Here is a 141602-nt window from a genome sequence, read left to right as displayed (position 1 = left end):
GTCCCCCCCCATCTATATAAATATATATACTGTATATATATTTTTTAAACACCAGCTCCCCGTTGTCTTAACTCTTATAGACCCTTCATTAACCATGCGCATTGTTCCAATGGAGTAAGAAAGGTCAATGTACAAAATGTATCAATACCTGATTGACATTAATGAATCATCATAGGAAAAGGAAAGTGTCATCTGTTGTACAACTCTCACTTTGTACAATTATTCTGTTACATTTTTAAGATCCATTTATGAATTACCAGTTCAGTCATCAGTTATAAGCATTAGCTAAGGTGGCAGTGAATTTCTTGCTTGTGTCAAACTGTTTTTTTTTCTTTTTGCCATCCCAAATTAAATTTTACTTTATTTCTCTTTGTTTGATGTTAAGAAAAAAAAAAAAAGTCCACTGCCTTAACAGACAATGCAGAATGCCATAGACAGGCTAGCATAATTAGAATCATTGTCACAGTAATTACAAACTTGTCAGCAACTTGGATTTGAACACAAGCCATAACAACACATGCATTAAAATTAATAACTTTATGCTATATAGTCCTCTTCATGAAATCCATGGGCACTTAACATAAAGACAGTTCCAACAAGTAGATAACAAAGACAGAATACAAGCATACTTGTGCATCCTGTGTGCAAAACGACTATTGCAGTTTAGTTGGGGTCTTTGTTTTTTGTTAATTCTATGTACTGAATGTCCAACTGTATCAAAGTCAAGCACACCATATATCTTCATTGTATATTTTTTATAAAGTACAATAGAGTAGAGTGCTATCTATTTTTCTCCACCAAACCAATATAAAATTGTTTTTGTGGCACTGGAAAAGAGTAATGGAATTTCATCCGTTTCAATGGGGTATGAAGATCTTAGAAAGGACTGAAAAAACTGAACGGGTACCATAAGTCAAGACAGTGTACGTGACTTCTGTTCCCATGTGTCACTCTCAGGTAACCTCGTGGGCCTTACTCCGCCTCTATATGGGATTTGGCGGGCACCTCAGGTAAGGCTGTCTGCAGCTTCAAGTAAATGGCACTAGTCACCAAGAGAAAGGCAAGGGAGAGAGCTGATATCTTGGCCCATCCTGAGACCAAACTCGATAGCGCATGACGCGGGCAAAGAGTAATACACCCCAACCCTTGGGGCACGTTATCAGAAGCTATGTGTAACACTGCAGCTCTGCTTACCTTTTGATTCTGACATGATGTTGCTTCAGCCGTCGTGTCAAAGTTTCTTTCTGGAACCTGGCCCTGCCTAGGTGTTCAAATCTTAGGAGAAACATGTGTGGGGGGTTATTATGTTTGTTAGACATTTCATGCTACATTAACCTTACCGGTCCTAGAATGCAACACCAGCACACACAGGGCAGCAATAAATTGAGAAAAAGGAACCCACTTAATGCTTTTGGAAGTGAATGATAGTCCACAAGCTCCAAAAACAGACATGAGATGTCACACAAATATGAAGATGGTTCAATGACCTCTCAGAGAGGAAATTCTTTCTTTCTCTGTCTCTGACCCCCCCCCCCCTTTTTTTTTTTGGCTGGTGCTCTGTGCTTCAAGAGGTGTGCCTTCACATTTATCAGCTTGTTATCGACAGTGCAAGGCCAGGGACGGGAGCGCCGAGAGCGGAACCAGCATCGTCTCTGACTGCCGTCATCACGGGACTATTACTGTTGTTGAGACGCTTGTTGCTGTGCTCGTTCTCCAAATCCTCGCCCGGCTGATCATCCCCTCCATCCTGTGATTCTCCATTTCAAATCAAGGCAGATGGTCACCCCACTGAGCCTGGGTCCTGTTCAACCACAAAGTGTAAATGTGTAAAGTCCCATTGGATCATTTCCACCGTGAATTGGCGCAATTAAAAAAAATGGACTTGACTTGCTTTTAAGTGAATTTTTTTGCAGTAAAGGTTTAGTTCAGGTGTTTAAAGACTGGATGTCAGGAAAAGACGCCAAGAAGCCATCATTATCACCTTTCCTCGTGGCTTCTCGTGTTATCTTTTGAGAGCTATACAGCAGAACTTAGTAGGGGAGGAAGCTTGGCATTAAGTAGCTGCTTTGTCTTGTCAGTGTCACGCTGACAGCTCGCAAATCCTCATTCATGACCTGGGTTGTACTTTTCAAGTTCTTTTTGAGTTAGATTAGATTAGTTTGGCAGTATGTTCCCACTGGTTCCTTTCATCAAATAACACTTCCTTCTTGTTGAAAATAAACATGGAAAATGCAAATTGAAAGTCGACAAGTTGAAGCCCATCACATGCAAAGTGGGTGTATAAAGTTTATACACCTCTGTAAAAATGACGGGTTTTTGTGCTTTAAAAAAAATGAGATCACGCTAAATCATTTCAAAACATCTACCATTAATGAAATCTGTAACATGAACAACAAAATGTGAATCTTTTCGGGAGGGAACACAAACAACTGAGTTCTTGTCTTTGCACAAGTGTGCATACCCTCTTATAACTTGTTTGTGTTCAGGATTAACCAATAACTCTCTAATTTATCTTTAATGGGCCTCAGCACAAACCTGCCACCATATAACCCAAAGTATTTTTCATTTGTTGCAGTACAATGAATTGGACACTCTAAATTGCCCCAAAGTGTGATTGTGAGTGCAAGTGTTGCGATTGCGATTGTCGCGACTCTGCCCTGCGATTGGTTGGCAACCAGTTCAGGGTGTACACCACCTCCTGCCCAATAACAGCTGGGATGGTCTCCATCACTCCCCCGACTCTTGTGAGGATAAGCGGCTAAGAAAATGGGTGGATGGATAGCTCTTTAACTACACTATGATGGTGACCAAAGTGTTTTACACCCATTCATTCACCAATGGGCAGCTGCTGCCATGCAAGGCACTGTCAGGCCCATGAAGACCTCTTGACATTGACAGTGGGCAATCAGAGACAGAATTCGAACCATCGACCCTTCGGTTACTGGACAACTGGCTCCACCAACTGATGCGCAACCACCCTCAGACCACCCCCCAACACTCTCTTCGTCAGCCTTTGTTTTGTTTCTGTACCAGTTCTACACTTGGAGCCACAGTTGCCATGGAAACTATCTTGTATATTCTGACGATGAAAACCACAAAGAAAAATAGACTGATATGTTTGACATCAACTTGTTTGGCCGTATTAAATCTACTGCCAGTTAAAATTAAATCTTATCTTGTTTTGAAGCTGGTCAGTTCAGCTCTGGGGCAAAATATTTTATCTCTTGTTGCATATTGTTAAAAATCTGCTCAGACATGGAGGACATTTGAGAAAAGAATACAATGATGACCTCTACAATTTTTTTTCTTTTTTTTTTGTGGTGGGAGCTGAAAATCATAGTTCCAAAATATTCTCGGCGTCTGAGGACATGGTAATTCTGGACCACTCTGCTATATGTCCAGTCTCCATGCAAGCTCCATCTTTCCAATATGACGACAGGGCAATCAATCAATTTAGTGCATGTCTTACAAGGTTGTATAGCTCACCAATCAATATTGGGGTTATATTGATGTATGGCTAATGACACTGAGAATCGTACCCAATTGAGAAAAAAAAACTGTCGCAGCTGACTGACACTCCGTGGCTGAGTGAGGATTCATGTTGGAGAAGAGCAAACGCACCACCTACGCCCCCCCACAAAAAAAAAAAAAGCTTTTGGTACAGTGTGCTCCATTCCTATAGACAACATCTGACATGAAAAGACCCACATGAGACAGGAAAGTAACATTTTTGCTGGCATTTTCAGGACCTTCCATCTGGAACTGGAGTGATAGACACAATCATGAGACTTCACTCGTAAAAGCAAATTCTTTTGTATGCTTTTAATTGCATCAAGCTTTGGACCAATTGACAAAATGGACGGGGCCATTTCAAAAGCCTTCAATTTCTTGCCGCTGATCAACAGTGTTGTAATTGAATGGAATTGGGACTCCAAATACTTTAATTTCACTTTACTCACCTAAACTCCATTACATTTCCAAAACCTAATGTATACTTCTCCAGATTTCTTTTTACCAAAAGAAGCGCCCTCAAGTTCAATGAAAAATGAAAGCAAATCTACGCTGCCCTCTGCTGGTAATACCATAAACTATAAATACATCCATCCATCCATTTTCTTTGCCGCTTATCCTCACAAGGGTCGCGGGAGTGCTGGAGCCGATCCCAGATGTCTTCGGGCAGGAGGCATGGTACACCCTGGACTGGTTGCCAGCCAATCGAAGGGTAGAGTTCAATATTTAGTTGTTGATTTCTTTATTATTTCAATATGTATTTAGTTGATTACTCCAATGTGATTAAGTTATTCCAATAGCATTTTTTTACATTTTGTCACTACCCCGTGCGCATCATGAAGTGTGTACAGTATCGGTTAATCTCAGCCATCAAACTCGGTCTGAGTCTTCCATAGCAGGCTGCAATTAACCTGAAATTAAACCTGTATTCGGGTTGAGGGGGAGAGTGAAGAGCACATAGGAAAGCCTCCAAATATTCATCCACTTTTAAAGGTTATTTGGCAACTTGAAAAATTGGCAATTTTCAACATGTTGTTCCCCTCTTCACCAGAGGAGTGCAGCATTTTTGCATAAATGTCCAAAATGTTTCCTTTCTCTTCCACGATTGGTTAGTTAATATCGAGACCTAAAGTATTTCAGTTTGGTTATTTTTTTCTTCCCTTGGATAAATGAACAAAATCCATCCTGAACATTAATATTTTATGATCATTTCCATTTCATGACCCTTGTTCCTCCATCAAGGCATTTAAATCTAGAGTTTCTTTCAAAGGCTTCGGACAAGTTCTCAAGATTATTCAGATTAATGTATTTCATTTTATAGATAATGCAAATTTATGGGAATGTTGCTAGTTTCGAATGCACTTTTAAAAGAACTCCACTGAACAAATGGAAATGGACTTGAAATCCAAATTTAGTGTAACCAACGTGGGCCTTAAGTGTGCTGTTTACGCAAAGTTTTTTTTTTTTTTAATTGCAAGAATTTTTTTTTGTCATTTTTCAAAAATATGAGCCTACCCCTAAAAGCCATCGTTTCCTCAGCCCATTCACGGGATTGACCTTCACATGTGGCTTTCCTTTCCTGGTGTGTGGGAGTTTTTAGAAGGATCAATAGCACATTAATTATTAACATTTTCCACTGTCGATGTGGGAAGGTTGCAGAACACAAAGAATCAAGGGAAAATTCTCGTTCTCATCACCGCCACCCCGTCTCCGATCCTTTTTTTGCAAAGACCTGTGCTGGTCCAGCATGGAACCGGTGTTGCTTACTCTTGATTCTTCTTCATCCTTATTTTAGTTTACGTGCCAAAGTCAACCAAACGCAAGAGCTGCTGTTCTATTTAAAATCCAAAGGAGACATTTGTCACTGCAATTAAGATCCATCATATTAATTGCCTTTCCCATATCATGTTACAATGCTGTAATATTTAATATATGGAAATGTAGCAATGCTTTCGTGAACGAATTACATACAGAATTACTGACCAATACTTCAGCAAGACGTGTTCTTCTTTGGTTGCAGATCAGAATTTCACAAAAAATGTTGGTCTTCTGCTGTCAAGCCAAAGCATCACAATCAGGACTGAGTTCAGAACTATGCCTGGGTCACTTGTTTAGTTTCTTTGGAATCCATTCAGGTGTTTATTTACATCTGTGCTTTGGGTCATTGTTCTGCTAAATGGCCCATTCAATTGGGAGACTGATGGTCTTCAGTTGTTCCACAAAATATCTCGAAAAATCTGGGAATTTATTGATATTTATATATTGAAGACATCTATACGTCCTGGCCCCGATAAAGAAAAGCACCACCAAACCATGATATACAAATACTACTGTTATTCAGTTGATGAAGAATAATTAGCACACAGAAACGTACAACACACATCCATGAAAGTCAGAATCGGTCCACTTTCATCCCAATCACATTCAGTAATATCACGTTAGACCACCTGTGCCAAGATTTAGACGTCGTAAGAACAGGCAAAATTTAAGCGCGACTTTTTGCCACCAAATTGCTGCTCAGCTGGGCGCATGTCAAGAGACACACCAAATTGGCAAACACGTATCACGAGTCGCGCAGTTCGTGTGGGTTCAGTTCCTCATCATCGATGGTGTGATTCCGAGTATGGGCTGTTGCCGTCTCCCTCTGCACCCTGTGAAGAACTGGTCACTGATCCTGGGTCTAATCTGTGTTTCGCTAAAGTCATCTGCTCTGTAACCCTCAACGAGATAAGCAGTACATGTACAGCAAATAATTTCATGATTCTGTAGCTCGACATCACAAATTCAAAACCCAGGAAACTCGGATGAACACAACCCGGATGAAGATAAACGCAAATCTTCTCCATGAACAAAAACTGGACAATGTGAATTTTGTATTTAGGACCTTGCAAGAAATATTGAAAACATTTTTCCTTTTCTCTCCAAGATGAAGATTCTACTGCGCGCTCCAATTTTGACCTGGTGCGCTATCTTCTTGCCACTATGTGCTGTAATGCTCTTTATCAACTGGCGGGGAGCTCAGCTGAGAGGACAGCTGGCCTCTGGGTGCCCCGGCTTGTGGCACACGTGCCCAAACGGGTGCCAGCAGAAGGGCAATGCACCCTCATACGATGGAAGCTGAGACCCCATTCTGAGGGTAAAAGGGAGGGCGCGGCAATTAGGCAACAGTTTTTGCAAGAATGTTTCATGCCTTGGAAAGATCTCGTGGAACTGCTATTTGCAAATAAACACCTTCCTTATTTCATTTGGAATCAGCCATTAAAAAAAATTATGACATGACACTGTTAAATGCGATAAAGCTGAGATGTGGTAACCCCTCTTGAACAATCTTTCAACCGTGTTCATGGTCTTCAGGCAACAAATCTCTTCATTTTCAAGGGGGAAGTGAGGGAGGGGGGTGTAATTGTGATGTCAGCCTACTTTACTGCAATTTTTTTTCTATTTCTCTCTTTGCCTCCGAGCCAGGCTATGAACTTTCAAAAAGGCAGCAGGGTAAAGCTGCCATGAAAACATTGCGGAATACGTAGGGTAGGGGGTTGGATTTTAGCCTGCGGGCTCTGGGAGAGGGGGGGCAGGGGGGAAAATAAAAGGATGCATGTTTGGGGATTGAGCGAAGGAGGCCCTTTTATGAGGGGGCCTTTCCAAAAGCCAAATTCAATGTGGGTCGTAACGGGGACTGACAAGGCCACCTAGCTAAAGGCGACTGAAGAATCAGGACCTGACTTTCCACTCAAGGAAAAAAAAAAAAAAAAACGGCCTGCATGAGGTCCAACAATAAGATGGTGGAAAATAACAAAGCACAAATACATCAGTACTGTACTGGAAAGGATATGTTAGGACCCCCCCCCCTCCCCCCACCGCACCCCACACACACACAAACGTTTTTTTTTTTTTTTAATTTTCACACTCCGTTTTAACTTTTACTTTGTACTCCTGACTGAGTCAAATCGGTGCTAGTTTTTCTGATCAATATGAATGACAACATGAAGTAAAAAAAAAAAAAAAAGACAAATCACATGATGCAAAGTCAAACTGCATTTGGAATCTTCATCAGTTGAAATCTTCGGAAGCAAAATGGAGGAACGTAAACAAGAGATAACCAACAAACGATGGCAACAGGTTTAAAGACGCAATAATTTTTATACTCCATCCGTGGCCTTATTTTAAAGGAACTTGTTAAAGAACAATCATGCCCATTAAGTTGTCTTGTGCCCAGCTCACTGCATTTAATTATTCGGTTTAATCTAAACAAACATGGTATTTTCAGTTTTCATTTTCTGATCCTGTTTTACAGCCATGCTACCCTGAAAACGCCCGATCTCGTCAGATCTTGGAAGCTAAGTGGGTTTGGCCCTGGTTAGTACTTGGATGGGAGACCGCATGGGCTTACCAGGTGCTGTAAACTTCTCTCCCCGGCTAAATGCAGAGGAATTGCGTTAGGAAGGGCATCTGGCATAAAAATCCTGCCAAACAAATATGCGTTCATCTAAGATGAAACACTGTGGCAACCCCTTACGGGACAAGCCGAAAGGAAAAGAAGAAGATTTTCTAATCCTAAATTTTGCGTTTGAGTTTACGTGAGTAAAACGATAAGAGCACATTTTGCTAGCATAGACAATGCTAGCTAGCTTTTGAACAGCATGTGACATGAAATGTGTTTTTTGTTTATGGTTCTTCTTTCAAACTGCTCTAATTTCCATGACAGGATCTTTGTACACAATTGTCAAAAACAAATAATGTTCCCGCATTACCACATGACTGCGCTCACTGCATGTTTTTGATATTTGTGTCTCCAAAGTATTTTTTTTCGTCAAAATGGCTGTCTGTTTTCATATTAAAGCAGGTCCAACTCATAAAAATGAAGTGGTAAAAGAGGGAAACTATTGTGTTTATGTACAGTTTTTTAAGTGATCGAAACCTGTAAGGTATAGCCTGTAAATAATGAGAAAAAAAAATACTTTTGCACTTAAAGTGCCACTGTCATGAAATGCATGATTTTTAGTAAGTTATTAATGAAAAAACGGCAGCCAACATGGGCCCTTGCGTTTTTTCACCATAAAACATGATTTTGACGTATACAACTTTTTGTAACTCCCGCCATGAAAATCCTCTCGAGGGATTTGCTTTCCAGAAGAAGCAGGAAGTGACGTAAAGGACAGAAGCGCCCCCAAGTCGACTCGTTTGTTTCCATAATTTTTATCTCCGGTAAGAGATAAGAGTTGAGATAAGAGAGAGTTGTTCCTTCGTGTTAGCCAAAATACCGGGTCGTTGCATTGCTGGACATTGCTTGAACACTCGGGAGGATAGATTTACCCTTCATAAGTTTGCAAGAGACCCGGTTCGTCGTGAAAAATGGATTGCACGGGTGCAGAGGATGAAAGCTTCGTGGGTTCCAAATGACAGGTAGGTGTGTATACAGCTACTAAAGAAAAATAATAGTTTGGGGCAGACCACGTAATTGGTCTCTCATAACGTAACAAAAGATCCGCGTACGAAATGTGTCGATGTGCGCGTCGGACAGCGTTGGGCTGCTGCGTCGCTTCGCCAGCGAAGGCTGCGCTTCGGACTCGCGGACGGCGGCGGCTCTGAAGAACGCTGTCACAATGCAGCACTCAGCTGCGTGCGACGACAACGCAGTAAAGCGCCCCGGCTCGACGGTGTTGTCCATCGCGTACTGTGGTGGCTATGAACACCGCACTAAACCAGCCCGGCTCCATTATAAGCTACCACGGCGCCGAAAATGAGCCACACCGGCTGAGGCGCCACGTCCCCCGGGTCGGCTTTGGCGAAGGCTGCGCGTCAGGCTTGTGGACTCTGCACGAAATGTACGAAATGTGTCGATGTGCGCGCCGGACGGCATCGGGCTGCTGCGTCGCTTCGCCAGCGAAGGCTGCGCTTCGGGCTCGCGGACGGCGGTGGCTCTGAAGAACGCAGCGGACAATGTCTCACTCAGCCGCGTTGGCGACAACGCAGTAAAGTGCCCCGGCTCAACGGTGTTGTTCATTGCATCCTGCGGGGGCTATGAACAACCCCCTAAAGCAGCCTGGCTCGGCTCCGTGATAAGCCACGTTGGTGCCGAAAATGAGCTACACTGGCCGGCTGCGATGTGCCGCGATGGCCCATCTCCACCACGGAAGTGGATCGGATGGGAGGCGGTTTGGCCGTGATCGCATATCATCTGAATATGGCTCGAAATTATTGGTAATATTGCCCCGGTAACTTCACTCGGTTGTGTGGTGTTCTCCTTTTCGAAAAGAGCTTCCATGTCAGAAGGTGCGCGTTTGCATCCCGCGTGTTTTCATTGGTGAATGTCCGGGTGACGTCACGGACGGAGGATGTAGCCAATATGGCGACCACTTGGATGTCGTAGAATGACACTTCTGCAACTTTGCGCATGGATGATGCGCTCGCCGCTCACATTTATTTTTTCGCATAGACATTGAAGTGAATAATGTTATGTGTATTTTTCATTAAAATATCTATTTTAGAATGTTTATAGGGATGACACTTGACCTTTAAGTACATTTGAGGGTATGTTTTTTTTTTTTTTTTTTTTTTTTTTTTTACTTGTGGACAGGAATTTAACCAGGTAACAGAGGATAAAAATATTCGACCAAAAAGGAGAGACGCTGAAGACTTGTGACTAACTCTCGGGGAGTTGCTATCGAAAACCCTTTTTTTTTCCAATAACCCTGGCTGGAAAACTGACGGCCAATCAGCATTTGCCACGCCTGCAGTGCTTCCTGTTCTGACCCCGCATTGCTCGTGGGTACGTTTCACCGAACAGAGAACGTCCACTATCTGGCATTTTGTGGCCGATTTTTGTGGAAATAGTTACGAGCAAACAAAACAAAAATAATTATATTTTTTATGATTATTATTATTAAATTACCACATGGGGGGTTAAAGAACGACAAATTTAGGTGCGCTTTCTCGTTGTTGTTACAGTTTGGGGCACAAGGCATTGGCATTTTAATTATATTTATTATTATTATTATTATCATCCATTCATCCATTTTCTTTGCCCCTTATCCTCAAGGGGGCTGCGGAGAGTGCTGGAGCCTATCCCAGTTGTCAACGGGCAGGAGGCAGGATAGACCCTGAACTGATTGCCAGCCGATCGCAGGGCACATGGAGACAAAAGGCCGCACTCACAATCACACCGAGGGGCAATTTAGAGTCTCCAATTTATGTTGCATGTTTTTGGGATGTGGGAGGAAACCGGAGTGCCCGGAGAAAACCCACGCAGGCATGGGGAGAACATGCAAACTCAGGCGGGTCTGGGATTGAACCCGGGACCACAGAACTGTGAGGCCAACACTTTACCAGCTGATTCACCGTGATTATTATTATTATTATTATCATTATTATTATTATTATTATTAAATTACCACACGGGAGGATGCAGAATGACAAATTTGGGTGTGTTTTTTCGTTGCTGTTTCAGTTTGGGGCGCAACGCGTCGTCATCTTGGTCTAGCTAGAAAGAATGGTCTGAAAAGCTAAGCCCCGGTGACGTCGCAGGGCGGAGTCAAGGACGTGTCTTCCGGGTCTGGCTGTGAAAGCTGGCACATATCCAGAAATTGCATGGATTTCAAAAATGTTCTTTATTTTCAATTTTTTTTCAATTAGTGTACAAAATATATGTAATAATAATATTACTTCAGATTGGAGGGTTTATCATATGGGGAAATTTTGGACAAAGTTCTCCTTTAAGAAGAGCTAAAAGTTGTTTAAGAAAAAATAAAGGAAACCTCTGAAGCTGACTTTGGGTCCAAATCCCATTTCTCAACAGAATGCAAATGTGCCGTCCCTGAACTGCTAATGACCGATTTACAATCAATGAGCAATTAGACACTGACATCGCTTTTGCGCGAGGGTCTCATCATATCAGTTTCCGTGTTTATACACAGAAATATAAATATATCTTGGAGAGTTTTGCACATGAAAAGGAAATTATAATATCCTTGTTTTGCGTCTGACCAAATTAACAACAGGCCTAAATGAGCAAACTGCGATGACATCAAAGGTCACGCCAAGAATAATGAGGCTGCTCGTTATAGATTCTTTTGACTTTTATCCTAAATTGAGAGGATGGTTGAACGACATCGATCGCAAGTCGTTAAAAACGATGCGCTCTGATCGATTTTGGACTAAGAACGTGTTAATTGCTTATGATCGTGCGCAGACACACACGCCTGCGGACACGGTGAAATTGTCACCCATCAGGCTTTTAATAGACGTGTCTCAATTACATTTATAACGTCAAGAAATTTGGTTGCGTGTTACGCGAAGGCTAATAGTGAGACGGCATGCTGACCGTTTCTTCCCTGATGACAGCAAGGCCGGCTTCAAGACGGTTGGGTGGTCTCTGCGCGACGATCGAATGCCCCCCGTTCACACGCACGTCTCTGTTTCTCATCCCCCGAATGCTGGGACGCATCTTCAGAAAAGCAGAATAGGGGCACGCTCGGCTTTACGGCCTCCTCATTGCGAGTTCATTTACATTCCGGACGCGGGGCGATCAGCCCGGCCCCAGACAATTAGATAACGCAGAGGTGGCGGTACATCACAATGAGGCCTCTGCAATGATTAAAACATCAGCAGCTCTCTAAATAACGCTGACGGCAAAAGAGAGAGAGAGAGAGAGAGAGAGAGAGAGAGAGAGAGAGCGAAAGAGAGAGAGCCGGGGGAATTGGATCATTAAAAACTTTTTTTTTTCCTCCTTGCATTTTATGCTTACCAACAATTGTGTTTCTTCATAACTGAATGCAACATGATGAAATATGCATGTACATTATTTCTGGAGACTTCAGCTTTTTAAAAACCTGTCTGGAGCATTCTTTGGTCAAAATAGCCTAAGGGCCAAGGATTTAACAGCTTGCTACAGTTGTAGTACTCAAGCTACTTTCGGAGGGTGGGGGTGATATCGTGTTTATGTGCTTCTCATATGCAAAGCAACAGCAAATTCAATGATTTGCTGTTCTTTGATTAAGTTGGACCGCAAAGAGGATTTGATCTGCTGATACCCAAATCGGATGAGATTTAAGTAGCCACCGTAGAATTATGTAACGTAATAGTGGGAAGCCACTTGTATGACATGTAACTCAAATTTTAGTCATGTCGTGTTAACTAATGCAGCGTTATTGACAATTAAAGAATGAGAGGGCAAAGAAATGGCTGGGAAAAGCTTTTGCCTGCGAAATGAAGTTGCCGCGCTGGACGTGTGGCGCACACAACGTGGAATCACAGCATAAAGAAAAGATAATAAACATCATTTAAAATCATACAAGGAATATTTTAGTTTGCTCTCCCGGCCTCTCTGCGAATCACTCGTGCAACATTTAATTTTCAACCATATATGTGTACTTATCAACCACAAATTTGTATAATGTCTTCATTACACTTGCAACTTGCGATGAAATGATGATATGATAAATCTCGGTTATGGAAAAGCAGGAGTGGCACAAATCTATACCTTTAATTCCAAATATAATCCATTCCATGACCAAGCTTGTAATACAATTCACGTGGACGGCAAACACATTTTGCCCATTGAAACAAATTGGTTTGAGAGTCTCAGTGTTTAAAGTTGTCACGTCAGTTGGGCTTCAAGTTCAATATTTCACTTTATCTGGGCCATTAAGAAAATGGACAACTCACCCAGGCATTGATATGTGATGTCTTGCATCGTGTACATCTTAACAGTCTGAGAAGTAAGTCCATTTCCTTCCCTTAAAGATACTACAGATTATACATGCATACTTGATATGATTTGGAATCCGTCCAAAGATGATGATATTAATGAGAAGCGAGATGCGACTCAACCGACAGACCGATAGATAAGCAGTATCAATAGTTGGTCCAAACGGCTGCTTGTCACACCTCATCTTAATTGCCGTTGTCTTTCCCTCTGTCTTTTTTACGCTGCTGTCAAAATTAACAAGCCTGGTTTGACAAACTCATGAGGAGAAAATACTCAGATCCCTTTTCTAATCCATCCATTCATCCATCCATCCATTTTCTTAGCCGCTTATCCTCACAAGGGCCGTGAGGAGTGCTGGAGCCTACCCCAGCTGTCAACGGGCAGGATGCGGGCTACACCCTGAACTGGTTGCCAGCCAATCGCAGGGCACATAGAGACAAACAGCCGCACTCACAATCACACCTGGGGGCAATTGAGAGTGTCCAATTAATGTTGCATGTTTTTCAAATGTGGGAGGAGAAAACCCAATTGTTTCAGAGGGGAAAAAACATCTTCAAGTAATATTTTTCAGACTTCTAATGCTAAAATGTCTAAATGAAATGAAGTTTAATCATTTGTGAGATGTTCTCTGAAAATGGGACCATTCTGGAAGTATTTTGCTTTTTCCATGAAAACAAACACGAATGCATCTTGGAGTCTTCACTGTTGCTGTTTTTGTTTCTTTTCCACATGTCACTCCAGCTGTCTTTAGCGTTAATGGCGTTCACGTTTTCGATGCGATACACCAGAGGGATCTGTGAGCTGAAGGATGAGGCATTTGCATTTGAGCCATTGATTGATTTGAGCCATTTTGCATTTCTGCAACGGCAAGATAGTAAATGACGTCTTTTTTCTTCCTTTATCAATCTTGCTTTGTATCTGTCATTTTAAGTGGATAACTTCTTGTCAGGGTGTTCGTGGGTGCCTCACCCGACCTGACAGTAAAATGCAGGCAAACGTTACTCAAGCGTGAGCAAATATTGCTCAAGTTATGTGTAAATCACGACAGAGATATCGAAGATCTAATACCTAACAAGCCTATTCCAGCTGACTTATAAATTTTGGATAAGCAAATTTCATTTTAGATGGTTTGAGACAATACAATTAAGACAAACTTGGGGTGAGGGGGCAGGACTTGAGAATTTTTTGGGAAAAAAATAAAACAATAGGGCTAGAGACAGACCTGCTCAGAAGTGTGGGTCGGATGTTCTTTCTCGTTTTCCTTTCCTCCACTTTTTCCTCATGTCTTGCAATTGTTTTTTTTCAGCATGTCTACGGATTTGTGTCATTATAATTATTTTTTTTTTAAGCTTCGACGAGAGGTTTTCTGTCGTGATCTGTTTTCCCAAAAGGTTAAAAGGTCAGCCCTCACAGCCATTCTTCCAACGCAAGCCAGTTCTGTATTTCAAGCTGTGTACTTGTCTGAGTTTTCTTTGCTGACATCCACCATATCGCTTCCGTCGGGGCTTTTTTGTTCTCCTTTTAAGTACAAGGGCTGCACAGAACACAGCGCAACGGAGGTGTCGCTATTTGAGGATGCTGATCGCTGCCAAGTTTCGCTAATTTCAACAAAGAGTGCCGAGCGGGCAGCCACCATCTGAAGGACGGCGCCGCGTTCAAAGGCTTTTTTTTTTTTTTATTCATGATTTTCTTCCAATCTCGCCCGTCGAGCTATTAGCATTCAAAAGTTTTCACGGACATCACACGAAACATTTCGACGATCTCAAAGCGCAGTCGATCCTTTAATAAAAGCCGTCAGCCGTTCTGCAAACGCAGTTTGTTTTCATGACCGGAGGTTATTTAATTTTCTTTTTTCTTTCTCCCTGGCAAATGAAGTATTTCTAAGAACACAATGTGAATAATTTGTCAGTGTCGTCAGAGTTGCTGTGACCTCTGCCCGAGCGCATTTGATGGCACGTAACGTAATTTTTAGAACACCTGTCAGAAACTCTTTCTATTTCAGTGAGCTCCTTATGTGTGACTCGTTATTGTTGTTGATCCCAGAGCATATTCCGGAATACTAAACATATTCCGCTATAATAAACATATCCCAGCAATAAAATAAAATGGCTTGTTTTACATTTTAACATTTAAAGTACAAACCTACCAAACATAAAAAGGCTACAATACAATAACTTTGCAAAAAAATCACAGAAGTAAAAATCTGATGTAAAAACGTGTCAAAATCAAGGAATTTATAGAGCAGGTTGGACAGATAGGGACAACAGTTAACAGAAGTACTGAACAAATACAGAAATAACTGTTGAAAAGTACAGAGGCTCAATAGAAAGTCGGCGAGCCCTTGTTATTCATGCTTGTTGTTCTAATCCATCCCAGTTGTCCTTGCATATCTAAATTCTCTTTGTTTGGCTCATTTTTATTCCTCCGTTATCTCGCCGTCCCACTTGTCTCGCTCTATCAAATTCCGTGTCACCCGCCCCCACCCCCTTCGCCTTACGTTCTCCCTCCTCCTGCCTCAACATCTCAAAAGAATGAATTATACTCCTAGCTGTCACTTGGCCCTGGCAAAGAATTCGTTTTTGTGGGTCAAGTGTTTCCAGCTGTCATCTTTGACAGGAACCATCTCGTACAATAACTACATGGATGGACCTTGACTTTGGAACGCTTTTGCTTTAACCCCCCCAATCGTCTCTCTTTTATACACTAAAAAGATCTTGGCCATTGTGGGATACAAGACAGGAGCGACTGGTTCCTGGTAGTGCAGATAAATATTGCATCCATAGATTCAACTCTAATTGGGTGACTCTTTACACTTTGTCAAGGCCTCAAAAGTATGCACTTCATGCAGAAATGGAATAAAATAATTGGACATGCAATGATGTAACAAAAAGGAACAGAAAACTTCACGTTTTGTCGAGGACAACTCCTAAATGGCAACGGAGGCCCGAAACTGTCGAGCAACGAAAAAGAAAAGATCAGTTTAAACATGAAATGTCTTTCTAGTGTATTCAAAAGAGGTGGAAAATAATTAAGAAATGGCAAAATTTTGGTGAAGTACAAGAAAGTATCCATTTTAAAATATAAGGGTTATAAGGAAAATAAATAATCAAGTAAATAGCAACGTTGAAACATTCACTTTGTTTCTTTCCAGAATGTGCACCGGTAGTTGGGTAAAACTGAATCCGGTTGCATCGTGGAGTGATCAAACGCCACTCAACAAATGTGTTAAATATAATTTTTAAAAAAAACGACGAGCAAAAGTAGAACTCAACCTCCTGAGGTTGTTCAAAAATGTGCAATCTCAATTTCTAAAACCATTTGGATTTAAGAAGAGCAATCAAAGAATCCAGCGGAGTGGGGTGAGGGGAGACAGGCAATCAAAGTCACATTCACTTTTTTCCATTTGAATTATTTGCCAGCCTTAATAACAGGATTGAACTGACAAACAAGCAAATTAATTTTCACCTTAACCTTTGAAAGAGAGGTTTGCCATCGTCGTGGCCTTTGGTTCACCTGATCGATGTTGCTCTTTTGGCTCGGCCCAAACGGATCCCCATGCAAATTCTGACGGATCAATTGAAGTTCACGAGGAATCCGATGAGCTTTTTTTTTTTCCCACAGACTTAATAATTGCAAGATGAGATGATGGAATTATAGATGGAGAGCGTATGCTGCTATCCGAAGGCAAACAGCATTTGAGTACAACAGGCTTGGGGCTGAGGGGATTCTGTAAAAATATAAGTTAATACACTATTGTACAATACACTAGTAATACATTACAGGCATCCTTGATTCAAATTTGGAGGGGTCTGGTCGCAAAATTTCCCAGGCCAGAGGTGTATGTCAATGTTTCGATTTGCAATACCGATCCATCCGTTCATTTTCTGCCGGGCTGATTGTCACTGAGGTCGCGAGGGTGCTGCACTCCACCCGAGCCGATTTTGGGCGAGAGGCGGGTTACGCTCTGAACTGGTCGCCATCTAATACAATCATTCTAGTTCCTGGGAGTTGGACAAGTAATCCCTCAGAATTGTAATGACCTCCACTAAGATTCAAGGGGGCTGGTTTAAAGCTACATGTCTTGATTAAATGCGCATGCTAAATGGGTCCACTTAATTATCGGTAACTAATTAATCAAGACGAAAACAAAATGGAGGAATGGGGCAGTCCCGGTTGGTTGAAGATTATGCCTGCAGGAAAAGCAAATGCAAACATAGCTGCTAATTGAAATGATCTCACAATTTATAAGAAGCCTAATTGAGTCCAATTAAGTAGCACAAATTAATTTTTTTTCATCAGCCCCGTATCCATGACAATGTTAAGTACACAGTGCAGTTCAATTTCTCCTTGAGGGAAACAACCCAGACGTGTGATGGAGAGTCATTAGTGGTCGGTGTTCGGCACAAGCCGCCAACCTCGCCATTCACATCGGGCCAGATTTGCCGGCGCTATCGCGGCTTGAGCCGGAGCAAACCGAAAGAATCGACTGAAATCACTACAACTATGGATCTACTGGTGACAACAGTGGATTCATAGTTTTGTGTGTGTGAGTGTCAGTATACAAAATACACCGGTAGGACAATTCCAATTCTAAAACTTTTGTATTTTGATCAGATTCTGCCACATTTTGTATTCATGTTGTGCCAATTTCCGACAATGGTATCGTTCCGAATCCTTTTTAAAGTCACCAGCAACAGCCACATACAATATTATGTTATTGTGATTTAAAATGCTTGTACACAAATGGAAAAGTGACCGATTGGTTGCTTGTAAGGTCAGAAATTTTAGCTGCCCATTGTGTCTGAAGTGAGTTGCTGGATACTGCTGGGATGTGATGTAAGAGTTTTGCTCATTTCCACACGCTAAATGCATTTCTCCTAAACGATTAGCCATTTTGTGTAGGTATGGAGAAAAATTTCCACAAATTCAGCCACTATTTCACTTTTGACCTCAGTTTTGTCGATCACAATGGGTCGCATATTTGATTTCTAAATCCGTCAATGGCAGGGAATGTGTTGAATATGATCAGGTTTGTCAATCAGGGCACAATGAAACGTTGTTGTTTGACTTGCTCTCAAATACTTCCAATTCCAATGAAATCGGCTTCTCCCTGGGTTATTATTCACGCAGCGGCAGAGGAACATCGAAGTCGGTTCAATGGAGTGTTTCGGCGTCAGCAGCCACCTCCATCCATCAGTGGGTCGAAAAACAAGCTGTCTTGTCACAGGAGGGGACCTTCAGGAACACTCTTGTGTCGTTTGTGTGTGCGGCGGCGAGTGTTTGTGAGGATGCCGACGCTTCCCACAGTGCTCACAGTCACTCTGGGACGTTAGCAGAACGACTGACATGACAGGTAGCTTGCTTGTCTTCTGGAAAGTTCTGACTCAGGGGGTGTCACTGAGTACACTGCCCATTCCCTCCTTGTACTTTGTTTTTGATTTTCTATTCTGTTTTTTATCCCCCACAGTATTGAAAGCCCACTTCCCTCCATTTTTTTTTCTCTACAAGGATGAGTCCGATTCCTGCTAAATGATATCTGATCAATGTCCAGTTTAGTTTAGTTTAGTTTAGTTAACGATTGAACGAGTTCATTATTAATGTCAAGTGACACATTTTTGTGGGGTGGGTGGTTAGATGCAGAAGGTGCAGAAAATCTTATCCAATCATGTGTGCTGACAACGGCTTGATTATTATTATTATTAATAATATCATTACGTTATGTTACGTATGTTATGCCTTGTAGGAGTCCAAAGCTGTGAGTTTTCAGGTTTTCAGGTCAAAGAACGGAGATTGGAAGTGACTGAATCCGTCTTTCTCTGGCATGTGCTGGAAGGATCTAAATCAACAGCTGTCAGGCAGACGGACCCCAGGGCAAAAGCCGCGTGCCATGTTTAGGACTTGGAGGATTGGGGTGCGAGGTTAGGGGAATTTGACGGGAGGTGGGAGGTTGACAGGGATGGAGTCTGACTGAAGAGTGAGGGGCATCAGTGTACAATGTACCATCTCCTCTACGGGTTTACTACCTCATCGCTCTCTTTCTCTATATTGAATTTAGTAAATCAACAATATAATTCCACCACTGGATTTTATTTCGATTCCACACTGCTACATAATGAGGAAAATAACAGCACCGATGTCACAATGGCAGCTACTTAATAGCTTATGTTAGTGGTCTGTGATAAGTTTTTATTATTATACAGCTGGTGTCATGGTGGAACACTTGGAAAGCGTTGGTCTCACAGTTCTGAGGTCCTGGGTTCGATCCCGGCCCCGCCTGTGTGGAGTTTGCATGTTCTCCCTGTGCTTGCGTGGCTTTTCTCCAGACATTCTGGTTTCCTCCCACATCCCAAACACATGCAACATTAATTGGACACTCTAAATTGCCCCTAGGTATGATTGTGCATGTGGCTGTTTGTCTCTATGTGCCCTGCGATTGGCTGGCAACCAGTCCAGGGCGGTTCCGCCTCCTGCCCGTTGACAGCTGGGATAGGCTCCAGCACTCCCGCTACCCTCGTGAGGATAAGCGGCTAAGAAAATAGATGGATGGATGTATATAATCCAGCCTTCAACTTTCTTGACTGCTCACCCTCATTTAGTGTCGTGACTTCAGAAAGCACTACCACCTGACCCTTTTGATTTTTGGCTAGAGGCTGAACTGCTTCGCCAGCTGATCACCGGGCATACATATCCCCCCCCCCCAAAAAAAAAAAAAAAAAAAAAAATTCACACTCACTAACACCTGGGCAATTTAGAGTACTATCATCATTGTTATTTATTGGTGTCAAGGACGTATGTTAAAGTGATGCATTCTTACAAGCTTTCCATATAGGGAAGGCGCGACGTTTTGTGGAAGTTAGAAGTGTCTCCGCCAGATGTGTATTTATTCATGCAGACTTCAGGTGCATTTATTTGCAAAATAAAAACCTCTAAAAGCTATTTATTCAAAGCATTGACAGGTTGTAATGAGTCACCTTCAACATATTTTAGAAATGTCATTCACATGTACCTTCTGTTTTCTACATTAGTGCAACTTGCATTCTAAACGTTCCAGTATTTCAGGAGCATATTGGTGATGTCTGATTAAACCATGGTTAGAGCATTGGCCCCACACTTCTGAGAACCGGGGTTCAAATCCCGGCCTCGCCTGTGTGGAGTTTGCATGTTCTCCCCATGCCTGCGTGGGTTTTCTCCAGGCACTCCGGTTTCCTCCCACCTCCCAAACACATAACATTAATTGGTGACTCTAAATTGTCCCTTGGTGTGATTGTGAGTACGAATGGTTGTCTGTCTCTATGTTCCCAGCGATTGGCTGGAGACCAGTTCAGGGTGTACCCCACCTCCTCCCCGATGACAGTTGGGATAGGTCACTAGCGCGACCCTTTTGTGGATAAGTGGCACAGAAAATGGATGTACTCTATAGATTTTACACCTCTAAGGAGGCTATCTCAGGTTAACGATGGGCAACTATCAATTTCAAATTGTATTTTACGTATTTTTCTCCCCAGTGTAACCTATTCTGTTATTCACTGGTGGTGGGGGAGGAAATCACCTAGTCCTCTTTAACGCTCAAAGCTGCAATAATATCATAAGTGTTTATGTACTGTAATAAAAATCATTAATGGTGGATCTATAGCTGGCTTGCATCTTTATTTTCTAATGTTTATCTTCTGTGCATTGGAGTTAAATCATACATATGGTCATGGTGAAATAAAGGAAGGTAATTTTGAAATTATTTTTTCAGGGTTATCTTTAAAAGGTAAACTTTGGCCTATAATTGTTCCCATTTAGTCAAAAATACAATCATTTTTAACAAATGATGAAGTTATGACTTGAGTTTCAGAAAAAATACCCTCCCCCCCCAAAAAAAAGGTCTAAACTATGGACATTATTGTTGACAACGAGAACCTGGATAGATAAAACAATCCATAAATTAGAGGACTGTATATGGTCTCAGATTTGTTGTATTCATCAAATCAAAGAAAAAAAAAAGTTGCACTGAGCGAGGGACAAACTCGTCAAAGCACTTGGCTAGTTAATATTCCTTCCCAACAGCGCAACAATGTTTTTATGAATGCTGCAAAACAAGCGGAAGGTCAAGAGTATCAACAATAGATGTTGATTCCAATTAGGTGAAAAGCATCGGACGAGATGCGCTAATGATGTCGTCGTTGGGAGTGGAAAAAAAATACTAAAGGTGTTTGTGTGCCAGTCTCAACAACAGTTTATTAAGAAAAGGCCGAAGCAAAATTTCTCCAAAGGCCGATGGGACTTCAAATGATTAAAAAAAATAAAAAGTTCCGCCATCAGCATAGCAAGTGTTTTGTGTGTTTATATCCGCTATGAGTACAACTGGAGATAAGAGGAAAAGTCATAATGAGGATGCTATAGGAAAAATAGACTCACACCTTTAGTGAAAGATAATCATTTTCAATTCATCATGCTGGTGATGGAGGATTTGGGTCCTGTGGGATGGGGATTAACAGCACGTGATGGCTCCAAGGCTCATTCTCCCTCAGTGCGACCCCTAACCGACCCCCTGACCGCACCACCTACCTTTATTTTTTCCAATCGCTGTCCGGATCTGTACCGGGCTTCATCTGAGCGCGATTGGCACATTGGTGTGAATACATAAAACTCTCCCTGCATTATTAGACATTATCATTAGCGGATCATCGACCTTTTTCATTACAGAGAACAAGGTAATCCTGCCTCTTGTTCGTACATAGCTGAAAAGTGACGTAAAAATTGGCATTTGAAAACTCCAAAACCAACCTGAAGTAGAAAATCAAGTTTCGGTAGGTTAAATTAATTTGTATCACTTAAGTGAGACCAATGTTTCGTGTTCTTTTCGTTATCATTAGCTTGTTTAGACGTACAGCTAACGCGATGGCCGGGCTGATCGACTAGCAAGCTAGCTAGCTAATTTCATTCATTAGCAAACATAGATCTTTAAAGGCCAAGAGTCATCCCTATAAACATTCTAGAATAGATATTGAAATGAAAAGACATAAGGTGTAACATTATTCACGTCAATGTCTATACAAAAAAATAAATGTGAGCGGAGAGTGCGTCATCCATGTGCAAAGTTGCAGAAGTGTCATTCTACGACATCCAAGTGGTCGCCATATTGGCTGCATCTTCTGTCCGTGACGTCACCCCGGATATTCGACATTGAAAACACGCGGTGGACCCTACGATGGGAGACGAACGCGCCCCTTCTGACGCAGAAGCTCTTTTCGAAAAGGAGAACTTCACACAACCGAGTGAAGTTACCGGGGCAATATTACACTATTATTTCAAGCCATATTCAGATGTTATATGATCACGGCCAAATCACCTCACGTTCGATCCATTTTCACGGCGGAGATGAGCCATCGCGGCTCATTGCAGCCGGCCGGTGTGGCTCATTTTCGGCGCCGAGGTGGCTTATCACGGAGCCGAGCAGTACTGCTTTAGGGGGTTGTTCACAGCCCACGCAGTACGCGATGAACAACACCGTTGAGCCAGGGCTCTTTACTACGTTGTCATCGCACGCGGCTGAGTGAGGCGGAGCTGAACCATGCTCATTCAGGGAGTTGTTCATAGCGGCCGCAGTACGCAATGAACAACACCGTCGAACTGGGGCAGTTTACTGCGTTGTCACTGAACCCGGCTGAGTGCTGCATTGTGGCAACGTTCTTCAGAGCCCGTGCGCTTCGCTGGCGAAGCGACGCAGCAGCCCGACGCGCACATCGACACATTTTGTACGCGAACTTTTTGTTACGTTATGAGAGACGGATTAGGTGGTTCGCCCCAAATTATTATTTTTTTTTAGTAACTGAAAAGACACCTACCTGTCATTCGGAACCCACGAAGCTCTGCACCCGTGCAATCCATTTTTCATGACGAACCGGGTCTCTTGCAAACTTATGAAGGGTAAATCCATCCTCCCGAGTGTTCAAGCAATGTCCAGCAATGCAACGAGCCGGCATTTTGGCTAACACGAAGGAACAACGAGCTACCTTCCCGATAAAACTAATGGAAACAAACTAATCCACCATACACGCCACTTCTTGCTTCTTCTCGAAAACAAATCCCTCGAGAGGATTTTCATGGCGGGAGTTACAAAAAGCTGTATACGTAAAAACAATTTTTGTGGTGAAGAAAGGCATGGGTCCATATCGGCTGCCGTTTTTTCATTAAGAACATACTAAAAATCATTTCATGACAGAGGCACTTTAACTTGTGTACTGAAGTAAACGTAATCAAATGGGTAATTAAAATAAAAACTCCAACAATGACAAAACAAAATCTAAATTCCAAATGTCCACATTAAAAGATATATACACAAACTAGCTAATCAACAAGATTTTAGTCTGAGTTTTCGAATAACAAGCATGATGCAAGACAGCAAAATAAATATGTCACATTAAAAAAAAAAACAACATACAGCAGATAAGACTTAGCCGCAAGAAAATTGTGAGTTGTCTTTTAATGACTGCTGCCTTCTAATACATTAAAATACATTGAGCGGCAACAAGAACGGCAGTACAGTATGTGAAAACTCATAAGTGCACATTTGGATTGGCATGTATTTACAACAAACACGTCACACGCTGCTTCAATGTTTTGCAAGTGTGTTGGTAGATACTAGAAAATTCAACACACTCGACCATAAAAAGTAAATAAAACAAAGAAAAGGTGCTCAAGTATGTACACATGAACAAAAGTAGCTCAGCTAGTCTTGTGTTGTACATACAACTGTGTGTGTTTCTGTGCAAGTATCAGTTGAATCAGCTGATTGGCTACTCAGATTACATATCGAAAGCGCGGTCGTCAGAGGTAGACTGCACAAAATGTTGTGTGTTATTATTCATACTCTATTATTATTACCCCTTTTCACTTCACAATACATTTTTTTTTATTTTTCACCTCTCAGATTGGAGATTTCAAAAGGAATACTGCAATGTAAACACAATGAGGGGTTTTGTAGCCATGAGGTAGAAAAAAAAAGTTGGCTGTAGTCCCCCCGCCCCACCTTCATTACATCTTCATTCTGGAACATGCTATGCAGTCTGCTCTGATGGACCGCTGCACTGCCCCTCGTTGTCTTTCCATCCATCAAATGTAATACACCCCACAACAACATGCGTCTTCACATTAACTTTTGTTGATTCAATATTGTAACAACAGAAGTTAAAATAAAACATCAACAGAGCAGGAAGAAGACAAAATACCTTTCAGTGCACCAAAGTGGATATTAAAAAAAAAAACAAAAAACATTCAATTACTGGCTTGTCATGTAATCTTTGTTTGCTATACTTGGATTTTTCTTTTTAATCGTCCAAGTGCAACATCGTCTGAATGTGTTGGGATGACGGAAATTGAATGAAAATAAAATTGGAAAATAAAATAAGATTTTATTAAATTAAACTCCCTGTAAAGTGAAATAAGAGATATTTTCTGAATATATTATGCATGTTTGAAGATGATTGCTGAAAACTCGAAACAAGAGTACTCTGTAGTACCGAATTGCGGAGGTTAGCCGTTAAAAAAATTTCCGTTTTCCTGATTTTTTTGGGGCGGGGTGGCAAAAACCACCACCACGTGATACGCTTTAGTTTCTGGTATAAGCGCCCCCCCAACCCCGCCTAACTATTCAAGAGCTTCGGCACCTTTGTTGCAAACAGTGGCGCAATTCTGACTTACTTTATTACATTTCTATTACGAGGGCCATTTCTATTATTACTTTAGAACTTGACGAGAAAGAAGGAAAAATAATTGCCAATATTGTAAATATTTCATTATTTCAGAGCATCTCGAGTACATTCATCGTCACCTGCATGTTTTGCCAGGCAACCCTCGCACACTTTTGCAACCACCTCGGCCAGGACTACACAAACATGGATATTTGATCAAAAACTTACACAAACTCTGTCTGAGGTTAGTGAGTCAAATGTTCCACAACTGTAAACGTTCCAAAATTAACATTTTTAGCGTTTGCCTTGTAGACAATAAAACCAGAGCTCCTTGGTGCCACTTCCTGCCATGATGGACTCAAGTTGTGGGCAATAGAGATTTTTTTTTTTTTAAACCCTGGAGTTGTGAAATGTCATTTAAAGTACTTTTAGTACGTACTTTATGTTCACACATATTTTGGGTGCATCATTTTAAGATGTGTTCAGATTACTGAATCTTTCACAAAGTTTTTTCCCCGAGTTTTTTTAGTTTGTGGCCCAAGGCCCAAAATATTGTTGCCCAAGTATAGACAATTAAAAATGGAACTGTTAATTTATGAACACAAAGGTTTAAAGCTCAAAAATGGTCATCCATTCCCTTTATAAATGTTGACCATGATGCAAAAGAAATGAGAACGCACCACTTCAGGCACTTGGACAACCAACTAAATCTTGTATTTTATTTTTTATTTTTTTTATTTTACTCGCCTCCTGAAGTGTTGAAACAGCGAGTCTGTCAACTGGAAACATTTGGGTTTGAAATTTATCAAAAGATGAGACCGATGTCTCTAGGTTTTATTTCCAGGTATCTACATGGGATTCGAGTGCACAATCTATGTGTATCCCATCCAAAGATTGCAGATTTGGCTTGAATCCAACAATGTCATTGAAAGGTGGTGTACGGTGTTATTTTTTGTTTTGTTTTTGTGTCCTATTAATTGCTCTGAATTTAATTCAGGTGGAACAGTGACGCAACTGGTTAGATTGTTGGTCTCACAGTTCTGAGGACCCGGGTTCCATCCCAGCCTTCCCTGTGTGGAGTTTGCATGTTCTCCCCGTCCCTGCGTGAGTCTTCTCCTGGCACTCCTGTTTCCTCCCACATCCCCAAAATATGCAACATTAATTGGACACTCTAAATTGCCCCTAGGTGTGATTGTGAGTGTGAATGTTTGTCTCTATATGCAGTGCGATTGGCTAGCAACCAGTTCAGGGTGTACCCCACCTCCTGCCCAAAGGTAGCTGGGATAGGCTCTCCCATGAACCTAATGAGGATAAGCGGCTCAGAAAATGGATGGCTGGATGGATGGATGGATTTAAGTTAAACACTTGGCTTTTCCCCATGACAACATTTATACTAGTAAGTGATGTAACCAACACAATAACCAGAGAGCAGGGGGGAGGGGCCGTTATGAAGCTGAGAAAAAAGTGAAAATCAATTTGAGCCATTGAACAAACATTTGCAATCTTGTCTAGAAAAAAAATCCTGTATGGCATGTAGTAGATGTCAAACAGGTAGATGAAAATATAGCAAAAATTTCAGACGGAGGGCAGAGGTGGAAGTCTTGAACATGACCAGAAATCGCTACACAAAATGCACACCATACATTTAGAAAAGAATGGAAAGTCCAAGATGGGATTAGCCAAAAAGGACAGAGACACGCCTACAAAAATTATTCGCCAAATTATTCATTGTAATGCTGAGACAAACCTTCATCAAAGCGACGGTGGACTAAATTTGGAACCAATGATGACCCCAAACAAGGTCATGGGGGAAATGCTTGCATGGCTCATTCTGAGACAGGCTAACTCATCTTCAATCACCAACATGATGGCAGCAGCAGAAACATCATCTTGGCAGTTAATTTTAAAGAAGGATGTAACCAAAAATCTTTCAGAATGGATTCCCCCCTATATAAATATACAGTAAATACCTGGAAATATAAACGGAATTGTTGACCTCGTGTCTCATATTCTTCTTTTGATATCAAAGCCAAACATTTTAAGTCCATAGCATACCTGTAAGTAAAGGAATGGACCTCACTGTTCCAATACTTATGGAAGAAGTATATCAATATAGCTGTATGTATATATACTGTACACATACACAGCACTATACAAATTTATAAGACCACCACCCATTTTATGCTCTGGATTCAGATTAAAATAGACAGTAATTAAAAATAAACCACTAATTACCAATAGTTTTGTTTCTGTTTCATCTGCATGTAAACTCTATAAATGAAATTTTTTTTCAAGCCAACAAAAAAACATTACAATGAAAATAATTGATTCCAATGTGAACATATAGATCATAACCAATATTTATCAAAATGAAAATATTTAAAATGCCTGAACGTCATGCTTGATTAATTCCTTTTGAGAGCTCATTTCAATGAATCAATTGAATGTCAGCATTGAAGCATTAGATTTTCTCTTCCTGCCGTTATACCCGGTGGTCTAATAAATGTGTTCAGATGTGCATATTTTAGGGATGTAACGATACGCTAAAAAAAAAAAAAATCACCTTTCACATTTGGTACAGTAAGGGAAGTAAATGCAAAACAGGAAGCCCATCCTTTGTTCAACAGGACCCGAATGAACAACATTTTAAACGGGTTGCATTAAATTAAAGTAGTGCATAAATATATTGGGCTATTTCCAAGTTATGGACATTTGCAGTGTTCACTCTCACCATCGGATCTCTCATCTTAATCTATATTCATGCAAATTTACCATTTGGAGTTGGCTTCTGGTCACAGTGACATGGCTTACAGCGAAAATACTCGTACTAGTTTTCAGTTGATTTGCAGGTTTACATTTATGCTAACTTTAGCAATTAGCACGGCATCTGTGCCTGCTCCCTTTCTCGTTGGCTCAGTGTGCCACCTTGTAACTCCACAAATTCTTGTAGCCATAACGATACTTATAATAAGTGGAAGTAAAGCAAGTTAGCTTTTATCACTTCGCGTGTCTTCTGTGGCTCCCGAGCAACCGTGAAACCAAGGAGGCGGTTTACGCCAGTCAGCCATTTGTTTTGGCTCTATCCGAACAGACCGGCAGAGGCTGCCGAGGTTCACATCAGTACACCTGTACATTCCCGAATGTTTTGTGCTGAAAAATACAAATTAAAATACGGGCAGCCTATCGTTACACCCCTAGTATATACACAGTACATATTGTATAGTATATGTACAATTACCAGTGTGAATTATTTTCCATGAGCCCTTCCTGTGTTCTTTTCCTTCCACCATCACACGTGTCTGCCCTGAAGAAATGGGCTTCTACACATCAAGCATGTACTTTCAATGTCTGCATCCAAACATTTTGTTCCACTCAGTGTGCATATCGATCTCTTTTTGTGATGTACCGCGATGAAATTTACAAAAGACCCTCTCAAAGTCCTGGTAGGTTAGCGGCCTAATCAGACTGGCCATTTCCATGCCCTGTTGTGTGGATATGTGTAACAGACCCACATGGGCCTCCTGACAAAGTCTGGTTAGGTCAAGTCCCGAGAAACCTTCAGTGTGTTGGACCAGCAGTGCCAGCTCCTCCTCGCTAATGCAGTACTTGTACTGGGATCGGGTGAGGAGCTGGCTGATAATTTGATGCCGGGCTGCGGTATCGGGCAGGGATACCAAAACTCGAGAAGAAAAGTACCTGTGCAACCCCTCATCTATGTCCTGGGGTCTGCTTGTGGAGCAAACCACGACCACTTGGTGTCTTCCATCCACACCTAAACCCAATAGAAGTGAGTCTAGCTGGGATAGTAGTGCCCCCTTTAGTCTGTTAATGGGACTTTCTTCACTGAGTGTCGCTGAAAGCAGCATGTCCACCTCACTAATGAACAGTACAGATGGCTGACGGCAGCGCGCTACCAAGAAGGACGCTCGAATAACTTCCTCTCCATCTGTCAGCCACTTGGTGACTAAAGTAGACCCACTGAGTCGAAATAATGAAGCCCCAAGCTGGATAGCCAAGCAACGGCCAAGCAACGTCCTGCCGCTACCTCTTGGGCCAAACAGCAGCACACAACTTGGGGTGGCTCCTACGCTTCTGAACATGTCAGGGCGTAGAAGGGGCCATAGAACCTCCTCTCGGAGGGTTGCTTTGGCCAGATCTAATCCTGCAATGTCACTCCAGTCCATAGGAGGACCCTGCTGAACAATTTCAGAGGTTACCATGTCCAAGAGGTGAGGGTCACAGGTTTTTAGCTGCTCTTCAGCAGAGCGTGAGGACGACATGGTTGAAGAGGAGGGAGCCCTTGAGTGGGAGTGATGGATACGACCTTCTTCAGCAGTTTGTTCGCTGAGGGGTGGGGTTATAAAGTTGACGAGGGAGTCTGCCATGCGAGAAGCCCCGAGTGAGGAAGAGACATAGGCTGACGGGGATAGTGGGTTGCTCGTTGCCTGGTTGCTATACTTTCTCTGCTGCTGCTCCGAAGGCATTGTAGACTGCTTTTGCGGATTAAAGGGTAGAGATGGCTTCTCAGAACTTCGATCAAAACTACTGCCACTAGGACTATTACAGCTTCTGTTTGTACTGCTGCTGTCAGCCACTCTGTACATTGGGCTTTCGGTTGAGCTTCGAGCCTGGTCGTACCCAAAGCTTCCGTAAGAGGAATCGATATCTCCCGGGCCTGTCACGTAGAAGGCTTTCCTCTTCAGGAAGTTGGAGGAGCAGCTGTTAAGAGGACTTGGGGTGATTGGGGTCAAGTTATGGTTATGGTATGGATAGGGGGCGAGGGGTGTTGGGGCGGCAATGCCTGAGGGGACGTACGAGGATGGCGGGGGCAGTCCCCCAGCGCTGTATCCAGGCCCGCTCTGGCCAGGGTATCCTGCAGTGGGGTAATTATAACTTGACAAGTTTGAGGAGCTTCCATTGTAAGGTGGGACTAACGTCGCGTGAGATTGTGGCGGAGGGGGTGGCAGGGATGGATGTGCAGGTGCCTGGACAGAGTGGGAATTATAACTACTGTGCAAGTAGGAACCGCTGTAAGCAACACCAAATTCCTGAGACTGCATTGAGGATGAGTGGAGTGTGGTGGCAGTGAGGCTTCCACAACTGCTGGTGGAGTAGCTAGGCTCACTCAGAGTGCTGGAGGCAAGGCCGGGAGAGCTGCACAGACCAGTTCCCACCTCGGAAGCTGCTGCAACCCCCCCCTTACGGATGGGAACGCCTTCAGGTATGCAGCTCATCGGATAGACACCATCCTGCCAGGGTTCTGGTTCCCCCTTCCGTCCGTTTAGTCCTCCGGGGCCACTGGAGGCTTCGGGATAAGAGATTGGTAATTCCAGGATACCGGAATATTTTTCTGCGTATTTCTTGAGCATGTTGGAGGCAGTGAGGGCCGAGATGTCATCATTAGCCCAGGCATACTGGTAGGCGGCGGCGCACTGCAGGTGGCTGGGTACTACGCGGTAGGGCTCGGCCTTGTGGGCTGGAGAGCATGTGGTTGAGGAGATGTCAAAATGCTGCTCGGCCCACTGGCTTTGCTCAGGATGCCACTGCATCTTCAGTCCTGGAAAAAAATGAAAACACACTACATGTAAGAAATAAGCAGCATTCCGACTGTTTACAGTTAGTAGAGACCCATGTTCTTCTGCAAATTGAAATGTGGACTGCTGGCATTTCAATACAACATACCTGAGGAAAAAGCGTGGCCTGTTTCTGTAACGTTTTGTCTGAAACGATTTTTGTTTTTTTTTAATCATCCCGAAGTATGTGATCCTGAAAGGGGTGTGGCCCAGTTAGTGTCGTGAGGAGCTTGGCTATTAACCACGTTCATCGTAAGTGTCTTGCTTTTTGTGAGTCTTTTTTTTTGTATTTCTTTCACCCCACCTTCAAATCTCACCTAAAGACTCATTTGTTTATCTTAAGTCGTCTGATCATACAGTTTTTATGATCACTTTTTATTTGATTTTAGCTGTATGTTTTTTCTGGATCTGTTGTGTTGACGTTGCATCATAAGATGACATGGGGTGTCAAGAAAAAAATAAATAAAATGTATTACTATGAATATTGGCGTTGTATGATCCATTGATTAAATGGCTGAAAGTGCATCAGTAACAGTAGTTTTCCTTTTTTTTGCCCACTTCTGTCTGAAGCTCACTCACAATTCTGACTTTCAACTCAAACCGAAGAAATAAAAATTAATCAAACAAGCAATACGGCAAGCCACTTGAAAAATCTGTAAGTTTGGCCTTTTTTGGCCATTTTTCTTAATCTAATTGTATGTGGAAATTTAGCGGGTATATAGTGCTATAGCAGCAACTAGTTTTGCCCCCCTAAATGGACCCGGGCGCGATCAATACGTCCCTGACCTTTGAAAGGTCACTCCATAATCGGCGGCTGAACTGAGGCGGCCGAAGGCGGCCTTTAAAAAAACGTGCTTGGCTGAGCATCTTGCGCCCTCACACACAGCCATCAGATTTCTTCCAACAGATAGTCAGCGACACGAACGCACCCTTTCATGCAGCCGGATGAAAAAGTGCGTGGCGATTGCTGCACGGTGGTAAGGACCAAACATTCTCTGAAGCTTTCGCTTCCTTCCTCCTTTGACATCCTCCCCCAACCAGCCATTGCTGCTTTTTCACCTTAAATCTTCCCGTCTATTTTTGCATCAATATTTCCAATCACCTCCTTTAATTTTCGCAATAATTGCTATTTTCAGTCCCACTCAGCTTGTTTTCCAGCCCCCGGCTCCACCTCTCTTTATTTACTGCGCTGGCTTTTGCTGCTTCCCCAGCTCCCTTTGCTCCATCTCATCCAAGGCTAGTCTCACCTGCCCCCTGCCAGTCCTCCTTTATTGCCTTGGGGGGAGGGGGGGGAGCGTTTCCTTGAAATCCCAGCCAACGTCGTCTGAAAACACCAGCACGGAGCCCTGATTTACTCCGCCGCACACGACAACCAAAGGCTGTGGGAATTAATCACAGACGGTTTGAACCCTGACTACTAGAAAATAGAATACAGGTGTCTTTACGGTACCTTGACTTAGAAATTGACCCTCAGGGACAGACAATTGGGCATGGGCAAATTTATCCTACCTTATTTTACAGCATATAAAAATATTCTCTGGTTTGTTTGTCAACAAAAAAGTCCATTAGAGGGATGGCGAATCCCCAGACTATTTTCTCCTTGGCGAATCTCCTCTCCAACCATCTCTCAGCAGCCGCAAGTGGCTAATTAGCACCACGGTAATCTGCTAATTACGCTCATTTATAACATTTTAGCCAGGGGGAGTCTGGCGGCGGCTGGCAAACCTGTCAGACACATCTTACGCGTCCGCTAACTCCCTGATGGCTGACATTCAACCCAATCGGAAACAACACACTTTTGCCGTTTATCTTTTTATGACAAGCAACAACAACATTTCTTAGCAGACTTAAAGTGGGACTGTCATCCCTATAAACATTCTAAAATAGATATTGTAATGAAAAATACATATAATAGTATTCACTTCAATGTCTATACGAAAAAATAAATGTGAGCGGATCGTGTGTCATCCATTCGCAAAGTTGCGCAATTGAGTGTCCCTCGACATCCAGGTGGTCGCCATATCAGTCGCGTCCTCTGTCCTTGATGTCATCGTCACTTCCGCCGTTGAAAACGCGGAGTGCCTGCTACTACAGAAGCCGAACAACGGAGATATTCGGATTTTTCCAGCACCCATTCTGACACCGAAGCTCTTTTCGAAAAGGACAACACCACACAACCGAGTGAAGTTACCGGGGCAATATTACACTATTGTTTCGAGCCATATTCAGATGATATGTGATCACGGCCAAACCGCATCCCCGTCCCATCCACTTCTGCGGCGGAGATGAGCCATCGCGGCTCATCGCAGCCGGCCGGTGTGGCTTATGACAGAGTCGAGCGGTGCTGCTTTAGGGGGGTGCTCACAGTCGAGTCGGGGCGCTTTATGCGCGCACGCGTTCTTCAGAGCCGCCCCCGTTGCAAAGCCCAACACGCAGCCTTCACAGAAGCTGTGACCGCCGAACGCCGCGCCTCAGCCAGTGTGCCTGATTTTCTGCGCTGTGGTGGCATATAGCTGAGCCATGCTGCTTTGAGGGGTATGTTCAAAGCCGCCGCAGTACGCGACGAACACTATCGAGACGAGGGTGAGTGAGACATTGTTGGCTGGGTGACGCGCACATCAACACATTTCATATGCGGATCTTTTGTTACGTTATGAGAGAGACCGATTACGTGGTCCGCCCCAAACTATTATTTTTTTTTTTGGAGCTGTATACACACCTACCTGTTATTTGGAACCCACGAAGCTCTCGTCCTCTGCACCCGTGCAATCCATTTTTCACAACAAACAGGGTCTCTTTCAAACTTATGAAGGGTAATTTCATCCTCCCGAGTGTTCAAGCAATGTCCAGCAATGCAATGAGCCGGCATTTTGGCTAACATGAAGGAACAACGAGCTCCCTTCCCAGAGGTAAAACAAAACAAAATGGAAACAAACGAGTCCAAATGGGGGTGCCCCTGTCCTTTACGTCACTTCCTGCTTCTTCTGGAAAACAAATCCCTGAGAGGATTTTCATGGCGGGAGTTATAAAAAGCTGTATACGTCAAAATCATGTTTTGTGGTGAGAAAAACACATGGGACCATATTGGCTGTGGGTTTTTCATTAATAATATACCAAAAATTCTCCATTTCATGACAGGCCTACTTTAAAGGACAGTATTTTCACAAACATTTTGCTTTTCCCACTGTTTGAGTTTGCTGTTCTTGTTGAAGTTATTGAGAATTAAAAAAAAGAAAAAGTTAAGGACTATTATTTCACGCTGTAGTAGACAACGCACAGAACAAGAATAATGAGAGATAAAATGTAATCAGTCTAAGAAGGCCCGTTTAGATTTCTTTAGGTGAGCTCAGATGGGCACATGAACAGGAGGCAACTAGCGCCACCAACCATAGCAAAGTGATAACACAACATCAGTGAGTGTTTCTGATTGTTGCACTAAAAGAAAAGAGGAAATGTCATAACCGGCATATAATACTTTTTATAGGTGCAGAAACACAAAATATAAAGCTTTATTTTTTGTTTCATGTCCATAACAACTAGAAATAGAGCAACTTGGCCGTTGTCAGTTTACATATAGACTGCACCACAATAATTACAGTTGGGTTTGGAATAACAGTAAAATACATTCCTTCTGAGAACACGTACACAAATTACTAATTATTTGTGCTCTGCTAATTTCGGGACGCAGTTTTTTTGTTTAGTTTTTTGCCCTAATCCAGCCCTGGTTATGTGCAAGAGTATTTTCGTACGATATTTAAGTTTGGGTTGAGAAGCTCTCAGTTAGGATGCATCCGGTATCAGTTCTTGGGACTTGAGAGCAGCAGAGACCTTTGGTCGTCTGAAATCACCGATCAGCACAACCATGACAGGCAACCTACGGAGTGTTCAAAACTTACATTTGCCATTTAAATGTATACCACTGCCATTTATTCATCCTTATCTTTAGGTGTTATTCATCAGTTCATAAAACTGTACTTAAAACGGGCCCCTTCTGTCTACAAGTGTATAAAACTTTTTCGTGTGCATTTTTTAATATCACTAAGTCCGAAAGAATAGAAGCGAAACGAGAGACTGAACACTTGCAAATTAGCATTAGCGCTGCATTTCAGAAATTCTGAGATCATAAAAATGCGATCCACGCCTCACTTTTCCCTCCAAACAAAACCAAAGAAGAATCCAAATGCACTTTGAAGTCGGATTTGAGCTCATCCTCGGCTCACCGCGGTGACAAGCGGTCTGTCAAAAGCAAAAACAACAACAGATGAGGGAAGTAAACAGAGTGAGTTCAAAGTCTCACACGCTTGAGCGTTGCTGGAAAGATGACAGCTTGCAGTGGCACTATAAAGATACTTGACACATGTCAGCATCTTTTAGGGAACAACAAATAAATACAATCCCGTATTCATGGTAATCAATGCTCTTTGACATCACGATGTGACCGTCATACTGCGATCGTCAAAAGATTAGCTGTGACAAGTTGACTTGCGCTAGACAAATCCAAAATATCATGAAACGATCGCTAAGGTAGTACTGTATTGTATTGTTAACGTCGCTCAATTTAGTCAAACTAGACGGATATACAAAGCAGTCGCGATTTTATTTAGTTATTTTTCTCCATGGCTGACTGGTGAAAAATGTCATTGGCATTACTGCTGAGACCTCCACCAGTAAGAATGATAACGATTGACAACAACACTAACAGCCCAAATATCAAGATTGATTCGAATAGTCGACACAGTAACTGCGATGACTCCGCCCGCATTTCTGCCGGTTGGTTGCAGTTTGCCGCTGGGCTTTTCCTCATGCAGATGATTGCTACTTTTCTCCATGAAAAACATGGAACATGAATATTTGTGCTTTTTTCAATGGCGTTGAGTCATTTCAATGAATGGAGTCACGAGTGTGGTCACAGAGTGAATTCAAGTTGCACGTCAAGGTACCGCTGTAGTAAACATGCTGAATATTTAAGTATATGTACTCTGTGGCAATATATACACACACACACACACACACACACACACACACACATATATATATATATATATATATATATATATATATATATCGGTAGATATTTTTTGAAGTATCATTCTGCCACTTGTTGACATGGAAAACCATTCCAGTGCCAAGCAAAATTGTGGTCATTCAGAGCATCTTGGCAACTACTGTAATTTCTCATGTATCATCTGTATTTCCTTTCCCCAAGCCCCCCCCCAAAATTGTCAAAAGTCAATAGTGCACATCGGTATAGGCGAAAATGAAAGAATTCTTAAAAGAATTGTATTCATCTTACAAATTCTGCCTGGATAATCAAACATGAGCACAATTGTGTGTTTTCTCATCAACTAAATCAAAGTAGGGCTGTGAATTTCAAAATCAGAGCAGGTAATAAAAAAGGATATTACAAACAAATAAATAAATAAATAACCATTGGAGGAAAAACAAATACAGGTAATACTTCATGTGTTGATCAAATGGGTACAAGCAAAGTCATGCATTGTACATACGTAGGTAGAAGGGTTTTCAATAATTTGGAAGTTAACTTGGGGGGGTGTATTATACACAAGAAATTATGGTATTTATATTTCAAGCAAAATTATCAGTTTTCTCCATATTTCCCAATTTTGTGTAGAAAAAAACATTCCAATGAATTTAGACATCCAACAAATATATCTATTTTTGTATGATAACTTGTCTATTTCTTGCCATATGGATGCACACGTACATATTTTGTTCTTCTTTACTTACCGTACACAGCACTCAAAGACTGCAGTGACACTAATCCCACCCATTTTATACCATAATAATAAATTTGATAAAACTAGAATACAATAGCTGGTTTTAGAATCTCCAGCAACTTCAACCTCCCAATTAAATCAGATAAATTCGAGGTAAAATAAAAGAATTATATCTGTGTGTTCCACAGACCATAACTTGTAAGGCTCAGTTATTGTTATTGTTTTGTTGTGTATTCGACGCATTCGAAACAAGTTTGAGACTCCTTTTTTCTTTTTCTTATCGCATTTCAACGCCGTTCTCCTTTTCCCCCTTTCAAAACACGCAAATATTATCAAACACACAAATGATCACAGTCACTTTAATGATCCTCTACTCTGCTCTTAATCACATTTTACAAGTCAGACACATCTATTTTGCAATCCCTGCCGGCTGCAGAATCACAACAAAAGATTCGAGATGCCATCTAAATTCGCTTGGACAAGACGAGCCTGCGAGTGAGCGGGCGGGTTAAATGGCGTGGACGCCGTGAAACAAATGCTCAGGATCAAGGAAATCGTGCACGGCTTTGTTTGTCGCTCCTCGGCGATATCGAGAGGTGGTGTATGCGCGTTGTCGAGCAATAACAGTGTGTGTGTGTTGTGTGTGTGTGTGTTGTGTGTGTGTGTGTGGTGTGTGTGTGTGTGTGTGTGTGTGTGTGTGTGTGTGTAAATGGCTGTCGGCGGCGTAACTTCTTCCGCTCAAAGACAGCCTGGAGTATACGGGAGCAGACATTTGGCCTGCTGGTGAGCATAAGGGTTAGGCAGGTGACTTTATATGTCCGATGCATTATTATTAAATATAAGATTCTCAAATCAACAAAAGAATTTACGAAGCCAACCATCTGTTTGCTATAGCGCTTGTTGTCCTCTTTAGACAAACAAGCATGCACCCTGACACAATTTGGGTTGGCTGTATTAAAGGAGGACTTTTTTGGGAATGTGGAAGGAATTGTATGTGTTTAAAAAGTTGAAATTAATAGTTAACAATGTAAAACAGCTTATTTTCTATTTCGGGAAAGTGCAATATCAATCATTCTGATAAGGGAGTGCATAAGGCACACTGGTGTAGCAGTTTAAAGGTCAAGTGTCATGAAATGGATAAATTTTTGTATGTTATTAATGAAAAAAACTGCAGCCGGTATGGATCCATCAGGGTTTTTTTTTCCACCACAAAACATGATTTTGACAGATACAGCTTTTTGTAACTCCCGCCATGAAAATCCTCTCGAGGGATTTGTTTTGAACAAGAACCAGGAAGTGACGTACATGGCAGGACCGCCCTCAAGTGGACTCGTTTCTTTCTATTAGTTTTACGTGCGGGAAGGTAGCTCGTTGTTCCTTCGTGTTAGCCAAAATGCCGGCTCGTTGCATTGCTGAATATTGCTTGAACACTCGGGAGGATGGATTCACTCTTCATACTTTTCCAAAAGATCCGGTTCGTCGTGAAAAATAGATTGCACAGCAAAGTTGCAAAGGATGAGAGCTTCGTGGGTTCCAAATGACAGGTAGGTGTGTATCCAGCTACTAAAAAGACCGGGGGGCGTAATCTGTAAATCAGGGGTGTTAAATGTGTTGATGCACGCATCTGAAGGCTTCCGTGCAGCAGCCACTGAAGGACGGTCTCCACAGGCCTTGTGAATTGCCAAGCCGGCCGCCAGCCTTGTCTGCCGGGGTGGCTCGTTCCACCGCCAGGTCACGGTGGCTCATCTTCGCCGCAGAAGTGGATCTGACGGGGAGGCGGTTTTGCCATGGCATCGTTATCGTTCACGGTCGACGTTGTTTTTATCACCGTCGTGCGGAGGTGGATCAGCCGGGGAGTTGGTTTGGCTGTGATCCGCATATCATCTAAATATGGCTCGAAACAACAGGGTAATATTGCCCCAGACACTTCACTCGATTGTGAGATGTTCATTTCGTTGAAAAGAGCTCCTGTGTCCTTTAGTAGGGGCCACAGCGTGTTTTCAACAGTGAATGTCCAGGGTGACGTCATGTACAGTAGATGTAGCCAATATGGCGAGCCCTTGGATGTCGAATGACGCTTCCACAACTTTGTGCACGGATGACGCGCCCTCCGCTCATATTTATTTTTTCGTATAGACATTGAAATGAACAATGTTATATGTATTTTTCATTTCAATATCTATTTTAGAATGTTTATAGGGATGACACTTGACCTTTAAGTGAGAATGATGAACTCGTAAAAACAATTTTTTCTTTTGTTGTTGGCACCATGGCCTGGCCCAAGAAAGCCCCCCCCCCCTTTTTTTTTTTCCTTCGTTTTCTTGCAATCTTCACGTGATAGCCTGTCAAACGAGTTTAGATAGTTATTGTCGGAAAGGCTCCCAAATGTTTTTGGCACTGGATTGAATTCGCATATGGAGTAAATGTGATGGAATTATTTCAATTGGGGGTAAGGGTTGGGCGGATGTGGGTTTATGAAGCCTTTTGAGACTTTTGTAATTTAGCGCAAAATAAACAGACTTGACCCTCTGGTCTACTCGCTTAGTGCAAACACATAATGGGACATGCCATAGATGGCCTGGCGAATAGCATCACTGTTGTGGTTCCCTTTGAAATCACAGATATTAGCACACAACAGGTGGAGCAACAGATACTCAACAATACAATGCTCAATGGTATGTCTTCTTGAGCCTGTGCTGTGAGAGACTGAGATATAAGTACATTATTGTTGCTTACTGAGCAATCGGTACCATGTTTATGTATATGTGGACGTCTGTATATCACGAACCAACGGTGCGGGGGTTGACCCAAATACAGGACTCCAAGATGAGGGCATGATGTTAGGCGTGGTTTTATTTCGAAAACTGGGTCGATTACAAAAATCAGTCCAAAACAAGGCAGGGGTACAGATACGCAAGGCTTGGCAGGATCCAAATACATAAAGCAAGGTCTGATGACTATGGGGCAAACTAATGAGTATAACAGGACGTGATTAACGAAAGGGCACAGAATCGATGTGACGAGGATAGCTCAACACTACACTTGCTCTCAATGGTGGAGAATCCTACTGGCACAAGGCAACAAACTGGCAAATGCCAGTGACCAAACTCCAAACTTAAATACATAGTCTAATTAGAGTTCACATAAAAAACAGCTATGACAGGTGACAGGTGTCAGAGGTGATACAACCCAGAGCAGCGGCCTGGCCACGTCCCTCTTGGCACTGGCCAAGCCTTGCTCGTGACACTGTATTACAGTGAGGCAGCAGTTGGAAAGAGTTCGCCTCACAGTTCTGAGGACCCGGGTTCAATCCCAGCCCTCCCTGTGTGGAGTTTGCATGTTCTCTCCGTGGTTGCGTGGGTTTTCTCCGGGCATTGCACTTTCCTCCCACATCCCAAAAACATGCAACATTAATTGGACACTCTAAATTGGCCCTAGGTGTGATTGTGAGCGCAACTGTTTGTCTCCATGTGCCCTGCGATTGGCTGGCAACCAGTTCAGAGTGTGCCCCGGCTCCTGCCTGATAACAGCTGGGATCGGCTCCAGCATTCCCGTGACCCTTGTGAGGATAAGCAGTGAAGAAAATGGATGGATGGATTGTGTATAGGGGGAAAAATGTGATGTGATGCAAATTGCAGTATTATTTAGCGCTATTTTTCTGATTTAAAAAAAAAAAATTGGGGGTGGCAGGCTGCAACAGATCAAGGACATCTCCGTTTTAAACGTTTACTGTGTTAATGTGTGTAAAATAAGATGAAAGTTTTACGGGCAGTTAATCTAATCGCGCACCACCACAGTAAATTTGCAAACTCTCATCTCTCCAAACAAAACAGGGCAACCCTGAGGTTAACCCCGGAGGCTCACGTGCAGCTGATACTCTGGGAAGCACTCCCATCACCTGTGTGCTGGGTGATTAAAAGCCGAGGCCTTAATCCTTTAAGAAATTACACTGATCCCGCAACCGATAAAAAAAGAACCTTCAAACGAGCCAACGCGACTGGAGAAGAAGAAAAGGCAAATAAAAGCGAGGGCGCCTCCATAACCTCATCGAAAGGCGTCCGTCTCCCTAAATAAAATGAGATAATTACGGAGGCGCTGTCGATTTTAACCCCGCCTCTCACGCCAGCGTCACCTTCTTGTGGCCCAGCTTGTAAATCTCAGCAAATGCGCCGCTTTTGGACATTAAGTGCTTGCTAAGCGGACTGCGTGCATCATATTTCAAGTGATGGTGAGGAGTTGTGTGCGTGCGTGTGTGGGTTGTAATGGTTATCCATTATCATACAGTACACGGCGACGGCGGCCCGCTGATCACTTTCGAGTGACTCATTTCTGGAAGTAGGAGGAGTAGGAAGTGTCGGACGGGACTAATCCCGAAACAACGATTCAGGAGGTCACTTGGCGACCCCCTGCCCCCTCTCCCTTGTTATTTGTCTGAGCAAGGACATCGCGAACGGCGACAACATGGCCGTCGAAGACTGGAAACGTTAACGGCGCAGACGTTTATTAAAATTTTACACTCCAAGTGAGACGTTCAACATTTACCTCTTGACCTCATTTGTTGATATCTAAAAGATCTCTGACATCCTTCCTTCAAAATACATGAAGAATAAATAATTGCAATATATTAACCACCCAATCACTTGTTCTTTCTTTTGAAACCCCTGTGAGGTCAGATTCGTGCAATTTCTGTCTTTTGTTACCATGACGACCGAGGGCATGAGCCGAAGCGAGCAGCTTCTCAGTGTTGCCAACTTACTGTAGCAATACTTACGACTGTGTGTATTGAATTTTCTGACTTCTCTTGGGGCCATCAGTTTTTTCAGGGTTTATTTTTTTTTAGTCCAACACACACAGGGGGGAAAAGTAACCAATGTTGTGCTATTCCTGAAGAGTTCTGCAGAATCTAAAACTTCCTCCACACCAGATCATCGCTGCTGCACATCCAGCCCGAAACAAAAAAGGAATGGCACTGACACAAAATTCCTATTAGCAAGTTTGTGTGCAAAAACTCTGAAATTCCGTTTTCTGTGCTATGTCTCAATTTAACTGCATAGTTCCAATATATTTAATGGCACCTGTTGTGTCACTGTCTGAAGCAGATACTGTAAATAACTGGATGAGCCAAAATTTCCTTCAACTACACCACAACAAAACCTAGACAATTGTTTTTGGCTACTCGGAAAAATTGGACTGCTGTTCATAAATACCTGGACTCGCCGTCTTTAAAAAGCAAATACTGAATCTGATACCTTGGTGATCTGACAGATTTCGACCTGACCTTCAACAGTCATATCCAATCAATTACTAAAACTCCCTTTTACCATCTGAAGAAACCTTACATGTGTTAAGCAGACCAGGAGAAGCTCATCCGTGCTATTATCTCAAGTAGACTTGACTATTGTAATGGTCTTCTTACTGGACTCCCCAAAAAGAGCTTTAAACAACTGCAACTCATTCAGAATGCTGCAGCTTGGGTTCTGACCAGAACAAAGAGGTCAGAGCATATCAGTCCAGTTCTAAAGCTACACTGGCTACACTTACGCTGGCTTCCAGTCAGTTTTAGAATAGATTTTAAGATTCTGCTCGTAGTCAATAAATCACAAAATGGTTACGGTATTAAATACATGAAAGAAATCCAAATGGAATACAAACCGACTCAGGTCTAATAATGGAGTGCAGAGTCTAAAGTAAAAGTGGTGAAGCAGCAAATGTTTTTTTCTTTTTCTTTTCTTTTTTATGGTGCAAAAAAAAAAAAATTGAATAAGTTGCCAACAGAAGAGAAGTCAGCCGTCACGTCAGTGTGAATGTTTTTAAATCCAGGTTAAAAAAAAGTTTTAACTCAGTATTTCCATTTTAAACAAATATTTCTTGCACTGTGCAGTGTTTTAATTATACTTATATTTCCATTTTTTACTTTTTAAATGTTTTATTACTATGTACTTAAATGCTTTAAATTGTGTAAAGCATGATGAGTTACCTTGTGTATGTGCTATACCAATAAATTTGCTTTGCCTTTTGAGCAGCCGAATGCCGTCAAAGCACTGTTTTGTTTGGGGTTTATTTTTTTTTATATTGAAGAGAAATCAATAAAGGGCATGGCAACCAAACAAATGATTCCCGGGAATGGAGTTACTGAGAACCATTCCTCACAAATTTTCGATTCCTGCCCTTGAACGCAAACCAAAAAACGTCTGGGCTTGCACGAGGTTGCAAAACGAGCAGAGTGGTAGACTCGCATAGGAAATATAGCACTCGCGTGTGGGCGGCTGCCAGACAGCAGACGAGTGCAACGCCGGCGTTTTTCGATGGATAGAGATAAGAGATCAAACCTGGCCAAACCACGGCCCGGGGGCCATTCGCGGCCCACCGCCCACTTTTTTAGCGGCCTGCGGCATCTACTCAAAATAACATCTGACACGGCCCGTGATGCTTTTTAAAAATAATTCTTGAAAAAAAAGGGCAGTGTGAAAAGTGTGGATGATGGTTTGTGGCAATCATACCCCCCAGCGGTGCAATGCCCCTGACAACTCTTACCAATAAATCTGTTTACCTTTTCTAGATACGCAAATAAAAAATGACTAAATCCATTAAAATTGTGCCAAAAATTCTTCTTCTTCATAGCCTTAGAGATAATTCACCTTCAGAAGAAATTTTTTTTTGCTCCAAACGCTTTCTTTTTTGTAAACAATTTGTCATGCCAGTAAAAAATTGTCATTTTCCTGCAGATAGCAAAATGTTTTGGTTCTGAATGTGAAGATCCCCTCTGGTGGGGTGGGGTGGGATGAGGTCGACTCTGGTATGATAGTGGAGGGGGATAATTTGCTTTCAACACTTTCAGAGTAAACTGTGACGTTGTAATAAAAGCAATATGTACGACACATGCACACTGCAGTTTTGTTCTGTACAGTCGGTATGTTACGAGTGATTATTACAACAAAAAAAGAATGATCATCATAATCATGAGAGTTTGAACGACATCTTCGCTGTCAGCTCCTCTTTGTTCATCGTGGAGTCAACAAAACATAGATCACAATGCTAACATGAAACATCAATTTGGGCAAAGAAAAATGAAACGGATTGTAATTTAAAGTGTTACTCTTCCATGTTCAGTCATTTACATACCAGAGGCGAAAAACACATCAATTACTCTGGATGTTAAAAAAAAAAAAAAAAAAAAGTCTTATTTTGAGTAACTCAAAAGGGAGGGATGGGGGGATTAAAAAAAGGACGTCAGGCTGCCTGATATCAGACCTCGGAGGAGAAACTTGATGTGAGCTGATGAGCAGACGGTATCTCGGGAGGGGGTCCGATGGTGGTGGGTGAGTGTGGCATGGGGGGTGGGGGTTTTAATGTGATCATAGGGGATGCTCGACTTTCAGGGAACAGGCCCGTAATGAGCAATCAATAACATCCTTAACGGAGTTACAGTGAGAGGCTGACAGCAGATGTGAGACTGCGACTAACGGCCTACGTCTGATCTCGCATTACCGCACACACGCGCAGCAGCATATGGACACACACGCACGCGCGGTCTCCTCAGGTGTTCGTCGTCCACATGGCGTCATTGCCCAACCATCGATCGGCGTAATGGCATCCGCGGCTGATGAACGGGAGGCCCCCGTGTGCGCTACCTTTCCCGCTTTGATCCCGCCAACTGCTCGAGATCAGCTCTAATCCTGTTAGTTTACGGCTAGAAGAGCTAAACAACTGTTGCAGACCTCGGCGTGTGCGCTCTGACGAGGACGGCGAGGCGCTCCACTTGATCCCGCGAGTGTTTCAGAGAGACGGCGACGCTTGGTTTCTTGAACAGACAGGCAAAAGTATCGAGACAAGTGGACTTCCCCTGATTGCTGCATTGGAAAATACACATCGGACCTCCCAGCTCGGTTTTATGGGCCCTCATTGAGACGCAAAGCCCTAATTACACTTTAATTAATTTAAAATGTTTATTACTTGGAAAAACGATATCAGAAACATATAATGAACTAAGAATCTAAAACCAAACACTGCAGGAGCCTCAGAAGACCACACAAACTTCATGTGACTAGACGATAATTCCACATTCTCCACAGTTATTCATTCTTGATGAGCATGAAAATCCATTTATCGACAAAAAAGGAACTGTATATGCTCTTCACTGGACAATGTGGCTTTTATAGTCCTTTTACAAGGGACAATTCTGGACCACAAAGCCACCCAAGTGACTCAAGCCCGCACAGAAAAAGCCTGCCTTCATTTGATGTACACATCAAGAGAAACTGAATCACAAAAAAAAAGAAAAAACAGCACAAAAAAAATGTTAAGGACACAGAAGAGGGCTGATTTTCAAATCAATTGGACTGACCGAACTGTATTTAATTTGTTCTAGAAATACAGTCTCTATTTATATATATATTTTTTTATTTATAATTAATGCATGATGTCCCGTGTTAAAAAATAATGAATTTGAATTTGGTCACTCAAAGCAAATTTGGAAAATCTCAGCAGGAGATCCAGATTGAGGAGGACCAGTGAACAACAACAGGGCCACGAGTTAGTGTCTCCTCTTGGGCAGAAATATGAAGAAACATGCTGGCAAATTTCTTTCAGGTGATGGAAGTCAACTAATTACATTTCCCCCAAAACTCAAAGTTAGAACGTTGGTTTTATCCATCACGACACATCTTTCCCAAGTGCATTTCAAGTCTACTGAAAAATGTCCTCAAATGCTTCTCATCTGATCAAGCATAAATATAATTGACGTAACCACGGACAAAATTGCTTTTAACTATTTTTTTCCCCCATCTTCACCCGCTCCCCATCTAACAGCGCTAATGAGTGACCAATGTCCGACTTCTCTGATTGTCCTTCTCAAGAGATCGAGTTGCAGCGGGGAGGGAGATCAATAGCGTTTGCCCGGAAATCGATTACAAGCTGCAGTTTATTGAGTCATTAAAACACCCATTAGTGTCCCATGCAGCCAAACAATAAACGTGATCAGATAGTAAGACCGCAAAAAAAGGAACTGTGAAATTATGAGGTGTGTGTAATGCCATATGTTTGGCTGATTAACCAAAGTTCATAGATATATAATTATATATATAGTGGGAGCGGCATGGTGGCGGCAGCTTGTAAAACGTTGGCCTCACAGTTCTCCAGTCCCGGGTTCGAAAATTGCAAAAAAAGAAAAACGAACAAGCCCACATATCCTAAACATTTAGTCCCAGTGTGTCAAGTCGTAAACTGGCCGGATCCTTTTCAGACTGACGTTTGCACTGTGTGACTCGTTTGGCATGTCGACTGAGTTATTTGCCACACATTTGTATTCGCGGACACGTCCAAAATCAGAACACTTGTCCAGTACTGCACCAATTGGGTAAGATCAGCGGTCTTCAATATCAATTGGATGTCAGCCAATTGCATTATTTGGATTTATCTCCTTATCAGCAATAGGATGTTGTAATCAGGAAGTCCAAATGTTTCGTGCACACCCTGAGCTGGTTGCGGCCGACAACCTCGTCACAATCTCATTGCTGTGAGCCTGTTCGGAACCGTAAAAACTAGGACGTAAACTGTACTATAATTCTTGATCTTTGGAGTATTTTGACCATAGCGTGTCGAAGACGTACAAGATTAAGACACATCGGAAGTGTTTTCAATTGTGTGTGAGGTTTAGCAGGATAATTGAATAGCCTCCAGCAGAGCGCGGACCTGTGCCAATAAGAACAATTCTTATTTCGGGCGGCACCCGATCGTTTGTAGTCAAGCGAGAGCGACAAGGGGGGAGGGAGGGGGAATGTTGAGTCAGTCCAACACGTCAGAGGCTCAACAAAAATTGTTTATTGAGAATCACAGTCCAAATTGATTTTTTTTCCATTTAATTCAGCTGCCTTTGCTTGTGCCCCTGTCAACATGTCAAACTGCCCATCTCAGTCATGTGATTTGGTCACTGAAAAAAAAAAAAAGCAAAGAAAAAGCCCAAAGCAAGCAAAACAAAAACTTACACAAGGTTCAAGAAAAAGAAAGCTATATATAAAAGAACAATATTAGCAGTACTGCAGAAAATACATTTCTTTGTGAAGTGGGATTCAAAGACGTCGGGTGTTTTGGCCTCCCAAGATGGAACCCACTCGTTGAAGACTCGTATATATTACTACTACTTCTGCAACTACTCCTTTAGATAATGACATCAAGTGCATAAACTTGCTTGAGAACAAATGAGTGGAGTGCAGTGTGAGTTCCAGCAAGAGGGAACAATACAGCAAATGTAGTTATTATTTTTTTATATCAAACTAGTTATCCACAATCCCTAAATTCACTTCACATCCCACGCCATTCAAAACTATTTTTTATGGATAACATGGGTCAAAATGAGGCTGTGACATGGTTATGGATTGAATGCAAAAATGGATGGGGTCCAATATGAGCAAATCTTATTTACATTCACCAGCCATCTTAATTTCCAGGTTTAAAAGATCAACTAGAATAGCATGAAAAAGGGCATTCTGGGCATTTGGAACCCTTACTATTTGACAAACCTCATTAGAAAAATAAAACAAAATGAAAAAATGATGAGGGGAAAAAATGGATGGAATGGGACCTTGAGAGTCTTCATCCCTTTACATACAGTTGGTGTTTAAAGTCAATCCAGCTATGACATAATTCTAGGGGGGACAGTGAGGTAAAAATTATACAGCGAGAAGTATTGACTGCCAAGATGCATTTCGTGCCCACAACGTTGGCACAATTCAAGAAACCGCCACAATCCCATCTTTGTTGGATCGAATTGTTCTTGAAGCAAGCATCTGAAATTATGAATGAGCCATTCACGCGGCTGAATGGATTTACTTGACAGCGGCCACCTAGTTTCTCGCCATGCTATCAAAGCCGCCTCCGAAACATTTTCAATGGCTTGCCACTTGACACTTCCCCGTGGAAGCGAGCGCTAAGCCCCTCTCGGATTGGAGCGCCGGGCGCAGGCGCGGCCGCAACGGGGAAAATCATGCGGCGCTTTGTGTCGCTCAGAGGACAAAGCCTACATGAGTGAGCGTGTCATGTGGACTCACGAGGGGGCATCGGAGGGGCCTGGAGCACGCAAGGTGCCGTCAACAGGATCCATTTACGTCCCTTTATTTAATGCTCACATGAACATCAAGCAACAGTAAAGGATGTTTCATTTTCTTCAAGATCCTGGGCCACCTTGACAGATATGGGGAGAGACAAAAGTGCAATTGCAGTCCTTTGGTTTTTCTTTTTTCTTTTTTTTGGCAGAGGGGACATTTTGAAAAATTTAGACAGAATATTTAATGGTTAAAGCCTCTAGAAATAAACTTGAGTTGACTGGAAATGGGGAAGCATGGAGCAAAGATTGAGTTGAGTGCAAAAGTGGCCACCAATTGAGGGAACTCCTTAACGCTTAAAGATTATAAATGTATTTTTTGTTTGTTGGTGAATAAGTTAATTTTCTGACACTTAAGTTAATACCAGACAATAAACTGACGTTTTTTTTCTTATGGTCACCAAACCTGTATGTGGTCTTTCTCCTTTGAATTTCTGCAAAGTTGCATGGAAAAGCATTTTTCTGTAAGTGTGTGTGTGTGTTTGTGTTTCTGTGTGTGTAATATTCCAACTTCTTAACAAACAACCCTTGCTCCTGTGCTCAGTGGTTTTAACACTTTAACGGAGATTGAGAACATCGGTAATTATACAATAAGCCTTGGTATGGACCAAAAACATCTTCTGGCTACAGCCGGCGCAAATATTCTGACCTCAGCCACAACAGTGAGCCGACAGAGGGCAAGCATACACCTACTCGAAAGTCAATACCATGCGTGAAAGCTCTTCTCCGTGCATGGTTAATGCATCACGTGGGGCGGAGGGGGGCAAGAGGACGAGCTTATTCAAGCGTGCGTCCGTCTTGCCACCTTGTTTGCCTGCAGGGCACAAAGTTGTAGCTAGCGCTAGAAAGATACATATACCAAGACCGAGTCCTGCCACAAATTGCAAAAATTTGCCCCAGTTAAAAAGGTTACTTATGGCCTAAAAGTGCCACAATATCGCAGCAAAGCACTATATTTGTCTCAATGAATCTTCAAGTGATATCAACATAGTTCCTTGGCAACAAATGCCCCCCAAAAAAAGATATTTTATTGCCTTAGCCAGAGCAAAGAAAAAAAAAATACAGGTGATTTTTACAGCAAAAATGCAGGCCAGGATTTAAAAAAATATGTTGAGAAAAAAATCCTAATAACCAGGATGCAATGTAGTGCAACATGCAAAAGTAATTAATGGTGAAAAAAGCCTCTCAAATCACAAGGCACACAGAAACAAATGATCATTTGCACTGACAATCACACCTGGGGGAATTCAGATTCATCAATTAACGCGTCTTTTTTGGCATGTGGGTGGAAACCAGAGAGCCCGGAAAAAACCCACGCAACCACAGGGAGAACATGGAAACTCCACAAAGTCGGGGGTCGGGATTTGAACCTCGGTCCCCAGAACTGTGAGACTAATTCTCCAGCCAGTCACGGCACCATGCCAACTTTTATATTAGGAGTAGTAGTGCAAGGATTACAATACTATCGTCATAATCATAGCCAGTTTCCTTTGTCATCAGCTGAATTCATTAGTTCTTTCAGTAATATGCAATACAATCCCCCTCCAGAATGAAAATGGCTCTGTCCATACACACGCAATCCACTGACCGCTAAAAGAAGACCGTAAAAAAAGCCTTTGACATGACAAAAGCAAATGTCTATGTCACATCATCTTCCCAAACGCTTTTTCAAACGTCTTCCAAACATGACTGATTCCATTTTTCAAAAACTGGGTAATATCACATGTGATGGCTTTCCCTGGATTCAAAATTTCTTGTTTTAAATTAGAAAGATTAGCCTCTGTAGTCTATTGAGGTCTAATAGTGTGAAAGACTTACAATGTGCGTGTTTTTAAAGGATATGTGACACTTCCACACTTGAACGGTTTCGTATCTGCTGGAAAATCCGGGTCACATTTGCTACCCTTCGACAGTTCAACATTCATTCAAATTCTTTTGATTAAAGCACTTAACTTTTAAAAAAACGCTGGTTTGAGGGGTTCAAGCGCATCATACGGAAATGATATTTTCCTTCAAAAGTGATGGGATCACCTAAGGGTTGCGTCGCAGTTATCAGCATGATGCATAAAAGCATTTCTGGAGTCACTGAGTGCTCATTCACTTCTTCAGTGCAGTCCTCATATTTGCAACGAATAAGTTGGTAGAAAACTTCGGAACGCCAAAGGATGCGGCCGTCCACCACTGAACCTGACGATGGCAAACAATCTGCCGATTGAACGTTTTGAGACGCTGCCTATTATATATTGTACCGTATTATTTTATTGAACCATAAGCTACATGGTGCAATTGTCACAGAAGATGCGGATTGCACTGGCAGCGACGTGAACGCAGACTTCCATGAGAGCTGTATGAATGAACGATTTTTTAGGCGTTAAATTAGCGAGTGAACCTGTTAGTGAGCGATGGTATCTGGAAGGAATACAAGGTACAATACCAACACTAGAGCTTCCAAAAAACAGTAAATGTGGAAACGTGGACCTTGGTAAACCCCACAAAAAAAAGAACATTTTATTGGTGCGGAGGTTCAGGATGCAAAAGTCATCCATGCGCAGTACATAAATATGACCGAGCAAGCTCCACGTTGGACCCAAAGTGTTCTTGGGCAAATGTGAATAGACCAAGGGTCAGTACAAGACCCGGGGGGTCGTCTATCTGCATACGCTCGCTGCCTCCCATGGCTTGCGGTGCACTCGCGTTCACCCAAAAAAAAAAAAAAGAACTGACGCTTCACATATTTGCTAAAAGCTGAAAATAACCAATTTCTGGATGGTGTTTGAAGGTACAAATCCTTTCATACACACATGAAGAAAACTCACAAACGTTAAAAAAAATAACAACAAATTAAAAGGCACATGGCCCCATCATACTTTACATGTGTCAGAGGGTCCCATGGGACAGGCACAATCCATGATGGTAAAACAGCTTTTAATGGTAAACATTACAGACTGATAGAAAGTGTCAGGATTATTTATCTCTAAGGCCCCACGGGGAGTCACTTAGCCACCTTCGTCGCTCTTTTCATGGGGGAGAAATGTGGCTTGGGGAGGGGGGCAGAGAAAAGGCCCAGGAGAAGCTCCCCTTGTTGCAGCGCGCTGCCCCTCCTTCTCCCCGATTAACTCGCCGTCTCGCCATCTCACTTGCTGAGATGGGAGATGATACGCCACATTTATAATGAGGGCAATTATCATCAAATACGTCGGATCTCCGGCAGCAAATACACTTAACTGGGGACAGTTTTCAGAGTGAGACGATTTCCCCCCACATGTAAGTCAAATACAGATAACGTGCTCCGCTACACAAATGACATGCTAATAATAATAATAATGTTACAGTACAAGCTCCACATGGAGTTGCTACTGTATTTCAGTATTGCAAGCAGAAGATCCATCTTGCCACTTTTTTACCCTTGTTTTAAACCTCTATCAATGATGCAACATTTAATACCGAGAAGGAAATCTTTAACTTTTTTTTTTTTTAAATCATTTCTTATCATTAAAGTCAAATATGCGAATTCCCAGTGGGATCTGAAGGACACACTGGTGCAGTTGTGGGCCTTATATTGGGACGCAACCAGTGCAAAAGTACAAAATATTAGGTAGGAGCAATTCAATAAATATACATTATTGTATGGTGCATGTTACCTTAGTTTTTATTAGCATTTGTGCTTCATAAGTCTTACAATGTGTGATGGAAAAATTCAAATTATAAAAATCTCAAATAATGAGCACGTCCAATAGATGTTATTCTTTAGTTGGTGTTGTTGACTTTTATATGCCAAAAGAAGGTTTTTGCTAATGAAATAATGGAACACATAATTTAATAAGTCAAATACTTATAATGTATCAGTTTATATACATGTATCACTTATGATGTGCTAATATATCAAAGAGCAGTTGTTGTAAATTGTTTCTCTCGTAATGTTCTATTACACAGAAGTCAACAAGCAAAAACAAACAAAAACATTACTCTAAAAATTATTTTTTTAAGACGCTTCTTTTTCGCTAAGTCTAAAAAATGTTTTCATTTAGTGAGAGAGGCGAGGTGAAAGGTTGCAATGGATGCAATGACTGGAATTTCACTTTCAGGCCACATTCTGAGAATACTGGTAAGAATCTTTTTTCCCAATTTCCACAATTCTTATTTTGCTTTCAACTATTCAACCATCCACTTTCTGAGCCACTTATCCTCATGAGGGTCACGGGAGTGCTGGTGCCTATCCCAGTTGTCATTAAGCAGGAGGCGGGGTACACCCCGAACTGGTCTCCAGCCAATCGCAGGGTACATACTGTATAAACAGACAACCATTCACACTCACAATCACACCTAAGGGCGCCTAAGTCTCCATTGATTGCAGTTTTTGCGATGTGGAAGGAAACCCGACTGCCCGGAGAAACCCCACACAGGCTGTACCAGGATTTAAACCCTGGTCATCAAAACTGTGAGGCCAACGCTCTAACCAGTTGCATCACCGTGCCCTGTCTTCAACTCATTTTATGAAGGTAACTGGCTGACCATTTGTGACAAACATAATTAGGAAAGCATTGTAAATACATGTAAATAACCTTACCATAGATGCTGCTGTTGCTGCTGCTGCTGCTGCTGATCATGTCATGCTGAAGGGAGAAAAAAAAAAAAAAAAAAAAACGATGTGAGAGGAGGACCAGGTGAGCGAAATTCATTCGTGGAGGGGAATCAAACTTGTTAAAAAGCTTCTATTATATTTTTGCTTAGACGAGTCTTGGAAATCTTATTAGTTTTATTTCCAGCGTTGAGAGGACGCTGTTCATGAAGGAAAATGATGGTTTTGGGAAAAAAAAGAAACATAACTGACGCCAACTTGTTTTGAAGCAAAACCCCCATCCCTCGCCCACCCAAAAAAAAAGAAAAAAAATATATATAGTATATATATATATATATATATATATATATATATAGTCTATAAAATATAATGAAATAACACCCTGCGCCTCCTACCCCTTACCTGTTATTTTCTCCACAGGTCTACCTCCGGTTTGGCTCGGCTGAGGTTGGGCGGGGTGGGCTGGGGCTCTCAGGACAGCATCGGACCCGGCAGAGGTCCTTGCGCTGCGGTTGGGCCCGGTTTCGAGGCTCCCGCATGCATCCCGCGTGAGCGGCTCCTCAGCAGACGCCGAGCGCCGGCGCCGGCGCCGCCGCAGCCACTGCCATGTTGCAATCTCTCCGGCAGACACCAGCAGCAGCAGTCGCGAGAGGACCGACGCTCCTCAGCCTCAGCCGAGCCGAGCCGAGACACGCCAGCTGTGGCGCGCATGCGCACAAGCAGCTATTCATAGGCGCGCGGGTGCGTGCGTGCGTCGTGCGCGCGCGCGGCCACGGAGCCTTGTTCTATCAAAGTCGTGGTGGTGGGAAAGGACTGCCAATGTTCTTGTTTACAGGTACAATCTTCCCTGTTGGAAAGGTCAAAGTGGAACTAGTTCAGCTTATTTTCCTCAAAGTAATAAACTAGTTGTAAATCAGCTCAATTTTGATGACATTTTCATGGCTCTTCTTACTTTTCAATTCATATTTTATCCCCCCCCCAAAAAAAAAAACATTTTGTCGTGGGCCATACTGTACTTACAGTTTCCCTCAGAGGGCCGATATGAAACCATAAAAATATTTAATAGTCTCATCCTATTACACATGAAATCTATGAGTTAGTGTTAGATTCAGGATAATGGGTTTTTTCAACTATTCATGTTTGGTAACACAAAAATGTTTGTAATAACTCAATGTTATCATTTATGATATATGACAATTTGATATTTTACTGCAGATTTTCACAAGACTCATGGAAGTTGACACCCTAGAATTGCATCAGCGGGCCACATGAAATAATGTGGCAGGCCACATCTTGCCCCCGGGCCTTGAGTTTGGTGTCAAAACAAGAAAACTACAGTGGAAAAAAAAAACATGATGAAGTGTAAACAAGCAATTAAAAGTGCTTCATTATATGTGTACAGCATACACAGCACATGATCTCATTTTTCACCTCTTAACAAATGCACACAATAGAAGAAAATAGCACTTCATATGACAACGAGGATAATTTAACGTTCCATTTAAAAGCGCCAAATTATAAAGATGAAACTGTTCAAAACTCACTGCTGTTTAACGTGTTCTGAAGTGATGAGTCCATTTGTTTTCTAAATGACAGGCAAACTAATACACTACACCACAAAGCAGTGCTCTGAGGTCACATTTGGAAAAATAGGTCAAGTTTGAGCCTACAACAGAACGGCACATGATCAATGAGAGCAAATCCCAAGCGTCAAATGAAAAAAAAATTTGAAATTTTGCAGCTGATTTCCAAATGTAACTGATTTTATCATCACGGCAACCAATTTAATTTTTCCCTTTACCCACACATACATTTTGTAATTAAATTACATAATCTTGGGATACGTAATGAGTTACTCCCCTACACTTTAAGGGTAGCAATACATGAAGCATTTTATGATTAGTTATTTGGGTGTGCCCTTTTAAAAGGCCCATCAGCTTCTGTCAGCATCTTTCCTGTTCCGAGAAAGAGTTGGTAAAAGTGTTTTCAGTTTTTTCTCCAGTCTTGATAGGGTGGATTTCAAAATAATTCACCCAAAAATAGCAACAGGACCAAATTCTATTTTAAAATGCACAATGCTGCGCTCCCGCACACTCGCTCGCCAATGCACATCTGAATATTGTCTTTGCAATCATTATCGGCCCTAAATTGTCAAGTCAAGAGTCATAAGACAGCCACTAAACCTTTTTTGTGTAGCCTGACCACATGAGACTTATTAGGATTAGCTCATAATTGAGTACAACTAGTTATTATTGGAACAATGAAAAACATTTTACGTGTTCGCACTAGCACAAATAAATTTTTTCATCTTAACTGCTGCTTTTGAAGTCATTATTTCACGTCATCTAAAAGAATTGTGATCACTTAACCTCGCCCCTCGATGTCTGCTATGACTTGAAACATAACACGTCAAAATAAATTTAAGTACAGACTTGTAGCATAAAAGAGCTGTGATAGTTACAGTATAATAGATCTCATTCCTATGACGGTTATGAGATAATGCCTTTTTTTTAAGACATATCAGCCATTCTTTGGTCAAAGTACCGTGGTGTGAAAAAGTATGTGCCCCTTTCAGAAATTCTTATATATAGCTTCTCCCAAACGATAAGACCAAACAAATGTAAATTGAGGAAAAATAATATAACCAAAGTTAATAGAAAATGCATATTTTAAACAGTTATTTTATTGATTCAGGAAAACAACTATTCAAAACGATCTGGCCCTATGTGAAAAGGTAATGGTCCCTAAACCTCAGAACTGATTGGGCCATCCTCAGCAGCAACAACTGAAATCAAGCCTTTCCTATAACTGCCAATGTAGTCTTTTAGAGCTCACTGGAGATCTTTTGGTTCAATCTCCTTTGTACAATTATTTAAAAACAACAGCAATGGAAGGTTTTTGAGGATGGACAGGTTGGGGCATTTCATTCAGATGTATGTCTGGATTTTGACTAGGCCACTCCAGAGCCTATGTTCAGTTTGAAAAAAATAAATGAAAAAATCTTAAGTTGACTTACCTGGTGTGTTTTGGATCATTGTCGTGTTTGCTTCAGGCTGGGGTCATGAACTGAATGATGGCCCAACATTCTTACTGAAGATTTTCTAGTAAAGAGCAGAGTTCACAGGTCTATCAGCAAGTTGTCCAGGTCCTGAATGAGAAAAGCACCCCAAGACCATCACTTTCTGAAATGTTGTGTTACATCTTTGTCAAATCTAATGAGAACAACGGTCAATCAAAAAGTTCAAAATTCTGTCAGTTAATAGAATATTCTTCCAAAACTCTTGGGCATCGTTCAGATTTTTTAAATAATTTTTGAAAGTTTTTATTTATGCAATATTTTAGAAAAGTAGGCCTTTATGTTCTTTTTGGTCAGCAGTTTGTCTGACACTTTACTCTGTCAAGGATGCCACAAAGGCAACCCAAAACGGCAGACCAGCATGTGGACCAGGGGGGCTTCATGCTGGTGCAATACCTTTGATTGAGGGTGGCTGAAAATTACAGCTGCCAGCAGTGAAACACAAAATTGACTCATTTGATCGTGGACTTTCAGCATCTCATCTTATTTTCCGGTGCTGACCTGAAAGGGGCTCAGGACTTTCAGATAGCTTAACTCCAAAGTCATGGAAACAGAATTTTTCCCTGAAGGTGATCGTTATGTAAATTAGCTCCCCTGTGACATAAAAATGTCAAACATATATTTGATTCTTTATTTTTGGAAAAAGCATTCTCTGTCATTGTATCCTTGCAAAAAAAAAAAAAAAAAGAAAAAAAATGTAATACTGTATATATTCTAATTGTTTCACCGGCAGGACATGAAGACTGGCTCTGGTGGCAGGGCTTCCTGATTGGTTCTTTGAAGGTGGGAGAAGTAACGTACGTCCGCACGTTCTCACCTCTGTTGTGTAAAAGCCTGACCGAATAATGACAGCGGCAGCTCTTCGTATTCTCATTCTAGGATAAGAAGATGCCCCGAGGATGCAACATTAAACAACACCCTCGGGAGATCGTACGCCTGGACACTCGTACAAAAATTCTGCATTTTTGTGTTAATGCATGACAGGGGTTGGATTTTAACTGATACACCCATGTTCCCTAGTTTTAAATCTACAGGAAACGTTTGTGAATTAGTTTGAAACTTCAATATCCACTGCTGCACTTGCACAAGTAATTTTATCGGATATGCCAATTTTTTTTAATCAGTTTTTCACTTTTACTGTATTAGTTTATCACTCAGCAATCTCCGTCTTTGTCCCAAGCCCTTAATGGCGTGATCACCATTATCGCCACTATAAATCTCTCAGGCAACGGCTTATGGTTGAAATTAACCCCCACTGAAAGTGTTTGAAATCCATGAATTGTGGTGACACTTACATCACAAGATACATGAAGTCATGTCTCTGTCTCCACACTTCAAATGTGGGAAGCACAAAGTGGTCCCCTGGTAGTCTTGTGATGTATTCTTATAAACTGGAGTTGCCAACCCCCATCTACACATTCTCATGATTGATATTTGACAATTAATGATACTTCAAATGGGACATAAGTAGCAAAGAAATATCTTTCTATCTTATCTTCCTCAACAAGTTTTAATGGAAAGACTTAATATTGTTGCTTTCTGGAGTGTAACGACGATCCAGACATAGTAAAAACAAGAAAGTAACCCCTTGCAAGTACGAAAAAGAAGTATGGACCTTTTGCAAATCAGGCCAATTTTGAGCATTTTCCTGCCTTTCGGATCAAAGTAAGCAAAGATCTGTAAATTTCAGAGGCCTTGTCACACTGTGCTGCATCTCTTAGGTCAGTCCTGGTACAGCAATCCGGTTCCTTGGGAGGTGCCTTAAGATTGTCTTTCGGTGGATCTCAGGAGGCTGTGTGCTAAGAACGCAACAGGCCAGATGGAATGTGTCAAAGGCTGCTTAGGAACCTGCTCTCCTCAGCTGTTTTGAACCAGCATCTAAGCCAGCGCAGCCAAGACTCATGACTTTGAAGCCTAGTTGTGACCCAGGACTATCTGCTTCTTTGCCTCCTGTGACCCCTGGTGGATAGCACACTAGATCTCAACAGAACAACAAAACGTCAACAACCGCAGGCGGGGGGAGTCGGCCCACCATCCTGCGGACCAATAAAGACCAATGAGAGAGCGCTAAGGATAACTGCAGGAGACACATAACCTATAGTGAATTAGTAGATTGTACTTTTAAATTGTCCTGGGCAACTCGGATGTGGAGTACGTCGGCTGGAGGGAACAGAGACGTGCAGGCTTGTATTGAGAGGGACCCGAGACCCAGGTGTGTGTTGAAGGAATAAATCCACTCACGTGTGAAAACGCCGGCTTTCTGGTCCTTTCTTTGCAGAACGAGCGCGCAAATTGTTGGATGAGTGCTGGTCGGGTAAGATCACAATTTGGAGTCAGATGATTAACGGACTTTTGTATTGCTCTAAAAATAATATCCAACAGTCCTTAATCCTCTACCATTTACCCTGTATAGGTCAGACTTCAAATAACATTCATGATCCGACTGTATCCAGAAATACTCGGGCAACATAGTAATTTTGGTGTGTGTATGAGGTACGGGCTAGAGAGGGAGTACACGGGCATGGTGAGGATGTTCAACGACTGAAGTGAGAAGAACCACTTCCTGTTGAGCACCTCCAAAACCAAAGAGTGGATCGTGGACTTTGGGAGGGTCAGGCAACCCTTCTATATCCAGCCGTCAACAGAGGGGAGGACACAAATACCTGTTTATACCTGGGTAATAATCTAGACTGGTCTGCCAACACTGACGTGCTTAATGAAAAGGGGAAGAACTCCTCCCCCTCCAAAGACTGAGATATTTTGAAATATGTTGTGAAAATACAGCACAGGAGACCAGCAGGCAGGATGGAGAAGCTGTTTTTTTTTTTTTTTTTTTGGCCATCATCCACAACATCCCATATGGTAAGGAAATCCAAAGCAACGATCAGCTCCTTTCAAAGTGTTGCAGAACTGAACGCTTCAGGAGACCCTTTGTCCCATCAGTGATCAGACTTTACTGCGACATCTACTCCTCAGCCGGTGTAGATGTGGGTTTTGGATTCACCTTACCAGATACACCTCAACGCTTTCCACATCTCTGTTTATAGTCCCGATGCCGGCACCTGACACGTCTGTGGCGGCTCGATGAATGTCCTGAGGCAGAAAGCGAGCAATTCTCCTGCGAATCATCTTTCAGAGCATAGTGAGTAAAGAATATGAGATCGAGCTTCTCCAATCTCTCGCTCTCAGACCAAGTGTAAAACACGTGTTCACCGCATGACATGTTTGCAGAGATCGCAAGCACTAATGCTTAGGAGAATTTGGAGACGATGGCATCGTGTGCATCTGCAGATGAGGCAGATGCAGAAGGATAAAGTGGAATTTTATCATCAGGGTTCCCTTGCACTGCAAGACAAAGACCAAGACAGACGGGGGGAAAAACTGCTCACAATCTGTTCCCATTTCTTCATACGCTTTTTATTACTTGGTGTTTGTGCTTTTGGTTTTTAGATCACCACACAATGTAATCTTTATGCCACAGCTGCACAAAAATGTAAGTAATAGTGAAGCATGACCTTCAAAAATTCACACCGAGCCGGCTCCAATTTGGGAATAGAAAGGTGAATTCAGTTGGAAGTCTTTAGAGGTTCCTGCTCGGCATGGCCACCATAACTATAAATACCGAGACTTGGTATCAGAGCTAGGTGGCACAGTGGGATGATCAGATTGATCCAAATTTTTAAAATTTGATCAATCACAGTAGTTCACAGGCGCCAATTATACCACACACAGTACCACATTTCGCTTTGAGATGGTATTTAAAACTTGGGCTTCAATGCAAATATGCAACTGTCCTTGTTTTAAAAAATCTTTTAACGTAAGTCACGTCGGTCCGCCTTTAAAAAACAAATTTGCTGAACTGATCATTGACCTCATAGAAACCCGCAGCCCTTTAAATTTGACGGTCCTCAGTATACCGTAGGTTTTTGAGGACCAGTAATGCACTAATTAGCTTCAGACATTAGTTGTCACAAATAGTGACAAATCAACCACTGTTCACATGTACCTTCATAGTTGAATCTAGTCCAAAAAATGTGTGTGTGTGCACGCCACAGTGGATCCCTCTTCTTCTGCCGACTGTGGAAGCAACCAACTGAAACAACGCTGCCATCACAAGCAGTTGAGATGACCCTGTCAAGGAGATGACCCCAGCACCGCTCAACAAGACTTGCAACCATGACCAACAGGAAAAACAGAAATTTGGGTTTTGGTTTACAGTAGCTCTGATTGTAATCCAATAGCCACTTCCCTCACAAAAGTTGTGCGCAACTCAAATCAACCTATTTGGGACTAATTTAAGAAAAGATATTACTGGATTGCATCTCAACTTTAGTGTAAACATCACGTAGTTCAATCACAACTAATGGTCTACCACCAGAACTAAAATCAACATGATCACAAGGACCTTAAGATAGTAACTACAATCATTTGGTTTTTACGTTAGCTTTTTTTCCACATGCCTATTAAAACGTAGTCCAGTTGTGTGCATGATCAACAATGTTAATAAAAATAAAAATGTTAAGCTCGAGCTAAAAGTGACTTTCATTGATAAATGCAAATATGTGGGCCTCTGGGGGTGAAATTGCACACCAGAGTACATTTTTGGGGTTTTACCAATGTCAAAAGATGTCTGGGACCAAACTGGGAAGATTTTGGCCCCACTGTGATGTTAAACGCTTGAGATTGAGGGTGTGTGGGTGTGTGTGGGGGGGGGGGTGCTATTTGTGTTTGGTGACGATCACACTGCAGCTGGCAGATTCACAGAGCTACACGTGCTGTAATTGAATAATTGAATTCGGGAACTCTTGATCAAGTGCTGCCCGCGTGAGTGAAAGTACAGTTGATATTTTTTCCCGTCATTATGGGAGCTCGGGGCGATATCCAAGAACATTGTGGTGTGCTGGGGGTGGGATTGATGAAGAGGAAGTACAGTGCATGCTCATTTTGTTAGGGTTGTTTATTTTCATGACTCACTTTTTTTCTTTTTAAATATAGATTTTTAATTCTATGACAATTTTTCAATTAAAAGGTATGACATCTTTTGATATCCCGTACTTGTTTTTAAATTGGGAAAAATGTGTGCTACCTTTAAACATCAACTATTTCTTGTAACATTTTGATGCAGGCCAGGATTAATTTTTTACGCCGCGGGCCAATAAGAAATATCTAGCGGGCAACAAATGGCGCCTGGCTGCCCTCGACAGTACAATAAAAACAATCCAGCGATACCTGGGCGGATGCTTGGGACTCCCATTTTACATGCCACGCCAATCCTTCTGATCGAATCTCAACGCACCGGTCCACAGACACATGCGCATGTCTTTGCTGCAGGGGACAAACAAAACGGGAGATGGCAGCGAATCATCAGAAGACGACGGCTGCTGCCCTCTATCTGCTCTCTTACTCGTATGCCTGGAGGAGCCTGAAGGCAGCGCCATCACATACACCTGCGCAAATCAATAGGCGCATGCACACGTCTACACACAAATTCACCCACGTTCCACATGCACATTCAACTCATATCCTGTTGTTTGCTGGCCTCTCCCCCGACACACCCGTGCACTTTCCCACCAGGAAAAAAAAAAGAAGTGACGATTTGGTTTAAGGAGGATTGCAGCAGAATTTTCTGCGGCGTTCCACTATCTCACCCGGTTCGCAACGTGCTTTCCCGACCTCCACGCACAAAGCGGAGTGTGCACTGGAGAACCTCCGACAGTGAGACGAGAACAGGAGATGAAAAGTGCTGAGAGGAAATTCTTGGAAATCAATAGGCAGCCCGAAGGCCGTCAAATCCAAGAAGTTGGTTTGGCAGCTGCCATTTGTTCGGATCCGTTGCAGTCAGCATCACCCCCATGGACCAAGAAAACCACCACCATGAAAAATTTAGAATTTGACACTTTGGATGATGTATTTTATACTTCTGAACCACCTACAACGAGAAAAAGTACAACATCCAGCCATTTTCTCTACTTTGTAATAGGGCTGGGCCATTATGTGATCAACATCGAAGATTGTGATAAATTCTCAGTCCGTATCAATTGTTGGCTTATTTCTCCGATTTAACAGGACGAGAATGTGTGTGACAACAGCCACTGTTGTTCCACTTTCGGTTGCCACTTGTGAGAGTAAAAAGAAAATGGGCCTCCTCGGTTGGCAAAATCAAAACATCGCGTCCAACATGGATGTCGTCACACAGGACACACCGCACCATCGGCAGCCACACTTCACCCATGCTCCAGACCAGTGTTGGAGGCGGCCAACGGGTTTCCCGGTTTCCATCCCCGGTTGTGTGGTGGTGTCTCCAAAGCGACACGGAGCAATGCTATCAACTTGCTAATGTGCAATGTATCTCAAAAATGGGCAACACTCTTGTTCATTTGAAGACGTGCCAGCACCAGCCAAGTGATTATGTGAAAAGCAAAAAAAAATGTTTCACTATTTGTCAGCCAATGTTTCTGCCACTCTCCAAGCGGCCTTGGAATCCGTTCTTTTGTACCCTTGATACCGCTGACCACTTGTTAACACCATCTCTTCCACCTCCACGATGTTCTTGTGGATACTGCCTCTGACCCTGGTCCTCAGTGGTCCTCGCTCGGTCTAAATTTGATGTGAATCCAATCTTACATCGCCACCCTCAGTAAAAGTGTGTCATTGTTAAAGGTCTCACATTTTGGCTATTTAGACCTCCAAAGACTGACTCTCTTAAAGGGATTTAGAATAAAAGTGTCAATTAAATTAAAAAGAAAAAAAAAAACACCTTGGTTTTGTCATACTGGTGTCCAGAAAAGCCCCATCTGACAGCCACTTCTGTTTGACCCAGTTTCATATCTGCTTTCAATTCATTGATCTGGACTAGGCATTACGCAGCAGATTATCTCAACTGATTTATGGTTAAGGGGTGGATCACGGAAACAATGACCTGTCATTTTTTTTTTTTAACCCCAAACGGTAACTGACCAGGAAGCGGCTCGATGTCAAATCTGTTTACACGTATATCGCAAATATGAACCATGAATGTGTTTTAATGCGCCAGCCGCATAATGAAGAAGCAGTCTGAAACGTTTCAGTCTGCCAAGTCTCAAGCTCTCATCTCACTGCTCCAAGGTGCCTTGAAAGTGTCATCGCTGCCCAATCGATATCTCAAGATTGGTGTTCATCTGCACATCGTCATCAATGTCATGACAAGATCATTTAGTGTATATTTTCCATCCAATTTCCATACCGCTTATCCCCACTAGGGTTGCGGGCGTGCATGTTTTGGGGATGTGCGAGGAAATTGGAGTACGGGGTGAAAACCCACGCAGGCACGAGGAGAATATGCAAACTTAACAGATGGGGCGGGATTTATATATACACAGTATATAATTGATCATATTTATGTAAAGACTCAAAAGCCAAGTTACAGATGTTTTTAAACACGCTCAAAAGAATTGAATGAATGGAAACGCCATTAATCCCAACAAGCTGCCCCCCCCTCCAAAAAAAAGTATTTGTAATTAGTTTTTTAAATGAGAAAAAGAGCCCTCGATATTATTGTACATTATAAAATCTTGGCATCTTATTCCAGCAAAATAGGCTCACAAATTTGGCAGAAACTATTTGAGAGCAGAGACATGATATTCCATAATTTTGAAGTCTCATTTTATATACTTCCCACTTTACTTTTTTTTTTTTTTTAAATCGAAATTTGGCAGAGTTGTGAACAACCCTCTTCTCGTCGCCGTGTCAAATTTAGAAGGTTTTCACTTTGCAGGGACTTTCAACATCTCCCCTACCTTTGTTTGCACCTTCAATTTGCATTTCAAAGAAATCCCAAAGGGGCTTTCGGTGCATATTTACATCTGATTTGGACCGTTAAATGAACATGTCAAAAACAGTCGTGTTTGTATCTTTGTGAGGGTGCGACGACTAGCGAGCTTGTATAATTAGCAGCAGAACATGTAACATTGCCAAATGAACAAAAGGAGGAGAATTCAAATGGGATTCAGACAACACCAAGAGGCACCTTTCATACGGCGCCTTTCATTAGACGTATTCAAATATTCCCATTTCAACTTTGGCCCTCAATGCTTGCTAAATGATAGCTTTCTTTGAATAAGAAAGACAAAAATATGTATCGCAGGTATGTGCAGCTCCGTACTCAGTAGTGACATTGGGTCTCCCAAACTCCATCAGTTTTACTTCTAAAGGGGTTGAATATTTTTAGATTGTTCTCAGTTGTGAAAGGGTTTTGGTTCGAGGTCATATTTTTTTTTCCCTTCTGCTTGACAAAAACAATCCGTCTTCTTAACTTCATATAGTTCAAAGTGGCGATACAGTTAAAGCGATCTGTCATTTTACCTGACAGCAGAATGTCTCCACGCTGATACGTTCATCCTCTGAAACCAAATTTAAACTTTTTTTTTTTTTTTTGTCACATGTTGATGGGGGCAGAAAATGGGGGGAGGACTCAGAGGTCCTTTTTTTTTAATTATTCCTCCCCCTACTGGGATGACATGTTTGATGTGTTTCTTACAATATCTACAAATGAAACCAGTGCCATCTTTTCTCTCTCTCTCTCTCTCTCTCTCTCTCTCAAGGTGATCCTAAAAAGGGGTTTATGATTTGGAGTCAGTATTTCGGATTCAGGCTTGCACATGGATCTGAATCAAAACGTAGCATGCCAATGACAGTTTGCGAAGTTATGGATTTTGCTTTCTTTCTTGTTGCCTCACATCCCGATCTATTGATTTTCTTTTTGAAACAATCTGCTGTGCTGTTGTAGATCCTGGAGGATTATTTTATCCTAAATAAAAGTACAGTTTGAAATGCACAAGACGGGGGAAAAAAGTAACTGAAGTCAAATCATATATAACCATTTTGACAACAATGAAGAATGGAAATACTGTAATAGTTTGACTTTTGTGGGGAAAAAAAAAAGTCAGACACACTAGGAACATGTTAACATAATTCCAGGTATTAGTCGGCATTTCCATTTTTAATTGGCAATCAACAAAATGGAAACCAGTAATTTTTAATTTCTTTTTTTTTTTTTAAACCAAACATACATCCATGCATTATTTGAGACGCTTATCCTCACAATGGGTTGAGGGTGTTCTGGAGCCTATCCCAGGTATCTTCGGGCAGGAGGCGGGGTTGCCCTGAATCGGTCGCCAGCCAATCGCGGAGCAAACGGAAACAAACAACCCGTTGGACTCCCAATCACACCAATTTAGACTCTTCTAATTGAACTCCACACAGGCAGGGTCAGGATTTGAACCCCGGTCCCCACAACTGTGAGGCAGACGTCCTAAACAGTCACGTCACAGTGCGCCCATCAAACATATGTACAATGAAAGGAAAATAATTTTTGAATTAACTTTTTGGCACTTGAAATGCAAATGAAATACGTCACAGGACTGAGTTTGATTTTAACCTTTGACCGGTTGGATTTAAGCATAGCAGAAATTTGGTCACAAGCATGAGTATCGCTACACGAGCTAGTTAGCTGCGACAATCAGTCAACACAGACAGAGAAACAATTCCTTGGTTAGCATTGCACAATGATTTCAAATATGAAAATAGAAAATAATGTAGAGAAACTGTGTTGTTGGTGTGATTTGCCCCAACATTACTGCAATATTTATGTGGAAATAAATAAATAAATCATCTAGTTAAAAAAGTTCTGTACATGAGTTTTCAATTCCAATACCCCCTTTCATTGTGGGCCAAATGATAAACCAACATATCTCCAAAAAAATATCTCTTGACGTTTTCCTTCATTCCCTTCTGACACCCTTCATATTTTCACACATGGCAGTTAGTAAACTTCTGATTGATGCAAACCGTAATTGAAGTACAGCGAAGCGAGAGGAAGGATTCATTGGGAGGGGAGATTTGAACGGCATCATCTGCAAGGGTGTTCCTCTGATGAACTAATCTCCGTTATAAAAATGACGTTTGTTTGTTGATTTTCAAACCAGCAAGGCCGGTTGCGCCATCACTGCTGTGATCGTGAGGTCAGCAACTTTTGGGGGATTCTGGAAATAAAATTGAAACGCATGAATGATACACAGATTTTATAATCGGTAACTTTGTCAACTGAGTTAACAAATGCCACATTATCCAATAACTAAGCAGAAAAATACATTATATGACGGCATTATCACAAATATATTTTGTGTTTTGGCAGATCATTTTTTGTACACTACTTTTTTGGGACATTTTGAAAATGTTTATTACCTTGTTAAGTGTATTGGGTGATTTTAGCCCGGTTTGACTTTTAGTTTTAGTGTTTTAGTTTGAAGGTAAAAGCTGATCCAGAGATTACTGTTGAATAATTTATAGAATTATTACAATGGAAAATGTGGGGGCGGGGGTATTTTCAGAACTGCTGTCAGTTGTCTGGACCGAAAACTATTTTGTTACAATACGAGACGAATAACATTCTCCCACAATTTCACGCACCTCTGTGTCTAATAATAAAGAGCATAAATGAGAGCGTCAGCTCCAAGATCACAGAGGCCGTAGCTATTTCACAAAACTTCAGGGACAGTTGATGAACCCTTGGGTAAATTCACCTGGAAAACATCAAATGTCATCGGTTGCTGTCAATCCCGTCAAAACTCAGCCAACCCTGTGCTGGCCTAAACCACTGCAGACAAGCACCGTGATGCTGAAGGCCACACGAGCAAAGTTCTTGTTCTGTTTGATTTAGCACCTGAGAGATGCATTATTAACAACAAATTTCCGGAAATATTTTGAAATGCGAAATCATGTGCGTGTGGTGCTAAATGACAATTTAGTTTCATCACTCAAGCTGATTTTAGTGCCTTTTAGTGTGTCAAAATTGCATTCATATACCAAAAACATAATTGACAATACATTCTATTGTGTAATTATCCATTTTCATCCCAGTGTTATTTTCTTTTTTCAAATATGAAGACGTTTTTTTTGTACAATTATTAGTTTATGGATGTTCCGTCATCTGAACGTACTGCTACAAAGGCTTAGTGTGCTCCCTGTTGGCTTGAAGTCGACACTGCAACGCAACATTTACCGCTGACCTAAAAACAAAAAACATAAAAGGGAAAAAATTTAAAATGAAGAGATGAAACACTGAATGGAAAAGTTTTTAATGCAGAAGTCATTTTGATGCCAGGTCACCATGATATCAGGACAGATGGAATGCTCATGGAAAATTTGACTCAAATCTTATTCCCGTCCATCCATTTTATAAGCAGACAAGACAAATTAAAAGCTATTTAACTTAAATGGTACCGTAATAAAATAGAGTACAGTGTATTATTATTATTAGTGTATTATTATGTTGCGCTTAATTATATGGCTGTACAGTGGGTTGAAAAAGTAGTCTGGACCAGTTGTGCAAATTCTACTGAAAAAGAACTTCCATCATAGCTATACCTCCTCACATATGAGAATGAATTTGAAGGGGGTGGGGAGGAGAGAGAAAAATGTCAATTTCAAATATTGTCAAACAAACATATTCAGGTGGAAAATATGCATTTAGTCAATAATAAAAGTTCATATCAATATTTTGTTCTCTCCCCCTTGTTGGCAGTGACAGAAGTGAAAGGTTTTGTGGAAGTCCTCTCACACTTGCTGGTATTTTGGCCCATTCCTTCATGCAGATCTCTAAAGGAGCAATTATGTTTTTAGGGCTGTTGCAGGGCAACACAGACTTTCAATTCCCTCCAAAGATTTTCTATGAGGTTGAGATCTGGGGGACTGGCTAGGCCCCTCCTGGACCTTGAAATGCTTCTAACAAAGCCAATCCTATAGTTGATTTCTTCACCGCAAGCTTCTTACGCATTTCAGGTTTAGGTCAGGTCTACAAAATGTTGTTTCTTGTGTCCTTTGACAGCTCTTTGGCCTTGGCAACAGTGGGTTTTGGAATGGGACTGTTGTGGGCAGGTGTCTTATATTGATAAGATCAAACAGGTGTAGTATAAGTGAAATCAGAACAGATCAATAAATCACAGTGTCAAAAAGGGTTTTAATTGAATTTGGAAAAATACTCAAAACAACAAGGTTTAAAACAACATGAAATAAACAGTTTACTGTGTTATACAATTTGGAAAAATACTCAAAACAACAAGGCTTAAAACAACATGAAATAAACAGTTTACTGCGTTATGCAATCCTGCCTTGGAGGCTGAGAGCAGTTTTCATCTAGTTTGGTATCTGCAAAATAAAAAACAAATGCAGCCATTAAGAATTGGTTTACATGACCCAAATGGGGTTCACAAATTGTTTTCCACCTTAACCTGCCGAGACAGAAAAATTATGGTTATAAAACAAGTAGGGGTGTCAAAAGTTAAAACTGTTTAATCAATCAAGCACACAAAAAAATATTGTATTAATCATGTATTAACACAGATGGATATCTAAAATGTGGGACACGTCGCTATAAAGGTGATCAAGTCAATACTGAGGCCACCACAAAGATTCTTCAAGTCCACCCAGTGTGGGAGTTTTTGGGAAGGCCGGGGGGATAAAGTGTTTGTATACAGTACAAGTTAAAAATACCATTGCCAAGCATGGTATTATGTATGGTAAGGCTGCACAAACCTTGCCAAAATAAATATTGATCTATACTGTAGTCATGACTATTTGTCATGTTAGGGAAAAATGGATTTTTAAACTGAGCGATAATCATTTATAAAAACATAAATCTGCCAAAACCAAAATAAATGAACCTACTTTAGCAAGGGCCAACTGAATAAATGTGCTCCTACCAAATGTAATCACAAATTCCAATTTAATGGAAGCAAGCAGACGGCAAAATCAAATTGGAATCACAGACTTTTTCCGTCGTCACAAAGAATGGTCAAGAATGGCAAGCTTCTGTTATTCTGCTTGACCATTGGTCACTCTTGAATAGTAACAAACTGCAAAAATCTCGACAGTTGTATTCTTTAGATTTTTTTTGTTTGTTTTAATTAATTGAGTTCAGCCAAGCTGTAAAGTTGAAATGAAGTCAGTCGCTACAATGAGTCGAGAAGAGAAACTCTTAGCATGACACGCCACATCTCTGTTAAGATGTTGAGAGGAGTGCAAGATGTGTAAGTGGAGTCAAGTCTCTCACAAATGTATCAGTTAGCTTCCAAAATGTGAATGACCACAGTAAGTAGTCTTGCCACCATGATGCAGCGGCCCACGGGAATATTGAAAACCACTGGCAAAGATAAACACCTTAAACCATATAAACTGCAGTACAATGTTGGATTTGTTCATAAAGCTTACCTGCAGTAATTCCAAGGCTGGAGTTATCAAAGAACTGTGTGGGACAAGTTCTGGCGAGCAGGTCTGCATTTGAAGCAAAGTCAAAGAATTGGCTTTTTGGAGAGTCAATGAGTGGGATTTTTGGGGAATCCTGCAGCACAATAGGGGTACCCTGCAACTTCTGGGGCACAACTGAGAACTTTCTTGGTGACTGAAGCAAGGTGTCAGGGTACACACAAGGTCCCTGTTTGGTGGGCGTATGGGGCGGGGAAGACTTAAAATCCCTGTTGGCTTTCAACTTCAGCTTGATTGCTCTATTCTTCCATTTAGCAAGGTCAGCCTGCTGACTGGAAATAACACTGGAATGGGACAGAATATGTCAACAGGAAACCAAACTCATATGTCAGTGTCCCGTTACTTCTTCTGTGTGAGCTAATCTTACTTCTCAAGATGACCAATTTTAATTTGAAGATGTTTCACTTCCTCCTCCAGGTTGTTTTCACGTAGACCACGACTGGTCTTGTTCACCACACCTCGAGGATTTAGCAGTCGGTCACAAAGCTCTTCACCTTGTAGGACTAAAAAAAAAATGTTAATAAACTGCCAAAGCTTGCCAATATTTCTGTATTATTACACTATAAACTATACTATAAAAATTATATGTCGAAGCTGCTTCCGTGTGACGTCACGCAAAGAAAAACCCAATAACGAAATTGCTTCCTACACAGACAATCATACACGCGAGTGGGATCTAGAGAAGATAGACAGCAGTGATGAAGTTTTTATGGAATGTGTAAATGCTACTGGCTTCTTGTGCGTGCATAAAAGATCAAGCAATGAATGATTATCGAACTCCGAGGACATGGAACACAGTAAGCGGCTACACATAGACTGCCACAGATAAATAACTAGAACATAGATAAGCGATCCAGCCCATAAGACCTAGGAGAAGTGTATGCCCCTACTCAGCATAGTGACAAACAACCAAAAATGTACAGAATGCTCTGTGGAAGAGATAAGAATTGAAGAGGAGGAATTTTCTCATTCTTTCCAAGTTCGCAGGTGTAATTCAACCATATATGTATACCAGTGTGACGGTCTGCACAAGGACGGGATTCGGCGAGACCTGACAAAGTTGACGTGGAAGTTTGCACCCAAAACACAGACTGATTGGTGCCTCAAGAAATCTACGTACACCTTGTTGACGAAATCTAATTCAAACATGTTTAAACGTGTGATGCTGCTTGCACACAACAATGAGTCGTTTGTTGTACTAGCGATTGAGTTGGCGTAAAACAAAAACCAAAACCTTCGGTATCGTTCTGCGTTTAAAGATTTAGCCCGTATTTTAAATAATGCACCCAACACTTGAGAGCACACACTGCCATAGTCGAATTTCAGGAAGACCTCAGCGTCAACAGTACACTAACTTCATACAGTGTCCAAATTTCATCACCTCCTACACATCACATGGATACGATTGACGACAATTTAACACAATTGACGACAATTGAACACGTACGTACTTACTTGCTAACGAAGCCAAGTTAACGCTGCACCGGGTTTTCAAAGAAATCCTCCGTGAAAGGCTTGGAACATATTACTGTCCACTTTGATTTGTAAGTCCAATGCGCCTGCTTCCTCTTCACAAACCTGGTCCATAACCTGCCTATCCGTTCATGTTTTGGCCATTAATGCAAAGTGACTCCGTCAGCGTTTGACGCATAACCGCCATATCCAACACACTTCCTCATTATCGTTGCTAGCTTTTTCACTTTCTGGCTAAATGTTGTCATTACGTGACGTCAGATTCCAGAGAGTACCGGAATTTGGCAAATCTCAGTGATTGACATTTTTTTAAAATTATGAAATTTTAGCTACATTTGTATGATAGACAAATAAAATACATTTCCTCTGGATTAGACCTTTAAAATGAACTCCCTCGCCTCCTTTCAACCACCTAAACTTGATACTAGCTTTATGATATGGACAGACTTAGATATTTACACAATTGTTTCCCAACTAACGTCGGGGGAGAGGCTGGAACCTGGAACCGGTCGACAGCCAATAACACAACACTCAATATAGTTAGCGCTTAGCGTGGTACTTTGTGTAAAAGGTTTCAGAACCACTGCCGTACAGGACTCATCCCCTTGGTGTTGTGTCCTTAGGGTTTCCTTCAGCTTCCTCAGCGACTCTTCCTTCACGTTGAGAACAATGGTCATCTTCTGGATCCTGAGAGAGCCAAATGTTTTGGGCAGAAGGATCAGACTAGGGAGAATATTGTGCTAATACTTTTAGACTGATCCTTACTCTTGGCGATGCTTTTCAGAAGCAGCATTCAACTCCAATTTCATCTTGAATAATTCCATTTTGACTTTCTCCAGCTCAGCAGAAAAAGGTGATTCACTTTTCTAAAACAGTAAAACTCTATAAAAATGGCAGTCAGTGCTATTCAGGATTACCTCATATACAGGGCTCAGTTGTGTACATATACGCATACAAAATATCACGTGGGTGTGTGTGAGAGGAATTCAGTAGTGTATAGAAATGTATTTGGGTTGTGTGCGACAAAAAGAAAATGGACTTGGTGTGAGAACACTTCAGTCATGTGCAAGAGCTTTTTAGTGGTGTGTGTTTTAGCTGCTTGACGCTTCAGGTAAACCTGAATTGAATCCCTTGACTGTCCCGCACAGGTTGTAAGTAGTAATAGACCTGGATTGTCAGTCATTTTGGGCACAGGCCACATTATGTTATGGTTTCCCTTAGAGAGCAGGTATGACTGAAATCATAAAATTATAGATCACCTAAGCCAAGTACACAACAAATTGACAAGTAGTTCTATACTATTCAACACAATTTCATTTGAAAAAGGGACTACACGAATTTGGCAGCGAGAAACTATAGGAACCAGGACTAATGTTCTGCTTCTCCCAGAATCATTCAAATTTAAAAAATTTTGTTTCCCATTTTCATCAGTTCGGTTTCAGTCCATCGACCCCAAAGAAGTGGCGAAAACCAACGAAGGAGTCAAAAACCACAGAAGACCACAAGTCAACTTTCAATTGACCCCTCCGTAGAAATTGCGCAATCCGCGTCACTGACCAATCAGAGGCCAGAGATCTGCATAATCTCAGACTCAGATTTCAGACAACGCTGAATGGTCCAGTATAGCTTCTGTTGGCGTTTTATCGCATATTTGGGTTCTTTAATAATAGATATGGTTCAGAGGTGTAGTCACGGACTTTATAATAGCGACGACAGGTATCCTGAAAGGCTAGTTGGTGGAGTTCAATTTGTACCTTTTCCAAAACCGAAGACCCGGTATGAAAAATGTCTTTGATGGATCAAACTTTGTGGAAGACCGCATCATCAACTGAATCCATCTAAAATCAACCGGAACAGAAGACAGAGTACGAAAAATGTCTTTGATGGATAAAACTTTGTGGAAGACCGCATGATCAACTGAATCCATCAACCGGAACAGATATGTTTGCACGAAAGTAAGTCCTATATTTATTTTTCAATAAATGTCTCATATAAATGAATTAGCAGCTCTTCGCTTGCATAATATATATCTACGTGTGAATGATTGTCACACTTGATCTGTGTTGAGCGATATTTTGCGATGATCTGACTGCACAAACGTGTCCCTTTTGTTCGCAGCTAATTAGCTAAGCTAAACCGGACTAGCATTCCTAAAAGCCTTCGACGTGCACCGAGACACCAAGACTGAAGGAAGGATGTTTGAGGACACTAAAGAAGTGATTGTCGTACTCGGTCGGGACTTACGTAGATTCGGCACTAATTCAAGAATAATTATTGATGGAAGCGCGTGACGTTACACAAAGAAAACAAGAGAAACAAGTCGTAAATCAAGCCTCGCCTTCTTTTCCTTCATACGGCGGTTCACAAACAGCTATACAGATAGACATACAGATTGTGCACACAAGTGTGATAGGTAACACGAAAATAGGAAACTCTCAATGACGAATTCGTCTCTGGGTTATAATATATTTTATTATGTGGCTTCTCGGTCTTCCTCTGACTCTGGAAAGATCTTGCGCTAATATCAATGGTTTCACCGTCTATATGCATGTAAATACCATTGAAATACCGCTCGCTGAAATACTTGAAGCTCTGCTGTCTGCTTTTCAACGATATTTCACTGTTAGCTAAGAATGCGAGTGAGAAATAAGCCGGTAAATCGGACAGTTTCGCTCTATTCTTTTCTTGCTGCGCCGATATTTTTGCTAATTGTTTGTCTGATGTCAGCGCACGTGGCGTGACGTCACTTCAGGAGGCGTGGTTAAGTGCCCTGTACGGAGGGGTCAATTAGTGTGGAACAACAGTCCATGCCAACATTGAGACAGCTAACAAGGTAAACACTTAATTGCACTTATGCACTAATGCCTTTTACCATTTTAGTCAACAAGCCAACATAAGAGAGCAATAAAAGGTGGGGGGAGCTTGACATGGAGGTTGAACGTCACCGGAGACGATTTATATAAAACGTCTTCACAGTATCACAAACATTAACCTTGTGTCTTTATTGGTGGGTAGGAAAAGCCTAAATGCTTGCTGCGTGTGTGTTAGCAGTGATTCCCAACCACTCTGCCGGGCAGAGAACATTAGTGCTGTGGGAAATAATCAAATTTTACTTAATTGCTCAAAAACTATTTCCAAGAAATTATACATCTTTATTTATCTAATGATGCCAGTGAGGCATAGTGTCAGAACAAAAATGCTCTTCTATTAGATGGCAGGATGTCTGTCAATGAATCCACTTTGTGTAATTTTTTTGTAGGGGAGCCATGAGATTTTTAAATTTTAAAATATGTGCCCTGGCTCCATGAAGGTTGGAAATTGGTGTTAGAGCATTTGAACACCGTGTGAAATCATTCTTGTCTGTGCATGATAGTGCTTTAGATTGTGTGACTGCCTCACATTAATTGGAGCTTAAAAAAAAAGCGAGAGGTTCAGTCGTCTAACAAACATTTCAGTCCTGTGTAGAAGTAATCCTTGAAGTTTTTATGCTGAAAAGTTGAAGTCAAACCTCAGACTCTTGCAACTGTTTGAGAGTTTTGATTGTGTTCTCGAGCTGTCCAACTTGTGCTTGGCTCGCCAGCAGTTCCATCTTCAGTTGCTGAATGGCCACGGAGTGGTCAGTGACGCAACTGTTGGCTTTTATCTCGGCCTCTTCTTCCTGCTTCCACTATAAGAAAATATCACTTTAACACAAACATCATTTTTCACTTTCTGTGAAAACAGATTCAGAATCTTGTACTTCTGAGATTAAGGGCATGAATTGAAATTCTACTTATAATGGGGGTATGTTCCTGATCAACATGACACTTCAAAAGACACTGTTTTAAGAATTAAAAAGAAAAAACTCAAGTCCACTATTTTAATGGTTTCATAGACTAAAGTGAAACACCACACAAGCCAAACTGAAATGAGCAAAGACATTTCATTAAGGTTAGCTATGACGTTTTAACCCTCAAAAGACATACAGGCACTCTTTCTGCTCTGTGAGAACAATTACTGCTGTATTTTAGAGTAGTTGTGGACCTTTTCTCTATCTTTTTACTCTACATTACACTGCATCTCTGTCAGTAAACAATGTTGTAGTATAGTGTGATATTACACTGAAGAATTACGTCAGCATTCCTTTTAATTATTTCTATTGTTTATTACCATCACACTGGGTACTAGTTATTTTGCATTATCGGACAAGTAAAGATTACACAGTAATTGCTTTTCTCCAATCCAGGCAGTTGAGAAAACATAACTTTCTGATTGTGGGTTATTTCTTGCTGTTCTGTTCTTCTGAATTGTGCAATGTGGCTCAAATTAGGACTACATGGCAAGAAAAGCAATCGTAATAATTTCCTGCCGCATACCACTTACAGCTTTGTAGGGGATATTTTGAACTATCTGGGCCTTGCTGGAATAACTAGCTAGAGTCCGATGCATTTGTTCTTACATTAGTTAGTATTTGGTAAAATTCTGGTTTGTTAGACAATGTGTTAAATTAAACTCAATGTGCTTTTAAGTCAAAACGCTGTAATACAAATGGCTGTTTATTACTTAAAGACGTGGGAAGTTAACTGCTGTTGCATGGTGTGAAAGTCATGAAACTCAGGTGAAATATTGCACTTACTTTTATATTCTCCTCAGATTGACGAAGTAGATCACGTTGCTGGTTGTTGCTAAGCAAAGATGGCTCTGAGCTTGGAGTTTCCTCCAGCATATGTTGCAGAGTAACACGCTTGTCTTTGTCTTCTTGCAACTGCCGTTGAGCCTGCGCATTCAGTTGCCGCAATTCCTGATCCTCGACTTGCCAGTCATCAAGGATGCCCTGCAGGGGTTCAGAAAGGATGAGCTTTTGTAATGTAATTTTAGAGGTTTGTTGTTCAAAAGGGCAATGAGCCTCCCTCCCACAAAGATAAAATAGTTGGGGTTTAACAATAATCACAAAAAATAAAAGCCAATGAGTTGCAACAGAAATAATAGCTATAGCTTACAGTGGTTTAAAGAGTTGTACACTGGCAAACGAGTTTTTCTCCCCGTCTAAGCAAATGGAAAAAATGGCCTATTTTTAAATTAAAAGCCCAATATAGGTAACAAAAAGTGCCAAAAACATACCTTTAAAATTATAGTTCTGTTTTGTGACACCACAGATCTACTATCAGCCTCAACCCGAAAGAGGCTGGTGAGCCTACTCGCGACGACTGGTGACCTGCTGTACTCATCCTGCACCTGCTTTGAGAACCTGGCCTTTTCTCGGACATCTGCTGAATGTTCATTGCGGTAAGAATCTAAGCTCTTCCGGAGCTTCTTCAAAATGCTGTCCATTTTCTGGAAAACAAAGCATGCTTGTCAATTAAAAGATCAAATTAAAACTCGTAAAATCATTCCAAGCCCTGACTTCCTTAGCGATAAAACTTGAACTGATGGCCCCAAATTGTTGAATGGCTTACAAACCCAATTCCAATGAAGTTAGGACGTTGTCTTAAACAAAAAGAGAATACATTGACTTGCAAATACCATTGAACCTATATTCGATTAAATATTTTTTTAATTGTTTTCAATATTCAAACTTGACTTTATTCTTAGCAAATAATCAAGAATTTTACGGCTACAACAGGTTCCAAAAAGCTAGTGTCAAAAAGAGTTGAGGTATGCTCATTAAACATGTGTTTGGAACGTCCTACGGATGAACAGGCTAATGGGAAACAGTTGGATGCCACGACTGTATAATAAGGGGCTACCCAAAATTGCTCAGTCATTCACAAATAAAGAGAAATTTCATCATGTATGGTTAACAGAATCTACAAAAGGTTATGAGAATCTGGAGGAATCACTGCATGTAAGCGGCAAGACCGGAAACTAACATTGAATGCCAGTATCCTTCAACCGCTCAGGCAGCACGGCATCAAAAACTGACAATGTATAAAGGACATTCCCATGTAGGCTCAGGAACACTGCACAGACCAATGTCAGTAAATACAACTCTGAGGTACATCCGTAACTGCAACTTAAAACTCTACTATGCAAAGCAAAAGCCATTTATCAACAAGATCCAGAAATGCCAGTGGCCTCTCTGGATCAGAGCTCATCTATGATGGACTGATTTAAAGTGGAAAAGTGCTCTGTAATCCGACGAGTCCAGATTTCAAATTCATGGGGCAAATTGTGGACGTGGTATCCTCCGGCCCAAAGAGGAAAAGAATCATCGGGACTGTTATGGACGCAAAGTTCAAAAGCCAGGATCTGTGATGGTAAGGGCCTGCATTAGTGCCAATAGCATGGGTAACTTGCACATCTTTGAAGTTACCATTAATGCTGAAAAGGTACATACAGGTCCTGGAGAAACATATGCTGCCATTTTGGGGTTGTATATTAACCACAAATGTACTAACACAACAAACATAATCCCAAAACACTTTCAATTCATCCTATAAATGACACCATCGTGAGAGTCTTTCAGCATTTTCAGAAAAAGCGCATAACAAACGTAAATAGACGTTTTTCCCAACAAATACATAAAAAAATATAAATATTGTCCACTCGGAAGACCAAGCCTTGCCGCAAGTAGTGAAAATCTGCTAATTTGAAATTGCGAGCCCCATCCCAAAAAAGGTTTGTCACCTAAAAAAAGGTTCTGTTCTTGTCCTTTTTAAACCTAAATTGAATGAGCTTAACCTGAGTCCTGCAGCAGTCCTCACCTGCACACAGAACTGTCTTTTTTGGATGAGTTCGCAGAGTCTGTTCCCCCGACCTGAGCAACAGTCCAGGTCTTTCAGAGTGTAGGTGGGTGCCTGTGATCTGCATTGCAACATATCTTGCAAGCGCCACTCCTCAAAGCTAGACAAATCACATCTGACTAACTGCCGAAAATTGATCGTGTACAGCTGAGCCTTTTTCAGAAGGGCATCCTGAAAAAGGAAAGAACATAATGTTGTAAATATTGTACAAAAACAGACTTTAGGAAATCCTAAATGAGCAAATGGTTTACAATTATAGTAGAGAGAGTCATGAAATTCTTGTGTCCCAGGCCGCACACCATGTTGTGAGCGATATATGTGGCTTGAGGAAAGGAGTGCTTGTCATTCAGAAAATATTCAGCCTGCTCCTCTTTCACTTCGTGTTGAGAATCGATGCATGCGTCTACAAATTGCTGGAATCTCCCAAATAACTCCTGTAAATGGATAACATGCGTATGAGAAGAATTGACCAATCCGTGTTTTAAAAAAAAAAGAGTCCTACTGTTAACACTTAACACGCATAAATTAAAAACCAACAATAAGTATGCACAACCTCTTGTTAGTAAAGATTCAACAATTAAAACTACCAAATGACAAAATTTTGCGGGAGAGTGGTCGAGTAGTTAATTGACATTTTTTCAACTTCTATCAAGAGTAAGCAATAGCTCAACAACTTACAAAAGTAACAAAAACTGAATATAAAGTGTTAAAGGAAAAGAAACTTCAGATTTTCAGCATGACAGTGACCCTAAACGATAGTGATCCCTCACTGATTTTGTTAGTTCACCCACTGACAAAAACATGAGTGCTCTATAAATGTAATGGTAGTTTGATGTTAACAGTGAGAGAAGGAATATCTAAAACGAAATCCAGAAAATAACAAAATGATCATTGTATTTCATGATCATGCATTTCAATGAATGAAGTAAGTATGTGTTAAAGTCAGATTCCCACATATCACGGATGTTCCGAGCCGATCACATGATCAAAAAAAGTCATTTTCACTTGATTGGGATCGAGTGAAAGAGGTCACTTTTATTCTTTGATATTTTAAATAAACTTCTCAAAAGAATCCAAAGACGCATAGCTTCTGGAATACAAATGAGTTCAGATGCAAAACTAGCTACATCCATCAAGTTCTTTTGAGGTAATTCAAGTTTTTTTTTTTGGAGTACAAAATGCTTATGGAAGCTGATGAGTCATGGAATAAAATTAGATTTTCATAAATCATAATTTATTATGCATTAAATTTTCCAACAAATATCTTACGCGGGCTGCACAGTGGGTCAGGTGGGAAGCATTGGCCTCACAGTTCTGAGGTTTCAGGTTCAATCCCGGCCCCGCCTGTGTGGAGTTTGCATGTTCTCCCCGTGCCTGTGTGGGTTTTCTCCGGGCACTCCGGTTTCCTCCCACATCCCCAAAAATGCAACATTAATTAGACACTCTAAATTGCCCTTAGGTGTGATTGTGAGTGCGGCTGTTTGTCTTGATGTGCCCTTCGATTGGCTGGAAACCAGTAAAGGCCTCCTACCCGTTGAGAGCTGGGATAAGGCTCCAGCACTCCCCACGACCCTTGTGAAGATAAGCAGATGAGAAAATGATGGATGGAAATTGTCAAGTAAGTTGCCATGCCACGTATAGCAATGAAGCAAATTGATAGCAATTGGCTTGGGTTCATGTGTTGAGCTGAGAATTGAACACCAGATGTCGCCAAACCAAATTATACTTGATTGGGTCACCAGCACGGCAAAGGTCTCTAGTAAACGTAGCCTTTCCACTTAGCATCTCACCGCATTACATACATATACCAAAGTCAGTAACCTTAAAAACCCAATTATTTTCATATCTTTGTATTACATACATATACTAAAGTCAGTAACATTAAAAACCGAATTATTTTCATATCTTTGTATTCTCATCTTATTTTTGACAAAGACATCAACAGGATACGTTTCAGCAGCTGTTCACACCCTGCGGTTTTCAACGGCGGAGCACAGTTGCCTGCAAGTGACAAACAGAATGTTTGCAGCATTGCTGGGTTGCTGAACAGGAAGCCTGTGACACCCTTGAGTTACCACAGAGGATGTTTGCAAACAACTGATCTTATTTTTTAATCACTATTTTTCCATTTAACCATTAGTGAAGAATGATGCTTTGAAACTGCTTTGTGTAAAGAATAAAACCTGTGTATGACTGTCTCTCACAGACAAGGCAACACGCAATGTGTGACCAACGACAACAAGCCTGTTGAATGCATGAAAGAATCGTATTCACAAGAGTGTTGATACAATTATCGCTATTGCTCAAGAACTAGTGTGAAACTAAACGCAAGATAATGGTTATATTTAGAGGATGCACCTGTTGTTTGTTGATGTAAAGGGAAGTGGGAGCCGTGCCCTATTTTGAGTAAGCTAAGAGGGGCATGACAAAACAACCAAGGGATGGCAAAAGGTGCCTGACAGAATAACAAAGGGGGTACTTCCCACTGGGCGTATGTAAAGCCAAAACCTTCTAGAATGTTCCACCCAAAAGCTATAATAAAACCCTTGGATACAGAAGTCCAAGGCTCTTTGTTCGTTTTTCACTGACAAAGAGACGGTCCCTTTCTGCAGAGTAATAGTCGTAGGACAAGATGGCAGAAGTCTTCGAGTAACTTGGGATGCTTATTTTTTTACTTCATTTTCGATTGGGCACGAGCAAAACAACTACTATAATAAGGTAATGGCAGGATAATACCAGCGATATTACGTCGTTACCGAAGAAGGGCAAGTTGGATTGACAATCCTTAATCCTAAAATTCCTGATTACTAAATTGGGCTTCGATAAGGATTGATAAGTGAGGGCAAACCAGATTGGCTCTGCAAAACTAAAGGCAGTTAGTTCACCTAGGCGAATTCATCTCGACACAGACTTAAGAAGCTCCCGTCCCTCTGTACATACGCCGTTAAGAGTTGGCTGGGGTAAAGGGGTAGTTTAACCCTTTAACTGGAGAGGTCAGGACATTTCTCCCAATTAGTCCTGCGGATAAGCGGAATCTGACAATATCTTAGGCGTAAAACCAGCTAAAAGCTGTCTGCATCTTTTGGTAAAAACCTCTAAATCACAATTTTCTGCCAAACAGCAACAACTTATCGAAAAGCAAATAAAATGGTGCAGTTACATCAAATTAGGGAAAGGAATCTACTGAACAAATGAATTATGCCACTTTTACCTATTATCACTTTTTTTCTACGGTTTAGAAGATACAGTAAATCTTTGTCCCAGTCTCAGGTCTTTTGCAGACTCAAACAGGTTTTCTTCCAGAATGGTCCTGTATTTGGCTCCATTCACCTTCCCATCAATTTGAACCATCTTCCCTGTCCCTGCTGAAGAAAAGCAGGCCCAAACTATGAGGCATTTTGCATTGTGGCCAAAAAGTTCGATTTCGGTTTCATCTGACCAGAGCACATTCTTCCACATATTTGGTGTGTCTCCCAGGTGGCTGGTGGCAAACTTTCAATAAGACTTTTTAATGGATATTTTTGAGAAATGGCTTTCTTCTTCTCATTTGTGCAGTGTACCACTGATTGTTGTCCTTTGGACAGCGTCTCACATCTCAGCTATAGAGCTCTGCAGTTCATCCAGAGTGATCATGGGCCTCTTGGCTGGATCTTTGATCAGTCTTCTCCTTGTTTGAGGTGAAAGTTTAGAGGGACAGTCTGGTCTTGGTAGAATTGTAGTGGTCTGATACTCCTTCCATTTCAATAAGATTTCTTGCACAGTGCTCATTGAGATGCTGAAAGCTTGGGAAGTCTTTTTGTACCCAAATCCGACTAAACTTCTCCACAACAGTATCTCGAACCTGTCTGGTATATTCCTTGGTCTTCATGGTGCTCTCTGCACTTTTAACAGAACCCTGAGACTATCACAGAGCAGGTGCATTTCTACGGAGACTTGATTAGACACAGGTGGATTCTATTTATCATCAGTCAAAAGTGGATCATTCAGAGATCCCCACTGAACCTCTGGAGTGAGTTTGCTGCACTGAAAGTAAAGGGGCCGAATAATATTGCACGCCCCACTTTTCATTTTTTTATTTGTTTAAAAAAAAAAAATAAAGTACAAAATATCCAATAAATTTCGTTTCACTTCACAATTGTGTCCCAGTTGTTGTTGATTCTTGCGCCCAAAAAATTATTTTATATCTTTATATTTGAAGCCTGAAATGTGGCGAAAGGTTGAAAAGTTCAAGGGGGCCGAATACTTTCACAAGCCACTGTAGATAGGACAAAGTGTCTCACTGATTTTGAAGTGTGCTGGCTCTTGGTGAAATCAGCCGTCTCAGATTTATAGACATTGCTATTCCAGTCTTTGCCGTACTAGTGGCACGCACTGATATTCTTCATAATTTCCATATACTCCGCACATGATAAATTCTTGTGTTGACAAGCGATTGTTGGAGTTTTATCATCCCCGCTATGTCAAGTTTCTTGTTAAAACTGGTAGAATTAACCGGCTGCAGTCTGCGTTTCCCAGTTGAGAACAAAATTGATTCGTCCATTTTGTCGAGATTTTCGATGACTTTGGAAGGATAACAGCAACAAAGCCACAAAAGGTTACGTATAGTAAATAAAAGTTTGCTTTCCTGGGCAGCGCAACTTTTGATACGTGACCTGATCCACATTTATTGGTGCACACATGATGTTTTTAGTCCAGTAATACATGGGATATATTGTTTCATGGCAGTTTGATTTGAGCAGGTTGTAAATGTTTTGGAGCGCTGGTTTTGTATCTGAACTCTTCAAATATAGAAATGATTTTGAAATAAAATACCAATAGCTTCATTTTATATAAAACCAACTTCCAAACTTTTTGTGGACGGGCATGACACACTTTTACCATGTGATTTTCTTTTTGATATTGTCTCTCCCTATTAAAACATACCTACCATTAAAAATGGTCTTGGCTTTGTCAGTGGGTAAAATGACAAATTCAGTAAAGGATCAAATATTTATCCCACCACTGTATTAACGCATGATCCGCTACAAGCTGGTGCAGCACAGACACCAGGACAGTTCTTTGACGAGGAAAACACTAACGTTTCATAACTTCTAAAATATTGGGGAACTAATTTTGATAGTTTCAGTGATTGTTGTGGACATATGTAGCAGTATCCAAACATTTTGGAGAGGAGTACTCAGAGTTCTGTGGCATTAAGCTACATGACAATTTTTCTCAATTGTGAGCATTTAAATGAGTCACTGAAAGGTCTCCTATGAAATCAAACATTTGATTTCACAACAATTCTGGCAGCTCATCTGGTCTTGACCGCATGAGTTGTGGTCAAGTATAAAGGCAAACATCATGCAGGATCGTGGGAGTGACGTCAGCACAGTCGCCGACCACACAAGTATAAGGAAGCAGTTTGACTGTGTGCTCAAGTAGCCACCCCCTAGCTCAGCCTCTAGTTATCATGACAGGCGTATTCAGCACTGAACCAGCAGTAGAAGGAATACAGTGAAGAGTGCCACATATGCATGAGACAGGACTTCCCCCCACAAAGATGCACATTTCAGCAAGAGGGGCTTTAGTAAAAGGAATACATTTTAGTTCAGTGGGTGGGTGAATGTGACAGATTTACCTCAAGCTGCACAGTTGAATCGTGTAACCTTGATGATGCTGTCACCTTGGAATCAGTCATGTTCTGGTCACTCCGTTTAAGCTTCTGATTGAGTACAGAAATAGTTGCCTTTGCTTCCGTTAGCAACTGAAAAAAAGAATATCGGGGAAGAGAAAACTATGAGCGTCAACTAACAAATACAACCAAACAGTTGATAACAAACCTGCTGTGACGTGTTTGCCTCAGCTTGAACCTCTGATTGGTTTTTCTTTAATAATTTTACTTGCTCCTCCAGCTGCTGCACCTAAAGACAATCAATATATGTAAGCGATACATAAAGATTTTCTTCGAGGTCAAACATTAAAATACATTTCCTTATTATTGAGTAGAGTTTCCTTTGAACTGCACGACTCAGGTCAAATTTTGGGGGTAACCTTACACAAGCTTCTGACAGATCGCCCTATTATTCTTGACAGAATTAGTGTAAATGAGCCAGGTTTGTCGGTTGCCTTGCTCTCCCATGCCTTTTCAAGCCGGCCCAATTAATATTCAATGGTATCCGGATAAGGGCTTTGCGAAGGGCACTTCAAGTTTTTAAAGATTTTGGCAGTATGCTTAGGGTCATTGTCCATATGAAAGACCCTTATGTGCCCAAGTTTTCTCTTCCTGGCTGATGTCTTGAGATGTTGCCTTAATCTATGTACGGTAATGTTCTTTCTTCATGATGCCGTCTATTTTACGAAAAGCTTCTTAAATAAACCCCCAGGTGTGCCGTCAGTTAATCTATAATGAGCTTCCAAATGCAGGACATCTAGGATTTCCAGTGTACTTTAAAGGCCCAGTACATTGTGTATATAAACTTTTGACCTCGAAACTATAAAATTCTCAAAGAAATTCTCTCTCCTTACTGTGGCATTTTAAAAAATTATTTTCCTGACTGACCTGAAACAGGAGAAGTAGCCTGATTTTACTTCAGACAGCAAGACAAAAAAAATGTTTTTTGCAGTATATTTATTTATTTTTTTTATTTTTTTTTTCCCCCTCCCTGAGAAAGGAGTCGGAGTAGACAAAATGTCCAAAATCTGTAACTGTCTGGGAACATTTGTTGAAAAGAAGAGAAAACGCGAACATGAGAGGACAGAATGCAGACGTTACAGGGGGACGTGTAGACGTGGGGGAGGCCCTCAAAGCAGAGTGGTGCATGACACCCACAAAAGGCAAAATATTTTAAATTGAATTAATTTAACCTATTTCACAAAAATCAGATGCATGTGAAGGTCTTCTAGTAGATTTAAAATGCGTTGAGCAGCATGAAGGAATCGACTATCACTAACTGATTAAAAGTCTGGACTGCTACATGAGAAGAGAATCTACTATCACTCAAGGATTAAAAGGGTGGACTGCTACGAGAGGCGAACAGCACAAGGTCAGGTGGTGAACTCAAGATGAAAATGACAGCACAACAGCGAAATGTGAGACTTTGAGGCTTTTCAACCCCCATAAATCAGTGGTTTCAGTGAACAGGAGGAGGATGAGTAAAAATGACTTGTGTTGGAGCGCATTTGCGACTGTTATCAAACACTGTTAGGAACCAAGTTATGTAAATAAACATTTACAAAGTATGTGTGAATATAAAATTTTTACAACATACAAGTACGGTATACCACGGCAAATGGTCCGGGACAACTTGTGTTTGGGAAAGGGGAGGGACGCTACAGAGCAGGCAGAGCCTATTAACCGGTGTGTGCTGTCATCCAGAAAATACGGTATACAAAACACACACACAAACACGGGCGCACACACACATGCCTTGAATGGCAAAATGACTGCAGAATTGTACCATGCTCATTTTGTCCTGTAGCTCTACTTTGATCTGTTTCTTGTCACGTTCATGTTCTTCCAGTATCTCCTGCATCTGAGCTCGTTCCCCACTGAGAAACATCAATTGGGATGTCAGCTTCTGCAATTTCTCAGCGGAGTTCTTACATTCATTTTCCTTCTCAGCCAGTCGAGCATCTCTCTCAGCTTCAGCTAGTGCTACTTTCTCAAATAAATTAATTTTCTACAAAGAAAAAGGAAGTTCGTTTATTTAATAAGCTGAAGTCATAGAAACAAACTTACACCATTAACATTGCAACAAACCTCCGCTTCATAGGTTCCCGTCATATCCTCCAATTTCACTGAAAGCTCACTTTTCTCCTGATTGAGTATTTCCAGTGTCCCCTGTAATTGAGCTCGTTCCACACAGAGAGAATTCACTTTATGAGTGAGCTCCTCCAATTCTTCAGCAGTGCTCAGTCTCCTTTCCTTCTCAGCCAGTAGAGCATCTCTTTCAGCTTCAGCTAATGCTAATAGCTCAACTAAATGCACTTTCTACAAAGAAATTAGTCACTTTATTTGTTCAGTAAGCTATAACATGGACTTATAAAAAGAAACCTGACTGTATTAATGTAACAAACCTTTGCTTCATGGGTTTCTGTCATGTCCTCCAGCTTTGTGGTGAGCTGATTTTTCTCCTCAGTGAGTATCTCCAATGTCTCCTGCAATTGAGCTCGTTCACCACTGAGAGAATTTTCTTTGCAAGTCACCTTCTCCAATTCTTCAGCAGAGCTCAATCTACTTTTCCTCTCAGCCAGTAGAGCATTTTTCTCAGCTTGAGCTAGTTCAATTTTCTCAAGTAAATGCATTTTCTACAAAGGAAAATTAGTCAACGCGTTTAGTAAACTGTACTATAATGTGGAGTCATAAAAACAGTTCCAGTTTTGACGACAAACCTCTGCTTGATAAGTTCCTGTCAAATGCTCGAGCCTTGCTGCAAGCTCCTTTTTCTCCTGACTGAGTATCTCCAATATCTCCTGCAATTGAGCTCGTTCCCCACTGAGAGAATTGACTTTGCAAGTCAGCTTCTCCAATTCTTCAGCAGAGCTCAATCTACTTTCCCTCTCAGCCAGTAGAGCATTTTTCTCAGCTTGAGCTAGTTCAATTTTCTCAAGTAAATGCATTTTCTATAAAGGAAAATTAGTCAACGCGTTTAGTAAACTGTACTATAATGTGGAGTCATAAAAAGAGTTCCAGTTTTGACGACAAACCTCTGCTTGATAAGTTCCTGTCACATCCTCAAGCTTTGCTGCAAGCTCCTTTTTCTCCTGACTGTGTATCTCCAATATCTCCTGCAATTGAGCTCGTTCCCCACTGAGAGAATTGACTTTGCAAGTCAGCTTCTCCAATTCTTCAGCAGAGCTCAATCTACTTTCCCTCTCAGCCAGTAGAGCATTTTTCTCAGCTTGAGCTAGTTCAATTTTCTCAAGTAAATGCATTTTCTATAAAGGAAAATTAGTCAAGGCGTTTAGTAAACTGTAGTATAATGTGGAGTCATAAAAACAGTTCCAGTTTTGACAACAAACCTCTGCTTGATAAGTTCCTGTCACATCCTCAAGCTTTGCTGCAAGCTCCTTTTTCTCCTGACTGAGTATCTCCAATATCTCCTGCAATTGAGCTCGTTCCCCACTGAGAGAATTGACTTTGCAAGTCAGCTTCTCCAATTCTTCAGCAGAGCTCCATCTACTTTCGCACTCAGGCAGTAGAGCATTTTTCTCAGCTTGAGCTAGTTCAATTTTCTCAAGAAAATGCATTTTCTACAAATAAAAAAATAGTTAATGCGTTTAGTCAGATGTACGAAAATGTGGAGTAATAAAAAAAGGTCTAGTTTTGACAAACCTCTGCCTGATAAGTTCCTGTCAAATGCTCGAGCCTTGCTGCAAGCTCATTTTTCTCCTGACTGAGTATCTCCAATATCTCCTGCAATTCAGCTCGTTCCCCACTGAGAGAATTCACTTTGCAAGTCAGCTTCTCCAATTCCTCAGTCAAGCGCTGCCTATTTTCATTCTCAGCCAGTAGGGCATCTTTCTCAGCTTGAGCTAGTTCAATTTTCTCAAGTAAATGCATTTTCTACAAAGGAAAATTAGTCAATCCATTTAGTAAGTTGTACTATAATGTGGAGTAATAAAAACAGTTCCAGTTTTGACAACAAACCTCTGCTTGATAAGTTCCTGTCACATCCTCAAACTTCACTGCAAGCTCATTTTTCTCCTGACTGAGTATCTCCAATATCTCCTGCAATTCAGCTCGCTCCCCACTGAGAGAATTCACTTTGCAAGTCAGCTTCTCCAATTCCTCAGTCAAGCGCCGCCTATTTTCATTCTCAGCCAGTAGAGCATCTTTCTCAGCTTCAGCTAGTTCAATTTTCTCAAGAAAATGCATTTTCTACAAAGAAAAAATAGTTAATGCATTTAGTCAGATCTACGATAATGTGGAGTAATAAAAACAGTTCCAGTTTTGACAAACCTCTGCCTGATAAGTTCCTGTCAAATGCTCGAGCCTTGCTGCAAGCTCATTTTTCTCCTGACTGAGTATCTCCAATGTCTCCTGCAATTCAGCTCGGTCACCACTAGCAGAATTTACTTTGCAAGTCAGCTCCTCCAATTCCTCAGTCAAGCACCGCCCATTTTCATTCTCAGCCAGGAGAGCATCTCTCTCAGCTTCAGTTAGGTCAATTTTCTCGAGAAAATGCATTTTCTACAAAGGAAAAAAAAAAAGTCAAATCCATTTGTTTAGTAAGATGTATAACATGGAGTCTTATGAAACAACCTGTCAATATTTGCATGACAAACCTCTGCTTCATATGTTGCTGTCACATCCTTCAGCTTCGCTGCAAGCTCATTTTTCTCCTGCCTAAGAATCTCCATTGTCTTTTGCAACACAGGGTGCTCCTCATTAAGAGACATCTCTCTGAAAGTAAGCTTCTCCAACACGTCAGAGCTTTTCTCAGCAACTAGGACATTTTTCTCAGCTTGAACACATGCACATTTCATTGTTAAAGCTGCTCTCTGTAAAGATGGAAATGAAAAAAAAGTTGAAATATTGTGATCACCTGCAGCGAAAGCTTGAAGTGTAGGCAAAATTAGGGCTTTGTGCAAAAATCAAAACACCTGACCCTGACTGTACATAAATGAAAGCCATATTTCCCCAAGAACCTCATACTTTGATTGTAATTCAGTTTGACATTTACCACTTAATCTGCATTATCATATGGATTGATAGCATTAGTTTGTGTTCCCATTAAAACCACATTACTTTCACTCATGTCAGTATAGTATGTCATACAGCTTAACTTCAGAAAATGGTTAAAGCTAAATACTGAAACAATTTCTTACAAGTGGAATTGTATCAAACAAACTTCAAGTTGATCCATTCCTGCAATCATATCTCGTTCTACGCTAAACTGGCTGCTCTCCTGTATCAGTACCTCAAGTTGGTTCTGTAGTTGATTTCGTTCTTCACTGAGAGATGTTACTTGGCACACGAGTTTCTCCATCTTAGATTGGACGTGGTCACGATCTGTTACGACAGACTCAAGGTCCTTAGACAGCTTTTGAATCTGTGAAAATGTAATACTTTGGATCAATTACAATACTTATGAGTGTATATACAGTACGGTGTAATATCAGTACAATAGGATGAGTCAAGAGAATGAGTGTATTGATAAAAAGCTGTGTATTGATAGAAAGCTTTTGATCTATGTTCACAAAGAAAATAAATGCCTGATGAAGCTCTTGAAATTTGCCAGCTTCTCAGTTTCCAATCCTCAACTGGTCTACCTCTTCCTGTAGAATTATCATCCTCTCTTGAGCCAGCCTGGTTCTGAGAATCAATTTCAACATGAACAAATGCTAACTACTTGAACTTCAAAAAGAAAACATTCAAATCCTGCCAGCCACTTAAAGAGTATTCTGACAGCGGATTCTGATTCTTCTGTCAAAATGTGTTGTATGCCCTCTGAAAGTGGGACTGCCATGAAATGGATGATTTTTGCTGTATTATTAATGAAAACCCCACAGCCAATATGGTCCCATGTGTTTTTTCACCACAAAACATGATCTTGACGTATACAGCTTTTTATAACTCCCGCCATGAAAATCCTCTCAGGGATTTGTTTTTGAGAAGAAGCAGGAAGTGACGTACAGGACAGCGGCGCCCCCTTGTGGACTCATTTGTTTCCATTAGTTTTACCTCCGGGAAGGTAGCTCGTTGTTCCTTCATGTTAGCCAAAATGCCGGCTCATTGCATTGGTGGACATTGCTTGAACACTCAGGAGAATGGAATTAACCATTAGTTTGAAACTGTTCGTTGTGAAAAGTGGATTGCGCAGGTGCAGAGGACGAGAGCTTCGTGGGTTCCAAATAACAGGTAGGGGTGTATACAGCTACTAAAAAAAAAAATAGTTTGGGGCGGACCACGTGATCTGTCTCTCTCATAAGGTAACAAAAGATCCACGTATGAAATGTGTGGTTGTGCGCGTCGCCCAGCCAACAATGTCTCACTCAGCCTTGTCTCGATAGTGTTCATCGCGTACTGCGGTGGCTGTGAACAACCCTCGAAAAGCAGAATGTCTCGGCTCCATTATATGCCACCACGGCGGCGAAAATCAGCCACACCGGCTGAGGCGCCGCGTTCGGCGGTCACAGCTTCTGCGAAGGCTGCGCGTCAGGCTTTGCGACTGAGGCGGCTCTGAAGAACCCAGCCGAGAATGCGTTACTCAGTCGCGTGCGCGCATAAAGCACCCCGGCTCGACTGTGTTGCTCAGTACTCCGTCGTCTGTGATCACCCCCCTAAAGCAGCACCGGTAACTTCACTCGGTTGTGTGGTGTTGTCTTTTTCGAAAAGAGCGTCAGTGTCAGAAGGGGCATCGGAAAAATCCGAATATCTCTGTTGTTCAGCATCCATAGTAGCAGGCACTGCGCGTTTTCAACAGCGGAAGTGACGATAATGTCAAGGACAGAGGATGCAACTGATATGGCGACCACTTGCATGTTGAGGGACACTCAATTGCATAACTTTGCGCATGGATGATGCACGATCCGCTCACATTTTTTTTATATAGACATTGAAGTGAATACTGTTATATGTATTTTTCATTACAATATCTATTTTAGAATGTTTATAGGGATGACAGTCCCACTTTAAATATTACATTAAAAAAAGGCATCTTTATAGCTTGTGGTTTGTACAGCGCCAATGGCCAATGTTATTCAATAGCAGCTACTATATTGATCAGGTTTTGAAGAGTAATGTAACACAGTCACAAAACTATTATTTTTTTTGCACCAAGACAGCTAAAATCTCCAGCTTCCAGAGGTGGCATTTCCTAGTTTCTCTGCCCTCAGCCATAAGTCATTACATTATTTTTTCCTACTTTTTAATCTTTGTTTGTGTATACCCGCCCATGTATGCGTCTGTGTGGATGTGTGTTGGTATGGACTGGTTTTTAACATGAAACTTGTGGAGGCCACACCTGCCCTAGGGCAGCCTGATGGAAGTATGGCTGCCATTCTCAGTCTTCAGCCACTACCTAACATTCAACCACATTCATTGACAGGCAATGTGGATTAAGTGTCTTGCCCAGAGGCCACACTGACGACAAGCTTTTGTGCAGGGATCAGAACCACCAACTCTCCTTTTCCACCAAGGGCAACACCGTCAAGACCAATATGTTTCATGGGTTAAACAAAGGTGCCTTCAGTTGGCCCATGTGGGTTCCCACAATTTTGTAAATGCTTTGGTTAACTTACTTGTGTTTGAAGGGTCTCAATCTCTGCAGTCATGCCATCAATTGGCTTTCCTAAATTGGGTGTTTGGGAACTCTCCAGCTGCTTGAGACGTTGTTTCAGAGCAACTATTTTACCATGAGCATTCCTGAGGTCTGCTTGATTCTCAATCATCTGTTTGATGACAAAATCGTATTGTATAAGCTATAACACCATGGCCTTAGACAGACACACAGACAAAAATTGGCTCACAGAGGAAAAAGAAAACTGCTCAAAGATTTTGGGAAAGAAATGAAGTCGTTTAGTAGACTAGTCGGGTGCGAGCTAACCATATCTATATTTTCTTGGAGATCCATCCGGAGCTGGTCTCTCTCTGCTGTAAGAACTGCAACATCCGACTCTCTTTTCTCCATCTCTTCAGCAGCAATCTGAACACATCAAGATGGTCTCTTTTATTTTTGAGTGTTAAAGTTCCGATAAACGTTTTTTTCCTGACGTCAGTGGTCTCCGAAATTTGCGCTATTCTAAAATTAACATTTGGAGAGAGGCAGACTTTCCTCTGCTACAAGAACACCAAATATATAAAATTAGCTTTTTAGTAACCAGAGACGGGCTGACACAACATCCATTGCTGGGTAAAAGGTGTATAGTTTGCAGTCATGCATCATTTTTGGTGCACCGCACCATGAAAACTTTGCCAGTGAAAAAAATTGTAAAAGATAAAATATTGTAAAGTACAGGAAGAAAAGGAGCAGATAGCATTAATCAGCATCATCACATTTCTAGTGGTGAGCTTGGGTGATTTTCTTTTCTTCAAGTTACACACTAATGTGTAAGGTTAACATTTGAGGGAATGTTTGTCAGTCAGGGTATAATTAAGGATTACCTTTCACACACTGAAAAGCTCATCTTTTACTTTAATCAATTACAAACATTTCCTTGACAGCTCATTTTAAGAGTGTACTGCACCTTAAATGTCCGATTACATCTATTAAGGCAGTGTAAATGTTAAAACACAAGTGAGAATAAAGGGTATCTTGAAAAACGTACTCCCAGCCACTAAACGCATTTTGAGTTTGAAGTTTGGCTACAATAACAAACCTTGTCCAGGTTGTTCCCTTCATTTGTGAGAGACTGAAGTGATCTCAGTTCCTCCAGCTGAGCTTTCAGGACTTCCTCTGCTTCCTGAGATGCCGTTAGCTCTTTTTTCAGGTTAATCACTGTTCTCTCAAGTTCCACATTATCCATCATATCTGTTTGTAAAACACATGATTTACCATCACTCTCAAAAGCCATTCCCTGTTGGGATGGTTAAGCTTTGAGATTGATTCAGATTGCGGCGAGCTTTTGCATTACAAAATTTTCTAAAACCTACTTCTGGGGACTTTGCCATCGAGTAGAGTGGTTAGCTTGGTGTTCTCTTTAAACACATCATTGAGCTCTTTTTGGAGATCCATCTGCATCTTCCTGAAATTTGATTTCTCAGACTCAAGCTGAAAACGCAGGCTGTGGACCTCAGCTTCCATCTTCTCATGGCTGACAGTCAGAGTTTTCTGAAGAGAAGATCGTGATGGGGGGCGGGAGACAATGCTTTCAAACAAATCTATTGAGGAATTCAAAAATAGTTACAAAACAACACCAGCTGGCTAGAGCTACAGTGCCTTGTGAACTTTTCAACCTTTCGCCACATTTCAGGCTTCAAACAAAGATGAGATTAATTTTTCTTGTCAAAATCAACAAGTGGGACACAAATCGTGAAGTGGAACGAAATTGATTGGATATTCTAAACTTTAACAAATAAAAACCTGAAACGTGGGGCATGCAATATTATTCGGCTCCCATACATTAATATGTTGTAGCGCCACTTTTGTTGCAATTACAGCTGCAAGTCGCTTGGGGTAAGTCTCTATCAGTTTCGCACATTGAGAGACTGAAATTCTTGCCCATTCTTCCTTGCAAACCAGCTCGAGCTCAGTGAGGTTGGATGAAGAGTGTTTAAGATCAGCAGTTTTCAGCTCTGCACGCAGATTGTCGATTAGATTCAGGTCTGTACTTTGACTTGGCCATTCTAACACCTGGATACCTTTATTTGTGAACCATTCCATTGTAGATTTGGCTTTATGTTTTGAAACGTTGTCCTGTTGGAAGATACAGTAAATCTCCGTCCCAGTCTCATGTCTTTTGCAGACTCCAACAGGTTTTCTTCCAGAATGGTCCTGTATTTGGCTCCATTCATCTTCCCATCAATTTTAATCATCTTCCCTGTCCCTGCTGAAGAAAAGGAGGCCCAAAACATGAGGCTGGCACCACCATGTTTGACAGTTGGGCTGGTGTGTTCAGGGTGATGAGCTGTGTAGCTTTAACGCCTAACATATCATTTTGCATTGTGGCCAAAAAGTTTGATTTTAGTTTCATTTGACCAGAGAACTTTCTTCCACGTTTGGTGTGTCTCCCAGGTGGCTGGTGGCAAACTTTCAACAAGACCTTTTGTGGATATGTTTGAGAAATGGCTTTCTTCTTGCCACTCTTCCATAACGGCCAGATTTGTGCAGTGTACGACTGATTGTTGTCCTATGGACAGCCTCTCACATCTCAGCAGTAGATCTCTGCAGTTCATCCAGAGTGATCATGGGCCTCTTGGCTGCATCTCTGATCAGTCTTCTCCTTGTTAGAGGTGAAAGTTTAGAGTGAGGGTCTTGGTAGATTTGCAGTGGTCAGATACTCCTTCCATTTCAATATGATTGCTTGCACAGTGCTCCCTGAGATGTTTAAAGCTTGGGAAACATTTTTGTATCCAAATACAGCGTTAACTTCTCCACAATAGTATCTCAAACCTGCCTGGTCTTTATGATGCTCTCTGCACTTTAAACAGAACCCTAAGACTATCACAGAGCAGGTGCATTTATACGGAGACTTCATTACACAAAGAGTGGATTCTATTTATCATCATCATCACTCAACACTGGATCATTCAGAGGTCCTCACTGAACTACTGGAGTGAGTTTGCTGCATTCACAGTAAAGGGGCCAAATAATATTGCATGCCCAACTTTTCAAGTTCTTTTTTGTTAAAAAATGTGTAAAATATCCAATAAATTTTGTTTCACTTCACATTTCCCACTTGTTGATTCCTGACAAAAAATGAAAATCTTACATCATTATGTTTGAAGCCTGAAATGTGGCAAAAGGTTGAAAAGTTCAAGGGGGCCGAATACTTTCACAAGACACTAATCACTCTAATCACACCACCCAACCTTCATCTCTTCCAAGGCAATGTTTTCACTCCGTAGAAATGCCCATTCTTTCTTTGTCTCTCGACCTAGGCCCTCTGAATCTTCGAGAGAGCGACGAAGTTTTGCCACCTCTTGAGTCAAGTCCTTGCCAACCTGAGAGAAACAAACACAAAGAGCAAGCAGTTCAACTGGTGTTACTTATACTAAAGGCTTTGAACCAAAAAAAAAAAAAAAAAATACAATAAATCACTCATTAGTACAAGTGACAATACCACAGTAATACAAATAAAATGTGTTAAACCAGAGAATCAGAATGCTTTGGCAGTTTCATTGTTAATTCAAATTGGAAAAAAAAAAAAAAACTTGTCTTCACATTGTGCCTTGTTTACCTGTCATTTTCCTCAAATGTATATATTTAAATAAACTTCCTCTCTGTTCAGAAAATGTTAACCACTTATCGCAATATATAAATATTCCATGTATACCATATTCTGAAGATCATCAGCCATTTTGGTTTTCTTCATCAGTTCTTCAGAGACGGTCTCTAAATTTTTCTTTAAAAAAAAAAAAAAAAAAAAAAAGTTTCATGAACAGTATGGACACAAGTTAGGAATACAAATTCAAATGTGAAAAAAATAGATACATTTAAGCAGTAAATATAGCTACTGAAATCTGCATCGCTTTCTAAGCCCAGTACACACAGAAAAACAGATTTTGTGAAGATTTTCCACTTTCCCAAACAAGCACATCTAGTGGCAGACAACTAAGTCTTATAAGAAATGACGATATTCGTTAGATCTTGTATGTGATGAAAGAGGATTTGTCCCGAGTTTAAGGTCAGGTCTAGGCAGACAATACGAAACAATGACCATGTTTAATATTTACAACCAAAACTTGTGTGGAGCATGCCGATCTGTCCCGAGTGATGACAGCATTTATTTTGATGTGCCACAAAATTTACCCATTCAAGACTGAGGACCATTGGAAACCAGCGTATATAAACAACTCATCTCACCCAATTTTTTTTTTTTTTTTTGTAGAAAAGTGAGTCCCCCAAGCAGCAAGGTGTTTTTTGAGAACATTGGCATTTACAATGGTTCTGGGAACCTTTGGGAAGATTTGTAGAACCTTTGCACATATCCTGTCACATTTCTTCTGCGTTTCCCCCCCAAAATGATGCGTGATTACTAGATTGGCAATGGAACTGAATCTTTGTGCGAATGTGTGGTGTGCTGTGTTGAGAAAGTGAGAGTACATCACACACGATAACCAAAACTATTGCCGATTTTCTAGGGATGGTCAGCAACAGATTTTTTATTTTTTTTTTAATTAAGAATGGAAAAATCTGTGTGCACCAGGTCATAGCAGAAAGAAAGCTAGAACTCTTAGCCAACTCACCTTAAATTCCAAGCATTGGATTCCCTGGGCTTCTATAACCTTCTTCAATGAGCCTATTTCATCTTGGAACTCCCACTACGAGATAAAAAATATTAGTAAAATCTCAACAGTTAAGAAAAATAAAATTAAAAAAAAGTTAATGGTTCCAATTTTACGAGCGACCCAAAAAATTCCCACAAACCCATTTCTATACCACGTCATATGTCGGGGCGCGCACTCGCAGCATCTTTTTGGACAAGTTTTAAAAAAGAAAAAGTGTACACAGGTGTATTTTACAGTCATTACCAGATCACTACCAACCTTTTATTGCTCATTTTGTAATGTCTATGTCTGAAAACTATTCGTTCAATTGACTGTCATAGTAGTATTTCTTTTATATATATATATATATATATATATATATATATATATATATATATATATACACACACACACACACACATACATACATACACATATATACACACACACACACACCACACACACACACACATACGTCATTTTTAGTTTTTTTTTTCCCCATTTTAAATGTTTTAGCGCTTTGTATTCAGATCCTTTTGATCATGTAAAGCACAATAAGTTACCTTGTGTATGAAATGCGCTACAAAAATTCAGTTAGCTTTAGAGCAGATCCAACTACCAGAGAAAAATTCTGTTTTGACATCCTTGACATAAAAATTATTTTGATATGGCCTGAAAAAAGTACTTCAATGTAAATGAACAATATCGGACGACACCACTGTACTTGTTAATCCATTCTGTCGAGTTCCCACTGTATTTACATACATTACCTCAAGCTCTTTTCCAAACTTTTTCTCAAGATATTTGAACTCCTCCAGTTCCCTGTTTTCTTCCAGCTCTTGTGAAAGAGCAGCGTTCTCTTTTTCCAATATTTGTGTCTGCTCCATGAAAATACCCAGCTCCTGTTTTAAATAATCTCTCTCAGAAGCCAGCATTTCCTAAAAAACAAACAAAGACCACCTCAGAAACTGTACTCGTTAATCATAAACGAGTATGGTTCCTCTTGGCACGATCACTAATAATCTCTTTCTTTATCTCTCCCCATTGCTCTAGACTGTTGACCTCAAGTATTTAAAGTCCTCCATCTTCGCTATCTCTACTCACTCTTCCCCCACCATCTCTCTCATGAATATATGTCATATTTTGGCTAAACCTCATTTCCAATGTATGCCTCCAACTTTGTGTTGCTCACCCTGCTACCTGCAGACCAGAACTTTATCTGAAAACATCATGGTGTATGGGAATTCCAGTCTCACATCAGTCAGCCTAACCATCACAACAATTTGCATTGGCCTGTGCCCCTCAGAGGGCAACATTGTGTGCGTATAGATGTTTGATAGCTACTGTAAATACTTAGTGATATATCAGCATTGACTTTTGTTTGTGTTCTCTTAAGTAAGAGAAGTGTAGGCATTTCAAGGCTGTCACCACAAAGTATACCCCATTCTCTCTTCAGAAATGAAGGCACTTTAAATTAAGTTTGAAATACTACACTTTTTTTTTTTTTTTTAAATCACAACAGGATTCAGAACTGGAACTGATGGTGAAAAGTTACCTTCTCGGTGGCAAGAATCTCACAAAGGTGAACAGTCTCTTCAAAATCTCTTCCAATCTGGGGGGGTAGATGGCATTCATAATAAAACCAGAAGTGTGCAAGAGACCTTGAAAACAGTTTTCGTTTTGTTAAGCACCTGTTTATTAAATTCAGACTGTCTGTTGCTCCTCTGTTCTTCAAGTTGTTTATTTAGCTCTGCCACAGAGAGCTCCAGCAACTTTATTTTGTCAGTGGCGTCAGCTTTCTGCTGCGCTTCACTTTTGAACTTAAGGTCGACATCTGCTGCCTCCTTCTCCATTGCTTGAATTTGAGCCAAGGCTTGCTGGTTTTCCTGATCTAATGCTTGAAGTTGTAGCTCCAGTTCTGACACTCTTTCAAATGATCTAAGAGGCAGAAATATGTACACTTGCACATTAAATAGCTGAAAAAACGACATATGGTAGGAAAAAAAACAGCACACAAATTCAAAATAGATTAAAATAGCTCTGCACTTCACCGGTTTCCAAAGCTACGGAGTGTAACAAAGTCACCACTTGAGTTTGTGTCATCCAATGCCTCCTCGGGAATCTCCCAGTGACTGTCAAATTCTTCATCTATTAAAATATACAATTTATAACTTGCACAAAATCTGTCTAACAGTACAAACAATGACCATGTAATGAGAACTGCAATATGCCAGTTCTTGCAGTTAAAAGCACTGTCCTCACCTTCAACCTCAGTCAAACAGGAGACTTTTCTCTGATTGACAGAGCAAACAAAGCTAAGGTCTGACTGAACATCTTCCCTGGTAGAAGGGGGAGCTATTTTTCCTCCCCACGTAACCCTACGTTTGGGCACCTTAAAGCAATCAGAACTGTTAGGACAACAATGACAAAAAAAGATGAATTGAAATATTGTAATGCTACATTGAGCAAGAGTTACCTTTGGTACACGAGATAAGTTGGTACTAGTGACCAGTAGTTTGGTGAGGTTTCTTATTCTGTCCTCTTGTTCTCCTTGAAGTTGTTCTTTTTCTTGGAGAAGCTGAGAGAGAACCTCTCTCTCTGTTGCTGTGGTTTGCGTTACCAATGAAACCTGCAGTGTGGGTGTCACTTACTGGTCAGTGTGTCAACAATGATTCTTCAATAGAACCTCAACAGAAAGCATGGCACTTTTTTTGTAAAATAAGCATCTTGCCTCATGAAGCCGCTTCTTGAGGTCTACAATTTCATTACGATATCTTTTGAGCAGCGCACCATCATCAGAAACCTCCGTGACATGGGGATCGTTCTTCATTTTCTTTGCAGTGCTTGCAAACTGAAGAACACATTAAGCAACACCACCAACAACACAAACAAAAATGTGCACTATTTCAGTTCAGTATAACATTTTTATGGACAAGTAAAAGTGGATGTATTATGATTACACATCTGAGTAATGATTTTTTTTAATTAACTGTTGGTGGTACCTGGTATTTTGCAAACAAAACAACTCTGGTCAACCACAAATTAACTTCAGCTGTCAATTTTGGATTTTACAGGTACAGTATGTAATTTAACACAAATGCCAAGGTCCGCAAACGCTAGAACACATCACTTAGATCCATCCATCTTCTGTTTAATGGGGATCAGGTCACAGGGGCAGCAGGTGAAGCACTGAAGCCCAGACATTTCTCTCCACTGCCACTTACTCCAACTCAAGGGGATACAGAGGCATTCCCAGGATAGTGCATCCTGGGTTGACCTCCTCCCAGCAGGACATGCATATGACACATCAACAGAGGCACCCTAAGAGTCCGTATAACTGCACCACCAGGCTGCCTGTCAATTACACGTTTGTTTCTTCCGTCACTTACGTCAACAAGACATGAAGATACTTGAAACCCTCTATTTGAGCTAGGATCTTATTCAACCCGGATAGAGCACTCCATCCTCTTCTGACTGGGTACCATGATCTCAGATTTGGAGGTGCCGATTCTAATTAACTGCTTCAAAATACTCTAGCAAAGGTTGACAATAGTGCCTTGATGAAGCCATCAGAATCACATCTGCAAAAAGCAGTCTTAAAAGTGGGGTCACAAACTTGACCCCCCTCATCTCAATAATTTAGCGGTTTTGAAAAATTGTGTCTATAAACATTATAAATAAAAAACCCAGTGACAAGGTGTAGCATTGGCGAAGTTCAACCATCTCTGGAAACGAATCCGACTGACTGCCAGTAAACTGCCTATATTAGGGTTTGCGGTAACCTGTCCTCCCAGAGAACGCCCCACAAGAGACGGTCTCTTAACACTACTAGTGTATAAAGCCTAAATCTCATGAGCCCTCAAGAACCTTGCTTGTCGACTGTTCAGTCAGGACAAAAACAGCATTGCTTGTCCAGCAGATGAAGACACACAAATAAGAAAAGGATAAAGGTGGACACCATCCAAAGACAGCTGAAAATGGAACATGCTGAATTCTTGGTTGCGTTTGACCCGTCGAAATCGTTAAATGGCATAGGGGAAAAAAGTATATACCAACCTGCAGAGTGCGGAGCGTCTCGTCGAGGAATGTAGGCGTAATTGTGCAGAGGATGACTGTTTTGGCGTTACCGCCAAGGGAGTTCTGAAGAATCCGTGTTAACTTACTGTCTCTGTAGTTTATGAAACCACTGGAAACAGTAATGTCAAGAGGATTTAAGCACTTTAATCTTAAATATATACAAAAATATAGTTTAATTGAATTTTATTTTATTTGGGGGTTTCATTCCATATATACTGCAATTAATAGTGCCAAATGTTGTACTAAAACAGTATGGAACCACTGATTATCAATGAGCCTGACTTTATGTAATGCAAAGATCTATTAGTTGCAAAACAGGCACTCTGCACACATTAAACTATCCTGTAACTTGAGCAATGACCAATGGCACATCTCCGACGCAATCAACAATTATCACAGTTTGCATTAAGCACAGAAGATCTCTATTTTTCCATACCTTGGGCTTTCGTCACTAAGCTTCATCATCACTTGGCCTAGTGTGAACAAGCTGCGATTGATATTGCAGCCTTCCTTCAAGCGTGTACCTAACAAATAGATTCTTGTTAAATCAATAGTTGGAGTTCATCATTCGATTCACAGAACTAAAGCAAGGCATAAAAAGTTTCGATTACAATGTAAAATTTTAGCTCATTACCTTCAGCCCCTGTTTGGCTTGCTCTCTCTGATCCAGCCAGGTCGACTAAATTCTGTGACATACAGTTTCAAATGTGTGAAATATACCACATTAAAATTGTAATGCTCAACGACTCAAAATGTGCATTAAGCAAAGGACAAGTTTATAAATTGAAAAACAGGAGTGAGATTTTAACATGAGCAAATATAAGAAATATAGCTACATGACATTCAGATCATTGTAACGGAGAAAGTACCCTAACTATCAGCAGAAGCGGCACAAGTATTTTGTTTTCTTAACTCCTGTGACCTTCCACACACAGGCAGAAACTCAGGCCACATAGTAGTCCGCTGTGGAGTAATATGAACAATTGCCATTATTGTGTTGATGATAGCTGTGTGGAATGGCTCTAACTTCCAGCGTTCAAGGTGTGTGAAAGCCTATGATGGTGAATCAATACAATTTACGTAAATAAGCCTGTTTTGAGTTCAAAGCTGCAAATTTCACACACGGGCAACTGATTTGTTTGAATGAATATCAAATGAAGCCATTTGTTACTTTTGGACTATTTTGTCACTGATATTTCAAACAGAATGAATAAAACCTTCTACTCAATCAGTTGAAAATAACATTTAACCCCTATTTTTTTTAATAATGTGATCAAATCGGGCCATCCCTGCTGCCGACCCTTATGGCAGGGGCGAAGTTCTCATTTATCTTAGCCTCATCACCTTCACACAGCTCAAAAAGGAGTGTTTTGTATCAATTTAAATTTATGGCTCTAGTTTACATGAGGGCTCATCCCATCTCTTCCTTTTATACTGATTTCAGAAAAGTACAGATTTTTTTTTTTTGTCAAGCCCATCTCGATGACATCTAATGGTAACGGGTGTGGGGAAAAGGACAAGCGCAAACATGGAGGCTTATGAAAGCCTAATTACCAAATGGGAAACGATGATGGCTCCATCTGCATTTTCTCCTGATGAAAGGTCACTCCTTTCACGACTCTCTAGGATCTAAACCACAGCAGAACATACTACATTTTATTGTTATTTCAGTAGATAATTTACTTGCAATCAGAATACAATTAAAACCAATAGACTTTAAAAAAAAAAAAAAAAAAAAAAGTTATTTACAATATTTTACAATTTATAGAAGGACTGGAGCCACTGGAACCTTACTATATTCCTATATTAACGTGTCTCGGGGGTAATCTTAAATGCAATTTTTTTCCATTAAATACATTCCAAAATGTACAGTATTTCTTGCATGTTTAAATGTTTTCTTTCCCTAAACATTTAAGTTTAAGGTAATAAAAGTACCCTGTTAATAAGCCAAGAAGTGAGACATTTCCTGCATTTTTGGGGATATGCATTTTTTAGGAGCTGAAGAAACAGCTTGAGACAGAAGATTCTTGGGGGGGGGATCAAAACACCTAAAATGTTCTATGTTGCTTACCATTCGAAATATGGTGTGTGAACGGCTGCTGCGCTGGTTCATTTTTGTCATTCCATAGTGACGGTTTTCTGGGGGGAGTCAGAAATACTTGAATGAATGAATGAATGAAATTATTTTTTCCATATAAGCCAAGTGAGCACACTTACTTTCTCCTTTACGAATCCAGGCCAATGCTTGTGCAGGAGAAGTCACCAGTTCCTCAGTCAGGTCAGCAACATAGATATTTTTCTACACACAGATGAAAACTGTGCTGAACATTCAAAATTGGAATTAAAATGGACTATAAGTGTGTTAAACTTGTTTCCTTCACTCAAGGGGGTAAAACTTTAAATAACAAAAAAGAAACATTTGAAGAGTGCTCGCAGATTTGTCGAGTCTCCCGAGACACGTAAAACTTAACGGGAAAGATACAAATGAAATTGGTTAATAGACTGCACCTAAACAACAGTGATGGGCAAATGATACTGAAGCTTTGGAGCTTGTGTCACTGTTCCTGAAGTGGAGTGATTCGAAACACTGCGTCGGAGCTTTTAACAAAACACCAGTATCACCTGACCAATCACTTTTTTGTTTCGCACTTCATTCCTTCAAAATGTTTCAAAGCTTTTCATTGCCTCATATTCTTTCAGTCTTTCAAAGGCACATGGTATTACATTTATCAGGCATCTAATTTGACTGAATGAAAAAAAGACTGAAAAAGAGTTCGTGCATCTACGTCACAAAAATGACTTGACAGGCCATACTGCTGGTCAAGCAAAGCATTATTCAATGCTAAGTCGGTTGGAGACAACACGAAAATATGCCTCCCAGAGTTTTGTCTGATACTGTTAAACATAGGTACGAGGAAAAATTAGACACTTGGCATAGAGCACCCATATTTAATGCCAAAGCCTATGTTTTCGCCGATAAGAAATTGGACTCTTAACCCACTTCCGCTTGTCTTGGACAACTGCATCAACACATGTACTGTATCTGGTGAGTAAGTTGTCGAGATTCACACAGAAGAGTTTGAAAGCCTAGAAAAGTCTGGACGCATACAAATACTCCGTTGCTGGAACTGTTCTCAATCATGGATAAATCCCATTCATTAACTATGATTGGGGGTGGGGGGGAAGAAGCATCCAAGAGAGCAAGTGGAAATGGAGTAAAGCTTGAAGCTTAGCAGCAGGGTTTAAATTATTTTACCACGGAGTAGATGGGAAGAGAAATGGAGTAGGGGTTATTTTAAAAGGAAGAGCTGGCTAAGAATGTCTTAGTATCAGATCGAGTGATGAGGCAGAAATTTGAAATTGAGGGTATTGTGTATAACGTGATAAGTGAATATGCCCCACAAGTAGGATGTGACCTTGAGTTGAAAGAGAAATTCTGGAAGGAACTAGACGTAGTAGTCCTGAGCATCCCAGAGAAAGAGAGAGTTGTGATTGGTGCAGATGTCAATGGACATGTTGGCGAAAGAAACTGACGATGAAGAAGTGATGGTAAGTACGGCATTCAGCAAAGGAACTTTGAGGCGCAGATGGTGGTGGACTTTTCAAAAAAAGAGTTACTATCAACTATTACTGTCGCAATATCAATTAATAGTCTCTGTGCCAAAATTTTCTTCACCTACATTCTTCATCTTCCATATCATGTTAATCCACAGAGTTGAATCCAGACAACTGACGTGTCTTTGATCAATTTATGTAGTCTCTTTATCACATTTAACAATTACCAAAAAAATGTTGTGAGAGGCCCAATTATGTGATTAGGACAACTCTGCCTGCTGGCATTCTGAGTAATTAATGACACAAATATCAGAGGCTCCTACCACACAAAACAATATAATTATAGTTATATTGTGTCACTAAAATCCCACACAGGAGAAAGTAAAAAAAAAAAAAAAAAAAAAAAACCAACTTACATTGGTAGTCTCTCTGACTTCCAACGGTTTTCTTTTCCAGCTGTCAACAAGCAGGTCAGTCACGGTTTCATTGTATATTTCCATGTAAGACACCCTGAGAAGAAACTCCTTCTTTGGACACTATCAAAAAAAAAGAAAATTACAGATGAAATTATATTACCCTACAAAATGTAATGCAGCATGTCACAGAAATTAGATACATGTCTAAAAACAGTTTTACCTTTTTAATGGTTTGGAAAACATCATCAATAGCCATTGGTATGACACCAGGAATATGGTTAGTTCCCATCATCGTGAATGTCTTTCCAGAAGCTGTCTGACCGTAAGCAAAAATGGTACCTGTTTAAAAGCAGCAACAACAAAAAAATTATACACAGTAACATCTACTGTATACAACTTTCAGGTTCCCCAACCTACCATTGTATCCTCCAACAGTTGAAACAACCAACGGCTTTGCAATATCTTGGTATAATTGATCAGTTGTCTCTTCAGCAGTGAACACTCGGTCTGTTGAAATGAGAAGTATATAAAAAGACTTCACTATTCTGTGACCCCAGGGTCTGACGTTAAGCCTTCAAGTGTGGTAGCCCAAGCAAAGTTGTGGTGCCCCAGTCCAGAACTCGGATTTACCCAATGTATTCATACATGAATGTAGTGATTAGACTGTATATACCATCTTTAAAATGTATTTTTAAGACCCTTTAAGAAGTTAAGATAATTGCATTCATGGCAATGACTCTTACTAACTTGGCTAAAAATCAAGTCATTTCTATTGCACAAATAATAATGCTTAATAGAACAATTGAAAAAAAATACTGACTTAGCACTGACATTCCGATGTTTTGCAGACTATGTACAGTATAATTAGGGGTGCTCCGATAAAACGTGAGATTTCCGATCACTGACGATACAATCATACAGATTAGCTGTACATTTTTCAAATATGGTCAGTGCTAATCGTTATTTGAGCTGACATTTGGTTTATGTCACAGCTCGTGTGCCTTTGCAGTGTGACGAGGACGCGATACCTGGGCTGGGCGATTATGGGGAAAAAAAATTATCTTTATTATTTTTGATTGAAATTGATAACATGATAAATATACATTTCAAAACTAACTGCAAAAACTCAATTTTACATATAACGTAAATGAACAAATGAAAAATATATATAATATACAAAAATAAGTTGAAATACATGGCTAAATTATTTATTATCTATCAGAGGCGTCTATAAAAAGTAATTATTCCTCATTATTCTGGGATTTAACATCTGAAATAATTTTGGTAATCTTAATAGACCCAAAAACAGAAAAAGTTTACCCTTATTTCATGTTATAGGAAAGCATTTCTTTTTAAAGTCAATGACTGTGGCCTCTAGGGGCAGTGTCAAGTAACATGCACTGAGCTACTTATTTACTGAAATTAAAAAAAAAAAAAATATATATATATATATATATATATATATATATATAATATATATATATATATATATATATATATATATATATATATATATATATTTAAAAAGTTACGATCTAACATTAATAAACTTGTTTTTCACAGATTAGGAAGAATATATGCCCCTTATTATAGATATATTGTCTATGTGTGAAGGTTTATTATTTGAAGGTAAAAACCTCTGTGACAAAATTCTAATATTAGCTGGCATTTCGATCGAGTGTTAGCATCAGGCTTGTGATTTAGAAAGCCCTTTAGTCTTGTACTGAAACATAAAATTTGGGTAATTATTTTTGTTGTGTGCAATGTTTACAGTAAACGAACTGTGGTCTTAGTAACCAGTTTAAACCATGCCCTAGAAGAACAGAATAAGTATGAGCTGCCGTATGACCCTAACGGTGTTAGCTTCAGCTATTGTCTTGAGGGAAACCAGAATCCATGTCCATTTTTCCAGTCAGGCGGTTTCTACTTGCATCATCACAACATCGTGTTTTGGAGGGAACCTTTCAGTGATAACATTAAAGACAGACAATGAAAATGCAGTTTTGGTCTATTTTGGGTGGGCATAAACCTTCAGTGACTCCAAAAATTCTGCTGGCCCAATACATAGGTGTTGACCCAGGCCACCATTATTAAAGTTGAACACTGACTGTAATTAATTCTATGCATGTTTATAAAAAACATTGTTGTCCAGGGAGCCATACCAAAACTGAAACTCTTTGGTGAGTTCCCATCATCAAGCTGATGAATTAATTTTTTATTAGCTTTCCAAAAGATTTGATCTGGCTCTGTCCTTTCTGATGGATGACTTTCTTCTCTGTAACGAAAGACAAACATTGAAGACAACAGAAATTTAAAAGGCAGCATGGCAACCATAAAAAGGAGCTGAAATAGGATGCAAAAGAAACTCGGCCAGATTTGTTGTGGGTTGCTAATTGCCGGTGTTATATTTAGAGTATTCGTGGGTTTTAAACTTATTTGAGCAGTTGTGGAGAACGTGCTTTTAAAACAAATATTTACTGGAACAGAAAAACATTTGGGACTCACTAAGATTTTCTGAAAGTTAACAGATAAACATTGCATAATACAGTATACAAGTACCGTAACTGTAATCGTTGCGTTAACCGTGTAGTCTGTGAGAATATCCCAAACATTATTGTTCAAAGCAATGCGCGCATCCAATGTTACCGTTTCACCTACATGTTACCGTTTGTGAAAGTTGCTTTTGACCATATAATCTGTGAAATATAACAAACATTACGGTTGAAAACAACGGTGACATACACATTTGACTACCGCTGCACGTAAACGTTATTGTATAGTTTGTTAACGCTGCTTTTAAACGCTGCCTTACCAGAGTCTGTCAATTACACCAATGGCCAATTGCGCTTTTTTTATTGAACGAGGCTCGAATGTCGCCTTACAACGAAAACTCACCTGCGAATAGCGGGGCGGACTCGAACACAAACTTTAACTGCCGACTCCTCAGCCATGTTGCACTTCTTCTCCAGCGTTTCGCTTGCTAAACTCAATTTTGAAATTCAAACTTCTTGTTCGCTTGATGTGGAAGGATCCCAAATAGCGTTTTGACGCATTACTGCCACCTTTTGGTAGGAGGTGTGGAACAACAGCACTGTATGCAAATAAAAGATTATAACTTTACTGTCAACATAGTAAAAAACATGTTTTATATGAAAATGGATGTATATATATGTGTATATATATATATATATGCTTTTGCGTCTGAACTCGTGATATATATATACGGCGGCACAGTGGTGCAGCTGTAGAGCGTTGGTCTCATAGTTCTGAGGAGGAGTACAAATCCAGGCCCTACCTATGTGGAGTTTCCATGTTCTCCCCGTGCCTTGCATGTTACCAGACATGAACAATAGTTAAAAAATCCAATACCCTTGTTTTCTGATTCCAAAACTAGTTCATAAATTAATGTATTGACATATTTTTATGATTTCATAGTCATAACGGCATTCTGAAGGAAACTGTAACTACAATGTAGGCCTCGACAAAAAAGAAATGTTTAACACCAATGCTGTAGAGCGTTTTATTTTATTTTCTTGTGTTACAGTAGTGTGCAGGCATCCAGCTTCAGACTACATACAGTACGGTCATGCAAAGCTGCAAACCATCATTTGTTCACGTCAATTTAAATAAAAGCATTCATTTAGCCATAAACATTTACATAAAGAGAAAAGCAGCTGAAAAAGTATAAATATACATTTAAATTACAAACGACAATGGATGAAAACAATTGACAGACAAATTTGATAAGAATTAAGATTTGTAATATGGGTTGGATTGGCGGCAGGGTGGACGACTACGGCATGTTTGCAAACAAAGACAAAGTGTAATTGGATAAAGAAAAGCTTTGGACATATTTATGTCACATTGTCCAGTTACAATACATGGATGAGTTCCCTGCACGTAATTTTATACTACACTAATCTTGTATAAAGGTAAGAGCTTTGTTATATTAGATCATTTTATATTTGTATGTACAACATGCAACAGCAGAACACTACCATTGTCCGGGAAAACAAATGCAGGCTAGTCCTCTCCTAGTTTTTGCATGACACATTTGATACGAATGTTTTCTCTGAGATTGCGGAGACGCGCAGTGCGACTCGTGATTTCCTCCACGTAGGATTTGGGGAACCAGCCCTGTTCCCCATCTGACAACCGGATGCCTTCCACCCACCCTAAAAGAAAGAGCACTTCTTTAATGAAAATAAAGAGGGAATACCTATTGCAGCCGCTTCTTCATTTTTTTTTTTTTAGGTATGCTCATCAAAGAAACCTTTAAAGGATGATTATTCAATATGGAAAAAGAGTCAAAAATGCATTTTTTAAAAGAAACCAAGTAGAGTACAACAATTTTGAGCATTTGGTCCCCAAAAACTAGGATTCTGGCTCCCACAGATTGACTATGGTGCGTGACACGAAGACTTTTGTCGACTTGCGCAAGGCTACAATGGGTTCAAGAACTTTCACCAAAATACTGACTGATGGGTAATCTGCAGGGCCATGTTGACATGTTGTACGTCCAGCTTGACATTTTTTGACAAAGGGGCACCTTTTTAACAGTTTTCTCACCGTCGCTGGTGATGGTCTTGGCATGAAGAATGTCCGCCTTCTCCAGTGTTAACTCATCATGTTCTTGTGCCTGATAGCTTCTAATGCACTGGACCTGAGATATGTCTGAGAGGAAGACGATCGGTAAACTCCAGAATTGGTGTTTCACCCCTCACGCCGACACCTCCCAGATGGGCACTCACCATCGTTCTCGCTGGCGTGCTCGATGTCCTCGAGAGGATTGGATGGAAACATGGCTGCAATCCATCGTTGCTTCCCGCTCCTTGGTGGACATAAATTTTACACAACTTCGAGAACGTTTTTAATGAGAGCATCCCATTGCGGTCATACCGTATGAGTGATTATGTACACTTTCAGTACGCACTCAGTGTGTGATTTGAGCAGGATCTGATGTTTGAGCTGCTGTCCGTCACACAGCTGAAGGTGGAAGATGAAGCCTGAGATTCCCTGCAGCTTCTGACTCAAATCTTTCACCTTTAGCTCTCCTATCTTGGCGTGGACAAATACCAGGAATTTCCATGTGCTGCAACATAAGCCCATATAAAAATTTTTTTTTAGTTCATTGTATTCCAATTCAGATTTTGGATTGTAAGCAGAACAAAAATGATTCCCCTCATCTGGCAAAGGCTTTATAGTAGGAGTAACATTGGAAAAGGATGACATTAGCACTAATGTTGCCCTAGTGGTGACATACTCTTTCCTCCTGGACAGCAGGAGGCAGTCGTTGAACAGATGCAGGTACACCGGCTTGGTGGGTAACTTGAACTTGGATCCAGAAATACTCATGGTCTGCGTGTCAATCTCCAGAAGCTCACCGTGCTTCACCAGCCAGCGAGATTGGGAAATCAGAGGAAAGATCTAGAAAGAAGGGAATTTTGGGTTAATCCGTCTATAAAATGTAAATAACTAGCTTGTATATTTGGCACACCATGGAGAACATTGTTGTTAGCAACACTTTCACTATACCAAAGATTTTAAAAACATCCTTAAGTATTTACCTTCAAAATTGTGAGAAAAAAAAATCGATTGTAACTACTCCCAAAATGTTGTGGACATGTCCTCTGAATGCGGTGAAGCCCCGCCCTCCTCTACTGTCTGCTGTCAATAAAATGTCATCATTTACCTCATCTAGGCCTTTTTCAGGAGGCTTCAGACTGATAGTGAAGATTTATAGGCCTAGCCTCCATAAAGACAATATCCAGCCTCCATAAAAAAATATTATTCTCCCCCCCCAAGATGATATACATGTTACTCTCCTTTCATGTTATATCTGAACAAACGTTTTCTCATCACAGCAGAGTGAAAACAAGAGTGATGCATTTCTTCCTACGCCACGATATACAATCACACTGTCACTTGTTTTTATTTATTTTTTGGGTGGGGTGAATTAAGTTTGTTATTTATTATTTAGTTCATTACAAGATAGTTCAAGTCTGGGTCCAAACCATCCTGTCATCAGTCTGCACCTTTCATAGTTATCGCTATGCAGACAGGAAGTCCGGCAACCTGTTTTCCTGTTTGGTCACGTGAGATTCCACAAAACATAATTATTATCTACCAGTCAGTGATACTGCACATGATAACCACTGATACAGAGGAAGCCATTCATGTTCTTATACGAGGGGGAGGGTGGACTCATGCCCAAGTGCGTCACCCAAAAATTTTGCAACACTACGTTGAAAAACAGTTTCAAGTTATACTTCCCCAATTTGGTAGTAGACCTACATAGTTGTCAGTCTTTACTTGTGTTTTCAATGATCATCTTCAATTGTGTATTAAGAAAAATATTTCAAGTCACGTTAGAGGGTTTTTTAAGACAATAAAAGAAGACTCAGGCAATCAACAGACGTGTCACCTTGCCCTCAAAATGAATTTTCTTGTTGAGGTGGATGAGTTCCTCCATCCTTTTCATGGACTGCACGCTGGAGTTGCATTCTTTTATGATCTAAGACAAGACAGTAAGCAAAGTTAGGAGTGCTCATTAGCTTTCTAGAATGATACAAAGTACCTTTTTTAGCTCATTGAAAGCCTTCGTCGCCGTGTCCTCATCTCTGGAGCCTGGGGAAGTCCTCTTTAGGATGTTCTACAAACGTGTTCACCCATCAGAATCTTGCATTGCATATTGTTCAGAGAGAATCCCAATCTTCACCCCTTTGTACTTCCCCGTGATTGCCTTTCAAGTACAATTATCAAGCGTGTTCCATACCTCCACCAGCATTTTAAGACGAGTGATCCTCTGGAATGGGAGGATTAGAAAGGAGGTCAGAGGCAGTCGTTGGCAGACGCTGTCCTCCTCCAGACGAGCCAAGGCGGCAGGAAAACGAGCTTTGTCCTGCCTGACGGCACGAGACGAGACGAGACAGGAAATAGTGAAATTATTCTTTGAAAAATTCAGTTTAACGCTCATGGATGCACAACACAAACACAAATTTACCTGCATTCTTTCTTTCTTTCATTTGTTTTTGCATCTTTGCTGGGGCGGTGCTTAAATACTCAAAGTAGACTTTAAATATCTTGCTTTTGATGTCAGCAGATCAATATTTTATTGTGGTGTCTTTCATACTTTCGAGAACAAAACCATTACTAGACCTACTTTTAGATTTCAAAAACAGGTTTACAGGTTTGAAAAATGATGTGTGACTTAAAATGAAATAATAATGCATTAAAAAATACTGACTTACAAAAAGATTTTTTGGCAACGCTGTAGAGTATACAATTATAACTCCCCCATATCGCTTTGGAGCCATGTTATGTATGAAAGAGAACATTTTTGCACTGCAAAAATTCTTTGGCTCGCTACAAGTTAAGTCATGCAGGTGTATAAGTACGCCCAACACCACCCCCATGTCTGCTAGAAAATGTATTTAGAGCCATCAAGAGACAGGAATGATGTTTGTCCTCATGTGTTATGTGTGTGTGTGTTTGTGTTATCATAACAAAAAGTACTTAAGTTAGTGACGTACAGTGATGCCTTGGGATATGAGTTCAACTTGTTGTGTGAACACAGCCAATGAAATGGATGGAAATGGTGTTAATCCATGACAGCCTCCCATATAAACAACAAACACTCTTTGATAAAATACATTCATTCATTCAGGTTTCCTACCGCTTATACTCACTCGGGTCACAGGTGTGCTGGAGCCTATCCTAGCTTATCTTCGGGTGAGAGGAAGGCTGCACCCTGAACTGGTCCCCAGCCAATAGCAGGGCACGTATAAACAAACAATCCCTGACACTCACATTTACACCTACGGCCAATTTAGAGTCTTCAGTGAGCCTACCACACATGTTTTGGCGATGTAGGAGGAAAACGGTGTACCCAGAGAAAACGCACGCAGACATTAGCGAGGCCAGATTTGAACCCCAGTTCTCAGAGCTGTGAGGCGAGTGTGATAAAAGTTGGCTACTGTATAGCCTAGTCTAATTAATTAAAAACATATAGTAATAACCAATATGTTTCATGAATAAACTGCGGGAATATTAGTTATTTTTTTAACAAATGCTAAAGAATATATGCTTGTCTGGATTGTTATATTGTCTGTCTCTATGTATTGCTCCGCCATTTGTGTTCAACACTGCGTTGGAAGCTGCCATAGCCATGTCATCTATGGCCTTTTGGATTGTCTGTTATGCAATAGGAAATTAGACTTTCCTAAGGAAAAACTATGGCCTTATTTTGAATAAACAGTGACCAGTCCCTTTGTTTTATGTTTAGTTTGACTGTACAGATGATTGATGTTACCTTGTTAAACCAAAATAATTATTGAATAAGTGAGGTTAGACTGTCAATAAGTATTTTGGGGGTTGGTTCAACTCATTTTTTTTTTCAAGTCAAAGCAAAAAAAAAAAAAAAAACGAGATGAGCTAACCGAAAGCTGACATCTGAGGAAAAAATTGAGTCACTTGTTTTTCAAGGCCACGACATATTGTCCCAAAAATGAGACAGGAGCAACAAGCCTAAAGTCAACTCACAGGAGCCGCTGATAGGTCTGCTCTTGGTAAGCCTGGTTGGTTACGTAAGGTAAGTAGACCCTGCGCAGGGCCGGACAGTGTTTCAGAATGATGTCACACACATCAAAATGCAGGATGTCTTCTTCCAGCCTGTGCTCCAAGTCCTGAAGGAACCTACGTGTAATCAAGAGCACTGGATTCACCCTCGTGACAGACAACGTGCCCAAAGACACATGAGCGTCTCGTGACTTCACCTCTCGCTGACATCTTTGACTTCGGGCAGCTTGGAGAAGAGCCATTGCTTGTCCTGAGCTCCGAGACATTCAGAGAGCTCCTGTGACAGCATGAAGTGATCCACAGCGATCGTCAGACTTCGAATGTATGAGGCCTCGGAAGTCACAAGCTCAAATTTGGCCTAAAGGGAGAAGAAAAAGTTTATCAGCTCTGAGCAGTCTCAGGTCACACGTTTTGTTTATGTGACGGAGAGGGCAAAACACCTCCTGTAATTTTCTCTGCTCATTGCTGAAGTTGTCCAGCTGACCACTGGAGTGCACGTCAGGAATGTCCTGCCACAGGGCAAAAGCGGATCCTCGCGAGGAGCAAAAGGAGCTGGATGGAGATAGACTGGACGGAGACATGGTCCCGTCAGAACCATCGTCCCTGAGGCCTTCCTCCTCTGTGCCCTTGCCCCGTTGCCTTCGGATCTCTCTGTTAATGGCAACATCGCTGTATTCTTGATACAGGATGGCTACGTGCACAACAGAAACACAGTTCAAGTCTTAGCTTTGAACAGATGCAGAAGAAGAACAGTTGTGGAAAAAGTTAACTTACAACTCGGCAAGAACCTTGATAGGCGATTGGAGCGAGCAACAGTGGGCAGTGCGAACAAGTCTTCCTCAATGGACCTCTTCCGCATTCTGTTGCCATCAATATGAAGCCATATTAAATTGTCATCCAAGTTCTCCTTAGCTATTCCCAGAAAAACACACGTACTATTCTCTTCATATTTTTGTGATCCTGAGATCAAAAGCTTTCGTATGGAAAAAAATCAGTTTACATATGTTTAAACATTTTGATTTGGCAGCAGAACATGACTAATGAGTTCATTAATTTTCTGAGCTGCTTATCCTCACAAGGGTCACCGGAGTGATGGAGCCTGTCCCACTTATTATCGGGGACGAGCCGGGGTACACCCTGAAGTGGTTGCCTGCCAATCGCAGGGCACATGGAGACAGACAACAGTCACACTCACAGTCACACCTAAGGGCAATTTAGAGTTCCCAATGAATGCATGTTTTTGGGAATGCCGGAGAAAACCCACACGGGCATGGGGAGAACATGCAAATCCACACATGTGGGGCCGGAACTGAACCCTGGACCTCAGAACTGTGAGGCCAACACTCTAACCCGTTGCATCACCATGCCGTCGGTGAAATCATCTGTGGGGGAAAAAAAATAATCCAAGTATTGTTAGCCCGACTTTTTTGATATATCTTGAGCATTGCACTCGTACAGATTAGTGACATTCGAGCCTTGGTTAAGAGACTCGTGGGGTTATCAGTTACTCAGGTGAGGTTACATTTATATGTATATGTATATGTTGCTGCGACATACAAAGATCTATCAATATAACGTAATTCCTCAACACAAATTACTACTTTTCTACCGACCAAGGTTTTGGCACCGTCTTCTGGCATGTTAGGGTCTTGCAGAAAGAACAAAAACATGCAAATAGTTTTTGAGTGAATAGTTGAGGGTTAATATCTTCTTCAAAAATGTTGTACATGAATCATACGTTCTACATACGTTTGTTATAGACAGGTCATACAGATATGTCCCTGTTTTCCATGCTAAAATATTCACCCAAGTTTGGCACTCCACCAATGCGTTGGCACTCCATTGTCACTGCTGGGCAGCGGTGGTGCAGGTCCTGCAGGACTGTGGGGGTCGTTATCACTGGAGCCTCCTGAGCTGTGTTGCTTTGTGTTGGACTTATCTGAAGAAACATAAGTAGTGCAAGTGGATCAAGATGCCTGCTTCCAAAAGTTGGCATTCTGGACATAGGCATAGCTGGCCCGCACCTCCATAGAGTTAAAGCAAAATTGTTGCAAGAACAGTACTTTTGCCAGTGATATTGATTATTGATCATTCATGGGGCTACTACTAACCCGTGCGTTGGTGTTAAACTTTCTTGAGACAAAAAAGTGAGAGGATTGATGGGGTGGGACTGGGGAGTGAGGCTATGTTCAAATCTTGCTCGTAGTCTGCAGAGTGTGTACTTTTGAAGTTGAATGTAACAATTACAAATTAAGTATTGCAAATTGACAAACATTGAACCAAAGCTAATCTATTTCCTTATTGTATTCATTACGTTTATTTAATACTACCTTTAATTGAGGATTTGAAGATTTTTTTTGGGGGGGGGTTATGTCTCGTGACATTTAAAGGGGAAATCCAGTGCTTTGCATGAAGAATGAATCCAATAGGTCATATAATATGTACTCTATTTTGACAATGTGATGTTGAATCCTCTCTCATTTAATAATATTTTGAGAAGATTTTTATTGACAATTACAAATTTTCAGGGGCGCTGCAATTTTCGCAAGTCACATGACTTACGTGCGCAGATGTGACGTGTAAGCTGCCGCACCAAAGGCTTCATTACATTGTGCCCAGCCGTTAGCCGAGCTTCGTCCTCCGTTAGCTAATGGCCCGCCGCCAGAGCTCGCTCATCAGACTCCGCGTCATTCCCCTCTGGAGAACCATCTGCAACTGCTGGCCCGGAGCTCCTGGGGGCCTTTGTTTGCGCACTTATGTCGCGCGTAGGCCTCCAAGTAGTCAGACTCCGGCGTCATTCCGCCCGAAGAACCATCCAAATATTCAACATTATTTTCAGCCACAGGTTCATATCTGTATGGAAGTATTCCTCCGTCTTCTCGATCAACTGATAATGCTACTTCTTCATCAGATGACGATAAATCCGACAAATCAGCGCTGGGCACAATGTCTCACACGTCACATCCGCACACGTAAATCATGTGACTTGTGAAAATGGGAGCGCCCCTGAAAATTCTTGTCGATAAAAATCTTCTCAAAAGACTATTAAATGAGAGAGGATTTAACATCACATTGTTAAAATAGAGTACATATTACATGACTTATTGGATACATTGTTCATGCAAAGCACTGGATTTCCCCTTTAACCTTGACAAGGTTACAAATACTCACTGTCTGGGCTCAAACTGCTTGAACCCTGTCGGTCCCTGGAGGCGACTCGGGCCGACAGTGACTTTCCCAGCTTTAAGGTGAAGGAATTCTTTCTTTGGGACAGCTGGAGCCTTGAAATCAGTTCTGAAGCAGAGAAACGTCGCCGCTCGTGCTCTTCTTGGCGACTGCGTGATATAGTGTTGCCCTCCGTTGCCATCGTTGACATGTACAAACGATCTTCTCGCACACCTGGTAGTGAGTCCTCAAACATCTGCAGCCGTTCTGTTGCTAGATGGGGAATATCCGGTCTGAGATTTTGTAGGTCCAGAGTAGCATCTGTAGACAAAAGACTGGTGTTGGTCTCTTTTGAGGATTGTCGACTGAGATCCTCCTCCAGGAGAGATACAAAGGTTTCAGGGGAGAGGAAGTCTGCATCCAGAACGGGACTGCTCAGTGAGTCATCACTGAGGCTGTCTGAAGAATAAACCTGAATCTTACGGCCTGGAAACAACAAGACTTATAACTTATAATGTTAGAATATATCGCTAACATCTGTAGAGAGTTAAAGCAAGAGAACACTCACGGATGGACTTCTCTTTAAGTGAAACTTGGGATGTTCGCCTCTGCGGTTGGTATGAATTGAAGCTCTGTAACACCGTCCCTTTAGGTGGGGATGGAGAGCAAGGAATCTGAGAGTCCCAGGAGTCTAGGTTTGTGTAGAGTGAGGACAGCGGGAAAGGTAAAGGGAGACTAGGTACGCAGTCGGGATGATACACTGATGTGAAACTTTGTGCTCCTCCATTAGTCTGTTCCAGTGAAGACATTCTGCAACCACTTTGGCTTTCGATGTCGGGCCTGGTACTACGATGAGTGTTTGAAGTCAACGCTTCATCGTCCATATCCGCTCCGAGGTAGCTTTTGGCCCAGTCAGTAAGTTCACTCTCTGAGTGCTTCAAAGTGTTGAGGAGTGGGGCGTACGTGCCACATTGTTGTTCAGAAGATGAGTTGTGCCAATTAATCTTAGAATTTACTGGTGACTGAAGATCGATGAAGGCCAACGTCTCTTGCTGGCACACAGCCACATGTTTGTGGTGACACGGGCGGGGTAGAGGCTCATCGTCCTTGGGGCCAGAGATCAGAGCCGCCGACTCACCCGGGCTAGGGATCCACATGCTGGGACCGTCTCCTCTGCAGTGCAAAGTGTGATGGTGGGGCTGGAAATCAGGAAAAGGAGAGACTCCATACCCGGGAAGCATGGCTCCTCAAACACACTGGAGCTGAGGAAGAGAGACAGCAGATCTATCAGAATTTGGAACATTCTGATTCTTCAAAACATCAGATATTGTATGTCTGTGGAAATTTTCAGTCCTCCAGGTCATGGTAATCGTCAGAGGTCAAATCAAGGAAACGGGACTGTTGTTATTTGTTGAAAACACTGTTAAATCAAAAATCTTATTCAGTTCGAAAAATTTGAGCTGTGGAATCTCACTCTTTATGCCTTTGTGATTGCATTCCTAGATGTTTGTCAACAACTGTTTTTTTTTCGTGTGGTTGGTGAAACAGAACCAAGAGTTTGAAGGTTCTCTCAAAATTAGATTGTTCAGTGATTTTGTTTCAGTGTGATTGATGGCTCAAAATGACATATGAACTACTGTTATACTATCACACATGGAAATCAGTATTCCGAATTATTCCTAGCAACAATGGAAACCAATATTCATGGGAATATCTGTGTTGACTTTGGTTAAGAGGAGGGGTACAACTTGGACTCGGACACATCAGAATCAGAATCAGCTTTATTTTCCAAGTGTGTAACAACACACAAGGAATTTGTCTCCGGGAGTCGGAAATACAGATAAACTACCGTTCACGCTCAAAAATCAGTCTTCAATGAGTCTTAAGCATCATTTAGCAATGTGGGAGGAACCCGGATTACCTGAAGAAAACGCACATAGGCACAGTGAAACATACAAACTCCACAAAGGAGAGCCTGAGCTAAGAATCGAGCCCAGCAACTCTTGCCTGAGGTAGACGTGCTATTTCACCATGCTGCCCAGTTTAACTCTCCAATTAAATAGTTTTTGCACCATTATTCAATTCAATTCATTGTGATGCTCCTTCCTGTGTGAGTGCCACCAGGGGGCAGTACAACACAGACATACACAACAAAGAGCCACCAGTACTCTTAATGAGTCAGTCAGATGAAATCATATTTGTTTTTTTGACTATAACGAACATATGCTTAGGAGTATTGAGATGACGGGAGATCACTGCCATTATACAGTACTTGTATCCCAAGTTTGTGCTCGTAAGTCAAATGAAAATCATTCCAATAAATTATGGTTTGTATCTCGAAAAGCTCGCAAGTCGGGTAACTCATATCTCATGGTGCCACTGTATTTTTATTCGGAATCATGACTTTAAAACATTCAAATGTAGTTGCCTGCAGCAGTGAAGAAATGAACTGAAAGATTTTAAGTTCCTCTTTGTGGAAGCACACGTGTTGTCAATGTCCAGCTGTTGGAAAGCTACACCTGTTCTAGGTAAGGCAACCAGGGGAGTCTGCCTTATTGCTTTCTGCCCCCCCTCAGAACACTCACATAGTAGGTAGGTAGGTAGTTAGCACAAATGGTTGTGTGTTCTCGGACAAAGTGTGTCTTTATGCGTGTTGGAGCCTGGCTGACACCTGAGACTCTGTGGGAAGAGCTTAGACTGATCCACTCAAGCAGTGCAGCCTCTGGGCTGGAGATATTAGTTTGGCCCTATTTTGCATAGTTGATTTTTTATTTATTTATTTATTATTTATTTATTTATTTATTTGTTTGTTTATTTTCTATTTAACCAGGTTTTTGTCATCCATGCATCCATTTTGCAAGCAGCTTATCCTCACAGGGGCCACGGGAGTGTCAGAGTCTATCCCAGCTAACTATGGGCGAAAGACTGACTATACCCGTAACTGATCGCCAGTCACTTGCAGGGCACATATCGACACCTTTAACCTTGTTCTTAAGGGAAACCTGACCAAGACTGGCAGCAGCAAAACCAGAAAGTTACAGACATACAAAGAAGGACAATTTACAATTTGTATAGAACAACATTATGGATTTAACCATCTATGTATCATTCATTCATTCTTTCTTTTTCCACTCCACTTATCCTCACCAGATGTCACGGGGCTGCTGGAGCCTATAGAGCTCGTGCTAATTAAAAAAAAAACATCTGTCGGGGAGAGGTTTACCAAAGTTTATCCTGTATGTTGGAGACGACTCCTTGTCGTTTTAGTTTTTTTTTAAATTGAGAAGAATAATTCCTACCTGAAATGAAATGATCGCTGCACAGTTGTGTGTATTTGGTTGGGCACCATCTATCACGTTTAATTGCCGAAATCCATCAATCTTTTCTGGTCTTTTCAGCTGGTATTCTATAGAATGACCTCTTTGAATATTTGTCTTGTTTGTTGTAACAACCAACAGCACAACAAGTCTCGGGCATTGTGAATATTCTCCTCCGGTTCAATGTCCCCCACAATATCGAGCAGCTTTTTGACTGGCAACATGGCGCCGTGAAAATGGTGACGTCACATGCACCAGCTCTATACCAGCCATCTTTGGGAGAGAAGCAGGGTACACCCTGACCTGGTCGCCACCTCATCGCAGTCTATATTTCATATTTAGCAATTAATTGTTCAGGCACCTAAGCTAAAACAACAATCTAAAGAATCTGCTTCAATTTCTTTAATTTTAGATCTAAAAACATTTAAGCCCAGCAGTTGCTTGAGCTTGAAGTCATTCAAAAAATGATCCCTATGGGGGCACAAACCAGTGCAATCTGTAGGCCGGTCCCAAGCCCGGATAAATGCAGAGGGTTGCGTCAGGAAGGGCATCCGGCGTAAAAACTGTGCCAAACAAATATGAGCGTTCATCTAAAGAATCCCATACCGGATCGGTCGTGGCCCGGGTTAACAACGCCCGCCCCCGGCACTGCTAACCTGCAGGGCGTCGGTGGAAATTCAGCTACTGTGGGTCGAAGACAAAGAAGAAGAGGAAACCGGATCCAGCGTCAGAAGAAAAAGAGGAATGCACAGAGCCTACAACTGAGTGTAGGGACTTTGAATGTTGGGACTATGACAGGAAAAGCACAGGAGTTGGTTGACATGATGATTAGGAGAAAGGTTGATATTCTGTGCATCCAAGAGAGCAGGTGGAAAGGTAGTAAGGCTAGAAGTTTGGGACCAGGGTTTAAATTATTCTACCACGGAGTAGATGGGAAGAGAAATGGAGTAGGGGTTATTTTAAAGGAAGAGCTGGCTAAGAATGTCTTGGAGGTGAAAAGAGTATCAGATCGAGTGATGAGACTAAAATTTGAAATTGAGGGTGTTATGTATAATGTGGTTAGCGGCTATGTCCCACAGGTAGGATGTGACATAGAGTTGAAAGAGAAATTCTGGAAGGAACTAGATGAAGTAGTTCTGAGTATCCCAGACAGGGAGAGAGTTGTGATTGGTGCAGATTGTAATGGACATACTGGTAAAGAAAACAGGGGCGATGAAGAAGTGATGGGTAAGCACGGCATCCAGGAAAGGAACTTTGAAGGGCAGATGGTGGTGGACTTTGCAAAAAGGATGGAGATGGCTGTAGTGAACACTTATTTCCAGAAGAGGGAGGAACACATAGTGACCTACAAGAGCGGAGGTAGAACCACGCAGGTAGATTATATTTTGTGCAGACGATGTAATCTGAAGGAGGTTACTGACTGTAAAGTAGTGATAGGGGAGAGTGTAGCTCGACAGCATAGGATGGTAGTGTGTAGGATGACTCTGGTGGTGGGTAGGAAGATTAAGAAGACAAAGGTAGAGCAGAGAACCATGTGGTGGAAGCTGAGAAAGGAAGAATGTTGTGCGGCCTTCCGGAAAGAGGTGAGACAGGCTCTCGATGGACAACCGAAGCTCCCGGAAGACTGGACGACGACAGCCAAGGTGATCAGAGAGACAGGCAGGAGAGTACTTGGTGTGTCATCTGGTAGGAAAGGGGAGAAGGAGACTTGGTGGTGGAACCCCAAAATACAGGGAGTAATACAAGGAAAGAGATTAGCGAAGAAGAAGTGGGATACTGAGAGGACTGAGGAGAGGCGAAAGGAGTACATCGAGATGCGACGTAGGGCAAAGGTAGAGGTGGCAAAGGCTAAACAAGAGGCATATGAAGACATGTACACCAGGTTGGACACGAAAGAAGGAGAAAAGGATCTCTACAGGTTGGCCAGACAGAGGGATAGAGATGGGAAGGATGTGCAGCAGGTCAGGGTGATTAAGGATAGAGATGGAAATGTGTTGACTGGTGCCGGTAGTGTACTAAATAGATGGAAAGAATACTTTGAGAAGTTGATGAATGAAGAAAATGAGAGAGAAGGAAGAGTTGAAGAGGCAAGAGTGAAGGACCAGGAAGTGGAAATGATTACTAAGGGTGAAGTCAGAAAGGCACTACAAAGGATGAAAACTGGAAAGGCAGTTGGTCCTGATGACATACCGGTAGAGGTATGGAAGCAATTTGGAGAGATGGCTGTGGAGTTTTTGACCAACTTATTCAACAGAATTCTAGCAGGCGAAAAGATGCCTGAAGAATGGAGGAAAAGTGTTCTAGTTCCCATTTTTAAGAACAAAGGGGATGTTCAGAGCTGTGGGAACTATAGAGGAATAAAGTTGATGAGCCACACAATGAAGTTATGGGAAAGAGTAGTGGAGGCTAGACTCAGGACAGAAGTAAGTATCTGCGAGCAACAGTATGGTTTCATGCCTAGAAAGAGTACCACAGATGCATTATTTGCCTTGAGGATGCTCGTGGAAAAGTACAGAGAAGGTCAGAAGGAGCTACATTGCGTCTTTGTGGACCTAGAGAAAGCCTATGACAGAGTACCAAGAGAGGAACTGTGGTACTGCATGCGTAAGTCTGGTGTGGCAGAGAAGTATGTTAAAATAGTACAGGACATGTATGATGGCAGCAGAACAATGGTGAGGTGTGCCTTAGGTGTGACAGAGGAATTTAAGGTGGAGGTGGGACTGCATCAGGGATCAGCTCTGAGCCCCTTCCTATTTGCAGTGGTAATGGATAGGCTGACAGATGAGGTTAGACTGGAATCCCCTTGGACCATGATGTTCGCAGATGATATTGTCATATGCAGTGAAAGCAGGGAGCACGCAGAGGAACAATTGGAAAGATGGAGACATGCACTGGAAAGGAGAGGAATGAAGATTAGCCGAAGTAAAACAGAATATATGTGCGTGAATGAGAAAAGTGGAGGGGGAAGAGTGAGGCTACAGGGAGAAGAGATAGCGAGGGTGGATGACTTCAAATACTTGGGGTCAACAATCCAGAGCAATGGTGAGTGTGGTAAGGAAGTGAAGAAACGGGTCCAAGCAGGTTGGAACAGCTGGCGAAAGGTGTCTGGTGTGTTATGTGACAGAAGAGTGTCTGCTAGGATGAAGGGCAAAGTTTACAAAACAGTGGTGAGGCCGGCCATGATGTACGGATTAGAGACAGTGGCACTGAAGAAACAACAGGAAGCAGAACTGGAGGTGGCAGAAATGAAGATGTTGAGGTTCTCGCTCGGAGTGACCAGGTTGGATAGGATTAGAAATGAGCTCATTAGAGGGACAGCCAAAGCTGGATGTTTTGGAGACAAGATTCGAGAGAGCAGACTTCGATGGTTTGGACATGTTCAGAGGCGAGAGAGTGAGTATATTGGTAGAAGGATGCTGAGAATGGAGCTCCCAGGCAAAAGAGCGAGAGGAAGACCAAAGAGAAGGTTTATGGATGTGGTGAGGGAAGACATGAGGGCAGTTGGGGTTAGAGAGGAAGATGCAGGAGATAGGCTAAGATGGCAAAAGATGACACGCTGTGGCGACCCCTAACGGGACAAGCCGAAAGGAAAAGAAGAAGTTGCTTGAGCTTGAAGTCATTCAAAAAATGATCCCAGGTTGTGAGTGGAGAGTACCCAAAATCCCTTCTTTCACTTTCTGTCCTAGTGTTTGGAACAGTGAAGTTTTAGACGTCGACGTGATCATTCGCCAGAAAACATTGTTTACAGCACATTTCGAGATACAATCCAAATGGTATTTTTATGTTGGTATGTCATCAAGTTTCTCAAACCGCCCATAAATTACACCAAATGATCAGATTCTACCTGCACACTCCTCATGCTTCAGATATCACATCACGGCATTAGAAATCCAATTCCTCAGACGCACTAGCAGGCTGCCATTTGGAGCTTTTTATCCTGTAATTTCACTTCAAGGCACCCACTGATGTGGTCTGCATGGGGGAGGTAGGGTGTGCATGAATCCATGGCTGACTCAAGCCAGAGATTAAAACAAAATTTCTCATATGACAGCGACACACAGTGTGAAATTATTGTACTGCCTCGCACCATGACGGACTGTTTTAAAGAAACAGTCAGATCAGGAAAAAGTCCACATCACAATTTGCTATATTAATCGTGTTTAAAAAAAAATGCCAGCGTTCATGTTCAGGTGCATCCATGCTTTCTAGGTCAAGTTCTTAGTTTATGGCTTGTCTAGGGAAGTTGTTGTCTTTCCTGCATTTGGATTGAGTTACTGCTTGACTGACGTCACAAAGGTAGGGCAGATGTCACTAGAAAATAATGTTTTTCAACTTCATTTTGCATTCTCTGCATTGCTTCCTGAGTGGTGAAATGAGACTAGAATTTTATACAAATAATATTAGAGTAAAAAAGGTATCTTGTTCTATATTGTTAAAATGAACTTTTTTTCTTGACAATATACGAGTAACCATAAATGTGTTCTTTTTTTCCTTGCGCGTTTCCTTTTCCCCTCACCTTTTCAACATGGGCTTTATACTCACAATTGATGAAGGCTACCTGAATGTCTTTTTAACCTGCTGAAGAAAGAGATAATTGTTTATCCAGAATATAATAAAAACATGTTTTGTATTGTTTCAAAATGAACAAAGCACAAATTGGAAAGTGGGTCCTGGGTCTGAGAATGATTTGATTGTCAAAGAAGACGTTTGTCAGCATGTGGCACAAAAAGCCAAACAGAGTTTCCACCTTAATTACTGTTTATCATTCCATGGTTTGATATTTATGGCTTAGACACTTTTTTTTTCTTTTTTTTTTTTTTTTTAAATACTCCCTGTGCGTTCCAACTTACAATGGATAGAAAAAATCTATAGACCCTAAATGCCAGGATTTTGTGACAGGAAAAAAATGAGAGAAAAAATTTCCAAACTTTGACCTGCATTATTGTGACTTATAATATGTATATAAAGTAAACAGATAAAATAATGTGGCTTCAAAACTGTGCCCATATTACTGTGGATGTTTCCAGAATTACACACTCACATTCAAGCTCATGTTAGAAGGGAGGCATCAAACATCTGTGACCATTTAAAAGTCCACTGATGAACCCCAAATACATTTTAGAGATTGTATTTCTTTCTTGTGTAAAACGGAAAGTTTTGTGTTCACACCAAAAGGTATTCGGAACTGTTCATAATTCCTTCCTCCTTGACGAATACCCAAGTTCCAACTGATGAAAACCTGCCCCAAATCACGAGGCCAGCATCACCATGCTTCACTGTACCTCAGGTGTTCTTTTGTTGTGATTCTTCAGTGGTGAACAGTGTTTGTTCCAAACATACCTCGTGGAAATATGGCCAAAAAGTTCAACCTGGAATTTTAAGAGGGGTATGTAATATTCACTGTACAAAGTACAGTACTGTATTCCGTATATGCCACTGAAACCACCTGTACTCTCACTTAAGGATTGCTTTGATGCTGTGATATTAAGGGTCATTGAGAGTGGCATCAATCTTAAAGCACTATGTATATATTATAATGAATAACTTAACCTGAAAGTAAATGAAATGCATATGACGGGAAAAAGTTCACTGATAGTGTAGCGGTTTACATGCCTGACTTTAGTGCGGGCAGCGTGGGATCAATTCCCACTCAGTGATGGTGTTTATATGTGCCCTGTGACTGACTGGCAACTAGTTCAGAGTGTAGTTTGCCTTTCGCCTAATGTTAGCTGGGATAGGCTCCCACGACCCTTGTGAGGATTAGCGACTAGGACAATGGATGGATGGATGGATGGATGGATGAACAAGAAAGCAGGATTTCCCTTAAAGCTGTAGGAACCCCAGTTACTGTATGCTACTTAAATAGCCTCATCATTGGTGGGCCCGGCAAGACACGGCACAGTGGCTCAGGCCTCTCACAGTGTGGTGAGAGGTGCTGGCCTGTGTGTGTTGTGTGTGCATGTGAAATCACAACAGTCCACTAATTACATTGTCTGTACATACACATACACACACACCACTGACATTCACTAGCTAACCTTTGGAGAAATAATTCTTGTGGGATTTCCCCAACAACCTGTATGTGGATGTTGGATTGATTGTTTATTTATTGATTTATTTTGGATCCAACAAGATTTCAGCTTTTTTGGGTTGCCATGTGAACGTAATCTGGGGCCTTCGGAATCAGTACTGCTAGTATATGGAGGTATAACTTGAACTATGAAAGCAAAGGCGCACATTTGAACATTTGAAATTTGTCCTCAAAGGGCCAGGACCTCTGATTGGTGGATCAGTGGAGGGATAAATTTGACTGGCAAAACATGTATGTAGAGATATCTTTGTACATTAACACGTGTATTAATAATCAGCAACTGTGGTGACTATGATATCTTGAAACTGTTTCTCTTTTTGCTATTTTATTAGATAACTATTTCTGAACAGCTCCTGATGGTGTACCTAGCACAGTTGCATGGTGCTACACTATATAGTAGTGTGTTTTTGTATGGTTTTGATTGTTTCTATGATTGACATAGTTGTGGTGTGATTATTCATGTGGATTCAGTTTAGCAAGTACCCACTGAAGGCCAACGTACCAAATGCACATCTGCCACTGTCTACATGATGTTTAATGTACATAGAGTCTGAGATACATTTACATATGGGGCTGTACTTTCATGACTGGCGTAAAACTAGCACTGCCTGTGGTTTAACTTTAGAAGGAGGGAGTTTATGCCTAATGTTGGTAATTTCATAAACCAGCAAACAATGAGGCAATTCAAAATAAGATGTCTGCACTGGTGTGAGCGTTTTCACAGACCATTTTTATCCTATCCAGACAAAGCACCTCCGCTCTTTCTCTTTAAATGCAGATCAAATAGTCTTTAAAAAATAAATAAATAAATAAAGATGATGATGATGATGATGATGATGATAAAAATAGATTGAGTTCTTCAGTGATTTAGAGAGTTTACCATTAGCCAGATGATCGCAATGCATGCATGTCTGTCTGCCTGCGTGTATCACAACCAAATTTACCAAAATCACCTTTGACCACCTGCACCAGAACTTACGTAGGTGTCGTCCCAGAAGCTGTAAGTATAGATGGACTTTCTCCCACTAAATTCTCACTACACCAAATGCATCTCCAAGAACACACCCTCGCTGTCCCAAAACACCCACCTTGGTGGTGACCAGTCTGCCAATTTGGCGAATACATGCAGCAAGTCTTGCAGTGGGACAAAAACCAAAATAAGCTCGACCGCAGCGTCTACGAAAATACAGCTAATGGTAACTATCTATCCATCCATCCATCCATTATCCAAGACCCTTATCCTCACAAGGGTCACGGAAGAGCCGAAACCTATCCCAGCTAGCTTCGGGCGAAAGGCAGACTATACCCTGAACTGGTCGCCAGTCAGTTGCAGAACAGATATCGACACCATCACTGAGCGATCCCACGCTGCCTGCACCAAAGTCACAGGCATGTGTACCACTACACCATCAGTGACTCTCCCCATGGTCATTATAAGAAATGTAAAACAGGACTGTGAACTCGGGTCTGGGGGATGTAGTGAGCCCTTTCTGCACTTGTGAAGACAGCTATGGGCCCCAGAGGTTACGCAGTTGGGACATTGTGCAGCCTCAGCAAATTTACTCAAAACGCTCTCAGAAAGCAGCAGCAACACACACACGATGGGATCCTTTCAGGGGGCAGTACATACACCGGAGGGATGTGGGCCAGGCCAACAGAAATTTATGACAGCCTGAAAAAAATCGGTGACCATATCACAAGTAAACGCCAAGACAGTCCGGAACTTTGTCGCCTTCCCTCCCTAAACCATCAACCCCCACAAGACTCTCTCTTCTTATGCCGTAACAATATGCGTACATGTGACAAACAAAAGCACCAAGGAGCTTTTGGCAAGCCAACATCATCTTAACAATGAGTTTTCCGTTTGAAATCACTCTCACTGATATATGCTGCTCGAGTTCATGATGGAAATGAAAGTCTACACACCCCTGTTCAAATGCCAGATTGCTGTCTATAAAAAATTGATACCAAGATAGAGAGTTTCAATACGTTTCATTTGAGATATCTTTTAGATTTAATCCCTTTGCAAGCGGAAATAAAAATAAGTGTAATATTATGTGTGGACAAGTGAGGACACTCTCTTATAAATGGGATGTGGCTTGTGTTAAGAATTAATCATTTGCACTCAAACCTATGTATGCTCAGTGGGAGTCAGCACACACTTGTCAAAATTTAGAGTGCCTCTGATTTACACCAGATAAAGTTCTAATGTTCTAGTTGGCCTTTCCTGCCATTTTTTTCTTCTGAATTTCATCCATCTTGACTAAGCCTTAGTTCCAGCTGAAGAAAAACAGCTTCTCCACCAACATGTTTCATGCTACGTAAGATGTTCGTTAGCCGATGATTTGGTGCGTTCGCACCAGATATAACTTTTGTAACTGTAGCAACAAAGTTCTACCTTGGTTTTACCGAACATGAACAATTATGTCTTAAAAATCTTAACTTTGTGTGACCAGTAACATTTGCCGTGACGCAGACACAACAAGATTACAAGCCTCACGTGAAGCATTAATGGTGGCATTTCCACTTCTTATGTGGGGATGCTTTCACTCCGAATAGTTTACAGGACTAATAGTGCAAAGGATATTTTATGACTAACCATTTATGGTACATTAAAATCAAACTTTATTGCCTTTGGAGCCTAGTATAAAGTATTTTTTATACATGTCTGCATTGGTGTTTGCACAAAGTTAATTAAGACAAATGTAGTGATTTGTCAAAACTTTAAAGAGAATAAATAAGTAATTTTTCCATTTTTTGTAGTGTGCCCATTTTGTTGTTGTTCTTGTTTTTAGCATTTCCTTCCTCCTAACATGAGCATTGGCACTATGGACTCAGCCTTTTATTATTTGAACAAGTTGGGACACGGAATTTTTTTTTTCACGAAGACACTTAACAAAGTGACCATTCAACAAGTAGTGTCTCAAAACTAAGATCACTGAAGTAAGGCTATGAAGGACACAGACACCAGACACCAACCTGCTTTGTGTGTGTGTGTTAGGACAGAAGATTTTGCTGCAAACACTAAGAAACGCTGACTTTTTTTTAACACACAGGTGTGTGCAGCCATTGCCTCAGGCTTCAGGCATTCGCAAGCCTGCCGTTTTAAACGGCTCAAGCGTGCCAAATGTTCTCCGCCGTGCAGAAGAAATTAATGCCTTAAAAGATTGGACTTACCCTTTGACGAATCAAACACATCAGTCAACGTCATTATTAGCGCAATGCACACTGGGTGGTCCTTCTAACGCTCCAACTTTTCATGTCAAGTCCATGTCCAATTTCAAGGGCCTCTTCCTCTTCCTCCCCAACAGATAAGACCCTCGGATACTCTCAGACACTTTTTTACATTCCCAAGATGACTTAGACTCACATTCCTTTCAAATGGACTGTAAAGCCTGGCAGGAGATGGTCGGAGAAGCTCAGCTACACACATGCACACAGGTTGCTACTAGAGACGGCTGGGAGAAGTCATACTTTGGTCACATGATCCAAAATGAAAAAGAAACAAGGAAAGGGTTGCATTACACTCCAAAATGTGTCACACAAACACACGCACAATGATTGAGTAGCAGGTCATCTCTCGACAGTTGTGGGGCAAGGAAGGTGGAAGGAGGCCTTTTGCTTCTAAATGTGTCAGCACTAGTGGGCAATAAACAAAGCGCAAAGTCCATAGTACAAATGCTTTGTTACTGCGCTCAAAGTAGATTTCTGTATTTCAGAATTATAGTGGCATCTTGAGGTACGAGTAACCTGACCCAATTTTCCAGATATAAACCATTGTCGGATGATTTTTTTTAAATGGTTTCCAGAAAATAACTTTCTGGTGGGAGTGAACGCAAGTTATCTTAACAACCAGCAGTTTGGCATAATGAGCAAATCTTTGAAAAAGTTGTTTCATGCCAATCCCATTCAAAATGTATTCTCAAACTAACCATTAAAAGAAGAGAATTCCCAACAACGTAACTCTGTCTTTAAATCTTCTTAGATTAATGTGACGTGAAATGCCATAGAAGGGCGAACGCAGGGGTTATTTTTAATCCCTGTAAAGCATACAGACTCAGTTTATGTACAAACTACACTTCAGATCAAGATGGGATGTTGTGTAAAACACACAATGATTAGCAAGTCCTTTGCAAACTCCAGCATATTCAATTGACTACACTGCATATACAAGATATTTAATGTTCAAACTGACAAACTTTATTTATTCCTACAAACATTGACTCGTTTAGAATTTCATGCCTGCAACATGTTGGAAAAGACCTGGGATGGGGAACGTTTCCAACGGTGTCACATCACCTTTCCTTTCAATAAAACTCAACTGAAGGCACAATTTGTTGAAGCTTTGTTGCTGGAATTCTTCTCCAATCATGTCTGATGTACAGCTTCAACAGTCAGCAGTATCTGCTGTGGTTCTTTCTTTCTTTTTCTTTCTTTCTTTCTTTCTTTCAGCTTGTCCCATTATGGGCTCACCACAGTGTGTCACATCATAATGCACCTCATACATTTTCAGTTGGGCTTCCCTGAAAAAGACCTTGTTTGGATGGCTGCGTATGTTGCCATTGACAATTTGCTCACAAGGTTGTTTGCAAAGTGGTGAACCTCGCCTCATTCTTTCTTGTAAACAATTGAGGCTTTCGTGGAGGCTCCTTTTAAACCCATAACACTCAAGACACCCACTTGTTCACATGTGGAATGTTGCAAACAGCTGTTTTTTTCCAGCATTCATCAACTTTTGCTGCCCCAATCCCATCTTTTTGAGAAAACATTGCAGGCATCAAAATTTAAAATTATTTGCCAATAAAGATCAGTAGTTTAAATATACTGTATGCATATGCTGTATTGTCTTTGGACCACATTCAATGGAATATGGGTTGAAAAGGATTTGCAAATCATTGTACTGTATTCTGATTTTAAGTACATTTTACACAACAACCAAATTTTATATGTATTGGGCTTTGTAAACATGACGCCTGCAGCCATGGGGCAGCTACGCTGAAAATCGTTATCCCAGAGACTACTGCAATATCTGCACACATTTGATATGACCGAACATTTAGTCATCACCATGGCAGACAGTCAACTCAGTTTACCCTCTCATGCCAGACTGCCGATGAGTCACAGTGGCCAAAGTGTTCAATTGCACACCCGAACCTGTTGAATGTGCCTTCACAAGCTGAGCCGTCTCCTCTAAAGCCTGCAGGTGAGATGCAAACGTCGCATGTTGAATATCGGAGCAGCTCGGAGCCGTGTACAGCTTGTAACAAGCTCGCATGCAACATGATCATACCCCAGACATGCGCTTACCTGCCCTGCCGTTCAACAAATCTTTGGTGCACTGTAAGCGACATATTCGTCTCACATAATATTAGTAGTAGTGGTAGGAGTATTACTAACAAGCAAAAAGCTTGATGTTATCGCAACAGTGCTGTGTAGAAAGTCAGTTCGGCAAAGCAAAACAGACAGTTTAGCTAAATCACTGACATTTCTGTGCAACTGGAGTCAGTGCACAATCTACAAGTATAAATACCGCAAAGCATGTGATACGTAATAGTGTAGTTGTCACTAGCGGTCTGGCCACATAGCGCCTTGGCCTATGAGTTTAATTCATTACTAGACCATCCTTGTAACTCAAAACACTCATCTTAAATCATCTTTCACAAATAAAATGTTTGGAAATGCCATTAATCACAAATAATAAGTAGTAAGCCTTAATCTTGTACTTTGTGAAAACGTACAATAATGAAGTTTGACAAATTCTTACTTGCAGGTCAAAAAAAAAAATCTGACCAAACTGTACTTGTACTACTTTTGTTGTTAAAACAGCGAATGTAACAATGATACAAGAATGTTGGAAATGTATCAAGGATTGTCATTTCTGAATAAACCTAAAAAACAAAAAAAAACACTGTACACTAAGTATACTGTACTGTCATGTTTGAATACCTGAAGGCAGCAAGCAGTATAGCATGGCCGCTGGACAGAGGCCGCCAGCGCTAGCGTGAAGGTTCCGCAGGCCGTTCAGGGCTTGTCCATCGCTGCCTTCTGTCCTCACTGCTCCCTTCTTTTGGAAACTCTTCTTCCACTCCTTTCACTTGCTCGGGAAAACAAAAAAGAGGTCAGCAGCTCACAATGTAGATCTCCTGCTGACAAATGTCTCTCTTCTCACTCCTTTCCCCTTCTTCCTTCCTTCACTCCCTCTCTCTCCACCTCTTTCTCACTCTATCTCACTTTCAGCTTCTGTTGGGTACTCTCTGGCTCTCATTTTCTTTCATTCTCCTCCCCCCTGCTCGCCCTCCCTATGACTGGGATGGGTATTGGTTGCAGCACCTGCCTGAGAAGGAGGAGACATGCAGGTTTTCCTTGTTGAGCAATGTTCACTTTCTGATATTTTACTTACTGTATGTATAAAGCAGGGGTGGGTAAAGTATGGCCCGGGGGCCTCATTTTTTAATCCAGCCCACAGATCATTTACATTATCGAGAAACCACTCAAGAAACAGTTGTCTAGATTCAGAAACTCTATTCCTGGGTTGTTTGTCCATCCATCCGTCCTACACTACTTATCAGAGGTTGGGTCCCAGGGGCAGTAGCTTTAGCAGGGATGCCAAGACTCCGCTTTCCCCAGTCACTCCATCCAACTCTTCCAAGGGGATGGTGAGGTGTTCCCGGGCCAGCCAAGAGACATAGTCTCTCCAGCACGTTCTGGGTTGTCCACAGGGTCTCTTTCAGTCTTCTAATACAGAGGAGCAGCAGCTCTACTCTGAGCACCTCCCGGAGGATCGAGCTTCTCGCTCAATCGCTAAGGGAGAGCCCGGGCGCTCTGCAGAGGACAGTCATTTCGACAGCTTGCGGGTCCGGGATTGAACCTGAGACCTCACAACTGTGAGGCCAAGGCTTTACCAGCTGATCCACCGTGCTGCCCATTTGCAAATCATGTTCAACCTATGTTTAAAGGTCAAGTGTCATGCCTATAAACATTCTAAAATAGATATGGTAATGAAAAATACACAACATTATTCACTTCAATGTTTATATGAAAAATAAATATGAGCGGAGAGCGCGTTATCCATGGACACAAAGTTGCAGAAGTCTCATTCGACATTCAAGTGGTAGCCATATTCGCTGCATCTTCTGTGCGTGATGGCACACTGGGACATTCACCATTTAGAAGACGCTGTGCCACCTGATATGGGAGACGAACAACAGAAATATTTGGATTTTTCCAACAGCCCTTTTGACACGGAGGCTCTTTTCAGAGAAGAGAACATCTCACAATCAAGTGAAGTGACCAGGGTAATATTACCCTATCATTTGGAGCCATATTTAGATATGTGGATTACGGCCAAACCGCCTCCCCGCCCGATCCACTTCCGCGGTGGCAATGAACAACAGCGCCCGCAAGCGATGACGACGCCACGGCCAAAACGTCTCCCCCGTCCGATCCACCCTGGCGGCTCCGCATCAGCCGATCACGGGTTTGGCCAGGGTGGCACATCAACACATTTAGCACACCTGATTTACGGATTACGTACCCCCCGAACTATTGTTTTTTTACCAACTCTAAACACACCTACCTGTCATTTGGAACCCACGAAGCTCTTGTCCTTGGCACCCATGCAATCCATTTTTCACAACGAACCAGGTCTCTTGGAAACTTACGAAGGGTAAATCCATCCTCCCGAGTGTTCAAGCAATATCCGGTAATACGAGCCAGCATTTTGGCTAACATGAAGGAACAATGAGCTACCTTCCCGCAGGTAAAACTAATTGAAACATATGAGCCCGCCTGATTGCGCTCCTGCCCTGTACGTTACTTCCTGCTTCTGCTGGAAAACAAATCCCTTGAGAGGATTTTCATGGCGGGAGTTACAAAAAGCCATGTATGTCAAAATCATGTTTTGTGGTGGGAAAAAAAACGGATGGGTCCATACCGGCTGTGTTTTTTTTAAATTATCATTATTAAAAACATACTAAAAATTATGCATTTCATGTCAGTGGACCTTTAATTGAATGTACTACAAAGAGAAGATAGTTATTAAACTTTAGTATTTTTAGCAAATAACTTTGAATCATAATTTAATGGCTGCAACACATTTTAAAAAACTGCGATAGAGTCATATTTACTACTGTGTTACATCACCTTTGCTCTCTTCGCCCGACGTCCCAACTACCGCTGCTGCACCGGACTGCCTGCTCGATCCCCGACCTCGGCATATAATAAACGTTTCTCCTTGAACTACCTGGCATCGTCCGAGTCCTGCATTTGGGTCCTACTCTCGTTCCGATGGGACGTGACAAATATGAAATGATGGCTACTTTCAAAAGTGTCTGGTGACACTCGAAGGCTTTCACAATAAATTATTTTTTGTCACTGATGTTACCAGATGTACAGAAATGGAATACAGGTCATTTGAAATGTCTGGTAATTTTGTAAAAAGAAAATAAAAGAACAGGGTTGTCTAAGAGTGACATTAATATTGTTTATCTTTACAGATATTCAATACTTACTGCAAAAAGTCTCCATAATCCATGCCGAGTGGCAAATTGTGTGACAGTTTTTTGGTGAATCAAGAATTGTATATAGAATTAGGAATTGTTGGCAAAAGCCTTACCCACAATAAATATGCCAATCCTGCGAGCCATTGCCCTCACCATGCTGTCCAATCCGACCAGAAGCGCCACCTACAGGCCTGCAGGAGAACAAAGAAGGAAGTTCACAGTTTCAGGGAGGCTTCAAGTCACTAAACTCACTCGTGTCATTTTCTGCAAACACTACTTGTTGTAAAAAACACACAGGGACCATTCGTTTAAGTTTAAAATTAGTGACGGCCACATGACACCAAGGCTTGGTCGTCCTGAAGAAAAGTGATTTGAAAAATTTGTGTCGGTGATTGTATCGAAAGACCAGTGTCACATTTGAAGCTTCAACGTCATTGGTGTTTCCGTGTTTACACTTCATTCCTTCACAATATTTTAAAGCATTTCATTGAGTCATGGCATTTCAACCCAGTCCGAGCCAATGAAAGCTTGACAGGTTTGACAGAATTGAGTGGTTTGGCACCAGAGTAGCTGTATAAAATGCATCATTGAGGAAATAACGATTTGGAGACTTAGTGTATTGTGGCATGTCAACCATACAAGTCCACAAATGACAAACTATTTGAAGGTTTTCCATAAAAGCACCACGCATGCATGCAGACACATACACACAGACAAAACATCCATACATTTTCTGAACCGCTTATCCTCACAAGGGTTGCGGGAGTGCTGAAGCCTACACCCTGTACTGGTTGCCAGCCAATCGCAGGGCACATGGAGACAGAGAACAGTCGCACTCACAATCACACCCAGGAGCTATTTAGAGTCTCCAATGAAATCATGTTTTGGCAATGTGGGAGGAAACTGGAGGGCCGGAGAAAACCCATCCAGGCACAGGGAGAACATGCAAACTCCACACAGGCAGGACCAGGATTTGAAACAAGGACTGTGAGACCAAAGCTCTACGGATGCTTCATTTGCCCAGCACTGGTTTAAAATAAAACATACAACTGAGGAAAGACCGTAATCAGAAGTGATTAGGGATGGAATCTCAAGACCTTAAAATAATTTACTGGATTAATATAACATAACTAAATTAAGAATAAAATAAACAAATAACATATAACTAAAATGGACAGCAAAAATTTCAAACTCAGAAATAGTCATTTCCAATTTCAACTGATATTAGTAAAACATGATATAAAACAGTATTTAGATTTTTTCATCAATAAAAATTCTTGATCTGACAAACTTTATCTGAAGAAAAGTTAAATGCACTGGCCTGTCAAGGAATAAACATGAACGGTCTATACCCCCAATGTTTTGAAAATGCTGAAAATTTAGTTCAACATAATCGGCGTTAGGGGCAACAAGCTAGTGATACATTGTAACAAACATTCCTGTTAGCGATTGTGATGTTATAATCTAGTGTAATTTACGGCTGTATCGATATTGTCAATCCATTAAAGGAGAAATCCAGTGCTTTGCATGAACAGTGTATCCAATAGGTCACTTGCACAACTTCAGACCAAGTGCATTGTGGGTAAGATTTTTTTGTGTGTCGGCCATGTTGGGTGGTTGGAAACGGTTCTTGAAGTTTGTCTATATACCAGCATCGCATTCATTGTATTTGCACTTTCTATCGCGTTTTCCAAGTATTTCGAGAATCTGTCGGCTGATCTGAAACCCTACTACAGGCTGAAAATCAGTTTATGTGAGGATCTGGACCCGTATAGTCTATCGAAGGCTGATTTTGCGACTGAAAAATGTTGGCCGAGAGTGGAATACCCCGACATTGTGAACTACTTGGTGCTTACAACCAACAGCCTTACTAGCCAACAGATGAAGGCCAACAAGTCCTTGGAGGCTGACAATTACTTTGTAAGCGGGTGGATTCAGAGTGTCCTCTGCAAAACGTTGTCTGAAGAAAAGGTTTTAATTGTTGCCTGAGTAAGTAACTTGTAATCACCCGGGACAGAGTGCATAACTCACTGTTGTTGTTGTTTTTTCTCCTTAGCCATTATGGCCTTTTCAGGTCCGACAAATCGGACCGATTAGGGAAAAAGATCTTTGACAAATAAATATTACACCATCTTTTAAATTTATTTGAAGGAGCATTAAGTAATGTGACAATAATTAAAATGTACAAGGTGTAAATTACTAAGTACTAACAAATTATAGAGTGAATGTCTGAATGTAGCCCTAATAGTAATACTAGCCCTAATACAACAGTAGCGGCTTTCTATTTGTTCACATTTGCCGTACTCAAATGTCAGCCGCTACTGTTGTATTAGGGCTAGCGTGAATGATGCCCTGTCAACTTCTTGTTCACAGGTTAATCATTCTCAGGGGATGTCTGCCACGCCATTGACCGCCTGGGTCCTCGTAAAACATGACGGGGAAATCATAACAGCGCACTGCAACTGCATGGCTGGGTAAGTACATTTAATCCCGGTATATGTAGTTTGTCACCAGTTATAATTTTATGTGAAATGTAATATAGTTCGGTATGAATAAGAATGTCAAACTCATCTGTGCTGGCAAAAAGTTGAAAAACAAACGTTGATGGAAAAAACCTTGATTACTGTCTCAGCTTGCAAATATTAATAATTTACTTAATGAGGATTACTGAATTCCAGCATTCATTATTATCAACACTCACGAAGGTAGTTTTCTGTTTTTGTTTTTTCATAATGATCTGTTACATGCTCTTTCTTGTGGCATTTTTTAAATAAATGAACTACACGGTAATATGGAAGATTAAACAGCAGACAAGAGGAAATTGTACTTTGTTGCATGAGGCCATACATTATGTACACATGTAGACAAATGTACTTTAAATATTGTGTGGAGTGTAGCGTAGTGGTATAAGGCACTCATCATTCAGCTGTTCGGACCTAAGAAGCTCTGGATCAAGTTCAGCTTCCTTTGCAGATTGTGCATGAATCTTTCGCTCTGTTTCTGGGGCCTTTGTAGTCAAGTGGTTGATGGGACTGGTGGGCGTTTATACGCAGGGGCAACCTAATCATGTTGTCTAGATTATTCGCCTTCATGCTTGGGGCATTTCCTTTTTTTTCTCAGTGCGTGAAATTTAATGTATGTCATTTGTGGGAGAGTCTGAAGTGCTCGGCATAGGCCTTTGGTTCTCTCCAGGTACATTTTGACTATTGATAATTGCGTGAGAATATAAAATGAAAATGTGTCATTAATGTTATTTTACAGATGAAGTGAAAGCTGTTCTCATGTTGGAGCTTGGCTGTTTTACCTTGAAGCAGGTGCTAACCTGAATGGACCCAGTGCATGTACAGCGGAGAAAAATAAATGGATTATGCCACCTAGCTTGAAGAAGGTAAATGGAATTGTGATAATGGATGTATTCCAGCAGCACGTCAGTTAAAGTGTCAGCCGTGTAGGTTGTTTCATTCAGTTTTGAGATCCTGTCTAGTACGTAAAGGTACCATGTACTTATGAAATGCCATTTGTTAAAGGAGAAGACCGCCGATTTTTAAAGTATCATTGATCTGTGACGTCACGTGTGCAGAGCTACCAAATTGCATTCCCATTTCAGTCTTTCCCCAAAAATGCATAAAAATAAAGAAAAGCATATTTGGAATCTGCATGAGGAGGCCTTTCATCTGAGCCCACGTTAAAAATCGCTCTGTTTTGTGCTTATTGTGTAAACAGTAGTTTCCTGTCATGATCCTGCCGCTCCAGCCCGGGCTGTGCGGGTGTCCGCGGTTGCTCTGATTGGGAGGTGCACACCTGCGCCTTATGCAGCCTGATTATGCTGTGTATTTATATGACCCCGATGACGACTGGCCGGCGCCAGTTCGTTGAGCTTCATGTCCCGTTCCAGCACTCTCGTATCCCTGATCGACAACCTGTGTGTACCGACCTTCGCCCGTTCTCCGACCAACCTTGTAAGCCTGACTCCTTCGTTACTTCTGCCTGCCTTGATCGTTCTCCTGTGTACCGACTCCTGCCTGCCCGTTCACCTGCTCTCTTCCCCCGACGTCCCAACTACCGCTGCTGCACCGGACTGCCTGCTCGATCCCCGACCTCGGCATATAATAAACGTTTCTCCTTGAACTACCTTGCATCGTCCGAGTCCTGCATTTGGGTCCTACCCCCGTTCCGATGTTTCGTGACATTTCCGTTAGATGCAATAATGTTTTTTACCTGCTGTTGAAATCAGCTTACATGTAGTTCACTTTCATTTTTCTTATAATGATTGGTTGTCCGCAGTGGTGAAATTTCAGACAAGTTTACTATAAAAAAAAACACTGTTTTATACCTTTATGCATTACCGTAATAATGTTTTAGGTTCCATATCTGCCGGTGAAGGAAATTGACTTTTCCTCGGCCAAACGTCAAAAGTCGATTCATCAAGGAGGAGCAGTTTTGAGCCCTCTGTCTGAAGAGAGGAGAAGTCGCAGTACTCACACTGCTGACATGGAACCAACGCTGCAGGAAGTTAACGACTTCTATGAGGCTATCTCCAATTGTGGAACCAAACGAGCAATCTTGTCATTGATTCCTGGCTAAAAAAAAATCGGTACCCAGGTTCACTCAACTGTGCCACAAAAGCAACGAGGTAAATATCCCTGGCTGTCTTGTATTAGGCATTTTTTACAATAGAATTTGTTTACTTCATTTATGGTAAATAATTTATAATCCTTTGTTCATACTAAGTTTAACTCTGCCAAAACCGGTCTATTACTCTATAAAAGTAGTGGTAGGTATATTTTTAATGCTCATTCAGATATCATATGTCACTTTTCATTCAAGGATATTTCTTTGCTTTTAATAACGTTCTTATTGCTATGGAGTCATCCCTTAATTGTTTTCAATGTTTTACAGATGGGGAATACAGCACGAGAAAGTTGCGAGATTCAAATATGAGACGTTCATGGCTGATGACCATACCACTTTTGCTGTAATTGAAACAGGGCTCCATCTCAACTCACGGTGGCCATTTCTTGGTGCATCTCCAGATGGTCTGGTCCAGTGTTCTTGCTGTGGCATGGGTGTTTGTGAAATTAAGGTGTGTTGAATTAACATAGTATTGGATCTTACGACAATGGATCCCGAAGCTGTCTGAGACTTAAGTCAAACTAAGTCTAAACTTCAAAACAGTCTACAGTGCTTAAATTAATATTACCATATAAAACTGATTCTATTTTAAACCACAGGCCAACTGTTTAATTTTGTGGTAAAAAAACAAACATTTTGGTACATATACAAATCGAAGTTCAGGATAGATGCCTTCAGTTAAGACTAAGAATTCAGTCTCAGAGGGTTTCGTATTAAAAGTTTCAACTCAAGCAGAATGATTTTTTTTTTAACTTTAGTTCCTCTGAAAGACAATTCAGATACATGTAATTCATCCATTTTACTACATGTCCCAATTTTTTTTTTTTTTTCAGTGCCCATTCTCGGCTAGAGATCTGACTGTAGATGAGGCAGTCAAAAGTCCCAATTGTTGCCTTGTATCTAATGCCAACAATGCATATCACTTGTCTCGAAACCACCCTTACTATTATCTGCTGTACCAAACTGGATTCCACGACCCATAATCGGAACTGTCTTGAGTATGGTTATAAACACCAATCAATGAAACAAAACAGAATGAATAAAGGGTTAAAAAGTCTTTACGTGCTCTGTACTTTTACATACTCTTAATGAAACTTTTTTTTTTCCCCCAGATTCAGGCTCAACTCCATGTATCAGGCAGATTGTGACTTCATTTTTTGTACATCGAAGGACTTCTACGTTGAACGAATACAACTTGATTTCGAGATGTGGGAAGAACCTGTTGAGAAGGCAGAGCTTTTTTTTTTTTTTCGTCGAGCAATCCTTCCTGAGTTAATGGGATGAGTGTTTAAGATCTGCAGTCACCAGCAACACACGTACTGCCCAGCATGCCTGATGCCGGACAACAAAGGCCATGTATATGTGGAAGAAAGCTGAGAAGCAAAATTGTTCTGTGCTTCTCCAGACTGTCAAATTAAGACATTCCACTTATGTGTGAATTTAGGATGACACCAAGGCACCAGTGGTTTTGTAATCAATGTGAGAACGAGGAAAATTAAGTAACAAAGACGGTGATAGTTTTATTGACTATGAAAATAACAAACTACATATATAACTGAAACACTAAAATATTTATTTCAGTGATATGATTTGTACACAAACTTTTCTGACACATGTATGTAAATAAAATAAAGTGATGGTCCATAGAGAAACTTGGTCTTGTACATCCCCTATTGTGCATATATATATATATATGGGTTACATTGTAAATAAGATCTACACTTCAGCCGTCGAAAATATATTAAACATAAAATTACATATTATACTCAAGGAAAAAAGGGGAACATGGTGTGCTTTTTTTCCTTGAGAAAAAAATATATTCATAAAGCGTGTGTGTGTGTGTGTATATATATATATATATATATATATATATATATATATATATATATATAAAAACCTGTAAATATTTCAACTTCTTTCAATAACCCATGATGTCTTGAAGTTGCAGTCTCTGCTGAGACGGTGAGTTTAGTATGACCAAGCTTCAATGTAGGCGCCCAGTCTTGGTGTTCAGGTGGGAACAGTGGAGCAGGCTGACATATCAAAGTAAGTAAAGTAAGTTTCTTTCGGCTTGTCCCTTTCGGGGTCACCACAGCGTGTCATCTCAGATGAACGCACATAAATGTTTGGCACTTTTTCTCCGCCGGATGCCCTTCCTGGCGCAACCCTTCTTAGGGAGTGGAGGCCCCAGTGGGATATGAACCCACAACCCCTGATTTACCAAACCAGTGCTCATATAGAATAGGGTTATATTCCAGATTCAGGCCTTGACTTAATTACATAAGTATATATATTTACTTTGTCACATTTGCCATTTTACATTTTAAGGTACTCGTACCTAAAATATCACCCTGGTAGGTAGTCCAACAGCGCGTATGACAGAAATACTAGCCTGAAACCTAAATACCTAATTTATCATTTTGACATTAGCTGAGTATACCAAACAAATGTCAAAATAACAAAAAAAATGGTATTTTATGGGCTGGCTCGGACAGTTTTGGTCGGACTATTTACGCATAGTAACCTGCATAGTGTATTTCACCAAAACTTCATTGTTCTCATTTCTACAAAACGTGATTATGTGGGTAGGTGCTACATGCATACTCGTGTTGTTTTTAATATATATATATGGTATATTTCCTTCTGAAAAATAATTTGACGTTTACAGACAGTAAACAGACAGCAAACACACAACACACATTCATACGTTTGTATCCTAAACTGTAGATGAAAAGCCTGTCACTGGCGGCCGATTTCGATCGGCGGCCGAGTTGGATGTACATGTACATGTAGACCTATCAAACACCATTAGTCTTGTAATATAAAACACAGCAAACAACACTTACATGTAAAGATAGCGGTCGGAGGATATAGTCAAAGTGCAATACTTGGCTTAAACTTACCACTTATGAAGTGATCGCTGCACACACGACTTGAAACTGTGGGACGAGTGAGATCTGCATACGAAATATTACTTCGCTTGCCGTTGGCTCGACATTTCTTCTGTTTGGGGTCCTTGGTGCGTAATTATTTTCAGAAATCGGAAAAATCGTCTGTTCCCTTCTTTGCTGAACTTGTTATAAGAGCCAATAACACAACACGTGTGCACCATCGTCTCAGAAGTCAAAAACGTCTCATGTAATCTAATGTAAACAGCGAAATGAGACCTCCCAATATGGCGGCCAGAAAAAATTCAAACGAATGTGACGTCACCTGCAAGTCACCTATAGGTCATGTAATATGTACCCTATTTTGACAATGTGAGGCAATTACTAATTTTCAGGGGCACTGCCATTTTCACGAGTCACATGATATACATGGGCGTATGTGACGTGCACTGTGCCGTTCCAAACGCTCGATTACATGGGACACCATTAATCCCAGTGCTGATTTCTCAGATTTATCCTCATCTGATGAAGAAATAGCAGTATCGGTTGATCGGGAAGACGGAGGAATACTTTCATACAGATTAGAACCTGTGGCTGTAATTAATGTTGAACATTCGGATGGCTAATGTCCTCCGCCGCCCGCTTCATTAGCCCCGGATGTCGAAGCTCGGCTAAAGGCCCCCGCAGACGTTGAAGCTCGGCTCGCGGCCCGCCACTGGCGCTCGTGGCCGAAGTGTTGAGGATTCTTTATATGTAGATGTATGTTTGTTTGTTTGTGTACCTTGCATAACTGCATGAGCCAATATTGCACAACACAACATAATTAACTATAAACATATTTTGTAACTACCTTGAGTTCACGTTGATGATCACTAAACGCCATACGAATGAGGTGTGCGTCACTCACGTCAGTGGATTCGTTCAACTGCAGTGAGAAACACTCACAATCTCCGATGTCCTTCCACACACCAGCCATGGCTTCACAACACTGTGTAACTGTACTCGATACAGCTGCAGGTATTTTATTGAAGATGATATTTCCGCCTTGTTTCTAAAAGATCATCTTGGAAGGAATTCTTGTTATTAAAGATGATGTGACGAACCCGGAAACGATGTTTCAGTGGTGGCTTTCACTCTTAAACGACATTGTGTGAAAAGTGACTGCTGTGCGGCCAGTTGGGATTTTAGTTCGTTACTGTTGTCGTCGGTGTCGTATTTTCCATAAACTGTGCGAAAATGCCGCTCCACATTTCACTGCACTGGCAGACGAAGCAAACGCACTTCGAAAATGACATCGTGAAAATGTTGTCCGCCTCCTATTCCAAATGAAAGTGATAAGTTTTTATCTTCTTCATTGAAGGATCCATAGTCATGTTCATTAGGATTTCTTAAACGAGAGCTTAACAAATTCATGGGTAGGGTGGCAATTTTTTGCCTGATTGAGATAAAAGCTTCCTAACAGGCCACAATCAAGGAAATGTCTTATTTTTCGTTTAACGCATAAAACAAAGGGCAAAAAAGATGTACCCTTTCGCAGGCAGCGTCCCAACAGGTATGTTATCCGTTCTGTGAAGTAGTACATTGTAGAGATATCTTTTTTAATGAATTCTTATTCTAGAACGACACTTGCACATTAATAATACTGATGGATTAGCATTTTGATGACAAACTTGGTTGCATACTGACCTTTCTCCCTTTCTTCTCTTGGAAAACGCTCCATGTGTACTTGAGGCTGCCTTGTTGGGTCACGAAGAAAAGGGAAATAACTCCGTGCTAACTTTGACCGGATGAGTTACCCTCTCCTGATACGAAATTATGGCTTCAGATTAAAACACTTAAATATTTTGATATACTGAAGGATATAATATGTGAAAAATCATGATGTCCACGAATTAGTTGAAATAAGCAGGGAACTCACTGACAGCGTGTTTTCCTGGACTGTGTTGTATGGACATCCCGTCGCGATCTACAGGCTATATACTTTCTATTTACACCGATAAAAAAATGCTAGCCACAGCTGTACAAGCTCTGCTTATGTTACACTTTTAAGGGCTGGAGTCACCCAATTCTTTGTGCA

General features: G+C 41.1%; 3 protein-coding genes, 2 long non-coding RNA genes and 1 pseudogene across 9 annotated transcripts; 2 read left to right on the top strand and 4 right to left on the bottom strand.

The window, feature by feature from the left end:
- The first annotated feature begins 7796 nt into the window (after positions 1-7796).
- On the top strand, positions 7797-7915 carry LOC133497371 (5S ribosomal RNA; annotated as a pseudogene).
- Positions 7916-28177: 20262 nt separating this feature from the next.
- On the bottom strand, positions 28178-52352 carry LOC133494351 (fidgetin-like). The gene is made up of 3 exons (XM_061808098.1): positions 52285-52352; positions 51871-51916; positions 28178-30451 (listed from the first exon to the last, which is right to left on the bottom strand). Exons 2-3 carry the CDS (start codon positions 51908-51910, stop codon positions 28236-28238), a joined length of 2256 nt encoding a protein of 751 aa, XP_061664082.1. The 5' UTR covers positions 51911-51916; positions 52285-52352; the 3' UTR covers positions 28178-28235.
- Positions 52353-58237: 5885 nt separating this feature from the next.
- On the bottom strand, positions 58238-60303 carry LOC133492529 (uncharacterized). The gene is made up of 3 exons (XR_009792673.1): positions 60188-60303; positions 58965-59089; positions 58238-58303 (listed from the first exon to the last, which is right to left on the bottom strand). It is a non-coding gene; the product is annotated as an uncharacterized LOC133492529 (long non-coding RNA).
- A 6341-nt stretch (positions 60304-66644) lies between these two features.
- Positions 66645-105344, bottom strand: cenpe (centromere protein E). Of its 2 annotated transcripts, none has more exons than XM_061813314.1 (48): positions 105250-105344; positions 104517-104629; positions 102772-102861; positions 102575-102693; positions 102355-102474; positions 100601-100682; positions 100455-100522; positions 99938-100012; positions 99018-99069; positions 98820-98907; positions 98363-98492; positions 97038-97157; positions 96783-96935; positions 96569-96698; positions 96358-96454; positions 95998-96244; positions 95862-95918; positions 95077-95244; positions 94286-94360; positions 93373-93441; positions 92909-93040; positions 91031-91208; positions 90757-90908; positions 89985-90083; positions 89680-89829; positions 87357-87488; positions 86722-86937; positions 86396-86626; positions 86084-86314; positions 85769-85999; positions 85456-85686; positions 85141-85371; positions 84826-85056; positions 84511-84741; positions 84194-84424; positions 83892-84113; positions 82275-82355; positions 82073-82198; positions 76704-76886; positions 76414-76623; positions 74945-75043; positions 74346-74543; positions 73239-73397; positions 70496-70596; positions 70323-70417; positions 68625-68760; positions 68204-68541; positions 66645-67141 (listed from the first exon to the last, which is right to left on the bottom strand). In XM_061813314.1, the coding sequence occupies exons 1-48, from the start codon at positions 105303-105305 to the stop codon at positions 67083-67085; spliced, it is 7023 nt and encodes a 2340-aa protein (XP_061669298.1). In that variant the 5' UTR covers positions 105306-105344; the 3' UTR covers positions 66645-67082. The 2 variants fall into 2 exon arrangements, with proteins under 2 accessions (XP_061669298.1, XP_061669297.1); XM_061813313.1 differs by having other exon boundaries at positions 66651-67141; positions 74831-75043.
- Positions 105345-105894: 550 nt separating this feature from the next.
- Positions 105895-129676, bottom strand: arhgef19 (Rho guanine nucleotide exchange factor (GEF) 19). Of its 4 annotated transcripts, none has more exons than XM_061807746.1 (16): positions 129451-129676; positions 114665-115358; positions 114103-114582; positions 112738-112870; positions 111706-111791; positions 111372-111622; positions 111129-111289; positions 110896-111048; positions 109130-109259; positions 108932-109006; positions 108779-108868; positions 107618-107781; positions 107288-107446; positions 107106-107185; positions 106924-107028; positions 105895-106529 (listed from the first exon to the last, which is right to left on the bottom strand). In XM_061807746.1, the coding sequence occupies exons 2-16, from the start codon at positions 115335-115337 to the stop codon at positions 106378-106380; spliced, it is 2892 nt and encodes a 963-aa protein (XP_061663730.1). In that variant the 5' UTR covers positions 115338-115358; positions 129451-129676; the 3' UTR covers positions 105895-106377. The 4 variants fall into 4 exon arrangements, 2 of the variants coding, with proteins under 2 accessions (XP_061663730.1, XP_061663731.1); XM_061807747.1 differs by lacking the exon at positions 129451-129676 and adding an exon at positions 126682-127057; XR_009793195.1 differs by having other exon boundaries at positions 106503-106529; positions 107254-107446.
- A 3954-nt stretch (positions 129677-133630) lies between these two features.
- On the top strand, positions 133631-138270 carry LOC133494013 (uncharacterized). Its single transcript, XR_009793246.1, has 7 exons — positions 133631-133994; positions 134379-134479; positions 135267-135393; positions 135729-135964; positions 136368-136638; positions 136905-137088; positions 137750-138270. It is a non-coding gene; the product is annotated as an uncharacterized LOC133494013 (long non-coding RNA).
- The last annotated feature ends 3332 nt before the right edge of the window (positions 138271-141602 follow it).

This window comes from Syngnathoides biaculeatus, chromosome 2 (genome assembly GCF_019802595.1).
Source record: "Syngnathoides biaculeatus isolate LvHL_M chromosome 2, ASM1980259v1, whole genome shotgun sequence".
Lineage (NCBI taxonomy): Eukaryota > Metazoa > Chordata > Actinopteri > Syngnathiformes > Syngnathidae > Syngnathoides > Syngnathoides biaculeatus.
The sequence above is the reverse complement of the archived record's forward strand: the minus strand, read 5'-3'. Positions and strand labels throughout refer to the sequence as shown.

Coding starts and splice junctions, on each gene's coding strand:
- cenpe (XM_061813313.1), bottom strand. CDS start 105,305: ATGGCTGAGGAGTCGGCAGTTAAAGTTTGTGTTCGAGTCCGCCCCGCT. Junction 93,041..93,372: donor CTGATGATCTTCAGAATATG/GTATACATGGAA, acceptor TGTTTCTCTCAG/GTTGGCAAGGACTTGACTCA. Junction 90,909..91,030: donor CGATGGCAAAGTCCCCAGAA/GTAGGTTTTAGA, acceptor TTTTACAAACAG/ATATGATGGATAATGTGGAA.
- LOC133494351 (XM_061808098.1), bottom strand. CDS start 51,910: ATGATCAGCAGCAGCAGCAGCAGCAACAGCAGCATCTATG. Junction 30,452..51,870: donor CAGCAACAGCAGCATCTATG/GTAAGGTTATTT, acceptor ATTTTTTTCCAG/GACTGAAGATGCAGTGGCAT.
- arhgef19 (XM_061807746.1), bottom strand. CDS start 115,337: ATGCTTCCCGGGTATGGAGTCTCTCCTTTTCCTGATTTCCAGCCCCAC. Junction 109,007..109,129: donor GTCTTAAAATGCTGGTGGAG/GTATGGAACACG, acceptor ACACGTTTGTAG/AACATCCTAAAGAGGACTTC. Junction 107,447..107,617: donor CTGCTGTCCAGGAGGAAAGA/GTATGTCACCAC, acceptor CTTATGTTGCAG/CACATGGAAATTCCTGGTAT.